The following is a 144,179-nucleotide window of genomic DNA, read 5'->3' as shown; positions in this document are numbered from 1 at the left end:
AAATAGGGTGTCTTTGAGGATGGTGTAACGAGCACATTGGCGGATGAAGGTTTGTTGTTGAGTTTTTGTGAGATGTGGGGGAATGGTGTTGTCTTTGAGGAAAGCGAAGGTTTCTTGGTACCAAGGGGACTCAGGAGCAATGAGAACACACACCATTTTAGACTCTGGTAGGTCATATGCTGGTATAAATAATTACTCGACCAAGAACTCACACTTCTGAATGTGTGCTGACATTTGAAGGAGGGAGCCAATGGTGGCCATTGCATCTGCAGCCCTGTTGTTTGTTCATGGGATTTGATTAAATGTGATTGCTATGAAATGTTTCTTAAGATCTTTAACCATGGTATGGTAAGGAAGGGGTTTATCATCTTTTTTCTGGTACTCATCATTGACTTGTTTTATAATGATCTGAGAATCACCATAAACTTGTAACTCCTTTATTTTCCAGTGGATAGCCAGACGCAAACCTGTGATGAGTGCCTCGTATTTTGCTATGTTATTGGTACATGCAAAGGCTATTTTGTATGATTTGGGGATGCCATCTCCTTGAGGTGTAACCAATAATATTTCTGCCCCCGATCCATTTTGAGTACAATAGCCATCAAAGTATAATTGCCATGTGGGGTATGAGGTGACAGCCATAATGAACTCATATGGTAATTCTGTGAGAAGAGGATGGTCACCTGGAAGTGGAGCTTCAACCAATTGATCTAAAATAACTTGTACCTTGATTGCCTTTCTGTCCATGTATTCAATGTCAAACTCGCTCAAGAGCATGACCCATTTAGCGGTTATGCCAGTGAGAGCAACTTTAGACAAGAGATATTTAAGCGAGTCTATCTTGGTAATCAACTTTGTTTTGTTGTTCAACATATAGTGTCAAAGTTTTTGTGTGCTAAACACTAATGCCAAACATGCTCTTTCAATTGGGGTGTAATTGAGTTCATATCCTACCAATGTCCGACTGATATAGTAAATGGCGTGTTCCTTCCCTTGATCATCTGTTTGCGCTAGTAATGCCCCCAATGCCACTATAGTAGCACATATGTACAAAATGAGGGGTTTTCCAGGGGTAGGTGGCATAAAAACTGGAGGTGATGCTAGATATTCTTTTAATTTCTCAAAGGCCTTTTGACATAAGTAATCCCATTTGAATTTTGTGTCTTTACGCAATAGGTGTGCAAATGGATGGCACTTGTTTGCTAGCTGTGAAATGAAACACCTGACAGAATGGAATTTTCCCTGGAGACTGCATAGTTGTCTGAGAGTTCTTGGCAGAGGCATTTCCATAATAACTTTTACCTTTGCAGGATCAACCTCGATGCCTCTGCGGGAAACAACAAATCCTAGTAGTTTTCCCGATGTGACGCCAAACACACACTTTTTGGGATTTAGGCGTAGCTTGTATTTTTCCAATCTTTTGAAGATCTGTTTTAGAATAAGGATATGCTCTTGTCTTGTCTTGGATTTGCCTAGCAGATCATCCACGTAGTCCTCCATAATTTTGTGCAAGAGGTCATGAAAAATTATTGTCATTGCACGTTGATATGTAGCTCCAGAATTTTTAAGGCCAAAAGGCATGACTCGGTAATAGAAAGTACCCATGGTGTTGTGAATGCGGTTATATGCTGATCCTCATCTTCTATCCTGATTTGGTTGTATCTGGAAAACCCATCCATTAGCAATAGCATTTCATGTCCTCCTGTAAGGTCCACAATCATGTCTATATTGGGGAGCAAGAAATCATCTTTAGGACAAGCTCTATTTAGATCTCAGAAATCTATGCAGATGCGGATGCCCCCAGTAGGTTTGCCGACAGATACAATGTTAGAGACCCATTTAGTGTAGTCTATGGGTTTGATGAATTTTGCATCTAACATCTTTTGGAGTTCTGCCTTGACTAGGAGAGCAATATGTGGGTGCATTTTGTGCAATTTTTGTTTTACAGGTTTTGCGTCTGGGTGGACGACGAGATTGTGAACCACCAAGGCAGGATCCAACCCTGGCATATCGGAATGGGACCATGCAAAATTAATTTTTACCTCTGTAAGGAAGTTGATGAAGTCTTGTTTCTCTATTTCTATGAGGGATTTGACAATGAGCACATTTTTTGGAATGATTTCAGTGCCCATGTTGATGTTGTCTATTTCTTCTATCAGTAAATTTGATTTGTCTTGTGGAAGGTAACCAATGGTAGGGAGGTCAGGTCCCTCATCGTCAAGTGCCTTTTCCAAATTTTCACTTTTGGATATGCCCTTTGTTTTTATTTTTTGTTCATCTAGATGTGCCTCAGGGAGGTTTTCACCTAGGGAATCATGTCTTTTCCTTTTATTATCTTTTTTGTGGCTAAGAGCATTGACTTGACTACCAAAGTATCCCTTTTCATGTAGTTGAATACCCTCGATTCTATTACAATCTTACAGGTTTCACATCGTCAGGAGAGCAATGAGAGCATTATCATCAACATAGATATCTAAAGTGGGTTTATCCTATTGGCCCCAGTCAATGAGTTCAGGATGGACAAGATGTAGCTTGTGTGAAGTGGGAGGGGTTACAGGGGTGATGGTATTGATGTAAGTGTCAAAGAAGATATCTTTCTCGTATTCATAAGGCATTTCATGGAATTCCTCTTCATCAGCACTTTCGATATCCGAAGAAGGACTAGAAGGGGCACTAGCGATAGTAATCTTAGGCATTGGGGTGTACCCCAAGCCTCTGTTGTATCTATAGGAGATAGGATTTATGGGTGTTTTTCTTCCTTTCTCCTCTGGTCCCAAGCTGTGTCCTTTGTAACCCATTCTTTCAACTATGGCAGATTCTTTTGGGTACATTTTTTTGAATATTCTTGCTGGATTATCATCCTCTTCCCGGTACAACCAGGAAGAGACATCTTCTTCAAGGTTCTCCTCATTAAGTGGGCCCCATTTCTAGAAGGTGGTATTTTGGCATTGCATGACTGGTTTTGGGTCCTTTTAGAGCTCTTTTGGTTTGCCAAATGATTTAGGAGAGAGAGGGAGGTTGCCTATTAATAAGACGTCCTCCAATTTGTATTCTCCACAACCATTGTCCAAGATCTTGAGTTGATTATCTGGTTGGGATGATGTGGAGGCAACATTTGGTGTGTCAGAGGGAGACATTGGCGAGGGTCTATTTAATGGGCAATGATATGGATGGTTTTCCTCTAGGAGTTTGCAATACTGGAAGGGTTGTGGATCACTTTTGATAGTTATCTCTCTTCCATTGAAGGGGAATTTGATGCGTTGGTGATAGGTGGAGGGTATAGCCTTTAAGGAGTGAATCCATGACTAACCAAGGAAAATGTTGTAGGGGAGATCAAGATCTAGTACTTGGCAAGGCGTTTCAATTGTAATGGGGCCCACTTGAAGAGGTAAGGTGATCATGCCCTTTGAAACTCTTTCTGCATCATCATATGCCTTTATTGTGATCCTTCCTGATGTGTCTATCAGATCCTCAGAAAGTCCCAATTGTTTTATTAATTTGCATGTACACAGATTAAGCCTGGATCCACCATCTATCAGGATATGTTTGACCTTATGCTTGTGGATAAGAGCTTTGATGTGCAAAGGTTTGTTATGGTCTTCATCTGTGGGAGCATCTTTGTAGGTAAATACAAGGTGCTACTAGGCAGCAAGGTTTCCAATGAGGGCTCGGAATTGGGTGGCATTGATGTTATCAGGAATGCATGATTTGAGAAAGGCTTGTTCCAAAATTTATTTATGGATCGGGGAAGTTTTAAGAAGTTCCAAAATGGAGATCTGAGTGGGGGTCTTCCCAAGTTGGTCCAAGAGGTCATATTGGTGGGTGGAAGACATGGGTGGTGGATTTGGTGGGGGAGGGACTCCTTGGATGGTGACTTCACCTCGGCACATAGTTACATTGCAGTCATTCTGAAATGGGAGGTGGAAGGCGTGGTGACTTGAATGACTATCCTAGTAGGATTTGGTCTATTTTGGGAAGAAGGAGGATTAACTCCTTGGATGGTTATGACATTGATATGAGTGTCTACAGGTTCAATGCGACCTACTAAAAAATCAAAGTTGGTTATGTGATTAGCGTAGTCATAACCCACTACATTAGATGTTGAGCCTTTTCCTTTATCATGCTTCGTGAAGGGTTCCTGGTACATTTTGAGTTTATCATTGTTATTATTAGGTTTTGCATTTGTTACTTCAATCTCACCTCTATCAATGAGATCTTGTATGTAGATCTTCAGTTTCATAGACTTTCATGTATCATGTCCCTTGATACGATGGTATTCACAATACTCATTTTCATTATACCATCTTGGTTTAGGTTGATTGGGGTCAAACGAGCAAGTGATTGGAAAAACCACTACACCTGCTTGGACAAGTTTTTGAAACACCATTTCAATAGGCTCAACAAGAGGAGTGAAGTCTCTTGGGGTCCTGTTATTCGATCGGGGTGGTCATCCCTAGATTGAGACATTGTTGTGAGGTTTTTGGGATTGATTTTGATTTTTTTGATTATTGAATTAATGATTATTGGTGGTGGATAATGGGAGAGCAGCCACAATTTGGACCCGCTTTGCATCAGTTACACCATCATTGACCACATTTTTGTTCTTAGACCAAAATTTTGGTTTGTCATTTTGATAAGAGGAAGAACTTTGTGTCAATTTCTGGTAATGTTTCAAGGTTCCTTCCTCCAACAAGACACATTTGAGGGCGAGGCCCTTATTGGTCAATTTTTGGAAGGATTTGATACATTGGGATATTAAGGGTCTCGAAAGTTCAGGCACCAAGTTCTTTTGAAATAACTCATTTTGATGTTGTTCTGGCATGTCCCACTAGAATTTTTTGATAAGATGTCGCCATCTTTGTAGGAAATTTGCAAAGGTTTCTCTAGGCCTTTGCTTTGTATTGCATAGGTCCATCATAGAAACATCATTAACCATGTTGTAAGCATAGTGGGCCACAAACTTTTCTACCAAGTTTGGAAAGGAGACAATGGAACCTCGCGGTAGAGATGAGAACCATGCCAGGGCATCTCCCATGAGACTTTTGGGAAAGAGTCTGGGAAGATAAAGGTGACTATAGGAGACTTCTTGGCATAAGATGTGGAATTCTCGAACATGGTCGTGGGGGTCTCCTTTGCCTTCATACTTGGTGAATTTGGGGATCTCAAATCCTCGGGGATAGGGTGCAACTAATATAGATGGGTCATAAGGACAAGGGCAAAACTCTTCAAATGAGTAAGTTTTCCTTTTATTAGTCCTTTGTTTCATGTCCTTGATGATATTTTTCATGTCTTGAATTTCCTTGATGAGATCTTGTTGTGGACTTTGATAATGATGAATTGTTTTTGCCCCAAGAATTGGGTGAGCTAAAGAAGGTGCACCGCCACCAATGTATTGATATGATGAGGAGGTGGGAACGTGGGATGTGAGGACTGATGTTGCAGGGATTTTTGTGATAGTTGGTTGTAGTCTGCAAACTGTTGTGACGGGATTGAGTATGGCCCAGATGAAATTTGTGACATAGTTGGCAGGAAGGGAATTTTGTGGAATAGAAATATGTGGTTGAATGGAAGGAGGTGGTATAGAAGTGTGTTGGAGAATAGATGAGATCGGATTTGATAGTGGTATAGATGGTAAGGAGGAAGAAGATGGGATGGAGACCATGATGGGAGGTGCTGCGAGTGGCATTGATTGAGCTTGGATGATTGATGGGGTTGCGATTGATTGAGTTTGAATAATAGGTGCAACACTTTGTGTGGGAGTGAGGTCTCCTTGTGGTTGTTGGGTGAGAGTGGACCTATTAAATTCATGTGGAAGTTGAGCTCCATTTTCAAGGAGAGTTTTTAGAAGTGTAGTGGGATTGTGTTGAATAAACTTTTCCATCATCTCTTGGTTATAAGAATCCGCTAAGAAAGTTTGCACTTCCGGAGAGAGTTCATCTTGGCTAACCATGTTAGGATTTTGGCTTTGATCTTGATTGCTAGGTTGCCCAATTTGTGTAGGATCTTGCATGGGATCTTCATATAGGGCACTAATGTTTGACATGCCATATTGTTGTTTAGCCATCTTTCTTTTTTGGGTTCGAGTTGTAACCATACATGAATAACCTTGGAAAAGTTTGGAGGGGGAAATTTGTGATGAAAGGACTTAGCAAGATATTTGTGGAATTTTGGATTTTGTCTTTTATGACAAGGGATTTTGTTGATTGGTGTTAGAGCCCAGATTTGATTAGGATTTGACACCTTAGTCCTTGGATGAGGATTTTAGGTGGTGGATGCAACCACAAGTAAGGTGATGGACAAGTTGTGTAGAATTTAGACCTTGGATTGATGATTAAAAAGCCTCTCTTATACCAAGGGTTGACTAATGACCCTAAGCAAAGTAAAGACATGAGTTAAGAGTCTTGATTGACTCAAAAGGATTAGGAAAATGGTACTTGGAGAGGATTCCCCTTCAAGAACGAGAGCGAATTGATTAATGATGAGGTCTAAATGGAATTTCACAAGGCATGTAACCTTAACGCGAGGTTAAATTGGATTAGAGGATGATTGGATCTGAATTTTGATTATTGATTTGATAACAGAGGGAGATTGATTTGATGTACTAAGTCCTTGGGAAATTTGAGGATGATTGATGGAGGAGGTATGGTAGTGATGGCTTAGAAGAAACTTGATGACTAGGTTGTCTTTGGCAAGAACATAAATTAAGGATTGATTCGAATGGCAAGTTGTATGAAGGGACACGACCACCCTGATTTGGATGATATTAGGTGTTTCAAAGGAAAAACTTGAATGTTGATGGAGAGGATGAACTCTTAGCTTCTCTCTTGGGCTTATGAAATATGGGATGGACAGAGTTTGACGCAATTTTGGACTTTGTGTGGGTAATGACTCGAACAATTGTTTGTGTCTTGATAAGTGTTTTTGTAAAGTGTTTGGGGATAGTGATATGTTTTTAGTCTTCTCTTGGCAAGTATGTATGAAACAAAACAAACAAAATGATCAAATGCATATTATCTCAAAGACACTCATGCTCATATACAACATTCTTAAGGCTGGCAAGGACAATAGTCATTGGATCCCAATCGGTTTCCCAGCTATGCTTACCCAGAGCAGACACTTAGATGCTTGACCCCATTTGCTTCCCTCCATGACACTCACTTCTCGAGGTAGCCAAGCATCAATTCCCATGAAAACTCCTCATGGTGAACTTTTTGTCTCTACTAAGGGCCATAAAAATATGGGCGGCTTCAGAGGTCCGACCACCTGCACCAATGACTAGAAGATTTTTGGCCACTATGCACAAGGTGTTTAGTAAGTCTTCCCGCTAGGAGCTACCTTTCGAAGTTGTGCAAGCACAATTGAGGCCTATAGCCCAATGAAGCACCAAGAGCTTAGTAGTCACGCAAGCATGATTGAGATCTCTAGGATCCTACTAAGCACTCAATGTGAGAGTGAACTCTCATATAGCCCCAACCATTGACCCTTTCGTAGTCAATGGCCTATTTATTATAGTGAGTTGGGAACTCTAGGTCCGGGTGTACTCACTTGGGTCATTCCCCTCTTACCTTCTCAAAGAGAAAGTTGGGAGGGTAGGCCCGCTAGAGGTAAACATGCAATCAAACAAGAAAAGGTTGGAGGGTCTGAATTTCTGATCATCTAGCTAGATGAGAGCATACTCTCCTACCTTTACGCTTTTCTTAAAGACACACAAGAAAATGGTTCATTCCATTTTAATTAATATCTAGGTGCCTAATTTAAATAAATGCACAATGTTTGGTTAGATTTCTTAGGCAACCTGCAAAACAACTTGATTAGTAGTTTGAAAAATGGAGTCTTCAACAAGCATCTTGCAAAAGACAACAAAATGACAAAAATATTAATTTTTTTGAATTTTTGGGAATAAATAGAAAAATATGAATACAAACTTTTTTACTAATGACAAATGTGGATTTGGAGGAAAATTTGATGGGTAAATGGTGTTTGACTAGGTTTTTGCTACTTTCTAAGGGATAAGCAAGCAAAAAAATGGGGATTTTGAAGGAGAGATGAAGGAATGGAAAAATTTGTCTAAGAGGGACAAAGAAGCAAAAGTTGGAGATGGACAATATGGGAAAATTTGGAGGTGATTGGATAAAAGGGGAAGGAGTTATGGCAAACCCTAAAAATAGAGGAATGTGGGATTTTGGGCTTCAAAAAGTGGATTTTTGGGATAAGGCCCCCAAGGAAGGAAATGTGCAAAATGGCAATGCGGGGGATCTAGTGAAGTTTGGAGGGAAATGGAGTGAAGATAAAGCAGATATGGCAAAAAAATAGAATAAAAAGATTTTTTTAATTCCTAAATTTAACAGAGCAGATAGGCGCTAAACAGAATAGAAAAGTGCCAATGGTCTAGATTTCTGATTGTCCAGATAGACAAGAGCATACTCTCCTACTTTCACACTTTCCTGCGGTTAGATAGATTATAATTAAATAGAGCAGATTTCAAATTTGAATTTTCACAACAAAAAAAATGAGGATCGCGCAGGAACAGAAAAGAAACAAAAATGAGGATCACATAGAAACAGAAAAGAAACAAATTTTTTTAATTAATTCTTGCGGTCAGACAGATTATTAAAATTAAACAGAAACAAAAAAGAAATAGAAGATAGAAGAAGAAGAATGAGGAGGATATGGGAGAATGCGCAGAGTGCTCGCCCTGAAATACAGAGCCGCCAAAGATTTTTTTGTTTTTTTGTAGTCACGCTATTCCAAAACTTGCATCTCACAACTCACAAAAACTCATTTAAAAAAACATTAGTTCTTAGGGACGTGGGTCCCACCAGGCATGCTAGAATGAAGAGGGGAAAAAGACCTGTGAGGTGGATTAATTAATAAGCATGCAAAGCCAACATATAATCATAAGAAATTGAAAGACATAATTTGAAATGCTTAAAACAAGAATAAGAATGCATATACCTCACAAAACCTTATACCTTCTCTTTCAGATGGAGCTTGATGAAGTGAAGGCACCCTTGGATGATGCTCCACTTGATGTGCTGCTCTTGCTTGCTTGATGTGGATGGCTCTCCAATGTTGTGCACAAATGAGATGGATCTTGGAGGATGATAGAAATGAGATGATCAAGTGTGGATGAGATATGATTTGAACATGATAAGGATGCTAAAATTATTTTCCTAGGCTCAAAAGGGCAACATAAGGTTACTGAACTTGGAGATGAAAAATGAAGGGATGGAGTCCTCAATTTATAAGAGGAGGAGAGGAAGAATGGACGGTTGAGATGGATTCAAGATGAAGGGTTAGGATTGCTTGTGAGCTCACACAAGGCCCAAGAGAGGGTGTGGAGACCAAGAGATATGCCTTAAAGGCATTTCTTGTCTCCACACTCCTCAAGGTACATTGGGGAGACTTCCCAAGGTACCTTGAGAAGAGAAAAGTGCATTGGGAAGACTTCCCAATGTGCCTTGAGAGGAGCAAGGGATGTGGAATTCTTGAAGAATGGGGAGGAGGAATTTAAAATTCTCCAAAAAGGGATAATCATGGGGATTGGAGGAATAAGAAGGAATTAAAAATTCCTTGGGAGAGGAGATGCCTAGAGGATTGTGAGATTTCAAAAATCTCACATTCACCTAGGAAAATAGCATTAAAAGCTAGTGGTTGGATGGAAGGGACAAGGAGTTGACTTCGTGGCTAATCATGATGATTAGCCATTAGCAACTCATTAGGAGGGGGATTAGAGGAAATGTTAGGTGGGATTAGGATTTGTAGGAGGATTTGACTAGGAGGGAGAAAGAGTGGAAGGAATTAAAAATTAGAAGAATAAGGCTAAGTGAGTTTAGGGAGTTTCTAGAAGACTTTATTAGGTTAATGATGAATTAAGAAGATGGTTTGTAGGAAGCATGTGGGTTAACTAATTAATTGAAATTAATTAGCCAAGAGGAATATTTGCAAGGATTTAATCTTTAGAAGAATAAAGAAAGGGATTGATTTATTAAATAAATCAGTCACATACCATAGTGACAATATTAATTATATTTAATTAATATTGAGGAGAATTTGATTTAACATAATTAATTAATTAATTATGTGAGGAATTAAAAATAATTAAAAATAATTATTTTTAAGTGTCTACAGAAACTAAATATGTACAACTGGTGAATGGTCTTACCACTCCATAAAAGATTCAAGCCTATGAAGAAAATGGAAAGGAAAGGTATGTCGTCTTTAGTGCCTTATCAAAGAATGAATTAACAAAAGTTATTTCATCAAATACTACCTATGAGGTTTGATAAAAGTTGAGGGACATCTATGAAGGAAATGACAAAGTTAAATTATCAAAGAAGCTAACAACTGAGCACAAATATGAGAACTTGAAAATGGAAGAAGGAGAAGATATAACAAGCTATTTTCAAAAGGTTGATAGTATAGTAAATGAAATCAAAGAACTTGGTAGCACATTGACAAATGAGGATATCATTGAGAAGATTTTGATGTCTCTAGCAGAAAGCTATAGTGACAAGATCTTTGCTATTGAAGAAACTTATGATCCAAAGAAGTTTACTAGGGAACAACTATATGGTACCTTGTTTGCATTTGAGATAAGGAATTTTGAAAAAGACAAAGCTAAATTTGAGACTATCTTTAAAGTCTCCAAGGAAGACGAAATCATGGATGAGATGGAAGCGAACTTTGTAAGGAAATTGAAGAAAGGCACCAACAAATACAAAGGTATGTTACCTCTTAAATGCTTTAGATATGGAAAGATTGGCCATATAGCCACTAGATGTATGGAAAAAGGACTAAGACAAAAGTTTAGAGAAGGTAAAGAAAAGTTTAATAAGAGAGCCTACTATGTTAAAGATGATGTTGGTATTTTAGATGATGAATCAAACTATGAAGATGGTGACTGTTTGGTTTTGGTAAAAAAAGATATACCTAAGATTGATGTTCCTAAGACTATTGATAATCCCTTACATGCTAAAAGAGATAAAAATGAATGACTGATTGATAGTGGATGCTCATATCATATGACTGGTGATAGATGTAAGTTTGTAAAACTTGAAAAGTATGATGGAGCTTCTGTTACATTTGAAGACGATCAAACATCACAAATTGTGGGAATTGGATCGATTATTTTGATGGAAAACATAATACTAGTAACAATGTTTGCTATGTAAATGGTTTGCATCATAATCTCTTGAGTGTTGGGAAAATGTGCAAAAATAGTCACAATGTTGTTTTTTAGAATGGTGGTTGTGAGATCTGGAAGAGATCTGAAATTGTTATTGCAATAGGGAAAAAGATTGATGGAAATATGTATTTACTAGAAGGAGCTACAACAAACTGATTGTTATCTTAGATCAATGATAGCTAGCTCTAGCAACAGAGGATGTGTCATATCAACTTTCATAATTTGGTAAAGATCAGTTCATCAAGTGCAGTGAGAGATTTGTCAAGGCTAATAAAACCAGATAACAATATTTGCAAATAATGTCAAGTTGGAAAGTAGACGAAAGGAACATTTAAAGGGAAGGAATAATTGTCCATTGGATTGTTGGAATTGGTGCACACAGAATTATGTGGTCCTACCATAACAAGAAACATACAAGGTAAAAGAAGTTAATTCTCTGCCCCTATGACACCCCAAGAAAATGGTGTAGTGGAAAGAATGAATCAAAAGATACAAGAGGTAGCCAAGACAATGATCAAAGGAGAAAAACTATTGGAAGTCTACTAGAGAGAAGCAATTCACACAACAATATACACTCTTAATATAATCATATATCAGAAAAGACATGGAAAGACATCATATGAACTATGACATGATAGAATTACAATGAAATATTTTAAGGCATTTCTAGAAGAAAGTGTTATATCTGGAGAGATGAAGATAATATTGGAAAATTTGATAGCAGAGCAGATGAAGGTATATTCTTAGGATATTCTTGTTGGCAAGAGACACTACTCAGGTTATCAATTGTTGTCATTGATGGCAACTCAGATCAGGATTCCCATCCACAGTGATTGATTTTCTTATACCGGAAGTCTAAGTGAAGACTTGGTTAAGTTCAATAAGTTAGAACAAAGCATCTGATAGAGTATAGTATCTCGATTGATATTTCATTTTAGTTGAATATTTTGTGTTCCGGAGGTAAGGGAATCTTGATAGATGTCTATAGTACCTTATTTTGTGATTTTAGCCTTCGGTGATAATTCATGTGCAAGTTAGGAGATCCGGTGTATAGGTTTTTGGGACAAATAGTGTAGTATGGCCAACTCAAGTGTGATTGATCATTGTATGAAATTGATGGAGAAGTTTTGGTGATTTTTTTTGTGTTCAAGGTTGTTTAGCCTACACATGGGAAGCATGTGGACAATTCTTTTTGGTCCACATATGCATTGGAGATCAGTTTAGCCAACAATTCACACACGTTTGGTGAATATGATAAATATTCTTGAGCCGACATGTAGCCGATATGATTGTGTGTTGCAGATATATAAGACCAATTGTTATGATCATTTTGGAAATTGGTGTATATGTGAAAGGTTGTATGATCGAGTGTGCATAGTTTCATGTGCGCAAGTCTAAGATCTATGCTCCAGATTCATGACAGAACAGTGGAATGGAGTAGAGTGAGATAAGTGTGGACAATTTTATTATTGTACTTAATCGGAATTATTATTAGGCATTTGTAGATGCTAATTTTTAGTTCACATACTTCAGTAATCTATTGTAATAGATTTATAGGTAGTGAGCCTCATTTGTTGTTTTTGAGAAGTGAGCTCTAGGCAGTGTGTCTGAATGCATGTGCATTCCCCATTGTAATATTTCTATACTTCTAAAAAGTATATTTATATTGTGGATTCATCCCCACTGTGGTTTTTATCTTAATTGAGTTTCCACATACAAAAATATTGGTGTTACGGTGTTTTAATTATTTGCTTTATGTTCTTGCATCTTCATTTTGTTCACATGCAATAAGTGGTTGAATGAACAACCAAAAAAAGTTAAAAATTACAGAACACTGATTCACCCCCCCCCCCCCCCCCCCCCCGCCCTCAGTGTTCCTTGATTCCAATAATTGGTATCACAACCTAGTTCCTTGGAAGAAGTTTAATAGATTGAAGAGGATATGTGAAGGTGATTCAATGGATTTTGGTGGTCTTCAACATTAGCTTCTTGTTGCACTTGATGATCTTGATCAGTCCAAAGTTGAAGTCCGAGAATTGCAAGGAAATTTTAAGGATGATAAGTATTTAATTCAATTATCGAAAGAGGAAATAAATAAGTCTAGGAAAAAGAGAAAGGAAATTATTGATCAACTAAAGTAGAAGGAAAGCAAATGCATGGAATATGGTCACCTAAATCAAGTCCTAAAGGAGAGATTCAAAGAATGTGGGAAACTTGCAAAAGAAAATTCAAACTTGAAGCATGAGATGGAATCCATTATGACGAGGTTGACAAAAGAGATTGAAGAAAGGAAGAAGACTGAGGAGAATCTTGCTCAATCCCTGAAGGATAGATCTGATGAATGCTATGGACTTAATTATGAGAATGATCAGTTGAAGCTTGAACTACAACAATCCAAAAAAAATGAGGAAGAACTTGAAAATAAGATTATCATTCTTAGGGATGAACTTGCTACCGCAAATGAGTACAAGGAGAAGTTCACAATTAGCTCAGTTAAACTTGATGAAATGCTTGGAAGCCAGAAGGATGCAGATGATAAGAGAGGTCTTGGATTTGAGAAAGGTGAAAGCTCTAGATCTGGTCAAAGCAATCCCTAGTCAACAAATCGGAAGAACAAAACTAAAAGGTCTTCGGTAAGACAACCTAATGCTCAAAAGTTCAATGGAAATTGTTTTGTTTGCAATAGATTTGGTCATAAAGAAATTCATTGCAGAAATAAGATGAATCATATTGGTCCATCTTTCTCTGGTCAATGTTTCAAATGCAATAACTATGGACATAAGTCAAATGAATGCAAAAGTGTGATGAATATCAGATGTTATGCATGTGGTAGGTTTGGACACATTGCTAAATAGTGCAGATCAAAAGGAAATCAAGGGAATTTTAGGCCTAGACAAGGAAATGTTGTGTGCTACAATTACAACAAATCCAGTCACATTGCAAGATTTTGTTGGAGCAAAAATATGGATAGGAATGGTTCGACAGATAAGAACAAGAATGTGCAAGTAGATGATAAAGGAAAAGTGAAATTAGATGAGGTCCATAATCAAATGAAGAAGAAATGGGTAAAGAAGAGTGATAATTAAGGGCTCTGGCCCAAGGAGAGTTTTCATGAAAATCCTATACACCCCTGTAGTAGATGATACTTGAATATGAAAGATTGGTTGATACTATGTTAGGGTATTGCAAATGATTTGAGGTGTTCTCTAAAATAATTTGATCTTCAATGAAGATCTACAAATAAAATCTATGAAGCAGTCTATGAAAGCCGAGTATCCAGAAGATTTAGGGAAAAACATATTTAATGCACCCTAAAAGTTAGATATGCAAGTGATAAATGACAACTTTACACCATTTGTCACTTTTCTTTTGAGAGAAGTGAAGGAAAGCGCTCTGCGAGAAGATCATCCAAGAGACCAAAGTGTGAACAAGATTCCTCGTGCAAAACCCTAATCCGGGTAAGAATGTATTTTTCTACAAACCTTTTCAATTCAAGAATTCTGAAGATGGATACCCCTCTTGTTGTTGATATCACTAAGATCCCGACCTAATTTCAAGAAACATCCATTCATTTTTATAGAAGATGACCTGAAAAGTGCATTCTCATTAGTCCCATATGGTGTTTTGCATATCAAGGACATTAGGGTTTATACTCATTGCAACCTCGATGAGTTGGGAAGTTCTCATTTGTTGAATCTTTACAATAAGTAGCTGATTGATGAGAATTTTAGGCTAAAACCAGAATTCAAAGTGTTGGAGGAAAAGGGTTTTGTGTAGTTTGTCAAATTCCCATTGCTCGATCAATACGAGTGGGTCTGGTATGTGCTTAGTAGGATGCACAATGAGTTTATGTGGTTGAACAAGCCATTCAAAATCACTAAAAATTTCATTAGGGACGTAATAGGGTTATGCTCAACTAGTGATTTGTCTACCTTGAAATCTGTGAAGAACCAAACTATTATCGATACAATCAATTCAAAGTTTGATAGAAGGTTTATGACTATAAATGATATTCTGGAACATGATGTGAGATTTATTTTCATGGTAATAGGTTACAATATTTATAGTTTTAGCAAGGAAAATTCTGTATTCGGTACCACCATATATGCAACATATGAGATGATCTGGGAGAACAAAAAGTATGACCTATGCGGGTTGCTCTGGAGTGAGTTGATGAAGAACTTGGCCAAGATCAAACAAGATAAGAAACATCCATTCAAATATGGAACTTTGATCCTATGTTTATTCTTTTACTTCATGAATGAGGTTCCAGGAGTAGGTCAAGTGCAATGGGCATATGACAGACCGATAGTTATCCAAATCAGATAATTGTTATATAGTGTTAGTGTTAGTGATACTAAGTGCAATGGGCATATGACAGACCGATAGTTAGAGTGAAATGCATGATAGGGAGAGAATCCCTAAGTCTATAGTTGAGAAGTACAAAGATTCTATTTGCTTCATGGTTAACACAAACCAATGCTTGATGGAAGTAGTTGAGCCCAGAACTATTTGGATCATGTCCATGGGGTATGAAGTTGAGGAGAAAAATCTTGAGCTATATGCTTAACATCTCTTGAGAAAGCCGGTAGATCCATCAGAAGAAACATTTGGAACATTTTTTGAAAATGACTTACAACTATATTCCAAATTCAAGAAGCCAAAAATTCAGAAGAAGGTGAGGAAGCACATTGAAGAATATGCAGAGAGTATTGGAATCACCAAGGAAGCATTCCGAGAGGCTAGGAAAATATTCCAAGAAGTAGAGAAGCCAGTAAAAGTTGATCCAACTGGTTCAAAAGCCTTTGCTCCTAAGCCAAGACAGACTAGAAGTACTGTTCCCTCCTTTGGTTCTGCCAAGTCAGCCAAATCTACCAAATCACCAATCAAGCCATTTGGTAAAGGTGAAAAGAGGAAGAAAGAGAAGAGCACAAGTGTATATGTGATTGTGAAGGATGATGAGGAGATTGAGTTTGATGAAGAGGTGAAGAAAATAAAGACCAAAGGCACCTAGGCTACAAAAGTTTCTAAGGACAAGCCCTCTAGTGAAGGAAAAGCCAACAAGAAAGGAAAGAAGGATTTTGAAAAGCCTGGTATGACAGTCCAAGAGGTTGAAGAAGATTTAACAATGCAAGGTACCTTGAAGCGTCTTTCTATTTTTTTTGATGCTGGGAAAAGTACTCTAGAAGAAGCGGATAAAAGCACAAACCTGTGTCACACTTTTATAAAAGAACAAGACAACACAACTAAAACTGTTTAACTTCGACTGCATAAAAGTGACATTTCTAAATTGAATTTTGAAATGATGTAAACTGATCAAATGTAGAAATATTAATGAAATTTGTGTGTATTATTTTTAAAATTTTTTTGGGAAAAAAATTGATATTTTTTTTTTATAAATTCAAAGACAGATTTTTCATTACTGAAAAATGCTGAAAATTAGGGGTTCTAGTCAGTGTCACCAAAAAAAAAAGAAAACGGACTTATTTTTTTCTAATTTTTTTTCCCAAATAGAGAATATATATATGTAGTGTTAATTTTTTTAAAAAAAAATTTCATGTAAATTTTTCTCGTTATAATATTTTGAAGTTCAACATAGCTAAATTTGACAGTTTTCATTCAGCATCACCTTTTGACTACTAAATTTATCATTAACAAAAAAAAAATACTCTTTTCGAGAAGATTCTCTCATTTAGTAAAAATATTTTATTTTTATTTTTTAATATCATTTAATTTTTTTTTAATTTCTAATCATCCTCTTTTTTAACTTTAAAAATATACTTGCAATGTTTAATTAATAAAAAATATTAAAAACAATTAATATACTAAAAAAATTATATGACCATATTCGTGACTTCGAGCTCTGCAAAAGGGTATTTTTTTATTTTTATTAAAAAAATTCTGTAAGCCAAAAAAATAGGGTAGAAGTTCAAATTTGTTGAAATGCAGAGTTTTATGACATTTTGGTGCCACATCACATGACACCTTGGCTAGTTCGACCGGACTGAGTCCGACTGAACTTTGTTCGACCTGACTAGGTTAGTTCGGCTAGACCGAGTCTGACCAAACTACTTGGCACCAAGATTGGTCCCCCACCTGACCAAGGGACAAAAAGTGACTTTTTTGTGTTTTTTTTGTCTTATTTACAAAATCAATTGACTAGGTTATCAGGGTCAATTTGAAGGCCATTTGAACATATTTTTGTTGACGACTTTTAAATGGTATTTTTTATTCAATTTAATATTTTTTATGTTAATTTTAATTTATTAATATAAATAATATTTAAATATTTATATTACATGTGCAATTTGATATAAAAAAAATTAAATTGGATAAAAGTGACAACATTGAGTTTTTACCCATTTTTTCTTTTAAATAATGTGAGAAAATTTGTCTACATGTCTGTTTGTTTTTACTTTCTATTTTAATTAAGCCCACATCTTTATTTTATTTTGGGGTTAATTAACTTGTTTGAAGTGTCTTGTGCCTTTGGCATGGTTTATATTTAGATAGAACCCTAAAAATGATAACCAAAGTATCTTAACTGCCCTTGTCTTCCATTGGGCATTACATGTAAGAGAAATTGTTATCGTCTTATTTTGAGGTAGAAGGGCCTGCCCTCCTAAGAAGCCCATAAGGTCAAGTGAGAGGGGAATGACCCAAGCGATACTTCTTTAGCCCACTATATAAATTAATACGTTAGGCGAAAGCCATGACAACTTGGTGAAGTTGGCCTATTTGATGGTTCCCTCAGTATCTACACTAGTGTGAGATGCGTTAAAATCCTCTTTATGAGGTCTAGGATAGATTCTTAAGTGGATCACCACCACATTGATAGGCACCAAAGACCATTGAATTTCCCTGACTAGACACCTTAGAGCAGTGGCCCACCCTTTTTTGATTGAACATCATGATAATTTTAGTGCAAGGGGATAGCTGGTTTTTCCCCCAAGATACTCACCATAAGGCTTTTGTGAGATGAGGTAGAAATCCTCGGCTTAGCATAAGTTGCTTGTATCTTTCTAGGGAGAGGGTGATAGGGTCATCCTTCCAGTCCTAGAGGCTCCTAGTTGTACTCTCATGAAAAAGGCAAAATTAGTGAATACACCCCTCAAGGTGTCCCTACACTTGAGTTGCTGAAGATTCCAGGTTATGGGCTGAAGTTACCACCATGACAACATTGACCTTAGGATAAGAAAGTGTTTGAAGTGTTTTCGATTGTGTTTAGACCCATGGAAATTGGGATGAATTTGGTCTATGAACATACACATTGATGTTAATTTTTATACTATTGCTAGTTGTAACAACCATTGTGTCTTCTTGTTTGCGATGTTTGATCTAAATGGCTACAAAAAAATTATGTATGTGTTTCTATATGCATATATGTACATGTATGTGTGTGCATGCATGCATGCGTGCATGAGTACATGTGTGTATGTGTATGTATATATGTGTATGTGTATATGTATGTGCACACATGTGTGTGTATATATAACATGTATGTGTATATGTATGTGTATGTACGTGTGTGTATGTATGTGTGTATGCATATGTGAGTATGTACATGTATGTGTGAGTTTATGTGTATGCATGTGTGTATGTATGTGTGTATGTATGTGTGTGTGTATGTGTGTATGAGTATGTGTATGCATATATGTATGTATGTGTATGTGTGTATGTGTATGTTTATGTATGTGTATGTGTGAGTATATGTGTATGTGTATGTGTGTCTATGTATGTATGTGTACATGTGTATATGTATGTGTGTGTATGTATGTATGTGTACGTGTGTATATGTATGTGTGTGTATGTGTGTATGTGTGTATGTGTATCTATGTGTGTGTATATGTATATATGTGTATGTGTATATATATGTGTATGTGTATATGTATATGTGTATGTGTATATTTGTATATGTACATGTGTATGTGTATGTATATGTAGATGTATGTATATGTGTATATGTATGCATATGTGTATATGCATGTATGTACATATGTATGTGTATGTGTATGCATGCATGTGTGTATGTATGCATGTGTATGTATGTTTATGTATATGTGTATGTGTATGCATGCATGCGTGTATGTATGCATGTGTATGCATATGTACATGTGTATATGTATGTGTATGTGTATGTGTATGTGTATGTGTAAGTGTAAATGTGTATGTGTATGTATATGTATATGTATGTGTATATATGTAATATGTGTGTATGTATGTTCATACTATGTGTATGTATGTGTAGATGTACATGTATATGTGTATATGCATGTGTATGTGTATGCATGCATGCATGTGTGTATGTATGTGTATGTGTATGCATGCATGTGTGTATGTATGTATGTGTATATATGTGTATGTGTATGTGTACATGTGTATGTATGTGTGTGTATATGTGTGTTCGTATGTGTGTGTGTATGTGTCTATGTGTGTGTGTGCGTGCATGTGTCTATGTGTATGTGTGTTAATGTGTGTTTGTGTATGTATGTATGTGCATCTATGTAATATGTATGGTTCTCATACAACGTATGGACTCATTAGATCAGTTAAGTGGACCATTCATTATTAGTTAACAAGAGAGTTATTATCCGCTAAGTATATTAGTTAAGTGGACCATCCATGTTCATTTTGTACGTTCAGTTGACAAGTAGAATAACTTAAACATGTATGCATATTTAAAGATTGGTCCAATTGACTTGACATATATGTGCATGTGGGCATGTGTATGAAGGGGTCTACAGATTTGGATTGCTTCTCAAAAAGAAATTTGTCCAATGGGCAATAAAAGGACTAGACTATAGAAGTATGATCGAATAAAAGACATAGAAAAAGGGATACAACACCTGCTCAAGAACAAGTTCCCATTGACGATGAAGTGGTCCCAATTTAGGAAAGAGAAGAAATTGGTCCTAGTCAATCCATAAATTTTTTCTTTGGTATGGCCAATTTGATGGAGATAGATGATGACACTCTTTTCAATGAGATTTCAACTGAGGATATGGTACCAGAAAGCACAATAAAATTACACAATAAAATATTTTGGGATGTATATTTTCAAGATAAATCTCTAATTGGAAGAGCACAATTGTTTGCAAAGTTATTTAGGAGAAAATAAATGACTCTTATTTTGGAGTTGTTGGGTGTTGATAAAAAGAAGAAATCATTAGAGGGATCAGTAAATCAGATAGTGGTTGAAATTTTTTCAAGAAGCTCTAAAATGTATTGAGAGCACGAGTTGAGCTGCTAATTTAAGTGTTGTCCAAAGAGCATTAATGACTATGATTTCTAGTAAGAAATTATCACATAGAAGACAAACTAAAGCAATTTCTCTATTATTGAATGTGTCTAGAAGAACTGTCCAGAGATATATTAGGAAAAGAAATAGGCTGGATGAGAATATTGAAAAAGAATTGGGCCAGTATTTGCAGGGTTCCTCGAAAAGATAGAATTGGTAAAGATGTAAAAAGGCTTGTTATTGAATACCGGACCAATCACTCTCATGTTTCTTCCAATAGAAGAGACACTATATAGATTAGAGATGAAGATGGTACAAAAATTTCACATCCTAAACAATTTATTGACACAACACAGAGCGAACTGTTTGAAGCATTCAAACAATAATTTCTAGATGCAAAGATATGTCAAAGAATGTTTGATGGATTATGACCATGTTTTGTGTGTATCAATAAGGTACATGAAACTTCTTATCAAAATCATGTTGAATTTTAGCTGCACCTTTAGTCATATAAAAAGCTAATGGAAGAAACTAATCCAAATGTAGTCATCCTTGCAAGTACAACACAATTTGTGAAGTCTATTTTATGTGACAGATTAGAAGGTTTAGATGATTGTACAATATATAAAAAATACATGTGCTGATTGTGGAGTTTTGAAGAAATTTGTACAAATTAAGAACATTGATCTTTCAGAGCAAGTTTTGTGGAAGAGATTTGAATATGAAAAATATCAAACAAAGTCAGGAGTTGAATAAAAAAAAATTATGTTAAAAGAGAGTGAATTGCCTTACAAAGAGTTTATGTGTAGATTTTAGAATATGATATATCAACATATCCTACATTGTCATGGTGCAAGTTGGCAAGCAAAACAGTTTTGTAACTCAAAAAATTGCTTTCCTCCAAGTTGTATTCTTTCAATAGTAGAATTCTTAGAGAACTATACAATCAATCCTCACACAAAGATTGAAAGTTAATGCTATCATTCTGAGCAGGGTGCAATTTTTGTACAAGTTTTGTATAGACATGTAGAGTTTCATGTGGATAGTGTAGAATCTAATGAAGATGAACACATTTCATTAAGGAAGTTCATTTTTATACTAATGATGATACTTTTCATAACAAGACTTATGTAGCACATTGTTTTGAGATTTCTTTTTGAAAATATCAATATATCATTGGATAAATGCTTCACAACATTGGATTTGGTTTGATGGATGTGCTGGTAAGCATAAAAATTGATTAAATTTCTTGCAATCTTTTAATTATCTAGTATAATTAGGTTTTCTAAACTAATATATTAGATTTGATTGTAACTTCACAAGACAATTTAAATCTGCAAAATTATTCAATTGGTTGTCACAATAGCATTCTAAATGTGGCCTAAAGTTTTTATGCAAATTTTTTGAAGTGGACATGGAAAAGGAGAGCATGATTGAGCAGGATCTTGTGTGAACGTGCACTTTGTCAACATGAACTTGGAGGTACATGTTCAATGTATATTTGTGTACTTCATTCAACAAGTTTTTAATTTACTTGAGTTTGTATCTTATGGGTCAGAGTTAAATTCCTAAAATAAGTTAATGTGCAGGTAACAACATACAAAATTCAGGTGAGATCGTAGAATGGTGCAAAATTCATTTTGGTGATTGTGACACGACATACAACAATGCTATTTTTTGGAAGTTAAAGATATTGATTGATCCAATCCTTATAATTGCCAAACAATTAATGGCATTAGAAGTTTGCATAAAGTGATGATTACAGGATATAGAAAACCTCTTGCGATTCAGGTATGAGAACTTATAACTTGTTTTTCTATTGAAATTAAATTGAAAATAAGTCATGTCTACAAAACTTAACAAACCTCTTGTGATTCAGGTAAAAGAAAAGTCATGTTTTTGTGTTGATTGCATTGAAAACAACACAAATATTCAACAATGTCATAACATTAGATATGGACTTGTTTCACAATGGGAGATGAAACAATTAGTCACAATGCCTCCTTATGAAGATAGTGACATTGTAGATATTAATGATCCTCTATATTCAACTGATTATGAATGTGTTTCTGATTTAGTTGTGCTAGGTACAGTTGCATTTTATTTAAATATCCTTACACATTTTTATGTACTTTATTTAAATTTAAATTCTTTTTACATTCTACCATACACTTTATAATTTAATAATTTATAATTTGTGGTGTATAGGTGATATTTTTGCAATGGTTGTAGATCCTAACAATGTAGAAGGTGTTGACTATTACCTACTATGATGCATAAAACCAAAATGTAAATTTTTAGAATCAATGGAAGATGTTGATGGGCAACAATATCATACTGGATCAATCATTGTTGAAGGTACTTATTATCAACAAATGAAGATAGATAACAATGGTGTTACATTTACTAAGTACATGCTCGACCAAAATGTTACATTTACTAAGTACATGCTCGACCAAAAAGTTTTGCAATATAGTCACTTAGTTATATCAACAAGATTACATTTTGAAACTTTACAAAAAAGAGGTCATGGCCCCCAAAAGTGGTGGTTGCCTATCGAAGATCATGAAAGGATATTAGAGATAGTAAAAGACAAAGAGGATTCAGATTTTATGTACCATGATCTTACTTAATTTATTAGAAGAAGTGAACTCATGTATTTTTTTGAACATGATACATGTCTATATATGCATATATATGTATACATATTAATATATATGTATGTACTATTTTTTTGGATCGTTATACATATGTACATTTGAGCTATTTTTTGGATCGCTATACATATATACATATGTACACATGTACATTTGAGTTATTTTTTACAACATATGTACACATGTATACATATGTATTTGAGTTATTTTTTGCAATATATACATATGCACACATGTACATTCAAGAGTTAATTTGTTTCATGCTATCATTAATTGATTTGAATCACTTAATTGAATTCAATTAATTAATTGATTTGATTTGAGTAATTGATTTGATTTAATTTTATTAATTCATTGGATTGATTTGAATCACTTAATTAATTGATTAATTCATTGGATTGATTTGAATCACTTAATTAATTGATTAATTCATTGGATTGATTAGAACCACTTAATTGATTTGAATCAGTTAACTGATTAATTTATTGGATTGATTAGAATCACTTAATTGAATTGAATTAATAAATTGACTTGACTTGATTTGATTAAATGATTTGATTTAATTTGATTAATTCATTGGATTGATTTGAATTAACTCATTGGATTGATTAGAATCACTTAATTGAATTGAATTAATTAATTCATTCACTTAATTAATTGATTTGAATCACTTAATTGAATTGAATGAATTAATTCATTTGAATCACTTAATTGAATTGAAATAATTAATTGATTTGAATCACTTTTTGAATTGAATTAATTAAATGTTTTTGAATTAGTTTGATTAATTCATTGAATTGGTTTTAATTGATTTGAATTAATTTGATAAATTCATTGAATTGATTTGAATTAATTAATTGATTTGATTAATTTAATAATTAAATCAATAATTCAACTAACTAAATCAAATCAATAATTAACAACTCAACTAAATAATTGATTTAATAATTAAACTTATTAAATGAACAATTCAACTAACTAAATATCAAGATTTATCATCTAAAATAACATGATCAATTCTATGTAACTTGAACCAATTATAAAAATATAGCATGGGCTCATAAACACATGTAATAAACAAGTAATCTCATCAAACAAGTGTTAGATACATATATGTAAAAAAAAAGTACATGTACTATACAAATAATCTCATTAAACTAAGTTGGTGGGCCCTCCACTGATCCATGTCCTGAATATTGTCCCTACACAAGAAAGTACATGTACACGTAAGCACACGTATATATAAGCACATGCAAATATTATCTAACTATAAGTATACAAATTTTACTTCAACATAAGTACATGAAAACTTTACTTGGTCTGATCCTTCATATGAACCACCAGAGTGTGCATGGGCCATAGGTATCCAAGATGAAGAACTCAAACATGGTACATGAACCTGGATCATATATACCATTCACATGCATGTCTTTGAATTGGAATGAGCTCTCAAAATAAGTACATATTTAAATCTTAAAATACTTGACTGTGACCATGTGTAGGAGTAGAAGGAGCCTGCAAATCTCCTAATGTCTCCAATGAAATAGGATATTGTATATAATTCAAAATTAAAATTGTGTTAACAATTTTGAAGCTGAAATCCATTATTTAAAATCAATTAAATAATATGAGCTTACATAAAAAAAACAATGTGTACCTCATGAGACTCGAAGGCTCTCCCGATCCTACTGACCTAAGATGAATGGAAGGACACATGGTCAACGCCTATATCCAGCGATGCATCTCTAAACCATGAATGTGTAGACTGATATAGTGACCATGAGCTCGAGCAAGAGGTGTAAAAGTAACAAGCGATAGTGGTGTAGGTCACGGTGGCTCAGGTGTCAGATCAATTGGTGTAGGCTGAGGAGGAGGCGTGGGATCAATTGATGTATGTGGTGGAGGGGATGTAGAATGCACTGGAATTCCCTCCTCTCTCCCCATATCACCTTGAGATGCTCTACCACCATGGCTCGTAGATCCACTTCCATGTACATGTCGTCTCACTTGTACCGATACATCCTCGAGTGGGATCCCAAGAATCAAAGAAATAAGTGTATATGAATCCAATAAATTTCTATACAACAATACACTCCTCTACTGTAAAGGATAAACCTCTGTCAACCGTGCAACATCAAGTGGAAATGGTATGTCTACACGGGCATAAGGACTAGTGCCACTGCTAGATGTCACATTTGTAGCCTATGGAATGGAAGTCTACAACAACAACAAATATCTCCCAACCCAATTAGATGTCATTTGGCCGACCTAAGTGGTAATCTGTGTAATGCTAGAGTAGATATGACACCTAGAATCATTTGCTACCTATGATAGCTCCAAACTTTTTGGTAAAACCAAAAGTTTTGGACCAACTAATGCTTGTTTATTAACGAGTGCTAGTGCATTAGGTGGTCTATATTTATCACTGAGCCTCCCTCTCCCTTGCCCAACATTTGCTAGTATAGATGTATAATTGACATGTAAGCCCCTATGAAACTCTGCAAACAATTGTTTGCAGATGTAGTATCATAAATTATACACCCTTAATTGGGTGGTACAATTCCACACTTAGGTTAGCACTAGCCTTAGTATATTTGCATCTTGCATTTAAAATTACCTTTAAGAATTTAGTCAATTATTTAAATTAAATCCAAAGTCTTTTGTTATCACTCTACACATCATAAAATTGGGCCCTTTACCCCAAGTGTGCTCCTTTTTATTTTATTCTCTCAATTAATCATTTCATCAAATACCCTAATTATGTCATATTTCGACCTTCAAGGCCCAATTTATCATATCTAGGCATCTCAAATTCCCATATACTCTTGGAATTCACTCTAAAATCACAATATCTTGCTTCTTCAAAAATTTGGCAAAAAGTTGGTCAGACCATGTGTTCGGACCATGTTGGTACCAACATGGTCCCAACTTTTTCTCCCTGAATTTTGGGAGCATGTTTTGGTGGTATTTTAATATTTAAATCCAAGAGATTGGCAAGAAATATTATTTCTAGGTCGGTCATGACTCAAAACAAAGTTAGGGTCTCCTACATAAAGCCTTCCTTTCCTCATTTGAATGATCCAAGATCTAGCGATTGAAGGAGCCTCTTGTGAAGTGAAAGTGAAAGTTATATGAAGTCTACAACATAAAATCAAGCATTTGACAAGTCTACATCAAGCATTTTAAATACCCATTAGGATCTTTAAAGACATTGAAGAAAAATAGGAGATCATTGATTGATGATTGGCTTGTACCTCTCCCTTAGGGTTTGGTATGGTTTCATGCTATTTTCATGTCTTTGCATGAGCTTCATATTTAGATTTACATTCATGCTTTAGCTCTCTTAGTTAATTTGTGATTTGAAGCATTTACATTTACATTTATAAGCATTTAGGGTTTGGTCTCCAAAGCAGAGTGTAGAACTCTAGATTCTTTATTACTCTTATTTAGGATCTTGCATACACACAAGATTATTGCACACACATTTTTAATATTGGCTATTTGTGGAGGTGGAAATCACCAAAACAAGGAGTTTGATTAAGGAAAAACCCTATATAGACACCTAGACAACGGACAGACAAATTTCAGGACCGATGGAACACACAAGTGCAGACTCAGCTTCAGAAGAAAATCCATGTTTCCAAGGACTAGGGAACCATGCCTTGGTCCTCTCTATTTTACATCATTTTTTGGTAGTTCTACATTTTCGTGTCTCAAAACCTCAAATCTAGAAGTTCAACTTTCTACAATATTAGGGACTAGCACATGGCGCCTTGGTCCTTCTCAGTCAACCCCCAATTTTAGTTCTAGGTACACATCAAAATTTCCCTTCCTTCTCAGTGCTTAGTTTCTTAGTTTCAGTTATGTTAGTTTCTGCATTTTTAGTTTATACTTGCTTCCTTGTTCATCTTCTAGCATAGCTGGTTATTGTATCATATTTTTCACATCTCCTCTACATTACAACAAAGGAATAGAAACCCTAAGAGATATTATTTGACCCTCTCTCTCACAAGAAGTGGTCAAAGTGAAATATCTCCCTAGGCTCTTTCGTATTCCACTATGTGTGCATGAGAGTGGGATTAGGTCTTAGCTATTTGGTTCCATTTTTATGCTCCACATTTTGGTGAACCTAACATGAATCCACCTTCTTAGATCTATATTTCCTAATTAGATCTCATTATTGCATGTTTCATTTCTATCAAAAACATAAAAACCCCCAAAATATTGTTGTATGCATTGTGTATTCATTTCTTAAACATATAGTTCATGCACTTTTATGCTTGCATTTTGTGGATCACATAATTGATTCAATCTTAGACATCTACTTGAATCCTTTCTTTTCTTGCATTGTTTCTTTCATTTCATTTAAAAAGAAAAAAAAGAAAAAAAGGACAATTTCAAATATTTTCATGCCAATTTTTTTTTTCAAGGCACTACCATGAACCCCACTTTACCTACGTCGGCCTTCGGCTGACTTGTCCTTGCATCATGTGATGAACTTATAAGGCACTAAGAGGGGGGGGTGATTCAATGATAGTAAAAATAGTACAAATCTGAATATCAATTTCACCAACTTAAAACTCAATAGACATGTAATAAATAACACCAAGTATGCAATCACCACACAAAGCATAAACCACATGAAACAAGAGTTTATACGTGGAAAACCCAAATGGGAAAAACCATGGTGGGAGTTAGTAGCCACAAGATCCACTATTTGCAGTATAGGGATCTGACCGATTAAGGTCTACAACACCCAGTTAGGGGCACACCCTGTTAGAAGTGTCTAAGCCCAGTTAAGAGCTATACAATAAGGCCTATGAGGACCAACCCTATTAGGAGATACCCAAGTTACTAGTATTTGAAAACACAAGTTAATGTGTCACTTGGTTAGAGGATTTAATGATCATAACTATTAGGATCTGACTGCACCCTATTAGGAGTGACCTTGTAAGAGGATTTTCTTGCTGCAAGTGTTAGGGAGATAACAAGTACAAATAATCTCAATATAACACCTTCTCTGTCTAATAAGATCCACTTCAAAAAATTAGAACATCACAAAGAAATCATCTCTCAATTCCTCTGATCTTCGCACTACGAGAAATACAAAATTCGCTCATCACATGTCACACTATCAAGCTCATGTATATATATCCTTTCATACCTCATCACACAATTAAAATCATCATAAGGTCAGATAGAACCTTGTTACAATTCGCTAGGTTCAATGCATCTAGACAATCTTGCATTGTGGTTATGTGCACAAAGATGGTGGTCAGAAAAGTGGACACCACCCAAAAAAACATGAAAAAACAAGCAACGTGTATGCGGTTCCAAAATTTGAAATCACCCCGTATGTGCTTAGGTCCATTGTACCCGAGCCAAAAAAAGATAGTGCATATGCGCTATCTTTAGGAAAGTGAGCAGGTACATGCTGCCTTTAGGAAAGTGAGTGCGTACGTGCTGCTTTTAGGAAAGTGAGTGCGTACGCACTCATAAGCCCTAAAGAACCACATACGCAGTACTTGTCAAAAAAAGTGGGTCTTATTTTCTCATGACCACAACATTTTTTCCTCCATTTCCTCCATGAAATCGCAAATGGGCTACCTCATTTCACCTCCACACGCTATGGATCAAGGTTAGTTTTTCTTAATTTTTTTCTTTCTTTCTCGTTTCTTCAATTTGTTTTACGTTTTGAATTTAATTTGATTTATTTTGATTAGGTTTTTTTATTTTTTGTTTCAAAAATTAGAATATGATAATCCACAACAACAACAACAAAATGCACCTCCTGAAAACCCCAAACAAAACCCACAAGATACATCTCCAGTTCCTCCTTTTGACAGTACACTTGAAACATAGGAGCAATTGATTAATCAGTTAGGGAAAAACACGTCTAAAATAAATAGATTGATTAATAAATTGAAAACATCTGAGCTTGAGCATCATAAATCCCTCGCCACTAGCCTAGAAACATTAGCTAGTGGTGCCACAACCATTTCCACACAAATTATAAAATGGGGAAATGTTAGGGATAGGTTTCATCAATACTATGCGGGTGGGTTATCATATGAGGGAGTGAAAAAAAAAAATATTAGTAAACAACAAATATGTGCCTTTTTTGTTGATCCTAAAACTAGTCAGTCGTTACCTCTTAATACAAAGAGGTTTCCCATACATTGGTGTACCAATGTCCAGATGAAGAATCTTTTTTGGTAGAGGTGGTGGATGGTCTTTGATGATCCACCTTGTAATAATTATGAGGTGCCATCATATTTTTTGAGAAAAGTATACTATGAGTTTGTCCTCAATGTGCAGCCAAATTATTTTGACATGAGAGAGTTCCATGGTAGAGGTGGCGGCTCTGCCCAAGATAGACCTGGAGCCCATATGCAAGTAGCCTCAGAGAGTCATCACCCCTTAGCACCCAAACCCAAGGTGCATCAGGCTGTCTCAGTAGAGCTGAAAGAGTCGATGGAGCTACATACTCTTTAGGCAACCATAAAATTGACTAGTGAATTCATCTAGCATGGGACATAGTTAATTAGCACACCCTCTTGTACTGGATGATGAGCCATTAGTTGCTCCAGGTGGTGATAGAGAGCCCATTCAACATCTGTGTGTTAGTTGCTCGAGGATATGCTCAGGGCTAGATGATGAGGCTGCTGCAAATGGATCCACATCTCATTCATGCATAATTTATGGGAGTAGATGTCAGACCTACATGGCTAAGGATGTGGTGCTGATAGAGGAGTTACATATGTTGTTTCGCCATCAACGACATACACAGGTGTGTTGATTTGAATTCATAGAATTTTATTTATGAGTCACTTTGAATTTTTAATTACATAAATGAATTTTTATTTATACATTGATTTAATTTGAGACAAATAATATGCATTTCAGGATGTGACAACGGTATCCCATACTCCTCCCGCAGTTACTATAGTTGCAATTTTGATGCCTGAGGTATAAATTTTGTAACATGTTAAAATAGAATAGTACACTTTGAATTCAAAAAATTTACAAGATATACTAACTATCTTTAATGCTTGGTCCAATGTTTGGTTTGTAGGTGTTGACAAGGGACCAAATGTCCTAGATTCATGACATCACGCTCTCAACAATCGATTTTGGCCTACAAGGCCATATGGTATCATATTTTGTACAACCTTTTTTATGTATTGTTTTGATGGAATATGCAAGTCATTTCATTTTAGATTTTTAAAATTATGTTTAATATATTATCTGTACTAATATCTCATGTTAATTTTGTTTTTTCAGGGTACCCCCTCTGCATCTAGGCCTCGTCCTAAGCAAAAGAATTCCTCAAAGAAGCCAAAATGTGAGAAGAAGGTAATTGAACACATTTTTAGTTGTACAATTGTTTGAAAATGTTGAAATCAAGTCTTAGTTGGGGTTTGTAGATTGATTAGTGTTTTTTGTCTATTTTACATGTACAACGACCATTGAGCTATGTGGATTTGTTGAATGCACCTGATTCATCCATGGATCAAGAGAGGGTGGAGGTATGTATCTCTACTTTATTTTCTTGATTTCATGATTATATGCACGTGTACATGTGAACTTGTGATAAATTATAATATTATAATTTTTTCATATAGGAAATATCCATAGCTGCTTCATCAATGGTGAGCCCTCCTCCGTGCATTGGAGAAGCATCTCAGGATCTAGTACACTTTTGTTTGATATATTATATTAATTGTTTTTAACCTACAATACTTATCATTATATTAATTGTATTTAATCTTTGATCATTTTTTGTATAGGTAATAGCGACCGTTTCTCCATCGATGGTGAACCATCCTCAATCCATTGGAGAAGCATCTCAGGCATTGGTACTTAATTTTTCTCTATATTATATCTTTTAAGTGTTTTTGATGTATTTATGTTAGTACATTGTATTAATTGTACATTTAATCTACAATAGCCCCCTTCGCGGTTCGGCCATAACATGGATACTTTTAAGTTTGTCTTCAAGAAAACTCCTAAGAGTGACAAGGAGAGGAGAACATAGACATTAGCTCCAAGATCAACCGATAAGGTAATCTACATTTCAATTGCAAAGGAATTATAGTTAAATCTATAGTTATGTTGTTAATTATGAACTATTTTCTACAAAAGAATTCTAACTTGGCTTTTGAATTGTGGTTTTGCAGCCATCCACAAAGTCACGTACTGCATCGAACAGGCTCGATTTTGATGATCCACCACAAGTTTAGGATCATATAGTGTTAGTTTTGGTCATTGAATGACCAATACATGTAGATATATTCTACATTTTTATTGTATATCAATTTGGACATGGCATATGCCACATTTTTGTAATACTTTTATGGACTTGGCAGACATGCCTTTTTTTGATATATATAAATGTTGATATTCGATCCAATAAATGTGTACTGAGTTCATTATTGTGTATTCATTGTATTTCATGGCTATCCTTTTATAAATTTAATTGATCATTTGCCTATGTAATCAACAATATGAATATAAACAACAAAAATCTATGATATAAAACATTGCAATCGTGGAATATGATTTGATAAAATTTCTAAAATATTGAATTAACCCTACAAAACTCCTTGTATTCAGTTCATTATTGTGTATTTGCTATATTTGGTGGCTACCCTTTTATAAATTTAAATGAATATTTGCCTATGTAATCAACAATATGAATATAAACAACAAAAATTGACAATATGAATATAAACGACAATATGTGTGTGGTGCGAGAGCACCCTTATGCTCGCAATGGTCAAAATTGGTTCTCGTGTGAGAAAAATGACATCACAAGTGCATCCAGGTGGGCAAGTTTACGCTAGGCATGCTCCTCTTGTGCATCCCAAATCTTCGAAACGTCGAGAGTGATACCCTACCGACGCAATCTCTCAAGTGCCCCAAGTCCAAAAAATTGTCAAACTTTGATGGACCATTTCTTCCAATCTAGGACACATATGATCAATTCATTTGAACCTATAGGGTTGTGTGAGGCTCCTCTACAATGGCCTATCTTGGTTTTTGACGACTTAGAGCCATTTTCAATTGGTAGCATTTTTTCGCTTGCTGCAAAAACCATTAGTTGCAAGATAGGCTAGAATTGATTTGTTTCGTTGTGTGAACAAACTGACATCACAAGCATGTTCAAGTAGGTAGGTTTACGCTAGGCATTCTCCTCTCATGCATCCCAAAGTCCTGGAACATCGAGAGTCATACCCTACCGACGCAATCTCTCAAGTGCCACGAGTCCAAAAAAATGTCAAACTTTGATGGACTATTTCTTCCAATCCAAGACACATATGATCAATCCATTTGAACCTATGAGGTTGCGTGAGGCTCCTCTATAATATCCTATCTCAGTTTTTGATGACTCAGAGCCATTTTGAATTGGTAGCATTTTTTTTGCCTGCTACAAAAACCGTCAGTTGCATGCAATGCAAGATAGGCTATAATTTATTCGCTTCATCGTGTGCACAAACTGACTTCACAAGCACATCTAGGTGGATAATTTTATGCTAGGCATTCTCCTCTCATATATCACAAAGTGTTAGAATGTTGAGAGTCATACCCTACCGACGCGATCTCTCAAGTGCCCTAAGTCTAAAAAATTGTCAAACTTTGACAGACTATTTCTTCTAATCTAGGAAACATGTCATTGATCCATTTGAACCTATGGGGTCACGTGAGGCTCCTCTACAATGGCCTATCTCAATTTTTGATGACTCGAAGCCATTTCAATTGGTAGCATTTTTTCACCTGCTGCAAAAATCATCAGTTGCATGCAATGCAAAGTTGCAAGATAGGCTAAAATTGATTCAGTTCATGGTGTATAGAAACTGATGTCATGAGTGCATCCAAGTGGGTAGGTTTATTCTAGGAATTCTCCTCTCATGCATCCCAAAGTGTTAGAACGTCGAGAGTCATACCCTACCGATGCAATCTCTCAAGTGCCCTAAGTCCAAAAAATTGTCAAACTTTGATGGACTATTTCTTCCAATCCAGGACATATATGATTGATCTATTTGAACTTGTGGGGTCATGTGAGGCTCATCTACAATGGCCTATCTCAATTTTTGATGACTCAGAGCCATTTTTAATTGGTAGCATTTTTTACTTGCTGCAAAAACTGTCAGTTGCATGCAATGCAAGGTTGCAAGATAGGCTAGAATTTATTCGATTCATCGTGTGCACAAACCAACATCATGAGTGTATTCAGGTGGGTAGGTTTATGCTAGGAATTCTCCTCTCATGCATCCCAAAGCGTCGAAACATCGAGAGTCATACCCTACTGACATGATCTCTCAAGTGCCCTGTGTCCAAAAAATTGTCAAACTTTGACAGACTATTTCTTCCAATCCAAAATACATATGATCAATCCGTTTGAATGTGTGGGGTTACATGAGGCTCCTCTACAATAGCCTATCTTGATTTTTGATGACTCGGAGCCATTTTCAATTTATAGCATTTTTTCGCCTGCGACAAAAACTGTTAGTTGCATGCAATGCAAAGTTGCAAGATAGGCTAGAATTGATTTGTTTCCTCATGTGCACAAACCAACATCATGAGCATGTTCAAGTAGGTAGGTTTACGCTAGGAATTCTCCTCTTATGCATCCCAAAGCACTGGAACATCGAGAGTCATACCCTACTGGCGTGATCTCTCAAGTGCCTTGAGTGCAAAAAATTGTCAAACTTTGACAGACTATTTCTTCCAGTCCTAGAAACATATTATTGATCCATTTGAACCTATGGGGTCTCTTGAGGCTCCTCTACAATGGCCTATCTCAGTTTTTGATGACTTAGAGCCATTTTCAATTGGTAGCATTTTTTGCCTGCTGCAAAAACCGTCAGTTGCAAGATTGGCTAGAATTGATACTATTCATCATGTGCACAAAATGACATCATGAGCTCATTGAAGTGGGTAGGTTTATGCTAGGAATTCTCCTCTCATGCATCCCAAAGCACTGAAACATTGAGAGTCATACCCTACTAGCACGATGTACAAGTTGCTTGATAACTTTTTGACAATAATGACAATTTTTTCTAAATTGTATCTAGACTCAATCTATGACTCCTATGACTCGATAATGAGAGAGAGAGAGAGAGAGAGAGAGAGATGGAGAGATGGAGCAAGGGAGAAGGGGAGAGAGGGAGACAATACACATACATACACACATATGTGTATATATATACTTAATATATTATATATTATTATATACACATATATATATAAATATTATATATTATATATTTATATATTATATGTATATACACATATTATATATACAATATCATATTATACACACTCCCAAATTTTAAACAAAAGTAGCACGTACGTGTTGTTTATAGTAAAGATGGAGCGTAGACGCTTCTTACACCACAAGTACCCCGTACACACTTTTTATACCATAGGTACCCTGTACGTGCTTTTGACTGTTTAGGCTTGGAATAGGCTTGGATGACAAAGCTACGGGTTGGAAGTTTGATTTCCCTCCATTTCCCTCCTTTTTGACGTGTTTTACTTTATCAACTTGGTTTCTCAACTTTGTCATAACCAGGTTTACACTTCATCAAGTGGGTATTTCTGAAATTGCCACCATATTTTCACCCATCTTTTCAGCTTTCTAACCATATATGATTTTTTTAAATTTGAACAACAATAACATATTATTATTGAATTTCTTTTACTAGTGTCTCCATAGTTCTCATAGACATACGTGTACCATTTTTAAAATTTTTTTTGATCTACTTATCCAAATTAAAAAAATTATATATTATTGTAGTACACTTGATTCTTTACAATTTATACTAATAAATTTGTATTTTTGATTTTTTTAGTGCAAGTTATGCTTCATGCACGAACATGTACGTAATTTTCAGGATGTGCTCGATTGGAGAAATCATAAAAAAATAATCACACAACAAAAAATTACAACAAAATATACATCTTCTAGTGCTCACTCTTAACTATCTTTTTGCCAAAGGATTTGTCAAAATACTAAATCTAACTATGACCTTTTTGATGTGCATGTCTGACAATATGTTATGTTTTATAGAAAAAATCAAGGTCTATTTTTTGGGTGTAAAGGATTTGACCTCCTTAATATTATCCAATTTTGAAAAAGTTTAGTAGTTTGGAAACTAGATTCAGAGTACTACAATATTTGTTCTTTGATTATCTTCATATCTTGAGTGGATGACTTTCTAATTTGCCTCCAAGGTCAGGTTCACTTAATTTTAGAAAAAAAAGTGTCCTCTTAGACCCCCCTCTTTGACCATCATCTTTGTGCACTTACCCTTGTATGCTTTAGTTATGTTGGCCACCGACATAAAAAGTCCAATTCTGTGTCGTTTTACCAATCTGAGTGATTTTCATCACTACCGGTTAAGTCTCCATCCACGAATCTGTTCTGTCAAACAAATCTTGTTCACCTGATTGGTTCAGCATGTGCGGTCACAAACATATCTTCATCTGATAGTCTTCAATGCTGCTGCAAAACCACATCATCTCAATCTTCATGATTTTCATGTATCAGTTGTTGGAATGTAACACTGTGTGCCATTTACTGGTTGAAGTCCTAACTATGGGTTCTGATAAAAACTGTCTTTGCTTTACTGGTTAAGTTTAGCTGATTGAACTGTAGGACTTAGATGACTCAAAGAAACATAGTTTCCATCAATGACAACACACCAAATAGTCATCATACATAAATCTAACCTTTTACATGTACCGGTTGCAAAACACACATTATTGGTTTAGTTCAAATGATCAAATTGCAACAATTTGCCCCTTTGGCATTGATGACAACACTTAGGAAAATTTTGTCAACCAAGTGTGCAAAAAAAAAATTGACTTCATGACATACACTCCCCCTTAGCAATTGCATTCCATTACAAAAATGAAATCATTACTCCCCCTTAACAATACATACAAAATTTTGACTGGACTCTTAACTATTTCTACTCCCCCTTTGACAACAATGCCAAATAAAGAAGTAAAATACATACATTACATCAAAAATTTGTGAGCAAAAGTGCATGTATATATAGAAATAAAATTGTTAAGGTCTCTACAATGCAATTCTCAAGAAAACATCACTATAATGAAACTTCAACTGCTTAAGATCAGTGTCCAATGTTTCCAACAATGTCTCGGTAATCTCAACATGTGTCAAGATCTATGCTGCAAACTCCTCCATAGCATCAATTGTACTCATCTCATGAGTAGCCAAAATTGCCTCTGACTCCTTGAAATCGCTCTGAAGAATATCTACTTTTGGAAGTAGCTAAATCTGGAGTTCTTTCAGTGATCTGACCTGTTTGAGTTGCTCATGTTCACAAAGTTCTAATTAGTGTTGTAGATCAAAAGTGATCACTGAGTCCTATACTGGTATGAAAGTTTTACTTAACTTTTGTATTTCCTTCTCACTATCAGCTCTCTTCTTTCTCAAGTTTGCACAAAATAGTGAAAATTGAGAGATATTAGCCAAAATATTAAATCCGGTTTCCAATCCATTCTTCAACAAGTCTTTATTCACCATTAGGGCTACTTTGCCTTTATCTATCTCAACCATTGACTATTCTCCCCTTTTCTTCTTGTAATCCTTTGCCAAAAACATTTATATAGCTTCTTAAAGGGATTCAAGTTGTTCACCAACACTAACAACTAACTATCCAAGTTTTGTAATAGGGGTAGCCAAATGTTTTGTATTAGTCTCCGAAAGGAGACTTGACAAAATATCAACATCGGTCCTTATAGTCTCTACTTCCTTCTGTTGTTCCATTGATTTTTTCTTTTGTGCACGGGATTGCATTACAGTAGCAATCTCCATTAATTCTAAAGAACTCAAATTGTCCATGTTAATAGGAACTTTTATGCTCACATTGTCATCATCATCATCATCATCAACTATTGTTCTCTTCAGTTTGGGTTTAGGAGGTATCTCAAGAGATGTTCTTATTTCCTTTGTTCTCCTCTCCTCTTCCACCTTCTCTATTTTCTTCTCTTCCTCCTTATCTTTTGTTGTCTCCTTTTCCTTAGTGGTGTCTTTGACCAGTTGCAGATTTTCAACAATCTATTCTTTCATGGGTGCTTCCTCTTCCTTATCAACTAAATCCTTTTGATTATCCTCAGTAGCAACATTTACATTTGCATCTGCACTTACATTGACTAGTGCAGTCTGAGTCTCTATTGATTTTGTGCATTCACTGGTTGCTCAGTTGAGATTTTGTCTACTTCTTTCTCTTCTCCTTTGTTCTCAACCTATTCTTGTTGAGTATCAAACATCTATACATCTACATTGTCAGCAGTGTTAGCAACATAATCAGCATTACTGATATCATCATCTATTATATCTACCAGTCCAGTATCAATAGGATCATCTTACATATATTTGTTGTCTGGTTCAAAGCCTATGATCTTTACACCTTCTTGAAGTTCTTCTAACTTTGGCTTATCAGGAGTAATATCATCAATTACTTCATCTTTCTCCTCTTCTTCATTGGGAATGAGACCTAAAGCCTTTTTCACCAAAATCTCAGTCTCCTTTTGAATTGATTTGGTCTCTCCAACAAGCATTCTTGTTAATCTCTTCTTTGATCTGAAAAAAGATTTTGTATTAACCTTTATCTATTCGATTTCCTCTTCATTTTCTTATGGTTGAAAGTGTTTAAGTGTATAATCAATAAATTCTTTATCAAGTCTAATTGCCCCTTGCCACCTAGCATCAATCAAATTATATAAGGAATCTAGAATTTGCCCTTGTAATTCAATGAGGGCTCTACTAAACTTGTTATACTGAAGATGATTGCATCTTCAATCTCCCTTCATTGATTTTCAGACAAATGAGTAAACAATATGTTTAAACCTTTACAAATGCCATATTCCTTAATAATTCTAATCATTCTAGTGAGAATCTTCAAGTGTCAATATTTTAGTAGCTTCTTTACCTTTTCAAGTAGTCTTTTGATTCTTAGCACTTGCCCTTAGTACTCTCTTACCTTCTTCTGATTATGTTTCCTCTATATTTGTCACCGGTTTGGGTAGGCACAACAGAAGGTTCAATAGTTTTACCTTTACTTCAGAATTGTATTTTAGAGGGTTTCCCTCTTTGAGATTCAGTAGGCTTCACCTTAGGTTCTTCTTCTTTCTTCCTCTCAGCTTCTTTGGCTACTCTAGTCTTACCAGTGGGGTTACTAGCTAGTACACTGGAAGTTCCACCTTGTTGAGTCTCATATTTGGCTCTTTCTGCAACAATGTGATCTTTTGTGAATTCGGCCTTCTTAGCAAAGGCCTCTACCTCTTTTTTTACTTTCTTTGCTATCACCGGTTTCTATAATTCAGAGTGCACTTTTAGTAGTTTCTCCTTGTAGGTTCCAAACCTCTCAGCGGTGGTATCAACAGGTTGAGCTAACAAATGATCAACATAAGAAATAGGTAGATCTTTATCTACTTCATAACCCATGGGCATTACCCATGTGGTCCTAGGAATAACAACTTCCATCAAGCATGTATCTATGTCAACCACAAAATAGATAGAATCCTCATACTGATTGACTACCTCTACCATTATGTGTTCCCTAGCATGCATTTCCTTATGAAATTTCTTAAAATATCCCCATGAAATATCATCAAACTTGTTCTTCAGCATCCTAATGTTGTTCTTCGTCTGACATAGGGCAGATGTCCTAGTTATCCATTGTACATCACCAATACCAAGGAAATTTTTTTGGAAATAAAAGAATAAGCCCATGATAAGTTGTCCAAACTTGAATCTAATCTTCTTATCCTTCTTGACTGCTTCCAAATTTGTCACTAATTGACTCCTTAAAGCTTTAGTCAAGTCATAGTCCATGTTCATCCAATATGTAGTGTGAATTGATGTTGCTGGTATACTGTTCATTCTTCTTGAATAGAAAATTCTATAGCCAATCACCATAGATGCAAATTTAACAGTAGGATCATTAATATCATTCACAGTCATGGCTCTTTTATCCCATCTAGATCCAGTTAACTTCTCAACATCATTCTTAGGTATAGACCTAAGCAATGACACTTCACCGGTTGAGTAGAAGTCGGTTATAGCATGGATTGCTTCCTTAGTTATTTTGTGAGGTCTATCCAACCACATGAACTGATCATGAATGCTACTCAAAACAAATCTTACCAACCCATCATCAAAATCATCAATGAAATTGATCGCATGATGAAAAAATTTATTGGCTATGCTTTTGAATTGTTCTTTCAATCTACCCTGTGTTAGACACAATGCACCACTGAGAGGGGGGTGAATAAGTGGTTCTCAAACTTTTCCCTTTAACTATCCTATGTGAGTATACCAGTTATCATATCTAACTCAATGCAGACTTACCGATTAGATGAGAGACCACCACAAATGCAAACACACACAAATGGACATCACATAACACCAGTATGTATGAGGAAAACCCAAGATGAGAAAAACCTCGGTGAGCAATGCTACTAGAGTCTACTGCTCCAATCCAGCCTCATAATGAAATTTGTTACAAAGTTTAGGGCACCAACCCAAGGAGAACCAATCCTTAATTAATTTATGGGCTACAACCCAAAGGAGCTACAACCTTGCTAGTTTATGGGCACCAACCCAAAGGAGCTACAACCCCTACACCGAGCTACAACTCAGTGATCACAATGATAACATCAAATACAAAAGTAGTCATACTATTACAAGTGAATCTTGTAACCATTTCATATACATCACTCTTCTAGTGAGAAACCTTCTCTGCTACACTAGTTCACCTCTCTCTTCTACTACTTTACCGGTTCACACACTACTGGTTACCTTGCTCTGCATCTGCTTTTCTAGATCTCTCCTTCACTATTCTACAATTCAACACCCTCTATTGTCTTCTTGATGGTACAAGTACCTACCAATTATATTCTCTGATGCAATCTAGCTATTTTACTGGCTGCACAAACCATACCAGTTAAACCCTCTGTTAAACCTTATCATCAATTTCATGTTCACTCACTCAGTCACTGTTATCTTCTGCTATTTTCACTATGACTGATCTAACTCTTTCATGCAGCACTCAATCACTTCGCAATAGTCTATCCTCTCCCATCCAACAGCTCTTAACAATATATTTGGCTTGCATATTTATAGCCTAGTCTTCCCGCCAAAAGCCAATTCAAATAATAGGCGGTTAGGGTTTCCTCATCAACCTCGGGGAAAACCAAATCCAATCAGATATTATCTGATCTATGTTAGTCCCAACTAGTGCTGAGAGGGGAGGGGTGAATCAACAGTTAATCAAATTCTCACAATTTAACTTTTATCTTAAATCTTCATTCATCTAAAATCCAATAGTATACTTAAATACTGAAGTAAAATATGTAAGCATGAAAAATTGACAGTGACACCAAGGAGTTATCTCGTGGAAACCCAATAGGGAGAAAACCACGGTGTGAGTAGGAACTCACAAAATTTGTACTCTTTTGGAGTACGCTCGATTAAGAGCCATCCCTATTAGGAGATTACAAAGATAATGGTTAGGTGCCACCTAGTTAAGGGATTTTGATCAAGGTTGGTTTGTAATGCCCCGCCAGGAAACCCCGAAGGGATAAGCCAAAATACAAGAATAGAGTGCAATTTTTTTTTTTTTAAAGTTACAACACATAAGATGCAATAAGATATCAAAGATTCAGATTACATAGCGGAAGACATCAACTAACACCTAAAGAGTTTCCCAACGATATTACTTAAATTTCACAAATCACTTAACTCGCACAATTATTCCAAAGCTGAACATCTTAATAACGAGATAATTCATAATCAGGATAATTTTCTTTCAAAAGATGGAAATATAATCACAAGCAAGATTCATCATTAAGATCCATTCATAATTCTCATTCAAGCTTTTCATTTAAAATTACAAACCATACATCTAACATTCTAATACGCTAGGATTTCATCATAACTTAAGAGATCTCTCCAAGCATATTTAAATTCCTTAACAACAACTGAGAATAATTCACTACTCTAAGTTACATTCATTCATATTCCAACTTATTGCATTGTAAAAGACAATTACATACAGGCATCAACGATAAATCTCAACTAAACCACTTACGCATCCGATCAACATGGCATTCAAGAAAGAACTGAATATAAGCATTTATAGTTAATTTCAATTATCCACTTAACCATTCTAACATAAGTTAATCATACATTATAAAGCTGAATAAAGGAAACATAAGAGAATACATCACATAACACCATAATGATCTCGGAGTTCACCCCTAAAGGGCTACATCTCCGGGTCTGCTCAACTGCAAGACCCCTCTGATAAATAATAAGGTTAAGAATACAAGAGGTTACACCAATTACAATCCAGCCATCAAGGAGAAATACAAACAATATACAAGCGACCACATCGGTCCATTAATACATAAACGATCCTTGAAAAGAACAGGATCCAGCCGAACATAATCAAAGCTAAAAACATAAGTCCAGAAGAGCATCCACAAGACTGAGCCATCACCACCCAAGGTCTATCACGAAACCGACACTCACAAGGGCAGAGACAAAAGGACGACTCACAAAGATACTCCTAACAGGACAAATCGACAACAAACTAGCGAACGTAGGGAAAAGTGTCATCACACAACCTGGTATGGATACCATGGCAAGTCTTCATAGGTCCCGGCCCCATCCACTGGGTCACCCTGGCAACCTAATCCAAGCTTCCGGTGCATCCAAGCCTCGTGTGGACCCACACATCCTCTCGTGATGACAAGGATGGTAGTTTGCCATTTCAGGCCTTCTCACAGCATGTCGAATCTATGATAGCACTCGTCCCATGTGTGAGGCACATTATCTTATTTAGAGATTATTTTCTAATCTACTTAGGTTATCACTTATTAGACTCACTTTCGACGGGTTACCCAATAGCCACTTTGGGCGTGGCCCCCAATCGAAAGCCACTTTCCCATACGACACTAGACTAAACTCATACGAACTCAAAACCAAGGAATAGACATGGTCAGACAAATGGAGTTCAAGAAGAGAGAAACAATCATCTGGTCAAACACGACTCACACAATCATCATTCGACTCACACACAAGGAGGGTATGATCAACACGACACTACCACAATACAATCGTCAACTCAGAACAGAGGACTGAATCAGGTACCCCAAGTCAAGCCATACGACAGGGTCCTACTAAACAAAGCAAAACATGCCATTTCATAATTAAAGGCGAATACAGAAATTAAACTCGCAAGGCAATAATCAGAAAAGACAATATTCCTCAAATTGATTTAATCATTACAAGTCGATCAAGTTTTCTACAAGATCTAAATCAGCTTACAGTTATCTACCTCATCAAGGGATAAGTTGTTCTTGGTTTTCTAACTCCTAAGGTTCAAGCATCGAACAGGGAAATAAGTCATAAAGAGTTTTTAACCAATTCATATTAATAAATCACAGACAACCATTAATCAACTAAAATAAGATATTTAATCTTCTATCAAAATGTCATTAACATACTGGTCTAAAATCAAACTCTACAGATTCAGAATTTCAATTCTAGATACATTATAAGGATTACGGAATATAAAAAAATATAAAAAGAGAATCTAAATGGAGATAATCATTTCCAACGCATATCGTTTAAATTTCTAATGCCCAACGATAAATACTTCACTACTTTTCAATTTCTCAAATGATTAACTTACGAACTCCATTATAGGATTAATCAATATCAAATTATCGTTTATCATTCTTATGCTACCAAATCAAGATTAAGAACTCGTTAAAACTCAACATTAAAATACCATTCATTAAAATGATATTACAAATCATATGCATTTTCTTTTTTTAAATACAAAACAAAATATACATTAAAACAACCATTCTTTTTAAACCATGTTTAAAACCACAAAACGCATTAAAAAAAAAAAAGTGGGGAGGTGAGCTGGGCGGGCCGTGCCCTATCCCTAGCCGCCATCCACACCGAGACCGCAGGGGAGCCGATGCGGGCGGCGCCGCTGCGGTGCCCGCAGGTCCGCGGCGCCCTGCGGCCACCGTAGTGTGCCACGGCATAGGCATAAACAACAGCGAGAAGGTGGGGGGAGAAACCAGGGGGAGCAAGCGGGGGAACGCACGGGGGAAGGGGAGGGGAGCGGGTGGAGCTCCGCTCCCCGCCCTCCACCCCAACAATAGTCCGCTAAACCAATAAAAACGCACGGTTACACAATAAACAAAATACGCCCAGTTCGAACATAACATAATATAGTTCGAACATAAAATAATATATTTTCTGTTTACACAGTTCGAACTTGGCTAAAAAATGCCATACCCAAGTATGTTTTAATAAATTTTGATTTGCCATGATCTAGGTTTAACGAACTGCGTTAGGATCATTTTTTTTTTTGATGGTTTTGCTCATCCATAACAAACACTCAAGGGTTTCAAACGCCCAAAGGGAAAAGAGGAATTAACAACACCTCAAACACTTCCAGCCAAGCTGGTTAATTTACCAAAACAAATAATAAGCATGGCATTCGAAGGAGAATCTAAACCAAGATAAAACCCCCATTTTCATTCCAAACAAAACTAAAATTGAGAGTTGGTTCCTACCTAATCTCGCGTTCCTGGCAAGATCGGCTGAAGAATCCCCATCTCAGCTGCCAAAGCCTCCAATTTTCATTCCCAACCAAAATCCTTTCCAAAAATGTCCATCCTTTCATTTTTCCCCAAATTTGGGTTGTATGAAAGAGTTGACCCCCAAAATTTCTATTTTGGAATTAAAAACTTTATTTACAAATAATTCTCCAAATTTAATACTTTTTCAACTATAACAACAATTTAACTTGTTTTTCAAATCAAAAATCGATTTTCTCAAATAATCAAATTTAGCCGTTCTAATTTAATAATCCAAATCTTTCTTTTTCAACAGCATATCTAAAATGCATTAAATATTCGAAAACAGTCATTAATTCAAATTTACTTCCAATTTAAAATAAGCAATTCAATATCAAGAAAACCTGATTAATTTAATCCAGATAATTACTAAGGATTAATTAATCAATTTAACCAAACACACTAGGCACGCAAATCGAGAAAGTCAACCAAACAGACAACTCACAAACCCAAACAAAGAGGGATTACCGACGACGACTGACGATGCTCACTGGAGCACGACTAAGGTCAACTAGGGTCTTACGACCACCTAAGCCAACTCTAAGGATTAAAAAGGCACACTCAAACCTGCACACCCAGGTGAAGACGAACCTCGCACTCATGCGGCGTTGCACCTGAAATTTCCTGCAACCAAAGAACATACATGCATACATATATACAATTTAATGAAATCATTAGTCCGATACTAACATCACGAAATAGGAACACTGAAAATCTGCATACAACTAGTGTGAGAACCACATCAATAGCTATGCGTTAAATCAAACATCTGATTGTAACATCATATTACGATTAACTAATCAAGATTAAACCAAGGTTAGAGATCGATTACGGTAGGGGTACTACATTCTCCCCCCCTAGGTTCCGACTTACTCCTGGAAGTCGTAAGGCTAGACGGAGAACATGTCGTATGCATCAGCCCTGAAACTCATTCAACAAAGATCAAATTGCACATAGAAATCTTTCCATAAATAAATGAAATATTATTGCAAAGTTCTTTACAAACGCCATTATCCATTGGCCAGATACACCTAAAACCATACATTCCTTAAAATATTCGAGGAATTATCCACATTCATAGCAAAGAAACAAGAATTTTCTTCCTTTCATTACACCAAATTAAAGCATTACAAAGAGGTAAACAACACTTACCATAATCATCAAATGACAAGAAACATGCCATCATGATCAATTTCCTTTACCAATCCATCTTAATCATAAAATTTAATAACATAGAACTAGCTCAAAATATCAATTTCTACAACCAAATTAGCTTTCATGAAATAAGAGCAACATAATTAATTCAATTGATTACACTTGCCAGGCATAAGAAAACCTTTCCAAAGACTATGTCCCATAACATAGCGACAAGCTAACACAATTTACTCCATGATACAAATAATAACCATCCACATAACTGGAATGCATAACAGAAAAGGCCACATGTGAGCATGTCTAATGCTCGGTCACAGATAACATGCACGATCAGCATCTCTATGCCTGATCCCAGAACCACAATATGATCATAAATATCCAATATCTCACTCAAGGGCTCGATGGTGCTAGGCACACCATAGCGGTGCTACCTTCCATACAAAAACTTTGTGAATATCCCTTGTTGAACAAGGTGGTTAGCCTCCAAGAGATAGTCACCACACATAGGTAGGTAGTGGGTACTAGCTGCGTCACAGCCTCACATACCCCCTATCCTCACGGTTCCCTATATCAACTTCCTCGCACACACTCTACCAATTCCGTATCATACTTCCTTGGAGAGGAATTTCACATTTCGACACAAGACCAGCATTCGAAAACAATAATGATAAACCAGTTTAGCCACCAAAGTACAGATGAATAAAGATAATAAATCATCAATTCCAACAATAAGGTAAGAAAATAATCCGGAATTTCAACACCAAATCAAAGTGCAAAAGATCACAAGATCGTGGCCAAACCTTCAAAGTCAAGGTAAAATAAGTTGCTGATTCCCAAAGAAATATAAAGAATATCACAACTGCACATAACAGTACTGTGTGACTAGCATCTAGCCACCAACGAGGAAGGAAGGAACAACTGACTAGCTATTGCAGTAGCTCATCATGTGGTGCGACATAGTCACACTATCCACATGGCATGGCGGTATGCACCTCGACATCACCCCGCATCACGTCGTCACGCGGCATGGCAATACCCCAAGTGGAGAAAACACACAATGGACGTATCCCGCATGGTAGTGCACCTCGCGGAAAAAGCACACGCAAGCCACATCCCGCATAGCAACATATCTAGAAGGATACTCACCGTAAGTCAGAGGTATACATGACTATGGTCCACCCACATGCCCACCAACACAAACTAACTGGCAGCACAAGTGAATAAACCTACCCTTCATGAAGACAAGGCAAAGGATCCTCCAAATCATACCATCACTATACACAAGAATCACCATCCAAACTGCTCAAATAAGGAAGAGGAATAGGCTGACACACATAAACCTATAAATAGGTTCATCAAAGGGAAAGTATTGAGTACACCTTGATACAGTTTAGTAGTACAACTATATCATTCCTCGAAGTAGAGAAGCTAAAGTCGCTTCGCCCCGACATTACTCGTACGCCAATCCATACTATTCAAGGAACGGTCGCTTCGAATACTACCCCTTAACATACTGAGTTACCCACAACCCGAGGTTTGGTACTCAGCAGGGAAACAAATAAGCAACATCACATAAACAGTATGGTTTCCCATACTCATAAGCAACATATCGTCCATGGTTGATTACTTCACCAATCCATGGGCACAAATAATAAGCACTGGTTTCTCACAACACACACAAATACACCAATACTGGTTTAGTCACATATACGGGGAGTACTTTTCAGTACGCTAACATCTATACAGGGAAGATTTCAATTATGCTTTCTATATAAATATCTGAATCAAGTTTACTCTAGATACAAGTACTTAATTCATTAACAATTCACAATTATATAAGGAATTAACATCATTCCTATATCTTTCTCGAATCTCACTAAGCATTCATAATTAAATTACTAGCTAAGCAAATTCATTTCTAAAGCTTAAGACTTTCATCTATCACTATGAAGCCAAAAGCAAACACACAATTTCACATGTTTTATAAACATTCTATTTAAATCAATGCATTCTTTAATACCATTTCTAAAAATCTTATGATTAGGCAAGGAGAAGGGGAAAGAGAGCTTGATAATCAAACTGTTTCCTACAAAGACACAAGATCAATCAAGATCACGCTATAATATTAAATTTCTCACTATAAGCCTATCATTTCAATTACACGGTTTTCGTTTCCCTGCCATTTAGAAGGATGACAATCAGTCTCACAAAGCATTTCCGATAATTATGGTTGCAACAAGAGGTTCTAGTTTTCCATACAAAACAGAGATCAAGAGAGGCAATCTTTTTGATAATGCAAGACCTCTTAAGAACACTCACTTAATAATACAATATAGACACATGTCATAATTTGCAACCTATTAGAGAAGATCACATTACGATCAAAGATAAGCAAAGAGCTATTAACCCAAATAAAACATATTAATGCATGCACATCAACCAAGCTTTTCATTCGCACTTTGTAAACACATTAAGGCAATTACATATACCCAAAAGCGAGTTCAATGGAGCATTTGCTAAATTAAATCTTCAATCAAACTGGTTTAATGAAACACATAAGACAATCTTTCGGAAAACACATACACAATCTTTCAGGGAACACATTAATACTCTCTCGAAGCTACAATAACATGCTCTTTTTAACACTTCTACAAACCAAGCAGTTTCACATAATTCAACTATTCACATAGCAAAGCACCTTACTAAGGTAGAATTTAATCATGCTACTCCTACAAAACACACATGGAGAATTCTTTAAACGTACTCATACAATTTTCTCCTATTCACCCAAATAAATTTTTAAACCCATAGCTCTTTAATAATCTAAAAACATAAGCATCATAAAGCTCACACAAGGGTTCAAGAAGTCACACCCTTTTCTCTTGCAATCAAGAAACTCAAATCAAAGATAATTACACATATCTTAATCATTTAATTTCCAGAAAGAGAGAGAGGAATGGTGATGATCATTTAATTTTCTACAAAATAAGCATTCAATAATTGCCATATAAGTCCTTCAAGTGGACAACACTAAGCTAGATCAAAATCTTTAAACAAACACAATTCGTACTTTCAGATTCAAGACAAGCACGGACCGACCCAAATGGGTTAGTCTAAAGAGTACAACACTCAATAAGAGAAGGTACATACGACTCTCTTTCAAATAAGAGTAATCGTATACCAAAACATCAATAAGCACATAAAGCACAAATAAGCACTCAAACACCAACATCAAGAAGGCGAAAACAAGGTGTGAACACACACGTTACACACCAGCCAAGGTCTGCTCAATCACTCACATGCAAAAAGAGGACAAGCATACACATAAGGTCGATACACCTCACACAAATAGAGGGCACACGCAACACCAGAGATCCCAATGTTTGCAACATGCGCTCTGATACCAAATGTAATGCCCCGCCAGGAAACCCCTAAGGGATAAGCCAAAATACAAGAATAGAGTGCAAATTTTTTTTTTTAAAGTTACAACACATAAGATGCAACAAAATATCAAAGATTCAGATTACATAGCGGAAGACATCAACTAACACCTAAAGAGTTTCCCAACGATATTACTTAAATTTCACAAATCACTTAACTCTCACAATTATTCCAAAGCGATAATTCATAATCAGGATAATTTTCTTTCAAAAGATGGAAATATAATCACAAGCAAGATTCATCATTAAGATCCATTCATAATTCTCATTCAAGCTTTTCATTTAAAATTACAAACCATACATCTAACATTCTAATACGCTAGGATTTCATCATAACTTAAGAGATCTCTCCAAGCATATTTAAATTCCTTAACAACAACTGAGAATAATTCACTACTCTAAGTTACATTCATTCATATTCCAACTTATTGCATTGTAAAAGATGATTACATACAGGCATCAATGATAAATCTCAACTAAACCACTTACGCATCCGATCAACATGGCATTCAAGAAAGAACTGAATATAAGCATTTATAGTTAATTTCAATTATCCACTTAACCATTCTAACATAAGTTAACAATACATTATAAAGCTGAATAAAGGAAACATAAGAGAATACATCACATAACACCATAATGATCTCGGAGTTCACCCCTAAAGGGCTACATCTCCGGGTCTGCTCAACTGCAAGACCCCTCTGATAAATAATAAGGTTAAGAATACAAGAGGTTACAACAATTACAATCCAGCCATCAAGGCGAAATACAAACAATATACAAGCGACCACATCGGTCCATTAATACATAAACGATCCTTGAAAAGAACAGGATCCAGCCGAACATAATCAAAGCTAAAAACATAAGTCCAGAAGAGCATCCACAAGACTGAGCCATCACCACCCAAGGTCTATCACGAAACCGACACTCACAAGGGCAGAGACAAAAGGACGACTCACAAAGATACTCCTAACAGGACAGAACGACAACACACTAGCGAACGTAGGGACAAGTGTCATCACACAACCTGGTATGGATACCATGGCAAGTCTTCATAGGTCCCGACCCCATACACTGGGTCACCCTGGCAACCTAATCCAAGCTTCCGGCCCATCCAAGCCTCGTGTGGACCCACACATCCTCTCGTGATGACAAGGATGGTAGTTTGCCATTTCAGGCCTTCTCACAGCATGTCGAATCTATGATAGCACTCGTCCCATGTGTGAGGCACATTATCTTATTTAGAGATTATTTTCTAATCTACTTAGGTTATCACTTATTAGACTCACTTTCGACGGGTTACCCAGTAGCCACTTTGGGCGCGGCCCCCAATCGAAAGCCACTTTCCCATACGACACTAGACTAAACTCATACGAACTCAAAACCAAGGAATAGACATGGTCAGACGAACGGAGTTCAAGAAGAGAGAAACAATCATCTGGTCAAACACGACTCACACAATCATCATTCGACTCACACACGAGGAGGGTATGATCAACACGACACTACCACAATACAATCGTCAACTCGGAACAGAGGACTGAATCAAGTACCCCAAGTCAAGCCATACGACAGGGTCCTACTAAACAAAGCAAAACATGCCATTTCATAATTAAAGGCGAATACAGAAATTAAACTCGCAAGGCAATAATCAGAAAAGACAATATTCCTCAAATTGATTTAATCATTACAAGTCGATCAAGTTTTCTACAAGATCTAAATCAGCTTACAGTTATCTACCTCATCAAGGGATAAGTTGTTCTTGGTTTTCTAACTCCTAAGGTTCAAGCATCGAACAGGCAAATAAGTCAAAAAGAGTTTTTAACCAATTCATATTAATAAATCACAGACAACCATTAATCAACTAAAATAAGATATTTAATCTTCTATCAAAACGTCATTAACATACTGGTCTAAAATCAAACTCTACAGATTCATAATTTCAATTCTAGATACATTATACGGATTACGGAATATAAAAAAATATAAAAAGAGAATCTAAATGGAGATAATCATTTCCAACGCATATCGTTTAAATTTCTAATGCCCAACGATAAATACTTCACTACTTTTCAATTTCTCAAATGATTAACTTACGAACTCCATTATAGGATTAATCAATATCAAATTATCGTTTATCATTCTTATGCTACCAAATCAAGATTAAGAACTCGTTAAAACTCAACATTAAAATACCATTCATTAAAATGATATTACAAATCATATGCATTTTCTTTTTTTAAATACTAAACAAAATATACATTAAAACAACCATTCTTTTTAAACCATGTTTAAAACCACAAAACGCATTAAAAAGAAAAAAGTGGGGAGGCGAGCTGGGTGGGCCGTGCCCTAACCCTAGCCGCCATCCACAACGAGACCGCAGGGGAGCCGATGCGGGCGGCGCCGCTGCGGTGCCCGCAGGTCCGCGGCGCCCTGCGGCCACCGTAGTGTGCCACGGCATAGGCATAAACAACAGCGAGAAGGTGGGGGGAGAAACCAGGGGGAGCAAGCGGGGGAACGCGCGGGGGAAGGGGAGGGGAGCGGGTGGAGCTCCGCTCCCCGCCCTCCACCCCAACAACAGTCCGCTAAACCAATAAAAACGCATGGTTACACAATAAACAAAATACGCCCAGTTCGAACATAACATAATATAGTTCGAACATAAAATAATATATTTTCTGTTTACACAGTTCGAACTTGGGTAAAAAACGCCATACCCAAGTATGTTTTAATAAATTTTGATTTGCCATGATCTAGGTTTAATGAACTGCGTTAGGATCATTTTTTTTTTTGATGGTTTTCCTCATCCATAACAAACACTCAAGGGTTTCAAACGCCCAAAGGGAAAAGAGGAATTAACAACACCTCAAACACTTCCAGCCAAGCTGGTTAATTTACCAAAACAAATCATAAGCATGGCATTCGAAGGAGAATCTAAACCAAGATAAAACCCCCATTTTCATTCCAAACAAAACTAAAATTGAGAGTTGGTTCCTACCTGATCTAGCGTTCCTGGCAAGATCGGCTGAAAAATCCCCATCTCAGCTGCCAAAGCCTCCAATTTTCATTCCCAACCAAAATCCTTTCCAAAAATGTCCATCCTTTCATTTTTCCCCAAATTTGGGTTGTATGAAAGAGTTGACCGCCAAAATTTCTATTTTGGAATTAAAAACTTTATTTACAAATAATTCTCCAAATTTAATACTTTTTCAACTATAACAACAATTTAACTTGTTTTTCAAATCAAAAATCGATTTTCTCAAATAATCAAATTTAGCCGCTCTAATTTAATAATCCAAATCTTTCTTTTTCAACAACATATCTAAAATGCATTAAATATTCGAAAACAGTCATTAATTCAAATTTACTTCCAATTTAAAATAAGCAATTCAATATCAACGAAAACCTGATTAATTTAATCCAGATAATTACTAAGGACTAATTAATCAATTTAACCAAACACACTAGGCACGCAAATCGAGAAAGTCAACCAAACAGACGACTCGCAAACCCAAACAAAGAGGGATTACCGACGACGACTGACGATGCTCACTGGAGCACGACTAAGGTCAACTAGGGTCTTACGACCACCTAAGCCAACTCTAAGGATTAAAAAGGCACACTCAAACCTGCACACCCAGGTGAAGACGAACCTCGCACTCATGCGGCGTTGCACCTGAAATTTCCTGCAACCAAAGAACATACATGCATACATATATACAATTTAATGAAATCATTAGTGCGATACTAACATCACGAAATAGGAACACTGAAAATCTGCATACAACTAGTGTGAGAACCACATCAATAGCTATGCGTTAAATCAAACATCTGATTGTAACATCATATTACGATTAACTAATCAAGATTAAACCAAGGTTAGAGATCGATTACGGTAGGGGTACTACATTCTCCCCCCCTAGGTTCCGACTTACTCCTGGAAGTCGTAAGGCTAGACGGAGAACATGTCGTATGCATCAGCCCTTAAACTCATTCAACAAAGATCAAATTGCACATAGAAATCTTTCTATAAATAAATGAAATATTATTGCAAAGTTCTTTACAAACGCCATTATCCATTGGCCAGATACACCTAAAACCATACATTCCTTAAAATATTCGAGGAATTATCCACATTCATAGCAAAGAAACAAGAATTTTCTTCCTTTCATTACACCAAATTAAAGCATTACAAAGAGGTAAACAACACTTACCATAATCATCAAATGACAAGAAACATGCCATCATGATCAATTTCCTTTACCAATCCATCTTAATCATAAAATTTAATAACATAGAACTAGCTCAAAATATCAATTTCTACAACCAAATTAGCTTTCATGAAATAAGAGCAACATAATTAATTCAATTGATTACACTTGCCAGGCATAAGAAAACCTTTCCAAAGACTATGTCCCATAACATAGCGACAAGCTAACACAATTTACTCCATGATACAAATAATAACCATCCACATAACTGGAATGCATAACAGAAAAGGCCACATGTGAGCATGTCTAATGCTCGGTCACAGATAACATGCACGATCAGCATCTCTATGCCTGATCCCAGAACCACAATATGATCATAAATATCCAATATCTCACTCAAGGGCTCGATGGTGCTAGGCACACCATAGCAGTGCTACCTTCCATACAAGACCTTTGTGAATATCCCTTGTTGAACAAGGTGGTTAGCCTCCAAGAGATAGTCACCACACATAGGTAGGTAGTGGGTACTAGCTGCATCACAGCCTCACATACCCCCTATCCTCACGGTTCCCTATATCAACTTCCTCGCACACACTCTACCAATTCCGTATCATACTTCCTTGGAGAGGAATTTCACATTTCGACACAAGACCAGCATTCGAAAACAATAATGATAAACCAGTTTAGCCACCAAAGTACAGATGAATAAAGATAATAAATCATCAATTCCAACAATAAGGTAAGAAAATAATCCAGAATTTCAACACCAAATCAAAGTGCAAAAGATCACAAGATCGTGGCCAAACCTTCAAAGTCAAGGTAAAATAAGTTGCTGATTCCCAAAGAAATATAAAGAATATCACAACTGCACATAACAGTACTGTGTGACTAGCATCTAGCCACCAACGAGGAAGGAAGGAACAACTGACTAGCTATTGCAGTAGCTCATCATGTGGTGCGACATAGTCACACTATCCACATGGCATGGCGGTATGCACCTCGACATCACCCCGCATCACGTCGTCACGCGGCATGGCAATACCCCAAGTGGAGAAAACACACAATGGACGTATCCCGCATGGTAGTGCACCTCGCGGAAAAAGCACACACAAGCCACATCCCGCATAGCGACGTATCTAGAAGGATACTCGCCGTAAGTCAGAGGTATACATGACTATGGTCCACCCACATGCCCACCAACACAAACTAACTGGCAGCACAAGTGAATAAACCTACCTTTCATGAAGACAAGGCAAAGGATCCTCCAAATCATACCATCACTATACACAAGAATCACCATCCAAACTGCTCAAATAAGGAAGAGGAATAGACTGACACACATAAACCTATAAATAGGTTCATCAAAGGGAAAGTATTGAGTACACCTTGATACAGTTTAGTAGTACAACTATATCATTCCTCGAAGTAGAGAAGATAAAGTCGCTTCGCCCTGACATTACTCGTACGCCAATCCACACTATTCAAGGAACGGTCGCTTCGAATACTACCCCTTAACATACTGAGTTACCCACAACCCGAGGTTTGGTACTCAGCAGGGAAACAAATAAGCAACATCACATAAACAGTATGGTTTCCCATACTCATAAGCAACATATCCTCCATGGTTGATTACTTCACCAATCCATGGGCACAAATAATAAGCACTGGTTTCTCACAACACACACAAATACACCAATACTGGTTTAGTCACATATACGGGGAGTACTTTTCGGTACGCTAACATCTATACAGGGAAGATTTCAATTATGCTTTCTATATAAATATCTGAATCAAGTTTACTCTAGATACAAGTACTTAATTCATTAACAATTCACAATTATATAAGGAATTAACATCATTCCTATATCTTTCTCGAATCTCACTAAGCATTCATAATTAAATTACTAGCTAAGCAAATTCATTTCTAAAGCTTAAGACTTTCATCTATCACTATGAAGCCAAAAGCAAACACACAATTTCACATGTTTTATAAACATTCTATTTAAATCAATGCATTCTTTAATACCATTTCTAAAAATCTTATGATTAGGCAAGGAGAAGGGGAAAGAGAGCTTGATAATCAAACTGTTTCCTACAAAGACACAAGATCAATCAAGATCACGCTATAATATTAAATTTCTCACTATAAGCCTATCATTTCAATTACACGGTTTTCGTTTCGCTGCCATTTAGAAGGATGACAATCAGTCTCACAAAGCATTTCCAATAATTATGGTTGCAACAAGAGGTTCTAGTTTTCCATACAAAACAGAGATCAAGAGAGGCAATCTTTTTGATAATGCAAGACCTCTTAAGAACACTCACTTAATAATACAATATAGACACATGTCATAATTTGCAACCTATTAGAGAAGATCACATTACGATCAAAGATAAGCAAAGAGCTATTAACCCAAATAAAACATATTAATGCATGCACATCAACCAAGCTTTTCATTCGCACTTTGTAAACACATTAAGGCAATTACATATACCCAAAAGCGAGTTCAATGGAGCATTTGCTAAATTAAATCTTCAATCAAACTGGTTTAATGAAACACATAAGACAATCTTTCGGAAAACACATACACAATCTTTCAGGGAACACATTAATACTCTCTCGAAGCTACAATAACATGCTCTTTTTAACACTTCTACAAACCAAGCAGTTTCACATAATTCAACTATTCACATAGCAAAGCACCTTACTAAGGTAGAAATTAATCATGCTACTCCTACAAAACACACATGGAGAATTCTTTAAACGTACTCATACAATTTTCTCCTATTCACCCAAATAAATTTTTAAACCCATAGCTCTTTAATAATCTAAAAACATAAGCATCATAAAGCTCACACAAGGGTTCAAGAAGTCACACCCTTTTCTCTTGCAATCAAGAAACTCAAATCAAAGATAATTACACATATCTTAATCATTTAATTTCCAGAAAGAGAGAGAGGAATGGTGATGATCATTTAATTTTCTACAAAATAAGCATTCAATAATTGCCATATAAGTCCTTCAAGTGGACAACACTAAGCTAGATCAAAATCTTTAAACAAACACAATTCGCACTTTCAGATTCAAGACAAGCACGGACCGACCCAAATGGGTTAGTTTAAAGAGTACAACACTCAATAAGAGAAGGTACATACGACTCTCTTTCAAATAAGAGTAATCGTAGACCAAAACATCAATAAGCACATAAAGCACAAATAACCACTCAAACACCAACATCAAGAAGGCGAAAACAAGGTGTGAAGACACACGTTACACACCAGCCAAGGTCTGCTCAATCACTCACATGCAAAAAGAGGACAAGCATACACATAAGGTCGATACACCTCACACAAATAGAGGGCACACGCGACACCAGAGATCCCAATCTTTGCAACATGCGCTCTGATACCAAATGTAATGCCCTGCCAGGAAACCCCGAAGGGATAAGCCAAAATACAAGAATAGAGTGCAAATTTTTTTTTTTAAAGTTACAACACATAAGATGCAACAAGATATCAAAGATTCAGATTACATAGCGGAAGACATCAACTAACACCTAAAGAGTTTCCCAACGATATTACTTAAATTTCACAAATCACTTAACTCTCACAATTATTCCAAAGCGATAATTCATAATCAGGATAATTTTCTTTCAAAAGATGGAAATATAATCACAAGCAAGATTCATCATTAAGATCCATTCATAATTCTCATTCAAGCTTTTCATTTAAAATTACAAACCATACATCTAACATTCTAATACGCTAGGATTTCATCATAACTTAAGAGATCTCTCCAAGCATATTTAAATTCCTTAACAACAACTGAGAATAATTCACTACTCTAAGTTACATTCATTCATATTCCAACTTATTGCATTGTAAAAGACGATTACATACAGGCATCAACGATAAATCTCAACTAAACCACTTACGCATCCGATCAACATGGCATTCAAGAAAGAACTGAATATAAGCATTTATAGTTAATTTCAATTATCCACTTAACCATTCTAACATAAGTTAATCATACATTATAAAGCTAAATAAAGGAAACATAAGAGAATACATCACATAACACCATAATGATCTTGGAGTTCACCCCTAAAGGGCTACATCTCCGGGTCTGCTCAACTGCAAGACCCCTCTGATAAATAATAAGGTTAAGAATACAAGAGGTTACACCAATTACAATCCAGCCATCAAGGCGAAATACAAACAATATACAAGCGACCACATCGGTCCATTAATACATAAACGATCCTTGAAAAGAACAGGATCCAGCCGAACATAATCAAAGCTAAAAACATAAGTCCAGAAGAGCATCCACAAGACTGAGCCATCACCACCCAAGGTCTATCAGGAAACCGACACTCACAAGGGCAGAGACAAAAGGACGACTCACAAAGATACTCCTAACAGGACAGAACGACAACACACTAGCGAACGTAGGGACAAGTGTCATCACACAACCTGGTATGGATACCATGGCAAGTCTTCATAGGTCCCGACCCCATACACTGGGTCACCCTAGCAACCTAATCCAAGCTTCCGGCCCATCCAAGCCTCGTGTGGACCCACACATCCTCTCGTGATGACAAGGATGGTAGTTTGCCATTTCAGGCCTTCTCACAGCATGTCGAATCTATGATAGCACTCGTCCCATGTGTGAGGCACATTATCTTATTTAGAGATTATTTTCTAATCTACTTAGGTTATCACTTATTAGACTCACTTTCGACGGGTTACCCAGCAGCCACTTTGGGCGCGGCCCCCAATCGAAAGCCACTTTCCCATACGACACTAGACTAAACTCATATGAACTCAAAACCAAGGAATAGACATGGTCAGACGAACGGAGTTCAAGAAGAGAGAAACAATCATCTGGTCAAACACGACTCACACAATCATCATTCGACTCACACACAAGGAGGGTATGATCAACACGACACTACCACAATACAATCGTCAACTCGAAACAGAGGACTGAATCAGGTACCCCAAGTCAAGCCATATGACAGGGTCCTACTAAACAAAGCAAAACATGCCATGTCATAATTAAAGGCGAATACAGAAATTAAACTCGCAAGGAAATAATCAAAAAAGACAATATTCCTCAAATTGATTTAATCATTACAAGTCGATGAAGTTTTCTACAAGATCTAAATCAACTTACAGTTATCTACCTCATCAAGGGATAAGTTGTTCTTGGTTTTCTAACTCCTAAGGTTCAAGCATCGAACAAGCAAATAAGTCATAAAGAGTTTTTAACCAATTCATATTAATAAATCACAGACAACCATTAATCAACTAAAATAAGATATTTAATCTTCTATCAAAACATCATTAACATACTGGTCTAAAATCAAACTCTACAGATTCATAATTTCAATTCTAGATACATTATACGGATTACGGAATATAAAAAAATATAAAAAGAGAATCTAAATGGAGATAATCATTTCCAACGCATATCGTTTAAATTTCTAATGCCCAACGATAAATACTTCACTACTTTTCAATTTCTCAAATGATTAACTTACGAACTCCATTATAGGATTAATCAATATCAAATTATCGTTTATCATTCTTATGCTACCAAATCAAGATTAAGAACTCGTTAAAACTCAACATTAAAATACCATTCATTAAAATGATATTACGAATCATATGCATTTTCTTTTTTTAAATACTAAACAAAATATACATTAAAACAACCATTCTTTTTAAACCATGTTTAAAACCACAAAACGCATTAAAAAAAAAAAAGTGGGGAGGCGAGCTGGGCGGGCCATGCCCTAACCCTAGCCGCCGTCCACACCAAGATCGCAGGGGAGCCGATGCGGGCGGCGCCGCTGCGGTGCCCGCAGGTCCGCGGCGCCCTGCGGCCACCGTGGCCTTGCGGCCACCGCAGTGTGCCGCGGCATAGGCATAAACAACAGCGAGAAGGTGGGGGGAGAAACCAGGGGGAGCGAGCGGGGGAACGCGCGGGGGAAGGGGAGGGGAGCGGGTGGAGCTCCGCTCCCCGCCCTCCACCCCAACAACAGTCCGCTAAACCAATAAAAACGCACGGTTACACAATAAACAAAATACGCCCAGTTTGAACATAACATAATATAGTTCGAACATAAAATAATATATTTTCTGTTTACACAGTTCGAACTTGGCTAAAAAACGCCATACCCAACTATGTTTTAATAAATTTTGATTTGCCATGATCTGGGTTTAACGAACTGCGTTAGGATCATTTTTTTTTTTGATGGTTTTGCTCATCCATAACAAACACTCAAGGGTTTCAAACGCCCAAAGGGAAAAGAGGAATTAACAACACCTCAAACACTTCCAGCCAAGCTGGTTAATTTACCAAAACAAATCATAAGCATGGCATTCGAAGGAGAATCTAAACCAAGATAAAACCCCCATTTTCATTCCAAACAAAACTAAAATTGAGAGTTGGTTCCTACCTGATCTCGCGTTCCTGGCAAGATCGGCTGAAGAATCCCCATCTCAGCTGCCAAAGCCTCCAATTTTCATTCCCAACCAAAATCCTTTCCAAAAATGTCCATCCTTTCATTTTTCCCCAAATTTGGGTTGTATGAAAGAGTTGACCCCCAAAATTTCTATTTTGGAATTAAAAACTTTATTTACAAATAATTCTCCAAATTTAATACTTTTTCAACTATAACAACAATTTAACTTGTTTTTCAAATCAAAAATCGATTTTCTCAAATAATCAAATTTAGCCGTTCTAATTTAATAATCCAAATCTTTCTTTTTCAACAGCATATCTAAAATGCATTAAATATTCGAAAACAGTCATTAATTCAAATTTACTTCCAATTTAAAATAAGCAATTCAATATCAACGAAAACCTGATTAATTTAATCCAGATAATTACTAAGGACTAATTAATCAATTTAACCAAACACACTAGGCACGCAAATTGAGAAAGTCAACCAAACAGACGACTCGCAAACCCAAACAAAGAGGGGTTACCGACGACGACTGACGATGCTCACTGGAGCACGACTAAGGTCAACTAGGGTCTTACGACCACCTAAGCCAACTCTAAGGATTAAAAAGGCACACTCAAACCTGCACACCCAGGTGAAGACGAACCTCGCACTCATGCGGCGTTGCACCTGAAATTTCCTGCAACCAAAGAACATACATGCATACATATATACAATTTAATGAAATCATTAGTCCGATACTAACATCACGAAATAGGAACACTGAAAATCTGCATACAACTAGTGTGAGAACCACATCAATAGCTATGCGTTAAATCAAACATCTGATTGTAACATCATATTATGATTAACTAATCAAGATTAAACCAAGGTTAGAGATCGATTACGGTAGGGGTACTACATTCTCCCCCCCTAGGTTCCGACTTACTCCTGGAAGTCGTAAGGCTAGACGGAGAACATGTCGTATGCATCAACCCTGAAACTCATTCAACAAAGATCAAATTGCACATAGAAATCTTTCCATAAATAAATGAAATATTATTGCAAAGTTCTTGACAAACGCCATTATCCATTGGCCAGATACACCTAAAACCATACATTCCTTAAAATATTCGAGGAATTATCCACATTCATAGCAAAGAAACAAGAATTTTCTTCCTTTCATTACACCAAATTAAAGCATTACAAAGAGGTAAACAACACTTACCATAATCATCAAATGACAAGAAACATGCCATCATGATCAATTTCCTTTACCAATCCATCTTAATCATAAAATTTAATAACATAGAACTAGCTCAAAATATCAATTTCTACAACCAAATTAGCTTTCATGAAATAAGAGCAACATAATTAATTCAATTGATTACACTTGCCAGGCATAAGAAAACCTTTCCAAAGACTATGTCCCATAACATAGCGACAAGCTAACACAATTTACTCCATGATACAAATAATAACCATCCACATAACTGGAATGCATAACAGAAAAGGCCACATGTGAGCATGTCTAATGCTCGGTCACAGATAACATGCACGATCAGCATCTCTATGCCTGATCCCAGAACCACAATATGATCATAAATATCCAATATCTCACTCAAGGGCTCGATGGTGCTAGGCACACCATAGCGGTGCTACCTTCCATACAAGACCTTTGTGAATATCCCTTGTTGAACAAGGTGGTTAGCCTCCAAGAGATAGTCACCACACATAGGTAGGTAGTGGGTACTAGCTGCGTCACAGCCTCACATACCCCCTATCCTCACGGTTCCCTATATCAACTTCCTCGCATACACTCTACCAATTCCGTATCATACTTCCTTGGAGAGGAATTTCACATTTCGACACAAGACCAGCATTCGAAAACAATAATGATAAACCAGTTTAGCCACCAAAGTACAGATGAATAAAGATAATAAATCATCAATTCCAACAATAAGGTAAGAAAATAATCCAGAATTTCAACACCAAATCAAAGTGCAAAAGATCACAAGATCGTGGCCAAACCTTCAAAGTCAAGGTAAAATAAGTTGCTGATTCCCAAAGAAATATAAAGAATATCACAACTGCACATAACAGTACTGTGTGACTAGCATCTAGCCACCAACGAGGAAGGAAGGAACAACTGACTAGCTATTGCAGTAGCTCATCATGTGGTGCGACATAGTCACACTATCCACATGGCATGGCGGTATGCACCTCGACATCACCCCGCATCACGTCGTCACGCGGCATGGCAATACCCCAAGTGGAGAAAACACACAATGGACGTATCCCGCATGGTAGTGCACCTCGCGAAAAAAGCACACACAAGCCACATCCCGCATAGCGACGTATCTAGAAGGATACTCGCCGTAAGTCAGAGGTATACATGACTATGGTCCACCCACATGCCCACCAACACAAACTAACTGGCAGCACAAGTGAATAAACCTACCTTTCATGAAGACAAGGCAAAGGATCCTCCAAATCATACCATCACTATACACAAGAATCACCATCCAAACTGCTCAAATAAGGAAGAGGAATAGACTGACACACATAAACCTATAAATAGGTTCATCAAAGGGAAAGTATTGAGTACACCTTGATACAGTTTAGTAGTACAACTATATCATTCCTCGAAGTAGAGAAGCTAAAGTCGCTTCGCCCTGACATTACTCGTACGCCAATCCATACTATTCAAGGAACGGTCGCTTCGAATACTACCCCTTAACATACTGAGTTACCCACAACCCGAGGTTTGGTACTCAGCAGGGAAACAAATAAGCAACATCACATAAACAGTATGGTTTCCCATACTCATAAGCAACATATCCTCCATGGTTGATTACTTCACCAATCCATGGGCACAAATAATAAGCACTGGTTTCTCACAACACACACAAATACACCAATACTGGTTTAGTCACATATACGGGGAGTACTTTTCGGTACGCTAACATCTATACAGGGAAGATTTCAATTATGCTTTCTATATAAATATCTGAATCAAGTTTACTCTAGATACAAGTACTTAATTCATTAACAATTCACAATTATATAAGGAATTAACATCATTCCTATATCTTTCTCGAATCTCACTAAGCATTCATAATTAAATTACTAGCTAAGCAAATTCATTTCTAAAGCTTAAGACTTTCATCTATCACTATGAAGCCAAAAGCAAACACACAATTTCACATGTTTTATAAACATTCTATTTAAATCAATGCATTCTTTAATACCATTTCTAAAAATCTTATGATTAGGCAAGGAGAAGGGGAAAGAGAGCTTGATAATCAAACTGTTTCCTACAAAGACACAAGATCAATCAAGATCACGCTATAATATTAAATTTCTCACTATAAGCCTATCATTTCAATTACACGGTTTTCGTTTCGCTGCCATTTAGAAGGATGACAATCAGTCTCACAAAGCATTTCCAATAATTATGGTTGCAACAAGAGGTTCTAGTTTTCCATACAAAACAAAGATCAAGAGAGGCAATCTTTTTGATAATGCAAGACCTCTTAAGAACACTCACTTAATAATACAATATAGACACATGTCATAATTTGCAACCTATTAGAGAAGATCACATTACGATCAAAGATAAGCAAAGAGCTATTAACCCAAATAAAACATATTAATGCATGCACATCAACCAAGCTTTTCATTCGCACTTTCTAAACACATTAAGGCAATTACATATACCCAAAAGCGAGTTCAATGGAGCATTTGCTAAATTAAATCTTCAATCAAACTGGTTTAATGAAACACATAAGACAATCTTTCGGAAAACACATACAAAATCTTTCAGGGAACACATTAATACTCTCTCGAAGCTACAATAACATGCTCTTTTTAACACTTCTACAAACCAAGCAGTTTCACATAATTCAACTATTCACATAGCAAAGCACCTTACTAAGGTAGAAATTAATCATGCTACTCCTACAAAACACACATGGAGAATTCTTTAAACGTACTCATACAATTTTCTCCTATTCACCCAAATAAATTTTTAAACCCATAGCTCTTTAATAATCTAAAAACATAAGCATCATAAAGCTCACACAAGGGTTCAAGAAGTCACACCCTTTTCTCTTGCAATCAAGAAACTCAAATCAAAGATAATTACACATATCTTAATCATTTAATTTCCAGAAAGAGAGAGAGGAATGGTGATGATCATTTAATTTTCTACAAAATAAGCATTCAATAATTGCCATATAAGTCCTTCAAGTGGACAACACTAAGCTAGATCAAAATCTTTAAACAAACACAATTCGCACTTTCAGATTCAAGACAAGCACGGACCAACCCAAATGGGTTAGTCTAAAGAGTACAACACTCAATAAGAGAAGGTACATACGACTCTCTTTCAAATAAGAGTAATCGTAGACCAAAACATCAATAAGCACATAAAGCACAAATAAGCACTCAAACACCAACATCAAGAAGGTGAAAACAAGGTGTGAACACACACGTTACACACCAGCCAAGGTCTGCTCAATCACTCACATGCAAAAAGAGGACAAGCATACACATAAGGTCGATACACCTCACACAAATAGAGGGCACACGCGACACCAGAGATCCCAATGTTTGCAACATGCGCTCTGATACCAAATGTAATGCCCCGCCAGGAAACCCCGAAGGGATAAGCCAAAATACAAGAATAGAGTGCAAATTTTTTTTTTTAAAGTTACAACACATAAGATGCAACAAGATATCAAAGATTCAGATTACATAGCGGAAGACATCAACTAACACCTAAAGAGTTTCCCAACGATATTACTTAAATTTCACAAATCACTTAACTCTCACAATTATTCCAAAGCGATAATTCATAATCAGGATAATTTTCTTTCAAAAGATGGAAATATAATCACAAGCAAGATTCATCATTAAGATCCATTCATAATTCTCATTCAAGCTTTTCATTTAAAATTACAAACCATACATCTAACATTCTAATACGCTAGGATTTCATCATAACTTAAGAGATCTCTCCAAGCATATTTAAATTCCTTAACAACAACTGAGAATAATTCACTACTCTAAGTTACATTCATTCATATTCCAACTTATTGCATTGTAAAAGACGATTACATACAGGCATCAACGATAAATCTCAACTAAACCACTTACGCATCCGATCAACATGGCATTCAAGAAAGAACTGAATATAAGCATTTATAGTTAATTTCAATTATCCACTTAACCATTCTAACATAAGCTAATCATACATTATAAAGCTGAATAAAGGAAACATAAGAGAATACATCACATAACACCATAATGATCTCGGAGTTCACCCCTTAAGGGCTACATCTCCGGGTCTGCTCAACTGCAAGACCCCTCTGATAAATAATAAGGTTAAGAATACAAGAGGTTACACCAATTACAATCCAGCCATCAAGGCGAAATACAAACAATATACAAGCGACCACATCGGTCCATTAATACATAAACGATCCTTGAAAAGAATAGGATCCAGCCGAACATAATCAAAGCTAAAAACATAAGTCCAGAAGAGCATCCACAAGACTGAGCCATCACCACCCAAGGTCTATCACGAAACCGACACTCACAAGGGCAGAGACAAAAGGACGACTCACAAAGATACTCCTAACAGGACAGAACGACAACACACTAGCGAACGTAGGGACAAGTGTCATCACACAACCTGGTATGGATACCATGGCAAGTCTTCATAGGTCCCGATCCCATACACTGGGTCACCCTGGCAACCTAATCCAAGCTTCCGGCCCATCCAAGCCTCATGTGGACCCACACATCCTCTCGTGATGACAAGGATGGTAGTTTGCCATTTCAGGCCTTCTCACAGCATGTCGAATCTATGATAGCACTCGTCCCATGTGTGAGGCACATTATCTTATTTAGAGATTATTTTCTAATCTACTTAGGTTATCACTTATTAGACTCACTTTCGACGGGTTACCCAGCAGCCACTTTGGGCGCGGCCCCCAATCGAAAGCCACTTTCCCATACGACACTAGACTAAACTCATACGAACTCAAAACCAAGGAATAGACATGGTCAGACGAACGGAGTTCAAGAAGAGAGAAACAATCATCTGGTCAAACACGACTCACACAATCATCATTCGACTCACACACAAGGAGGGTATGATCAACACGACACTACCACAATACAATCGTCAACTCGGAACAGAGGACTGAATCAGGTACCCCAAGTCAAGCCATACGACAGGGTCCTACTAAACAAAGCAAAACATGCCATTTCATAATTAAAGGCGAATACAGAAATTAAACTCGCAAGGCAATAATCAGAAAAGACAATATTCCTCAAATTGATTTAATCATTACAAGTCGATCAAGTTTTCTACAAGATCTAAATCAGCTTACAGTTATCTACCTCATCAAGGGATAAGTTGTTCTTGGTTTTCTAACTCCTAAGGTTCAAGCATCGAACAGGCAAATAAGTCATAAAGAGTTTTTAACCAATTCATATTAATAAATCACAGACAACCATTAATCAACTAAAATAAGATATTTAATCTTCTATCAAAACGTCATTAACATACTGGTCTAAAATCAAACTCTACAGATTCATAATTTCAATTCTAGATACATTATACGGATTACGGAATATAAAAAAATATAAAAAGAGAATCTAAATGGAGATAATCATTTCCAACGCATATCGTTTAAATTTCTAATGCCCAACGATAAATACTTCACTACTTTTCAATTTCTCAAATGATTAACTTACGAACTCCATTATAGGATTAATCAATATCAAATTATCGTTTATCATTCTTATGCTACCAAATCAAGATTAAGAACTCGTTAAAACTCAACATTAAAATACCATTCATTAAAATGATATTACAAATCATATGCATTTTCTTTTTTTAAATACTAAACAAAATATACATTAAAACAACCATTCTTTTTAAACCATGTTTAAAACCACAAAACGCATTAAAAAAAAAAAAGTGGGGAGGCGAGCTGGGCGGGCCGTGCCCTAACCCTAGCCGCCGTCCACACCAAGACCGCAGGGGAGCCGATGCGGGCGGCGCCGCTGCGGTGCCCGCAGGTCCGCGGCGCCCTGCGGCCACCGCAGTGTGCCGCGGCATAGGCATAAACAACAGCGAGAAGGTGGGGGGAGAAACCAGGGGGAGCGAGCGGGGGAACGCGCGGGGGAAGGGGAGGGGAGCAGGTGGAGCTCCGCTCCCCGCCCTCCATCCCAACAACAGTCCGCTAAACCAATAAAAACGTACGGTTACACAATAAACAAAATACGCCCAGTTCGAACATAACATAATATAGTTCGAACATAAAATAATATATTTTCTGTTTACACAGTTCGAACTTGGCTAAAAAACACCATACCCAACTATGTTTTAATAAATTTTGATTTGCCATGATCTGGGTTTAACGAACTGCGTTAGGATCATTTTTTTTTTTGATGGTTTTGCTCATCCATAACAAACACTCAAGGGTTTCAAACGCCCAATGGGAAAAGAGGAATTAACAACACCTCAAACACTTCCAGCCAAGCTGGTTAATTTACCAAAACAAATCATAAGCATGGCATTCGAAGGAGAATCTAAACCAAGATAAAACCCCCATTTTCATTCCAAACAAAACTAAAATTGAGAGTTGGTTCCTACCTGATCTCGCGTTCCTGGCAAGATCGGCTGAAGAATCCCCATCTCAGCTGCCAAAGCCTCCAATTTTCATTCCCAACCAAAATCCTTTCCAAAAATGTCCATCCTTTCATTTTTCCCCAAATTTGGGTTGTATGAAAGAGTTGACCCCCAAAATTTCTATTTTGGAATTAAAAACTTTATTTACAAATAATTCTCCAAATTTAATACTTTTTCAACTATAACAACAATTTAACTTGTTTTTCAAATCAAAAATCGATTTTCTCAAATAATCAAATTTAGCCGTTCTAATTTAATAATCCAAATCTTTCTTTTTCAACAGCATATCTAAAATGCATTAAATATTTGAAAACAGTCATTAATTCAAATTTACTTCCAATTTAAAATAAGCAATTCAATATCAACGAAAACCTGATTAATTTAATCCAGATAATTACTAAGGACTAATTAATCAATTTAACCAAACACACTAGGCACGCAAATTGAGAAAGTCAACCAAACAGATGACTCGCAAACCCAAACAAAGAGGGATTACCGACGACGACTGACGATGCTCACTGGAGCACGACTAAGGTCAACTAGGGTCTTACGACCACCTAAGCCAACTCTAAGGATTAAAAAGGCACACTCAAACCTGCACACCCAGGTGAAGACGAACCTCGCACTCATGCGGCGTTGTACCTGAAATTTCCTGCAACCAAAGAACATACATGCATACATATATACAATTTAATGAAATCATTAGTCCGATACTAACATCATGAAATAGGAACACTGAAAATCTGCATACAACTAGTGTGAGAACCACATCAATAGCTATGCGTTAAATCAAACATCTGATTGTAACATCATATTACGATTAACTAATCAAGATTAAACCAAGGTTAGAGATCGATTACGGTAGGGGTACTACACGGTTAGTGCCTTTACCCTATTAAAGGTAGCCCGATTAAAGGACTTAGAACAGCAGTTAAGATATTACTTGGTTAAGGGATCTATACAATGGGACCTGTTAAAGTCCACCTAGTTAAGGGATTTATGTTGTAGTTGTTAGAAAGCAACACTTGGATGATCTGCTAAATTAGCTACTGATAGCTTGATCAGATCTCCATATGCATGTCACTCAATATACATTGGTTGTGACTTCTTTGAACAACATCAGTTCCTTCGACTATTCACTTTGCTGGTCACTTGTCCCTCTGCACTACACTCTGTTGATCTTCTATTCTTTGGCTCTACAGTCTGCCTATTCACTATTCTTTGGCTCTGCTTTCAGCCGGTTGTTTGTCCTTTGGCTCTACACTCAACCATTTCTCTATCAGTCAACTCTACAATCAACTGATCTGCTTCACATACACACTCAACTATGCTAACACCACTTAACACATCCTCTCACTCTATTCTTCACCTTGGATCGCCTTTAGCAAGATTTACTTGTTTGAAATTTCATGATCAAAACTTACAGAAAGAGCTCCAAAACTCTTTATACATTTTCTGTCAACACCTTTAGCCATATCCTCAATCAGATCAATCAAGGATTATGAAAGATTTCAAATTCAAACTCTCCCACTCTTTCTTTGTGCGCCTCTTAGCAATTCCGCCAAGTGTTCAACCAGTTCTGCTACCGCATCTCCCAAAGATAGAAACTTCTGAGACAAGTTCAGTCAAATAAATGCAAACCAGAGAATCTGCATGCAATTATGCTTGACTGCATGATAACTGAAAGTTAACTTTACCAACAAATGATTTGGCATAGACACAAGCTTACCAACTCATTCTTTGCCATTGTAACTAAATGGCTGATCACTGCTCTGAGATTTATGGTGATTGCCTGTCTTCCTTCTATCATACCGGTATACCGGTATGTAACTACACTTCTTACTTTACCGGTTCATTCTTTGACTTCTGGTTTGTTGTGCTAGCATCATGTCTCTCCCCTATTTATCAGTGAGTTACCGGTTGGTTGGAGAAAACAAGTTTTCTTGCTCGAGTCACCTTTTGTAACTTTACCATCACCAAAGCAACTGATCTTCTTGAATGATAGATCGGTTGACTTAATGTATTTTACCTTGAGCTGAAGTAACCTTTGATTATTCAATATCAATGTTGTTTCCATTCACTATTTCTTACTGAAAAGAAATGCGACTTTACCTTATACTACTTCACTGGTTAGTGTCTTCACCAGTAAGTGTTGGACATCAATGACAAACCTTAGTACATAAAATAGTTTTCAAGATTGACTGGTTATGTCAATGCCAACAATCTAATCTCCCAGATAGCTATCTACACATCACCGCCATTAATGTACCTTCAAAAACATGTTTGCTAAGTTTAGCAAACACAAACAATTAGTCAGCGAGATACAAGATCAATCATCATTAATGGTTCGTACATTTCATCATCAACCCCATTCTACATCTAAACACTTTGCATCAATCGATGCATCTCATTAATCATCTCTATTTGACCTTCCTTGATCCGCACACCTCTACAACACATCCCATGATTTATGGGGTCTACCATTAATATCAACCAACTCTTCAACAACCTCGTTGGTGCACACTCCATCTACCACTGCATGCAAGTCTTCCAACTTGACTCCACGTGGAACCTTTGTTGACCAACTCCCAGCTTGGACCTTTGTGTCAATTCAAATAGGATCACCAACCAAACACTCAATCAGTTCTTCTTTTTTGCCGGTTCACTAACCTTGCTAGTATCTCACACTTTACTGGTTAACCTTCATGTCTGCTCTTTTTTGAACTATCGGTGGAACACCTTAATTGGTTGCCAGACATGTCTATCCATAGCATGCTCATTCTCATCAGGTAGAAGCACATCTCATAGCCTCTTTGCTTCCTTACTGGTTCTCATGCTTATCGGTAGCCATCCTCATGACACCATGTCATCAACCTTCAGTGATTTCCATCTAAAGCATCTGCTTGCCAGTTTCATTCTCTATTGTCAATTTCTCCACTCTGCCTTCTTCATCATGAGACTGAGTATCATCTTAGCCGGTTTATGAGGTTGACAAACTCATCAATTCTTTAGTCTTCCTTTTTTGTTCTAGTGGCATAACATGCCTTCTATGTCGGTCCAGTGTATATCCCTGATTTAATGCACTTGAGGCATCCATTTGATCTACTGGTAGATCCGGTGTTAGTCTTCAAACATTTTCCTTTACCTCTTCTTCCTTATCTCACCAAACTATGATGCATACTATGCATAATAGGAGATAAGTTCCATTTACCAATGGTTCATCTTGTCATCTGCATCCTGCAATGCACTCATGTGGCTTCCTTGTTTGTACAACATATCTTCAAATAGGCACATGTGATCTGATGTGGGCACATTCATTGTCAGTCATCATTTCACATGGTGATTCCAAATCTTATCCGGTGGGAGTCCTGTTGTTCTGAATCCACACGGCATATTGGTGACCTATTCATTCTTCTCCTCTGATGTTGATGTAATTTAGGTAACATTCTACCTCTTCATCACAAACAACATCCAAGCATCCTTCTCATTGTCAACACTTCACTTACCAGTTGACATACTCTCCTTACCAGTGATACAATTTACCGGTAAACTATCCATTTCATTGACATAAGTCAAACACAAACTTGTGTACTGGTGACTCCAATGGCCATTCATCTAAATGACATACTATCCCTTACCCTACCAGTATTCTGTAGCACAAGGTGATATCAAAGATATCTCATCCTGTACTCCTCCATGACAGTGTTGCACAAACATCTCTTATACCAATAGTCATCCTATACCGGTTGACATGAATGACAACATAATGCCAACACCCTGTTCATTGCACATAGATATGTATTGTTCATAAATAACTGCAACTCCCAAGTGTTCAAGTTTGCAGTGATAAAATGATCTTACATCCTCTACACGCAAAACACCATTGGGTACACCAGATAGGGCATCGACAAGGTTAGTTTTCTCTGACTTATATGGATGTCATTTGTATTCAGGTCTTACCCTCTCGGTCACATCAACTAGATGCAGAGTATCCATACTACAATGTACAAATCTTCAAAGAAAAGTGTAAGATTCACTAATAAATACCTCTTCTTCTTCGATGCTAGGGTTTCCAATCATAAAAAACTTTCAATACTCAATCATTGAATCAAACTTCACTTTGATCACCTCAAATGCTGGTAAATGATCTGAATGCTGCTTGCACAAACTTATCTCTACTCTGCTCACTTTGCCAAAAGTTCTCAATATGCAGAGTACAAATAAATAGAACTTTACTATCTAGAGTTGGGGTGGGCATGCTACATATAAAGTTCTATTTATTTGCACTTTAACTACTACAATAAATGTATTTACTGACAAAACCCTAAAGCACCTTAAAATACTCTAAACCATATTACTAGTAGCAAAAAACAATGATATTTATCACTTTAACTTACAATCACAACATTAATCATCAAAATGCATCAAAATATGCAAATTTAACTTACAATACATCATCCAGGGGTTCAATTAAAGATTTGACAATAAGCTCACCCCAAGTTGTAGAAACAACTTAGTTTGCCAGAGATGGATTCTCCACATTAGGTGGAGAATCTGATTCCTCATATGGTTTTTCATCACTCTTCTTCTTCCAGGTATTATTCATCTCAACTCTAGTTTCTTCAATATCAACCTTTTGCTTTCCTTTCTGGTCTACAGGATGATTCACTAGTTGGTTCTTCCATGTTTTGCAAAAATTTGCAATGTGTCCTAGTTTGTTGCAATGATAGCATGCCATTCCAGATGCTCTCCAAGGTCCTGAGTTTCCTCTACCTGTTCTTCTTCTATAGTTCATTGTCACATGTCCAAAATTGTTGCAGATTGAACAAGTCACATCGACTCTCTTTTGTATCTCATAAGGACTAGACCAGTTAACATAGGGTCTTTGCCAATTTGTGTTCCTCCGATCAGTGAAATTCCTTCTCCAGTCACCAATAGGTCTTGGGTTCATGTGAGGTGCTGGATTGTTTGCTCCATATTTGCATTCAATTGATCTATGCCCATACATATTGAATGTATAACAATAACCTTCAAATATCCTAGGCACATATCTAGTATTAGGTCTATAACCAATATTAGCATCAAATCTACTTCTACAAACATTAGTAGTATGTCCTAGTTTATGACAATTAAAGCAAATAGGTTTGTAAACTTTCTTACCGGTAGGCTTCTGAGCCCTAGGAGTAGTTTTACCTTCATGCATGTTTCTCTTGGTACCTAAAGCTTCTCCCTTCTTAGATGTATTGTATTATAGCCCATATGCATCACCTTTCATCATCTGAGATTGGATCTATTCATCTAGCATAGAGGAGCTCTTATTGAATTTATCAATATTCTCATTGGCCTTAGCAAGTTCTTGTTGGCATTTTTGATGATTAATGTTGTGATTGTCATTGATGGAAACACACTTGATTTGAGATCACTTTCTTTATGTATAAGTTAAAGCTCAACTGGTATTTGTTCCAATCGGTATGATGTATTATAGTCTTTAGACTATCGATGTTGTGTAGAAAGTGTTTACTGATCTGAAGTGGTATGAAGACCCCAAGCGGTTCGAGGATCTCAAGCAGTATGAAGGAACGAAGCAGCACAACTTATATTTCCCAGTCTTCATTTTGTCAATCTGGCAACTGATATTTTTCTTAAACCGGTATTTTGTATGAACCGGTAATACTCTGTGATGAGTTACCAATCGACATTTTATGATGAGTTACCATTTATTAATTGTTTGGCGGTGCTGACACTTTGGCAATGCTTTTTGTGTCATGTTACCAAATATGTCTAGATGCATTGAACCTAGGAAATTGTATTGTAATCCTATTGGACTGACATGAAATCAGATTCCTTTATAAGGACATCATGTCTAGGGTTTTAGTAAGTTTCTAGGGTTTAAGGTGGTTGAAGAGTTTTTGTGAGTGTTAAGATAGAAGAGAAGTTCAGGTCTACGAGAAGAGGCAGAGAGTGAATGTGTTGAAGACTGAAGTAATGCTGGGATGCATTAGGAACGAGATATCAAGGATCTAACCAAGCAATCTATGCTATTTGCTAGATCACTCACTTGTTGATTACTCACATCTTTGACAAGTCTGAAGCCTTTAACTGGGTAGGCCCAAAAGCCTTTTGTAAATCCTCTAACAAGGTGGTTCACATCTGTGGATCTAAAATCCTCTAGCAAGGTAGTCTTTAATCAAACTTATCTCCTAACAGAGATTGAGATTCCTAATAGGATCTATTCTGGTAAAGAACATTGTATGCCCTTAACCAGTTTGACCTTAACCGATCTGGTTCCTATTCTGCAAATAGTTACTTGTGAGTTCCATCTCACCATGGTTTTTCCCATTTGGGTTTCCATGTCAAAATCTCTTATGTTATGGTGTTTGTGCTTCTGTGGGTGAATGCATTATTAGCTATTTAGTTTGCATGTGTGCTAACCAATTTGTTTGCTACACTGTTATACCGGTTTACTGGTAGTCTAGTAAAGTGTTTAAGTATAGTAATTTTTGGCATACTAATTCACCCCCCCTCTTAGTATTCATCAATTGGTATCAGAGCCAACCTTTCTATAAGTCTAACCACTTGGAAAGAAATATGGGGGAATATACTATGAGGAACTTACTCATCCGCTCACTCAGTTTGATCAAGCCTATGATGATCTTATGGTCAAATATAAGGCCTCTCAAGCAAAAAGGAGAGAACATGCTAAAAAACTGATGGAGCTATCTAAAAATAGTTCTTCTGATGAAGTGGACATGGAAGCTCTAATTCAAGAAGTAGAAAAGTTGAATGAATCCAATTCCAACCTGAGAAAAGAGTTGGAAGGACTGACTATTCGAATGTGCAAAGAGCTTGATAACTGGAGGAAAGATGAAGATCTGGTAAAAGACAAGGATCATGAAATCTCCAAGCTGAAGCAAGAGATCAGTGCCTTAACTACTCAACTCCATGCGAGCAAAGTGGAAAAGGAAGACATGCAAGGAGAACTAAACATGGCCATCTCCGAGAATGTAAACTTGATGGAAAGAAATGCTACTATTTCCAAAGAACTCTCTAAGTCGAAGGAAATACTTGCTAAGTTCAACAAGAGATTTGTTAAACTAGAGAAAAAGCTTGAATCTACCAAACCTATCAAGAATACTGATGGAATTGGTTATTCCGGTCATGAGGAAGGTGAGACCTCTGGTGCAAGTGCTGAAGCATCGAAGAAGCAACCGACATTCAAAGGTAAAGGTAAGCAAAAGTTATACTTGTTTGCTTTAACTATCTTAAAGAAGGACATACTACCAATGTGTGTAGGAGCAAAGCCTACAATAATTTTCCTTACTTTATAAACAATGTACCTAGATCCAATAAGTTTGATGGTAATTGTTATGCATGCAACAAGTTTGGGCATAGAGCATCTGAATGCAGGTCTGTTATGAACAAAACTGGAAGATATCCTCAGAGGACTCAAGGAGTTGGTCCGAAACCTTTTGTGAACTGGAATCACAATCAGTTTAATGCCTTTAATCATTAGTCAGGAAGCAGTGGCTATGAAGCGGCAACCAGATGGAGAGAAAACTATTTGATTTGTCATTGTCATGGTCACACAGCTGCAACATGCAAAAGGAAGAACGGTAACATGAATAATGGACCTTGGAGAGCACCTGGAATGGTCTGATATCATTTCAACAAACCGGGTCACATTGCCAGATTCTACAGAATAAGAAAGAACATATCGGATGACATACTAGTCACTCTAGAAGGAAAGATTGATATAGAAACAGTTCAAGCAGATAAGAACAAAACCTGGAAAAAGAAACCAGCGGTGTTGCAAGAAGAACTAGTTTTTGCACCTAGTGTGGAAATCATGGAACCAAAAAACTAAGCATTAGAAAAGCTTAGGGGGAGCAAATGGTGAAATACTTCAAACCCCTGGGTTACACCGGTAAAAGACCTTAACCGGTATGAGATACCTATCAGTCAGCAGAAGACTAGAAATGGTAAAAGGAAAATTAGGGTTTATGCCTTAATATTGGAGCATTTATTATGGTAGGTGGAGAACCTATTTAAAAGGAATTTTTAAATCATTTCTCACTTATCATTTTTCAAGCGAAGAAGTTTTTCAAGTGCAGAGCGAAGGAAAGTGATTTACACTGCGAATCAAAGAATTTATCAAATTCTTGAAGGAGAATCTAAAGCTATCATTTGTTGAAGGAGTGAAGAACGTAAAGCGGTATTTCTACAACTGAAGGAGTGTGAAGCGAAGTTCAAATTGCAAAGCCCTAAATTTCAATTTGTGAAGGTATTTCTCATAAATCTTCATTTATCATGGCTTCCGCATCTCATGATAGTTCTAGTGCAACTGTTGATTCTATGGACTTCATACAATGAAAGTTGAAATATAATGCCTTGTCTCAAGTACCGGCTGGTGTTATAGTAGAAGAAGGGATTTCTCATTACATAGACTGCAAAATCGAAGACCTAGGGTCTCTTGTAATCCATTCCCAACTGAGCTTATTCTATGGAAAGGATAAGAAGATTAAATTGAAATTCAACATTCTAAAAAAGAAGAAACTTCAAAATGTAGTTTACTTTCTTGAAGAATTTTCAGATGATCACATTCACATTATTCTAAGTAGGGTACACAGTGACAAGATTCCCTCAAGCAGACACATGATATCACACTGGAAGTGATTAATGTCGTCAACAGTTTTTGCAATATAGGGGAAGTGTCAGCCCTAAGGAGGGTTAGCAAGACTGAAATGTCCAAGCTCATCGGTTTAGTGAGCGACTCACGTGGTATGACCTTCAACTCAATCAAGGACAATTTGCTCAAGTATGCTTGCATGGTGATAGGTTATAGGACATTCTTCTACTAGCAGAATTAATTCTTTCTTTGCTACAATGGTAAATGCCACTTGCAGGATGATCAAGGAGGATGCATCATTTGATCTATGCACCTATATGCAAAGACAACTTATGTTGAATTTTAAATCAATAAAATAGGACAATACATTGAGATTCAAGTTCAAAGAACTACTGGTTGGGTTGTTCTTTTACTTTCAAGGCTACTTTCCAGGAGTAGGTGATATTTAGTGGTTTGCCGACCAACTGGTAACAAAACAAATCAAGGAAAGTCTACAAGCGATTGGAACCGACTATCCAGAAGTACTGAACAAATACTTTGATGAGTTCAGACGTAAGATGAGCCAAAGGATAAGAATATCTAGTGATTTAGTAAAAAATTATGAGGAAGACATCTGCTTCACCATCAAAGTGGATGAATGCATAATGGAGGCTGTTGAGCCTAGGCAGGAAAAAGTAGAGCCTATGGGCTATGAGGTAATGAGTGATATGCTGGTCGGGTATGCTTCTACCCTAATCACCTCACCACTTGATCCTAAGGAAAAGAGAACCGACACTTATTTGGAAAGGGTTGCACTGATTGTAGAACCCTCTAAAAAGAAAGGAAAGGCAATCCCTTCAGCATCGACATTGGTTACTGCAGCCAGTCCCAAAGTGACCAAGTAGTCTCCAGTTAAGAAGAAACCAGAAGTGACACCTGCAAAAGTCTTCAAGAGGAAGCGGAAGACAAAAAGAAGTACACCCGACTCAGAAGAAACTGTGTCAGAAGAACCACCTAAGAAGAAGACTAGGCAAACAAAGAAAAAGACAAAGAATGAACTGACATGATCTATACCGATAAATATTGACATTTCTTCTTACAAACCTTTGACACATTGTCAAAGAACTATAAAAAATATTAGGAGAAAAGTCCTGAATGATTTAATTGATTATTTTGATGATTTCAATGATGATGAAAAGGAAGCAGTTGAATAGGAAATCATTAAGTATTTATGTGTTAATGACTAGTCACCTTCAGAAATTAGATCCGAGACACCAAATTCTTTGTATAATTCTTTAGACAATAAGTGGCGCATTTCCATAGAAAAAAATAGGAAATGAGGGAGAAAATATTTGCTCAACATTTTCCTGATGTATCAAATTCAGAACTTTTCAAAGTTATGAATAAATACAAAGGCCTCTTCTTCATGAGAAGAAGAAGACTCTTGTTACTAGAAGGAAAGGGTCAAGAAGTGATGAAGGATACACATACTCATGCTCAAGAAGCTCTTAAGATGCATCAAGTGGCTGAAGCCAATAGAAAAGTTGAGCAAGAATCAAAAACTGGAAAACTGAATGAGGTGTATGATAGTGAAGAAGAACCGGTCATAGAACAAATGGACCCCATTGATGTAGACACCTTAGATGGTGAAAATGTTACTCATGATGCACCATTAGAAGGAACAGGATAGGAAAAGAAGGCAGAAGAAGAAAAGAAGCAATAGGAAGCTGAAAAGAAGAAATAGGCAGATGAAGAGGATAAGAGAAAAGAAGGGAAAAAGAGGAAAGAGGAAGAGGATAAGAGAAAAGAGGAGAAAAAGAAGAAAGAGGAAGATGATAAAAGAAAAGAAGAGGAGAAGAAGAGAAAAGAAGAGGAAAATAAGAAACAAGAGGAAGAGAGGAAGAAGAAGGAAAAGGAAAAGAAAAAAGAGGAGAAGCGGAAAGAGGAAGAGAAGAAACAAGAAGAGGAAAAGAGGAAGAAGGACGAGGAGAAGAAGAAGGATGAAGAAGAGAAGAAGCAAAAAGATGAAGAGAAGAGACAAGAAGAGAAAAGAAAGAAAGAAGAAGAGGAGCAGAGGAAGGCTAAAGAAGACCAGCAAAAAGCCAAGGACAAGGAAGTAGCGAAAAAGAGCACACAGGTGGAGTCTCCAATGGCAACCAATAGTCAAGCCAAACTAGCTGCAATTACCAGTCCTATTGACCTCCAGTCTACAAATGAATCGGAGCTGTTGTAGAGCATTAAGCTTGCTCAAGAGTGATTGGATGCTCTAAGGAGGAAAAAGGAGGAAGATGTTATCCAAACTATAGTGGAAACACTTACCAGTTTGATATTTGGTACGAAGCTTCCCAATACCAATTCATCACTTGCATAATTGAAGCTCCTATGCTCAGTTGTAGAAGACTAGGTACAAAGCCTAGAAGAGGTCGCAGAAGCCAATGCCAAGAAGGAACATCAAAAGGCTCTGGACACTGCCCTGGTGAAAAAGCTAACAGAGCTCCGATTTGATCTCTAGGAGGCACAAAAAGACATTAGAGATGCAATGAATAAGGGCAATCTTCTACTCAGCAAGATTTGCCAACCTCATTTATTCTATGATGATGTGCTTATTTAGAAGAACAAACTACAATTTGATATGCAGTCATTTATTAGCACCTTCAAGATGCCATATGATTGCTTTTCCACATATGGACAAACTGTTCACTAGATTTAACTATAGTCTGCAAGACAAGAGGTAGAGATAAGCAACCGAACATGAAATTTGTAGGAACTTCAACTGGTCCTATTGCCAAGACTGCAAATTCTCCAAAAGTGCTATCTAAATCTTGATGCCGTAACAGTCACTCAAGAGATGAGCACGATAGATGCCATGGAAGAACAAGTCTCCCAGATCCAGATAGAGAAAGAGGTGGCTACCTCCCTACTTGACTCATGGTCCTTATCCATGAAGCAATTTTTGTAGGACTTTAAATCAGTTTTTGACAAGTTTTACTCTTTACTCTCATAAACACTTATTATTTTAATGAAACAGGGGTTAGTCTACAATACTTTTGTCATTGTTGGCAAAGGGGGAGAAGTATTAATTTTTAATGTTTTGATGTATACTTTCATGTTATTTCTGTTAAGGAGTAGTATACATTGTATTTTCTGCAAAAGGGATAGTGTATATGATTAGGGGGAGTAATTTTGATTATGGCATATTTTTGTTGTAAAATACTTAGATGTCAAAATTTTCCTAAGTGTTGCCATCAATGCAAAAGGGGGAGATTGTTGGCATTTTTGATGATTGATGTTGTGATTGTCATTTATGGACACACACTTGATTTGAGTTCACTTTTTGTATGTATAAGTTAAAGCTCAATCGGTATTTGTTCCAACTGGTATGATGTATTATAGTCTTTAGACTATCAGTGTTTTGCAGAAAGTGTTTACCGATCTGAAGTGGTATGAAGACCCCAAGTAGTTTGAGGATCTCAAGCGGTACAGAGGAACGAAGCGGCACAACTCATATTTCCCAGTCTTCATTTTGTCAAACTGGAAACTGGTATTTTGCTTAAACCAGTATTTTGTATGAACCGGTAATACTCTATGATGAGTTACCAACTGGCATTTTGTGATGAGTTACCATCCATTGATTGTTTGGCAGTTCCGACACTTTGGCGGTGCTTTTTGTGTCATGAACCAAATATGTCTAGATGCATTGAACCTAGGAAATTATATTGTAATCCTATTGGATCGACATGAAAACAAATTCCTTTATAAGGACATCATGTCTAGGGTTTTAGTAAGTTGCTAGGGTTTAAGGTGGTTGAAGAGTTTTTGTGAGTGTTAAGATAGAAGAGAAGTTCAAGTCTATGAGAAGAGGCAGAGAGTGAATATGTTGAAGAATGAAGTAATGCTGGAATGCATTAGGAATGAGCTATCAAGGATCTAACCAAGCAATCTGTGCTATTTGCTAGATCACTCACTTGTTGATTACTCACATCTTCGACAAGTCTAAAGCCCTTAACCGGGTAGGCCCAAAAGCCTTTTGTAAATCCTCTAACAAGATGGTTCACATCTGTGGATCTAAAATCCTCTAGCAAGGTAGTCTTTAATCGGACTTACCTCCTAACAAATATTGAGATTCCTAACAGGATATTTTCTAGTAAAGAACATTGTATGACCTTAACCGGTCTGGTTCCTATTCTGCAGATAGTTACTTGTGAGTTCCATCTCACTGTGGTTTTTCCCATTTGGGTTTCCACATCAAAATCTCTTGTGTTATGGTGTTTGTGCTTCTATGGATGAATGCATTATTAGCTATTTGGTTTGCATGTGTGCTAACTAGTTTGTCTGCTAAATTGTTATACCGATTTACTGGTAGTCTAGTAAAGTGTTTAAGTACAATAATTTTTGGCATACTAATTCACCCCCCCCTTAGTATTCATCAGTTATTTTGTAAGATCTTCATTTCTTTTCATGAGGGTCTCTCTAAGAGACATTGCCATTTCAAGATCTGACTATAATGCTTCTTTTTCTTCTTTCTCCTCATTCCAATGTTCATACAAAGTTGCATTCTTCTTCTTGATCTTAAAGATTTCATGCTCTTATATCAGATCTGATCCTCAACCTTTCTTCTAGCTTCAAGTTCCTCACTCATCTAGATTGTAAGCGCTTCCAACTCTCTTCTCAGGTTAGTCTTTTCACCATTCAGCTTCTCCACTTCTTCAACCAGTGCATCAATGTTTGCCTCATCTGAACAGCCGCTGTTAGAGATCTCCAACAATTGTTCAGTCACTTCCTTCCTTTTAGCTAGTGATGTCTTATACTTGCCTCTCAAGGTTTCTAGCTCATCCTTGGTTTTAGCAAGTTCTCTAGCCATCTCTCTATAGCTCATTCCTTCACCCATATTTGCCTTAGGATTATAGATCCCTTCCAAGTGGTGAAGACTTAAGGAAGCTAGGATTTGATACTAATTGATGAACTTATAAGACACTGAGAGGGGGGGGGTGAATCAGTGATAGTAAAAACAATACAAATCTGAATATCAATTTCACCAACTAAAAACTCAATAGAAATTTAAGAAATAACACCAAGTATGCAATCACCACACAAAGCATAAACCACATGACACAAGAGTTTATACGTGGAAAACCCAAATGGGAAAAACCATAGTGAGAGTTAGTACTCTCAAGATCCACTATCTGCAGTATAGAGATCTGACTGGTTAAGCTCAACAACACTCGGTTAAGGGCACACCTTGTTAGAAGTGTATAATCCTGATTAAGAGCTATACAATAAGGCCTATGAGGAGCTACCCAAGTTATTGGGATTTGTAAACACAAGTGAATGTGTCACTTGGTTAGAGGATTTAATGATCAGAACCGTTAGGATCTGATTGCACCCTGTTAGGAGTTACCTTGTAAGATAATTTTCTTGGTACAACCTTTAGGGAGACAACAAGTACAAATGATCTTAGTATAACACCTTCTATGTTTGATAAGATCCGCTTCAGAATATTACAACATCACAAAGACTTCATCTCTCATTTCCTCCAATCTTCACACTATCGGAAATAGAAAATTCGCTCATCACATGTCACACTATCAAGCTCATGTATATATATCCTTTCATGCCTCATCACACAATTAAAATCATCATAAGGTTGGCTAGAACCTTGTTACAATTCCTTAGGTTCAATTCATCTATACAATCTTGCATTGTACGCTTTAGTTATGTTGCCATTGACATAACAAAACCAATTCTATGTCATTTTACTAATTTGAGTGATTTTCATCACTACCAGTTAAGTCTCCATCCACTAATCTGTTCTGTCAAACAAATCTCATTCACATGAATGGTTTAGCATGTGAGGTTACAAATATATCTTCATCTGATAATCTTCAATGCTTTTGCAAAACCATATCATCTCAATCTTCATGATTTTCATGTACCGGTTGTCAGAATGTAACACTATCTATCATTTACTAGTTGAAGTCCCAACTACCGGTTCTGATAAAAATGGTCTTTTCTTTACTGGTTAAGTTTAGCCAGTTGAGCTGTAGAACTTATATGACTTAAAGAAACATAGTTACCATCAATGACATCACACAAAATAGTCATCATACATAAATCTAACCTTTTACTATACCGGTTGCAAAACACACATTACTGGTTTAGTTCAAATGATCAAATGCCAACATCGTGATAGTTTCTTAGACATTGTTCTAACACTTCACCCCCTTTCTAATGAGCCTATTGAGGAGATTTTGAGGAAAGGAGATGATTTCAATAACACCTTTATTAATTCTCCCCCTCTTAAGATGAAGCATTAATAAGTAGTGGTATTCTCTCTCCCAAAATTGACCCTACCCATAAGGACATCATTATGCAAGAAGATATTTTTAACACTCCTCCTAATGATCTCACTATTTGGGATGAACCATTAGATGATGATGTTGATCATTCTCTTTATTTTTTTCTCCCCAATGAGAGTACCTTGGTCAAAGAGGATGAAATTATGATAATAGAGGGTGATATGATTGACAATTCTCTTAATAACACCTCACATTCTATTGATTTCAATCATTTTTCCTCCAAAGATGAAGCATCTTCCTCTCCCCAACTTGGCTCTACTCATGAGGATACCCTAGTTCAAGAAGAGATTCTTAACATTTCTTCCAAAGATCTCCCTCTCAAGGATGAACCTTTGAAAATTTATCATTCTCCTAGAGTGTACCTCCCCCATGTGGATCCTTTGGAAGAGGAGGAAATTATAGCCACCTTTCTTAGTCACATTACACCTTATTTTGATGAAGGATTAATATCTAATTATATTCCTTCTCCCAAAATTGATCCTACCCATGATAACATTTTGGTGCAAGAAGAGACTATCAAAACGTCTTTCAATAATTCCGACCATATAAATGATGTGGATCCTTCTCCTAAAATGTACACTCCTTGTAAGGATACTTTGGAACAAGAGAATGATCTTAGGTCACAAGGGCTTGATATCCTTATTAATCCATTCTATAAAGATCTCTCTTTCATCCAATCTAAAGAAAAACCTATTCATGAAGAAATTCTTAAGGATGATAACTCTATTTATGAACCACCTCATTATTTTATCTCTACTAGATCCTCTTTACATATTCCCAAACCTTCTTCAATCAATATGGTGCATGTGAATGGTTATGAAACACCTAATAAACCCCTCTTCATAGTTCAAGGTTCTAGTCCTTCTACAAATCTAAACAAGCCTCTCTTTGTGGTTCAAGGTGGTTATAGTAATGATTCCTTTTGCACTCCTAACAAACCTGGTATTATTGTGCAAGGAGGATATCCCACTAAGAGTCCTTATGAGTATGCTAAGAAAATAACCTGAAAGAGTTGCAATTTAGTTGCTCACACATATAATACATTGAACAATAGGTAACCTATTCCTCCTTCTATTATTCCTTCTTCACTTCCTACTTCTCAACCTATTCCTCCACAAGAACCTCGTATGTCACAAACTCTTGGTAATGAGTATGATCTTATTGAACAACTTAAAGCTACTCCTGCCAAGATATCTCTTTGGGATTTGATTGAAACTTCATCCATGTATCATGGAATGCTACAAGATACTTTAAAGAACTTAGATGTCCCACCCATAGTGACACCTAATAATATGACTTCTTTGATTGATCCTATAAATACTCCTAAAGCTCAAATTTTGTTCACCCAAGATGAGTTTCCCTCCCATGAGATTCAACATCAATATGACCCCCTTATGATTGTTGTCATTATCAATGGTAATTCTATGAGACAGACCCTTGTTGACAATATCTATGGCCTTAATATTTGCAACATTAATCTATTACATAATATTAAGGTGGACACATCTCTCATTAAACCAGACACCCTTACTATTCATGGCTTTGATAATGTTTCTAGGTCTTTGTTAGGTATTATAACCTTACCTATCAAGGTAGGACTTTTTATTTTACCCACACCTATTCATGTCATGCCTAATAATTTGACCTTCAATCTTCTATTAGGATGACCTTGTCTTCATTGTATGCAAGATGTCCCTTCTACTTTGCATAGGCAACTTAAGTTCATCTACAACAATATGATGTATACTTTGTTTGTTGATACCAATTTACAAGTCCCATTGCAAACATCATCTTCTTGTTCAACTACTTCCAATCCTTCTGAAAATACTCCTACATCTCCAACTATGCCTATTTCCTTGAATACCCTTGTTCCCTCTAGTGATTCCAAGATTCCTGAAAAGGATTCTACTCAATTTGAATCCTCTTCCAAAGTTATCTTTTCTTCCAAAGGGGTATTCTCAGATGATGATTGGGGATTTCTAGACTTTAAACCTACTTTTTTGGGATAATATATGGTCTCTTGGAAAGGATCTAAACTTGAGAAGGAGAAAGATAAGGATGAACCTAAAAAAGCAACCCAATTTGTCTAAACAATTAAGTAACAATTTTGTGGCTGCTTCTAATTCAAGAAATTATTCACAATCTTCTTATTCATATAACTATGGCATCAAGACCTATGAGGCCCCACCACCTCTTTCCAATTTGGCATCCCTTTATGGTCCTTGTTTTTACATTTTTTCTAAGAGTGGATATAATGGCAATAGTTGTGGCACAAATGAACAAGTGATTAAAGTTCCTTTAGAAAATAACATGCATGAAGCTTCATTTGGCCTTTGATATAATCCTTCAAAGTCCACTAAAGCATCTAAAAGACCATCTCTCAATGTGAATGCTATATTTAGTAGTGATGATAAATTCACTTCAATTAGATCATCCTCTATATATCCCAACACTCATCCCCCTCATAAGGAAATTATGGTGATTGACAAGCCTCTTTATGAATCTCCCCAAGAGGTTTCTAATTCCACTTATGAGGCCTTATCCTCTATTAATTCTATTATACCCTCTTCTAGAAATAAGGCCCTAATGAGTTATACTTATACCTCTCCTAAGGCTTCTTGTGTACAAGAGGAACATGACTTAGTGGCCAATTCTTCTCCTACAAAGTACTCTCTTGATCAAGAATTTTTTATCATCTTATACATGATTTTAATCTCATAGATGGTAGAGCATTTAACATGTCATATTCAAATTCTTCATCCAATCTATCATATATTCAAATAACATTAGTGACTATTATGTTGCTCATAATTATGTGACATTGGTAGCTCACTTACTAGGGGTTCATTGTTATTCATGATAGTAAAATCTCACATGCAATCATACTTTGGAAGAAAAATAATAGCCTATTTTTTTTCCCATCTCTTGTCTTTATGTATGGGGGGGCAAGGGTGATTTAAAACATCTCTCCTTCTTAGGGTTAAAACCTTCCCCTTTGTGAAGTAGTGTCTTCTATAAGGATTTCTTATTGATTGTAGAACTATATATTCCTATTGAAACCTCCCTCTCTCATATTGGAACAAGAATCCCTAATGAGAAACTTTGGTACATATCCTTAATTAGACCTCCTCCTTAGTGTGGGAAGTCTTTAATCATGCATCAAATTATTTTCTTCATTGAGGTATCTTTTATAAGGAACCCTTCTATGTTGTGAATGTGCACATCCCTAATGAGGATCTCTTTCCTTATTTTAGAAGAATGTTTCTTTTATAAATGATCTCTCTTTGATGTCCTTGCCTCTATTCTTGAGGGGCAAGGAGTGATATTTCAATCTTCTCTCTTTTTCTAAAAGATTCACCTTTCCTTTATTGACTGGTATTTTTCATTTGATGTTATTTCCTGCATAGAATATGTTGTTGGCAAGAGACACTGTTCTGGTGAAGATTGGTGCATGATAGATTCTTAGGGGTTGTCATTGATGGCAACTCAGTTCAAAAATCACATCCGATATACATAGATTGACATACCCGAAGTCATATTGGTCTTAAGGCATAAGTTTGGAAGGTGGAACTTAGTAACTAGTAGAGCATGAGATCATGGTGCACATCTTGACATTGGTGTTGTAATTTTGGTTGCGATGGTTAAGGCAGTTGATTTGAGGTTTGAGGTAGCTTATTTCATGATCCTAGTATTCAATGTTGAATTGTGTGCAAGTTTAGAGATCTGGTATCTAGTAATCCTATTAGGGCAGAGCTATTTTGGTGTAATGTGCATTGCGAATTTGTTGGGTTGATTTTAGTGATTAGTTTCATGCTTGAGGAGATTGGGCCGATTTATGGGAAGCTTATTATCATCTTTTTTTTGGTCTGCATTTGAATTTGTGGGCAGATTGCGTTAACTTGGTGATTCACGTTTCATGTTACATGTTATGTGGTTTTTGGAAGCTGACCCAGTAAATGATTCTTTTTGTTGGTGCATATATATAAGATTGATTTGGTTGATCTTTTTGATATATGTTATGAGTGAAGGAAGTCCGTGTGAGAGAATTTGTAAATTTGGTGAATGTAATTGAATATTTTGGTGCTCCGGTGTGTGAGAGAGTAGAAAAATAGAGCAAAATAACAAATTAGTTGCACAAGATAATAAGAGCCTAACCGGAACTACTTTTTGGCATATTTAGATGCTATACTCTAGTTCATTCATCATTATAATCAATTATATTAGCTTTTAAGGAAGTGATCCTTCCTCTTGGTTGTAGCCCTTTTTGTAATTGAGCAGTGAGCTCTTGGCAGTGTGCCTGAATGTAAGTGCATTCCCCTTATGTAATATTATCATACTTTGACCATAGTATAATAATATTGTGGGTTCAAATCCCACTGTGGTTTTCCCATTCCAGGTTTCCATGTAAAAATCTTGGTTTTATGGTTGTGTGGTTAATTGCTTTATGTTTCTGCATCTTTCTTTCATTCTTATGTATCCAATGATTTAAGAATCAGATTAGGAAGTTTGAAAATTGTAAAACATTGATTCACCCCCCCTTCTCAGTGTTCATTGATTCCAACAATTGGTATTAGACCTTTGTGCCTTGGAAGAAGCCTAACAACTTGAGGAGGATCTAGAAGATTGAATCAATGGACTCTATTTTGTAGAGACAACTTAGTGTGGCACTTGAAGATCTTGATATAGCTAGAAATGAAGTAAGTTCCCTGAAAAGAAATTTTAATGTAGCTTCATTGAGACATTGAAAGATCAAGTGAGTAATTCTAGAGAAAAGAGAAATGAGCTAGTGTACAAACTGAAGGAGAAAGAAGAACAAAGTGTTGATAATTAAGCCTACAAGACAAGACAGATGAATGTGAGAAGTTGGCTAGGCAGGATGCAATTTTGAAGAATGAGATGCAATCTATTATGATGAAGCTGATAAAGGAGAATGAAGACCAGAATAAGAGTGAAGAAAATATGACTCGGTTGCTAAAGGACAAATATGATGAATGCTACAAATTGACATATGATAATGATCGGTTGAATCTTGAATTGGTGCAATACAAGAATCATGGACAAGATATTGAAAGGAAAGTCATAATTCTAAGAGATGAGCTCTCTACTCCTAATGAGTACAAAGAAAATTTAAGGCTAGTTCATCCTGGTTAGATGAGATGCTAGAAAGTCAAAGACATGGAAAAGACATATGAGGAATTGGATTTGAGAAAGGAGAATCCCTTGGTTCTGGACAAAGTGATCATCAGCAGAAGAATAAGAAACCTCTGATAAGACAACCTAATGCCTATAAATTCAATGGTAAATGTTTTGTTTCTGGAAAATTAGGTCATATGGAAAGTAAATGCAGAAGTAGGATGAATAATGGGATGATGAATAATGTGATGAACAATGGTCCTACCTTTACTGGTCAATGTTTCATATGCAACAACTTTGGTCATGAGTCAAACATGTGCAGAACATTGATGAATAATTTTTAAAATAAGAGATGCTATGCTTGTGGAATGCTTGGACACGTTTCTAATCAATGAAAGATGAGACCAAATCAGATGAACTTTAGGCCTATGCAAAGAAGTGTTTTTTGTCATGCATGCAACAAACCTAATCATATTGAAAGATATCGCAAAAGAATGAATGCTCCAGTAGACAAGAATAAATTAGATGAAAAGGGTAAAGATAAGGTGGAAGAGATCCGAAATAAACATAAGAAGATGTGGGTTAAAAAGGAAGATTTAAATGTTCAAAATGGCTTCACACCCAATTTTGGTGATGTAAGGTCTCATCTGGTAACTAATGGCTAATGCCTTAGGGGGGATATTTTCATGTAGATCTTTAAAACACCCCTTTGGAGATCTATAACTGGGCAAGGATGATTGTAGATGATGGAGGTTAATTGTGCAATTGATATCCGGTAGATTTCATGGTGGTTTGATTATCCAATGATGAAATCTTGAAGATGCTAAGGATGCTTTGGATAAGGCTGTTGCGACATACAAAAGAGGAGCAGAGATGCATGCCTATCTTTTCAGTGGAATGATCAGCATTCTGGAGAGTTTGAAGAAGGAATGGGATAGCCATTTGTTGTCCCTTAGAACAATTTTTGCAGACATATACAAATTTCTTTGAGCAATAGTACATGTTCCTGTATATACATTTTGGCAATTTCCTATCTTTGGCATTGTTGTCAAAGTGGGAGAGAGAAGAGTGAAAAATGATGCTAATTATTAGGGGGAGCTTATATATTCTTGGTGAGTTAGAAATTTAAAAGGTTTGCAATCTTGAGTGTACAATTAATTTTTCATAGTGTTGCCATCAATGCTATAGAGAGAGATTGTTGGCAAGAGACACGGTTTTAATGAAGTGGTGCATGATAGATTTCTAGGGATTGTCATTGATGGCAACTTAGTTCATAAATCACATCCAATATACATAGATTTGACTTATCAGAAGTCATATTGTTCTTAAGGCATAAGTCTGGAAGGTGGAACTTAGTAGCCGGTGGAGCATGAGATCATGGTACACATCTTGATATTGGTGTCGTAATTTTGGTTGCGGTGGCTAAGGCAGTTGATTCGAGGTTCGAGGTATCTTATTTTGTGATCCTAGTATTCAATGTTGAATTGTGTGTAAGTTTAGACATATGGTATCTGATAATTTTGTTAGGGTAGAGATATTTTGGTGTAATGTGTGTTGCGGATTTATTGGGTTGATTTTGGTGATCAGTTTCATGCTTGAGGAGATTGGGTCAACTTTGTTGGTATTTTGGTATGGTTTTGTCATTGATGTCAACACCTACTAAATACACCTACTTTGGAGATCCAAAAACATTCACTGGCAAGCAGTAAATTGTGCAACAGTTAACGGTATATGATTAACCGACAGGATATAATGTTCACCGGTACCTAGAATGACATAGAAGACACTTGGTAATGTCGAAGACATCATGTGGACACTTTATTTTGAAGTAATAATCATTGGTATATTCTTATTTGCATATTTGCTTTTACCGGCAAATAGGTCCAGGTTATCTAGGGTTACACCGGTAGGTTTATCTTTTCTAGATCAGCATGGCACGCTATGGAGATGATTTATTATTGTTGTGAATGCATTAAGCCGACATGTTCAATCAGTTATTGCATCAGATATTGTCTTGTTTGTAAAATGTTTTTATTGTAATATCTTGTAGAGCCGACCTACTAAAATTGGTCTTAGGGTATGGTATAAATGTAAGATCTTATTTGTAAGATCAAGTGTGGAATGTGAAAAAGATTTAAGAAAAGGTATATGCGAGATAAAGTAGAGGCATACATGAAGACATCATTTGAAGGTGAAGTTAGGTTTTTGTAGAAGCATATCAACATTACACCGGTACTGAATCCAGCATATGAAGATGCTATTTTGTGCAGTACATTCTTATTGGATTTAACCATCCAACTGTAGTCAGTGTGACTCCCATTTGTGATTGAGTAGTGAGCTCTAGGCTATTGAGCTTTCTGCATGTGCAGACCCCTTTTGTACACTTACTATCTGCAGCAGTATCATCTGATTGTGGGTAAGGTCTCCCATCATGGTGTTTCCCCTTACAGGGTTTCCACGTACAAATATTGGTGTCATGTGTTGTGGATGACTTTGTGCTTATGTTTCATGCATTAATTCTTACCAGTATAGCAATTTACTGTTAACACTATCTACCGGCATACTTAATTGATTTACCGGTATAGTAATTTACTATTAACATTGTCTACCGGCATACTTAACTGATTTACCAGTATTAAGCATTAAGTTGGTTAATAAGTTTCTGGCTTGAATTTATTAGACAACTGATTCACGCCCCCCCCCTCTCAGTTGTCTCTGGGACCTACAATTGGTATCAGAGCTTAGTCCTCTTTTTGCAAAAGTTTAACAACTTGAGGAGATCCAATGTCTATGAATTATTTCAGAAAGGATAGTCCTAAACTTGATGGAACCAACTATGGGATATGGAAAATCAGAATGGAGACACATCTGAATTGCATTGGTAAAGACATCTAGGAAGTTACTAAGAATGGTTATACTGCTATTGTGGTTGGTCAGACTGCTTAAACTACTTTAGCTAAAGATGAAGAAAATGATTCCAAAGCAAGAGAAGCACTCTTGAGCGCATTATCAGATCAACAAATCATGGGATTATCAGATAGGTCCACTGGAAAAAGCTATTTGGGATCACTTGGAAACACTGAATGAAGGGGATTCCATAGTCAAAATTGCAAAACTTGAAAGCTTCCGAGTCAGGTATGAACATCTAAAAATGGAAGAAGATGAAAGAATTTCTTCTTTTATGGAAAGAGTAAATGAAATTGTTTTGGGTATCAAATGTTGTGGAGGAACCTTGAGTGAAGATGAGATTGTTTCAAAAATCTTAAGAGGTTTGCCACTGGCATGTAAAATGAAGGTTACTACTAGAAATGAGTTAAGAACAATGCCTAATACATTGGTAACTAGTGATACATTGATTGGAAAACTTTCAGCTTTTGAAATTAAGGAATTTGGTCCTGTTACTACTATAAAAACTGATTTGGCCTTCAAAGCATCAACATCATTTGCTCCATCCTTTGACAAATCAGACTGAAGAGCCTTTTATGCAAGAGAACTTGAAGAAACCAGGAAGGAGAATGAAGAGCTTGAAGAACTTGAAGCACTATTTGCAAGAAAAATGCCAAAAGGCCCAATTGGAAGTAAGTATGAAGGTAAAGCACCCTTTAAATGTTTTAACTGCAATAAGATTGGTCATATGGCTTCAAGATGCCCTGATAGACATGCTAGACTAAGAGAAGAAGCTAGAAGAACATACAAACCTAATCCTGAATATCAAAGATACAGATTTAAGAAAAACAAAGATAAATCTTGTTACATTGTTGATGAAGGTGTGACTGATGATTCTAATGAGGATCTAGCAGACAATGGATGGGTCTTTGTTGCTATAACAGAAGATCAACCAATACTTATTGCTCAACTAGTAGAATAAGCCCTAGCAGCTAAAGTTGAATCAAAGGATGAATGGATTATTGACTCGGGATGCTGACATCACATGACTGGAGACAAAGGTAAATTCTTAAACTTTCAAGAATACAATGGAGGTTTAGTAAGATTCGGAGATGACAAAGCCTGTTTAATCAAAGGTAAGGGTTCAATATCTCTTGATGGTAAACATAACACTAATAATGTCTACTATGTTGAAGGATTAAAACATAATCTTTTAAGTGTTGGTCAATTAGTTGAAAAAGGTTTTCAGTTACAATTTAAAAATGGAAAATGCAAAATCATGAATAGAACTGGTTTGGAAATTGCAACCGGTAATCAGACTAGAGGTAATATCTTTCATTTGAATAACAGTGAAAAGGCATGCTTAATTGCACATATAGATGAAAGTTGGCTATGGCATAAAAGACTATGTCATGTAAATTTTGATTGCATGGTAAAAATCAGTACTTCTAAGGTAGTTAGAGATCTACCTAAAATTGTGAAACCTCATAATACAATTTGCAAGGAATGTCAATTTGGAAAACAAGTTAGAGATAGTTTTAAAAGTATTCCAGAAAAATCCAATAATGCCCTTGATTTAATTCACACTGATTTATGTGGTCCAACTAGAACTAAAAGCTTACAAGGTGATAGATATTTCATGCTAATTATTGATGATTATTCTAGAATGTGTTGGGTTACTTTTCTCTGAGAAAAATCAGAAGCACTTGGGAAGTTCAAGCTATTCAAAGAAATGGTTGAAAATGAAACCGATAAGAAAATCAAATGTTTAAGATCAGATCAAGGAGGAGAATTCACATCTAAAGATTTTAATACATTTTGTGAAGTAAATGGAATCAAAAGATAGTTATCAGCACCTCGGACACCACAACAGAATGGAGTTGTTGAAAGAAAAAATAGAACTATTTTGGATGCAGCAAGAAGTATGTTATCAGAAGCAAATCTACCACATGTGTACTAGAGAGAGGCAGTAAGCACTGCTATCTATACATTCAACAAAGTTCACATCAAAGGTGAAACCGGTAAGACCCCTCATGAACTATGGTTTGGTAATACTCCTACTCTTAAGTATTTCATAATTTTTGGAAGTAAATGTTATATTAGAAGAGATGAGTATATTGGCAAGTTTGATCCTAGAAGTGATGAAGGAATATTTCTTGGTTATTCATCTAAGAGTAAAACATATAGATGTTTTAATAAAAGATTATAGAAAATTGTTGATAGTACAAATGTAAAGATTGATGAACAATTCAGAGGAACTTCAAGGTATATAGACTCTGAACCGGGAATAGAACTTATGACAAATGAACCTACAATAAATCTAGCGGTACAGAATGATGATCTAGTTACTCCGGTATCATCAGAGGATTCCACAGTAATTGAAGAACAACAATAGACTAAGACACCCCAGTATGTAAGACTGAATCATTCTGAAGATCACATAATTAGAAGCAAATTTAAAGGAGTCCTGACAAGAGGAAGATTGGCAAACGAAGAGGTATGTCTTATTTCTCAAATTGAACTATTATCTATCAATGAGGCATGTGAAGATAAATTTTGGATTAAAGCTATGGAAGAAGAATTAGGACAAATTGAGAAAAATAATACTTGGACATAAGTTCCTCGGCCTACAAATAAAAATGTAATTGGAACTGTAGACACTCAAAATTGTCATGTTTAATTAAATAAATATTTTATTTATTTAATTATCTAAGCCTAATTCTTCTATTAATTAAATAAATTTTTATTTATTTAATTAATTCATTTATCCTCTTCTAGCCTTATTTCTCATTTAAATAAATATATTTATTTATTTAAATTATCATTTTCCTAAATTAAATAAATATTTTATTTATTTAATTATCCCATTTCTTCTATTAATTAAATAAATTTTTATTTATTTAATTAATTCATTAGCTTTTTCTACACATGACACATGTCATTCATCTCTTAATTCCTACACTACCTACCTCTTTCATTATTTTATTATTTCTTCTACCTACCCTCTAATCCTAGCCGACCTCCTTTTTACACCTCTCAATCTTATTCCTCCATTTCATATTGTGTCTTCTATTTAAAGAGATGCCTTCTTCATTATCAAACCCTAACAACTTGATCAATTGACTACATTACGATCCTACTTGCAACCACATTCCGTTCTTTGTTGAGCTCTTGTGCATATAAAATCTGAGAGCAAATATATCAAGCAAGATCAATGGAGATAGGAAGAATGGAGATCAAAAACCCTATTGGACATGTGATGGTATCATTTTTGTGATTTTTGTGTTATTTATGTTGTCTTAGGTAATCTTCATATGTTATGGTGGATCTTTGTTGTTGTTAGGCTAGGGTTTGGTGGTTGAATTCATTTAGCCTTTCAATATTATTATTATTGTATCCATTTTCACCATACACATTTTGGCACGCCCGGTGGGACTCTTGTCCCTTTGCATTTAACCTCCTTGTTGCAAATTTTGTGTTTTTGAAGTTGCAAATCGGACATTTTTGACAGCATTTTAGGTTTTTCCGCGTCTGCGCACTTTCGGATCGCATTTTTGATTTTCTAGCACGTCTGCGGAATCTGGAATCGCGTCTGTGTTTTAGAAAAATTTTATTTTATAGGTTTCAAAAAAGAGCGTCTGTGTTGCAGAAACGCACCTGTGTCATTTCTATCTGCGTCTGTGTCGGGAAGGAGCGTCTATGATTTTTAATCACGTCTGTGCATCACAGAACCGTGTCTGTGTTACCCAGATGCGTCTGTGTTAAGGGTAACAACATCTGTGTATCTCCTATTTCAAAATTTTGAAGTTTTCATTGATTCAGTTTTTCGGATTTTGCACTTAGGGTTTCAGATCTGGTTTATTTTGCACTAACACTTTCAGATCTAGCTAACTAAATTGGTGCATCTTGTCTTGCAAAACGTTTTGTTGAAGGCCCCTATTTCACAAAGTCTTTTGGGTTTTTAAAATTTACCTAACTTGTGTATTTGCAGGAAGGGGTGATTATGTTAAACAACCCAAACTACTAACAACTTTTGTTGCAGGTCCTTGGCAAGGGTTTTTGATTTTATTGTGTGCTTTGTTTTCATAGATTAGCAAACACTTCCATTGGTGCACTAAAATTGAATCATTTTCTTTTGTGTCTTGAGCAATAGGCTCTTTTTGTTTAATCTTTAGAGGGCCTGTCTTCCCATGTGGTCATTAGGACTACTAGTGAGAAGAGAACGACCCAAGTGGTAGCGAGGAAAACCCACCTCTTCTGAACCACTATAATCAAATGTATTCATGGTGAAAACTATGAATAACGTGTGCTGATTAGTTCATACCGACACTATGTCTCCCCATAAACCTGTTTGATCAAATTTATTTGATCATTTGTAGGGCGTAACCCCTACCAGCTGGGAGCCTTCTGTATTTACAGAGCTGAAAGTGCCGCATGTATGGCCACATGAGCAGATGCCCTTACTAGCACCTTTTTGTTTTAGAAGTCCAAATCCTTCTAGTTGTTGGGACAGGAGGTCGGACCTCTGGTAGTGGCCCACACACATACGGTTCTTAGTAGAGATACAAAGTTTGCCATGGGGAGTTTTCATGGGGACTGATGCTTGGCTGACCCAAGAAGTGAGTGCCGAGGGTGGAGCTAGTGAGGTCAAGCATCTAAGTATCCACTCTGAATAGCATAGCCTTGGGGGTAAAACCCTATGTGGGATCAACAACTATTGTCTTGGCCAGCCATAAGAATTGTGCTTGACTTATTTTAAACATTCAAACAATCAAGACCAAACAGCAAAACATTATGTCTTTTGTGTTTTCAAGTGTATGCAAAACATTTTTTTTACATCAAATAACACACTTTTCTTGGAGTCATTTTGGAGTCTAAGCACTTGCAAACATTGAGTCCTCATCAACATTGTGTCCTCTTGTCACGAAAAATAGTCAAATAGTCAGATTTGGTCACAACAAAACGACTTCACAGATTGGAAAAAATTGCAATAAGTTTACAGAAACGCGTCTGTGTCTGTTTTAACCACGTCTGAGTCGTCTAAACGCGTCTGTGAAGGGCATAATAGCATTTGTGTGTCTAGAAGCGTCCGTGTCGAACAGAGACATGTATGTATCTGGGAATCGCATCTGTGAAGTATACAGGTGCGTCTGTGTCCAGAATTGAAAAATTTCATAGTCCAACAAACAAAAAAAATCAGTTTCGAAATACTTGAGCTTCCTAGGTTGTTTCTTTAGGTTTCATCTAGCATTCAACCTGTCTTTGGGTCTCATACAGTCCATCATTGCTTCACATCTCATTTTACATTCATACTTGTCTAAACTTGAGTCAAAAGGTCACTTGCTTGTCCTCATCATACTTTGTCAACACACTACATACAACAACACTTTGCTAAGTGGTCCCTCATCAAGGTTTCTTACCTTGGGGTCTCATTTGGTCTTACTTAGAGTCAAAGGTTAGCTTACCTCATCAAGAGAAACTATCCTCTCTTTGGAAGTCACACCTACTCTACTACATACATACTTGGTCTTACACTTTGGACATTGCAAGTACACCTCAGATTCATTTACACTCCATCCAACTCTTGGTCTTCCATACTTTTTCCATTTTCATCTAGTCTCAAACATCTTGGTCAATACCTAGTTCATGGTTGAAACCCATCTTCAAAAATCTAGGAGAGAAACTAAAGAGGCTCAAGAGTCCGCAAACATGAGTTCTTATGAGTATGACAATGATTTATTTTTCAATCCTGAGCACACTACATTGCCTGACATGGATGTCTATAGAAACATTCCAAATGTTGAGAACACGGACACTATAAACAACAATGCTACACACAATGACAATGTGGACAACTTTTCAATACATTCAGCAGATGTGGAAGAATCCATTATGAATCCCCATTTCAATCGATTGGTTGAGGAGATAATGAGGAGGGATAGACAATACTTCTTACACATGATGGCACAAAGTGGAGCCAAGATACCTCATGATTTTGACATGTCTCAAATAATGGAAAACTGACCTTTGCAACAAACACACTCCAACATGGATCAAAGGAGACCTAATAGTGGAGGAAATAGAGGACCACATATGGTACCTGAATCACCATCAGCTTTGCTTCAAAAACCAGAAGTCGCACACACACATGGTCAAACATATGATACTTACCTTCGCAGACCATTATGGAGGTCTTATGCAGACAGATATGCTCAATCACATACTTAAGCTATGGATCAACCAAAACAATTGGATATTCAAGGGCATGCTCAAAATTTGGACACAAGGAAACCCCGTGTCAAATTTGGGGGCAACACAATAGAACATGACATGCCTGTAGAATATGGTATACATGCGCAAAATAGATATGGGGTTCCTCAACATGAATCTATACCAAGTGCTCCATACATGCCGCATCAATATAGACCTCCTCCATATGAACATGTGTATGATCAATATCACCCATATATGCAATATGCTCCTCCTCCAATTGGTGCCTCAAACATGGGGTATGCTTCAAGAAGTCGATCTCCACCTAAGAGCAATTCAGAGCAACAAATCAGGGACTTACAAAAGAAAATGGAGGACATAAATACACCAAAGCCAACATACACAATGAGAGACATATGTCCTTATCCATTCGACAAGAGTATTACAATGCCTCCTTTTCCTACACACTTTGTGACACCTAAATTTGATAAGTATAGAGGAAAAGGGGATCCTAAGGCACACGCAAGACAAATTTTCACAACTTGCATTGAAGTAGCAGCAGAAGAGACATATTTGATGAGATTATTCCCACAAAGCTTAGGTGATCAAGCTATGGAATGGTTCTCCCAACTCCCACCTGGTATTAAGTCATGGGGTGACTTAGCAGAGGCATTTATTCAACATTTCTCCTATAGTATAGAGACAGACATATCAGTCACTACTTTGTGCAACACTAAGCAAAAAGAGGGAGAATCTTTTGCATCATTTTTACAAAGATGGAGAAATCTAGCCAGCAGATGCTCTTGTGAAATTCCACAAAAACAAATGGTAGAAATGTTCACCCAGAACATTAACAAAGACATTGGTTATGATATAAGGAAAGCTTGTTTGTCCACCTTCAAGGATGTCATTGAAAAAGGCTTAGCAATAGAAAAGGTTCTAATTGAACAAGGAGTCATTAAGATATTCAAGGAGAACAAAGATGACTTTAAAGGAAAAGACAAGACAAGATTTTGGAATAAAAACAAGAACACAGTCAATGATGGTGTTGTTGATGCCAATACGATGCGACCCAAATTCATCTTTTTGGGATCGAGTTCTACAAACAATCAAGTGAATACTCAAACAACTGCTAGATCACGAAGGAAGTACACTCCATTGGGAGAACCACTTGAATCAGTCTTCAAAAAGCTTGTGGCAAATAAGGTAATCACAATTCCAGATTTTCCTCCATATGAACCAAAGGTCAAACCAAATTGGTGGAATGATGATGAGTATTGTGAATTTCATAAGAGCAAGGGTCATAAGACAGGAAATTGTCACCGATTGAAGAACATTGTGCAAGATCTCATTGATAGAGGTGACATTGAGATTGAGGGACACTCATCCAATCAAGAACATGAGATGTTTAAGGAACCATTCCCAAAGCATGACAAGGGAAAAGCCAAAGTCACAGATGATCAAGCCAACTATACTAGAGCACCTTACAACTATGATTCAACTATCAATCATATCTTGATGGACAATCATATCTCTACTTTTACCATCAAGAACAAAAACCCTGAGAATCTTCCTCAGAGACCCAAGATTGTCCTAAGAGGTGTTGGATCTTCTTCTGAATCTACCTCTTAATGTCATGTTACAACTCGTCGAGGCAAAATTACTTTGCCAGGTGCCTCCACTAAAAATACCACTTCTTCATCAACCAAACCTGAGTATGACCTTGTAGAATAGTTAGGGAAGACACCCGCGCTCATCTCCATCCTTGAGCTCTTACGCATATCCCCTGCTCATAAAGCTATTCTTGACAAAATCTTGAGAGACACTACTATTCCTACTGATCTAAACGTGGGCTAGTTTCAAGTCATGGTAGGATACCTTTCCATTCCACATTCCCTTATATTCATAGAAGCCGATGACGCCTCCGTAAGTCAGCCACATAATGCACCATTACATATTGAAGCCTTCATACACAAGCATCAAATAAAGCGAGTCCTGATAGATGGAGGAGCTGGTCTAAACATTTGTACATTGAGCACCATTAAACAGTTGGGATATTCTGATAAAGCTGTGAATTCAAAAAATCAAATCACCATCAAGGCATATGATGATGAAGAGCACTCATCCAAGGGCACAGTCACCTTACCTCTAAGAATTGGGCCAGTCACAAAGGATGTGGTGTGTCAAGTCCTAGATCTGGATCTCACTTATAATGTATTGCTAGGACGTCCTTGGATTCATGAAATGAGGGCAGTCCCATCGACATATCACCAATGCATTAAGTTTCCTCACAATGGAGTTGAGGTAACAGTTAACGGTGATCCTAATCTGTTCATATATTGCAATAACTTGAGATCACATACTGAGACCATCATTCCCAGTAATCATGAAGCTGTTCCTTCTTCGGCATACATTGACCCTGAGTCATTGAAACCTTCGACATCAAAACAAGGTGAACTTAAAGGCAAATTTTAGGACAAAGGCATGGGAGAATACACTTTAAATCAGACCATGTATTTATGACAAGTCATGAGCTCTCCAAAAGAATATGGAAGGCCACATCCTAACAAGCAAATATCCATCATGGTATTCAAATGGGATCCTACTACCTTTCAAAGATGGGGCGAACTGGAAGAGGAAGGTTTATACAAAATGCTATACAAAGACATTGAAGATGACACACAAGATCAAATCAATATACCCTGTGAGAAATATGGCAAAGGCTTCAAGATTCTACAAAAATTCGGGTATGATGGAAAAATCCCTCTTGGGTTATGAAAAGAAGGCGCTATGGAGCCCTTACAACCTGAATTGACTGTAAAAAGGGAACGCTCGAAGGGACTTGGTTTTCTGACTTCCAAGATCCACACTAAAAGGACAGAAAAGGCATCATAAATCAAAGTTGCCAAAGTTCAACAAGACGATTGCTATTCCATAGATTCCAATGAATGAGAATGGGGTTCAGACAAATCCTCCAGTGACTATGAGCTCACTGAGACATTCAGAGAGCCAGATGAACCCACAGAAGAAGAGGAATTTTATAAAAAGTTCAGAATTGGTCAAGAAACAACCCATGAGGATTCCGCACAGTCTTTGTCTCAAGGTTCTAGGTCAAAATCACATAGGATGAGAACACCTGTCCCAAAATGCGCTACTAGTGATGACAATTTGGATTCGCTCACGATCGAAACTGATGAGGAGAGTGCCATCAATGACCTTGATGATTGCCTTGATATACCCAAATATAACCACATCTTCACTCTTAACCTTGCAAACTCTGAAAACATTAAAGGCCTTCCCCTTGTTGACCACCAACTAATTGACTGGGATTATGAAGGACCAGCAAAGTTTGACACATTCCAAAATGACGAAGCTGTTATTGACTATCTTGGCATACGAGATGATCTTCCCCCTGGGGACCATAAAGCAGGATACACTATAGAACTCAACAACATGGCATATTTTGGTGAGGGTGTCGGACCTTCCAGTTGCAAAAATGTGAAAATAAGAACAAATCAAGGGTCTTATGGCGAAAACCACACTGTGGCGCTATCTAATCCCAAAAAAGTAAAAAGAAAGGACATATCTGAGGGTGAAAACCTCTCTGAGGCACCCAAAGATGGAAGGCTCAACATTCTCCCAGCCTCGTATGAGGAAAAGTCATCCATGTTGGTAGAGGAGACTATCAAAACAAACATTGGTACGGAAGAGGTTCCACACAACATATTCCTAGCTAAATCATTGACAGAGTCTGAAAGGTCACAGTTCATAAGTTTCTTCAAGGAACGACAAATCAACTTTGCATGGTCATACGCTAATATGCCTGGACTAGATCTGGATTTGGTACTGTATCATTTGACAGTCAAACCGAGGGCAAAGCCAGTGAAACAGAAATTAAGAAAAATGCATCCACAAGTGGCGTTACTAGTCAAAGCAGAACTGGAGAAATTATTGGATGTCGGATTCATACGCCCAATTGATTATCCTGAATGGATCTCCAATTTAGTACCTGTCAGTAAACCAGATCGCAGCATCAGAATATGTACAGATTTCAGAGATATCAACAAAGCGTGTCCAAAAGATGACTTCCCATTACCAAATATTGACTTGATCGTTGATCTCACAACAGGTCACGAAATGTTATCATTAATGGATGGATTTTCTGGCTATAATCAAATCAGGATTGCACTTGAGGATCAACACAAAACATCATTCACTTGTCCGTGGGGAACTTTCTGTTGGAATGTCATGCCCTTTGGGCTAAAAAATGCAGGTGCTACATATCAAAGAGAAATGACCACTATCTTTCATGATCTCATAAACATAACTGTGGAAGATTATGTTGATGATCTCTTGGGTAAATCAGTAGACAGAGATACACATTTGGACATACTTTCAGTCATCTTTGATCGGTTGGAAAAATACAAAGTAAGATTAACCCCAAGAAATGTGTCTTTGGAGTAACCTCTGGGAAGCTCCTAGGATTCATTGTGTCCAAAAGAGGAATCTAAGCCGATCCAACAAAAGTCAAGGCTATCTTGGACATGCCACCACCCAGAAATATCAGTCAACTTCGATCCTTGCAAGGGAGACTCCAGTCTATATGAAGATTCATAGCACAACTTGCAGATAAGTGTAATCCTTTTCAACACCTGCTACATAAAAATATCAAGTTCAAATGGGATGAAAACTGTCAACAAGCTTTTCAGACGCTCAAATATTATCTTTTGAATCCGCCAATTTTGATGCCACCAGTTCCAGATCAGCCTTTCCTACTATACATATCAGCTACTCCAACAGCACTGGGGGCACTCTTAGCACAACAAATTATTGGAGGAAAGGAAAAGGCCATATACTATATCAGTTGCACATTGGTGGGATATGAGCTAAACTACACACCAATTGAGTGTGCATGTCTCGCCGTGGTCTTTGCTTCACAGAAATTATGACATTACATGCTCACTCATAAGACTAAGTTGATTGCAAGAATTGATCCGTTGAAATATCTCTTTAATAAAGCAACACTTACTGGGCGATTGGCTAAATGGGTAATGATCCTTAGTGAATTCGACATTGAGTATGTGGACAGAAAAGCAATAAAAGGACAAGCCATCACGGATCAATTAGCAGATGCCCCTATGATTGATGATGTTCCTCTAAATTCAGAATTTCCAGACGAATCCATTTTACCAATATCACAGGCAAGGCCATGGCAACTGTACTTTGACGGCTCATACACACAGCATGGGGCAGGAGCTGGTATTCTCTTTATAACTCCTCAAGGTGATTCTATACCAAAATCATACCGCTTATCATTTCCTTGCACTAACAATATAGCAGAATATGAGGCATTAACAATTGGATTACGAATCGTAGTTCAGTGGAAGATCTAGGAACTTCATGTTTTTGGGGATTCCCAACTTGTCATCCGTCAAGCAATTGATGATTACTAAATAAAAGATGAAAAATTAATGCCTTACAAGCAAATGGTGGATGATTTGAAACAACATTTCACAAAGATAGATTTTGAGTAGATACCAAGAGAGTAGAATCATGCTGCAGATGCCATGGCTACAATTGCTTCACTGATTGATCTACCTAAAAATGAGACCTGCTATGAGTTCTTGGTGGACAACCTATTGGTTCCTTCATATGAGATCACTCCTACTGAAATGATATGCGTTGTTGGTCCCGAATCCCAGTTATATGGTTCCATCTTCACATACCTTCGTGACAATACCCTACCTCCTGATCTATCCAATAATCAACGTCACACTTTCATTCGCCAATCCTCTCGATATGTCATTCTAGCTGATATCCTATACTAGTGAGGTTTTGATGGCACTCTTCTTAGATGTCTAGAAAGAGATGAAGCTCAGATTGCGTTACATGAAGTGCATGAAGGGATATGTGGTCCGCATGCTAGTGGTCCTACCTTGGCCAAGAAACTCATCAGGACTGGATATTACTGGCCCAATATGGAAAAAGACTCATATCAGTTTGTCAAGAAATGTAAGCAATGTCAAATTCATGGAGACCTCATACATGCGCCAGCACAAGAACTACAACCACTTGCATCTCCTTGGCCCTTTTGTCAGTGGGGACTCGATCTCATAGGCAAGATTCACCCTCCTTCTTCTAATGGTCATAAATTCATTATCACAGCCACAGAGTATTTCACAAAGTGGATTGAAGCCATGCCTCTCACATAAGTCACTAGAAAACAGATTGCTACATTCATCCTTAACTATATCATATGTCGATATGGTATTCCTGATTCCATTATTACTGATAACGGGTGTCCTTTCAAAAATCAGGATGCTCGTGAACTCTGTGACCGCTTCCATATTTCACACCGTTTCTCCACACCATATTACCCCCAAGGTAATGGCCAAGCTGAGGCGTCTAATAAAAGAATCCTTAAAATCCTCAAGAAGACAGTCGACGACGCTGGCCGTAATTGGCATATCCAACTCAATCCTGCACTTTGGGCCTACCGCACAAGTGTCCGCACACCCACAGGAGCTACACCATTTTCACTTGTCTATGGCGCTGAAGCCATCTTGCCTATTGAGGTTGAGTTACCCTCTTTACAGGTTTCTTTGCAAAACATCATCACTGATGAAGACTATAGGGTCTCTCGCTTACAAGAACTAGAACTACTGGATGAACGGAGACAAACTGCTTTTAATCATCTCAAGGCTTATCAACAACAAATGAGTCGCAACTACAATCACAAAGTCAAGCCTCGCACATTTGAGGTAGGTGACTTGGTTCTCAGAGAAAACCCCAAGAATCAGCAAGACAGAGAGAAGAAGGGCAAGTTTGAACCAAATTGGCTTGGTCCTTACATCGTTACAGCAACATATGGATCTGGGGCATATCAGCTCTCAACTACAAAAGGTGAACCTTTGGAGGATCCTATCAACAGCATGCACCTTTGCAGGTTCTACGCATAGCTCATTGGAATATCCTAATTCAAAAAAACAAAAAAATCGTTACTTGGTGAAAACCTGGCAAACAGGCGCCTTGTGACACAAAAAAATTGACAAAATCAAAAAAGTAAAGAGAAATAATTTCGTCCAACAGTGAAAACCACTTTTGTGGTGCCCTGGGCAAGTACCATGATGAAAACTGGGTCACCAGTGCCATGTGTAGAGACATTGCTCCTCCCTCCTTCAGGATTCACTTTCATCCTTTCACTATTGCACACACTCAAGACCAATTCATCCATAATAAACTTACCCATTCCCATCATTGCTTGTTATTGATCTACCCAAGATTGGTTAGCCATTCATAATAAACCTCCCTTTTCATCCCTTTCCATCCATAATAAATCAGATCCTATCTGTGGCTAAGGAAAATCCTACGTCGAGTGATGGGTGTGGAACTGAGAATATCACAGGTTTCGAGGAGTACAATTTCTTCTAGCTTCCTTCAGTCTATTCGCGCACAATCCGCAATAAAGAAACATTTGCATCACAGATCCACAATAAAGTTTCATCTTCTCCGCAATAAAGTATTAGCTTCATGGATTCAGTCAGTTTCAGATGAGACAGCAGCAACAATGGGCTTCAACAAATCAAATCTTTCAACAGACTCAGACAACATTATGGTTCAGTGCTATCTATCCTTTCTGTGAAAGTAAACATTGTGACCACAATCAAATAAGACTTATACAAGTGACAAGAGACACTCAACTTGAGGAATACAATGGATGTTGGTGTCGAGTCTTGGTTTTCTTTTGATTTTATCTTTTGGTGACATGTCTTTTAGCTTTTCCAGGATGTCACTGACTAGAAATTCTATCTCCAGGATGTCTTTGACTAGAAAGGCGAGGATGGGGTATCGTCACCTATTTGCATTTGCTGTCTGTGGATTGTCTTTTAGTAATGCTATGACTTGTCCAAGGATATGAGGACACTGTGAGTCTAGTACGAACTGGGGCATTCCTTGTTTATGACTGTCTTATCTCCATGCAAACAGGTACAATGACTTTCTGGGTTGAACATATGCCTCGATTGTCATAACCTACTTGCCATAATAAGCTCAATGATGATAACGCACAAGAAGCTCTTTCACTTTCATATCTTCTATTTTCCATCCCCCTTTCTTGATTGACTTCAATTGTCCTTCTCGAGTCCGTGTAGCCTGCTATCACATGACTGAGTATAATGACACACCAAAAATATTTGCATTTCATGTAGTTGCACCTGCATTACCACATATAAGCATTTCATACATACATATAGATATCACAACTGCATCACATCCTGCACACAACACCTGTTAGCACAATTTACATTTGCATTATCATATTCATCTGCATTACATACATTCACATTTGCATCATGCATCACATATACAACATAAAAGAACAAAAATATTGCATTGCATCATATACATATTTGTGTCCATATCATAAACAAAAATCATAAAACATCTCATCACATAGGTACACATGCATATAGCTGCCACTAAAATGAATCCTCTCATATATATATATAAAGTGTCATGATACAATGATGTCAAAAAATCATATGGCTACAAAATCACCCGCAGGTGTCTACATCATCATACAAAAATGGTACAATACTGATACATAGGGAGCCCTCTAAGGCTATGATGAACTCCCTCCCTCGGAGCTGCCTGGCCTTGATGAAATCTGAGCCCCCAAAGGGCTTGCCCCAGGATCATCCCTCCTGTCCCCTCTATCTGGTGGTGGTGGAGGACCCATAACCCCACCACTCGATGCCTGTCTCCTCCAGCTCCCTCCCGTAGCTGTCGTTGTCCGCGATGGTCTATGGAAGCTCCTCACTCGCTGATCTGCTAGCACTGCACCATAGTAGAGGTCCCACTGGTAGGCAATCTCCTCTCTTGCCCACATGACATATGCATAGCCTGCCCCTGTGTCCTCTGTCGCCTGTCTCCCTGCCCTCAGCACTGTCTCACCCTCTGTGTAGCACTGAATCGTCTGATCTCTCTCCCGCTCAGTATCCCTGAGCCTCATCCTGAGCCGGTCTCTCTCCCTCTCCAGATCCTGTATCTCATCTGTCTAGCCCTGGCAGATCTCCCTAAGCTCAATCAGCTCATCCTCCTCTGGATCCCCCCCCTCTACCTCTGCCTGTGGCTCTCCCTCTACGGGTACCTACCCCTGTACCTGTACCTGTACTGGTGCCTGTATGGGTATCTATCTCTGTACATGCCTCAGTCCCTATACCTATCTCCGTCCCTACTCCTGTGCCTATACTGGCACCTGTCCCTGTCTCTGTACCTGTGCTCTCGGACCCTGTGCTGCTCGTACCTATAAGGGCAATCCACCGTGACCCCTCACCACCTGAGCCTGTCCCTCCTGTCCACCCTCTCTCTGAGGTGCAACTCTCCTCTCCCCAACTACTCCCCTCTACCTCCATCGGCCTCTGCCCCCATCACCTCCACCATCATCATCATCGTCTCCACCTCCATCTCCCTCCAGTAGCTCTCCTAGATCTGTCAATCGAGGGAATGGATGCTCTGCCCAATATGCTGTATACTTTGCATCCATCCTAGCATCCTTGATCTCTAGCCACATATCACAGGGTAGGAGCACCATCTTTGCCAGCTATATAAGCACTTGATCATATGATAGTAGCGGTCCAAACTATGCCTAATCCCTAACTGTGCAGGCATACATGCCTAAGCCTTGTGGCATCCTCTACATCCTGCCATACTGCCTGTACACCCTCTCCACCAGCTGTCTCTCTAATACATAGGGCGTCCACCCAATTAGGTACCTGCTCCGGAAGGTGTAGGGTAGCTCCATTGCATCATCCTCCCACTCCTCGCATCCCAGATATGGTCTCTAGATGACCACATCAATGTCATCTATCACTCACCGCCAATGCTCCAACCTGCCAATTTGCGGCTGTGATGTGATCATGTCATATAGATGAACAAAGCTGCATCCATGAACTCTACCCCTGAAGTGTATCGGTTGGGTAATCGGCAGATGCTCATAGGCCGAAACCTGCAATAGTGTCACTCCACAACCCAATCCCACAGACCCGTGATAGACAAACTGGTGAAGCTCGTAATATAAATGGGCCAGCACACAAGGTCCCCAGGCATATCTGGTGTGCTGCATCACCAATGTCTCCAGTGCTCCTCCCCAGCCCATAGCCAATCCCCGTGTCACTTTGTCTGGACATAGGAACCCACTGATAGCTCCTCTGATCACACCCGGCAATGCTAACCCTGTGTCTATCATGGTGTCCCATGCCACGTGTCCTACCCTCATCTCTAATCTGGGATCCTGAAACACCCGTCTCAGTGCCTCCCGATCTCCATCACGATCATATGGAATCAAATCTCCATCAATCGGTATCCGCAATATCCTGTAGACATCCTCTAGGGTGACTGTCATCTCACCCATCGGCAAATGAAAAATGCATGTCTCAGAATGCCATCTCTCGGCAAACGCAGTCAGTAAACCCATGCTTGCCTGAAACTCAGGCACATATAATATATGTCTCAAGCCCATCGCCTCGATAGCAGCTCGCTCCTCAGCTGTCAACTCAGGTCACAACCTCAGAGTCGATGGAAATCTCTCCCGTGACTCCAGCATCAGCAAATACTCCTGCAGTCAAGAAAATCAATTATGTCAGTCATAGTGGCATTCACTGTTTATCACAAAATGCTACTCACTATCTAAATGCATATGGCTATTTACCCTAGTGGCACTCACTGTTCATCACAAAGTGTTGCTATTTATCCTAGTGGTACTCCCTATTCATCACAAAGTACTATGTGTGTTGCACTCCCTGTTCATCACAAAGTGTTACTCACATTTGCACTCCCTGTTCATCACAAAGTGCTGCTCATACTTTGGGTACTCCCTGTTCATCACAAAGTACTCTATCTTGGTACTCACTGTTCATCACAAAGTGCCTTGATCTATCCTAGTCTTCCTAGAGGACCTGCTTGAGTGTATCCTCTCAGCAGCTTATCCAATCGACAGCATATGTTCATCATAGAACTGTCGATTTGACTTAGAAGATGCAAATTCATACTTTTCAAGCGCAAACGCGCTTACATGACACAAACGCTTTTTAGGGCTGCACAGATGCGCCTGTCTGACATAGATGCGCCTTCAGGACATAGACATGCCTATACTCTGCATAGACGCGCCTAGTTGACACAAACGTGCCTTCTTGGCACAAACGTGCCTGAACAACACAGATGCGGCCGCAATTGACATAGACGCAGTTCCAGACACAGACGTGCCTGGCACCGACACAGATGCGCCTGGCAGACACAGACGTGCCTGGCACCGATGCTGACGTAGTTAGACAGTTTTTGACATTTTTTAGCCCTACTTCTAAGCGCATTTATTGCTCTAACTAGCATGCATTAATGAAAAAAATTAAATGCGTCAAAGTACAAGGAAGTTTGGTGGTACTTACCAGCTCTCCTGCCTCTGCTGGCCTCTGAAATCGATGAACACAGTCGAATCTGTGAATGAAAGCCATCGCTGCTAACTGCTACTGCTCTTTTCTCACTCTGCACTTTGATCTCGTGAAGGTGTAGATGACAATGAGGATGTATTTTTCCCGTGGTCTATCTTATAGCCTAACCTAGCCTTAGCCTTCATTTCCCGAGTCAGTCTTCTTCATCCCGTGACTTTGTCACTTTATCCGATCAGTCCATTCTATCCCATATTTCTTATCGAGAGATTGTTTGCAATCTTTTCAGACATTTTCATCCAATCTCTCAAGGGGGCATATCATTCCCATTCTGGGGCAACTCTATATCAGTTCATCTTATCTTCTTTGAAACAACGTGACAAACCGCATTGTCTCAAAGAGGGGCAAAATGTAGACACTCAAAATTGTCATGTTTAATTAAATAAATATTTTATTTATTTAATTATCTAAGCCTAATTCTTCTATGAATTAAATAAATTTTTATTTATTTAATTAATTCATTTATCCTCTTCTAGCCTTATTTCTCATTTAAATAAATATATTTATTTATTTAAATTATCATTTTCCTAAATTAAATAAATATTTTATTTATTTAATTATCCCATTTCTTCTATTAATTAAATAAATTTTTATTTATTTAATTAATTCATTAGCTTTTTCTACACATGACACATGCCATTCATCTCTTAATTCCTACACTACCTACCTCTTTCATTATTTTATTATTTCTTCTACCTACCCTCTAATCCTAGCCGACCTCCTTTTTACACCTCTCAATCTTATTCCTCCATTTCATATTGTGTCTTCTATTTAAGGAGATGCCTTCTTCATTATCAAACCCTAACAACTTGATCAATTGACTACATTACGATCCTACTTGCAACCACATTCCATTCTTTGTTGAGCTCTTGTGCATATAAAATCTGAGAGCAAATATATCAAGCAAGATCAATGGAGATAGGAAGAATGGAGATCAAAAACCCTATTGGACATGTGATGGTATCATTTTTGTGATTTTGTGTTATTTACATTGTCTTAGGTAATCTTCATATGTTATGGTGGATCTTTGTTGTTGTTAGGCTAGGGTTTGGTGGTTGAATTCATTTAGCCTTTCAATATTATTATTATTGTATCCATTTTCACCATACACAGGAACCAAATGGGTATTTAGAAACAAACTCAATGAAGATGGTAAGGTTGTCAGAAATAAAGCAAGACTAGTGTGTAAGGGATATTCTCAGAAAGAAGGAGTTGATTACAATGAAACCTTTGCACCGGTAGCCAAAATTGAGGCAGTTAGATTATTCTTGGCTTTTGCAGCTCACAAGGATTACAAAGTTTATCAAATGGATATTAAATGTGCATTTTTGAATGGAGATCTTGAAGAGGAAGTTTATGTTGAACAACCTGATGGGTTTTCCTTGACAAATGACAATGATATGGTTTGCAAATTAAGAAAAGCTCTGTATGGATTAAAACAAGCTCCACGAGCTTGGTATGCAAGATTGGATAAGTATCTTTTAAAGATTGGTTTTACTAAAGGAAATGCAGATAGCAATTTATATTACAAAGTAACTAATGATGACATCTTGATTATTGAAGTATTTGTTGATGATATAATCTTTGGAGGAGAAGATGAATTATGCAAAGAATTTTCTCTTGAAATGCAGCAAGAATTTGAAATGTCTATGATCGAAGAAATAAAATTCTTTTTAGGATTGCAGATTTTACAGACTGATAAAGGCATATTTTTAAGTCAATCTAAGTATTTGAAAGAACTACTTAAGAAATTTGGGATGGAGAACTCTAAACTGGTAAGCACACCTATGGCTACAAATGACAAATTATCTGAAAGGGATGAATCTACACCTGTTAATCCAACTAGATACAAATCTATGATAGGAGGTTTACTATATTTGACACAAACAAGACCTGATATTATGAATGTAGTATGTATAGTTTCTAGATTTCAGAGTAATCCTAGGGAAAATCATGAATCAGCAGTAAAAAGGATTTTCCAGTACTTACAAGGCACAACAAATCTTGGATTATGGTATTCTAAAGATGAAAATTTTGATCTATATGCATACATAGATGCAAATTGGGTAGGAGATGTGGATGATAGAAAAAACACCACTGGAGGAGCATTCTTTCTTGGAAAGAGATTAGTTTCTTGGTTAAGTAAGAAACAAAGTTGTACATCTTTATCAACAGCAGAATCAGAATATGTTGCAGCAGCAACAAACTGTACACAGGTACTTTGGCTTAAGCAAATGCTGAAAGACATAAAGGTAAAATGCAAGGAACCTATTACTATATATTGCGATAACACTATAGGAATTGATATATCTAAGAATCTAGTATTACATTCTAAAACAAAACATGTTTCTATCAAACTGAATTTTCTAAGGGAAAAATTTGAAAAAAAGGAGATAAAATTGGTTTATGTGAATACTAAAGAACAGCTTGTAGATATTTTCACAAAACCTTTGCCTAAGGAAACTTTTGAGTGTCTCAGAGATCAGCTTGGAGTCATACCTCCACCGTTAGAGTTTTAGATAGTTGATGATTGTCATCAACCTGTAGAATTAAATGGACAAATCTTTTATTTCGGTATTTGATGAGGAAGCTACTTCTCAGGGGGAGTTGGTATTTTTTTATGGACTTAAATTTTGTAGCTTTGGCATTTGATGTCAAAGGGGGAGAGATATATGGAAAAACACATTATCAATTGAGAAAAGATATCTATGGTGAAAATTGGTATAGGATAACATAAAATAACTCATGTTGCTTCCAAGGGGAGAGATTGTCACTTTAAGGAGATTGTTGGTTTTACACTTGGCATTTCTGTTTTGGCACTTTGATGGTTTTTCCATCTTGTGTTGCCATCAATGCCAAAGGGGGAGATTGTTGGTATTTTGGTATGGTTTTGTCATTGGTGTCAACACCTACTAAATACACCTACTTTGGAGATCCAACAACATTCACCAGCAAACTATAAATTGTGCAACAGTTACCGATATATGATTAACCGACAAGAAATAATGTTCACCGATACTTGGAATGACATAGAAGACACTTGGTAATGTCAAAGACATCATTTGGACACTTTAATTTGAAGTAATAATCATTGGTATATTCTTATTTGCATATTTTCTTTTACCGGCAAATAGGCCCAGGTTATCTAGGGTTACATCAACAGGTTTATCTTTTCCAGATCAGCATGGCACGCTATAGAGATGATTTATTATTATTGTAAATGCATTAAGCTGACATGTTCAATTGGTTATTGCATCAGATATTGTATTGTTTGTAAAATGTTTTTATTGTAATATCTTGTAGAGCCGACCTACTAAAATTGGTCTTAGGGTATGGTATAAATGTAAGATCTTATTTGTAAGATCAAGTGTGGAATGCGAAAAAGATTTAAGAAAAGGTATATGCGAGATAAAGTAGAGGCATACATGAAGACATCATTTGAAGGTGAAGTTAGGTTTTTGTAGAAGCATATCAGCATTACACCGGTACTAAATCTAGCATATGAAGATGCTATTTTGTGCAGTACATTCTTATTGGATTTAACCATCCAACTCTAGTTAGTGTGACTCCCATTTGTGATTGAGTAGTGAGCTCTAGGCTGTTGGCCTTTCTGCATGTGCAGACCCCTTTTGTACACTTACTATCTATAGTAGTATCATCTAATTGTGGGTAAGGTTTCCCAGCATGGTTTTTTCCCTTACAGGGTTTCCACGTACAAATATTGGTGTCATGTGTTGTGGATGACTTTGTGCTTATGTTTCATGCATTAATTCTTACCAGTATAGCAATTTACTATTAACACTATCTATCGACATACTTAACTGATTTATCGGTGTTAAGCATTAAGTTGGTTAATAAGTTTTTGGCTTGAATTTATTAGACAACTAATTCACCGCCCCCCCTCTCAATTGTCTCTAGGACCTACAAACTTATGGGAAGCTTATTATCAACTTGTTTTGGTCTGCATTTGGATTTTTGGACAGATTGAACCGACTTGATGATACATGTTTCGTGTTGCATGTTATGTGGTTTTTGAAAGACAACTTAGTAAATGATTCTTTTTGTTGGTGCGGATATATAAGATTGATTTTGTTGATCATTTTGATATATCTTATGAGAAAAGAAAGTCTATGTGAGTGAATTTATAAATTAGGTGAATGTAATTGAAGATGTTGGTGCTTTGGTGTGTGGCAGAGAAAAAGAACAAAGGAGAATAACAAATTAGTTGCAGAAGATAATAAGAGCCTAACTGAAACTACTTTTTGGCATAGCTAGATGCTATAATCCAATTCATTCATCATGCTAATCAATTATATTAACATGTAAGGCAGTGATCCCTTCTTCGGGTTGAAGCCCTTTTTGTAATTGAGCAGTGAGCTCTAGGTAGTTTGCTTAAATGCAAGTGCATTCCCCTTATGTAATATTATCATACTTTTGGCCATAGTATAATAATATTGTGCGTTCAAATCCCACCATGGTTTTTCCCTTTCTGGGTTTCCAGGTAAAAATTTTGGTGTTATGGTTGTGTGGTTAATTGATTTATGTTTCTACATTTTTCTTTCATTCTTATATATCTAGTGGTTTAAGATTCAGACTAGGAAGTATGAAAATTGTAATACATTGATTCACTCACCACTCTCAGTGTTCATTGATTTCAACAATTGGTGTCAGAGCTTTGTGACACGGAAGAAGCCTAACAACTTGAGGAAGATCCAAAAAAATGAATCAATGGACTCTAGTTTGCAGAGACAGCTTAGTGTGGCACTTGAAGATCTTGATGTAGCTTGAAACGAAGTAAGTTCCCTGAAAAGATATTTGAATGTAGCTAAAGACTTCATTGAGACATTGAAAGATCAAGTGAGCACTTCTAGAGAAAAGAGAAAGGAGATGGTGGAAAAAATCAAGGAGAAAGAAGAACAAAGTGTTGACAATAAAGCCCTACAAGACAAGACAGACGAATATGAGAAGATGGCTAGGCATAATACATTTTTGAAGAATGAGATGCAATCTATTGTGATGAAGCTGACAAAGGAGATTGAAGACCAAAAGAAAAGTGAAGAAAATATGACTCATTTGCTAAAGGACAGATATGATGAGTTCTACTAATTGACATATGAGAATGATTAGTCAAAGCTTGAATTGGTGCAATACAAGAATGATGGACAAGAACTTGAAAGGTAGATCATAATTCTAAGGGATGAGCTCTCTACTACTAATGAGTCCAAAGAAAAATTCAAGGCTAGTTCAGCTTAGTTAGATGAGATGCTCGAAAGTCAGAGACATGGAAAAGACATGCAAGGACTTGGATTTGGGAAAGGAGAATCCTCCGGTTGTGGACAAAGCAATCATCAACAGAAGAACAAGAAACCTCTGGTAAGACAACCTAATGCCTATAAATTCAATGGTAAATATTTTGTTTGTGGAAAATTTGGTCATATGGAAAATAAATATAGAAGTAGGATGAATAATGGGATGATGAATAATGTGATGAACAATGGTCCTAACTTTACCAGTCAATGTTTCATATGCAACAACTTTGGTCATTAGTCAAACATGTGTAGAATAGTGATGAATAATTTTCAGAATAAGAGATGCTATGCTTGTGAAATGTTTGGACACATTTCTAATCAATGTAGGATGAGACCAAATCAAATGAACTTTAGGCCTATGCAAAGAAGTGTTATTTGTCATGCATGAAACAAACTTAGTCATATTGCAAGATATTGCTCAAGCAGAAATGCTCTAGTAGACAAGAATAAATCATATGAAAATGGAAAAGCTAAGGTGGAAGAGATCAAAGATCAACATAAGAGGATGTGGGTTAAAAAAGGAAGATTCAAATGTTGAAAATGGCTTGAAACCTAATTTCGGTGTTGGAACATCATTCGGTAACTAAGGCCTAATGCCTTAGGGGGAACATTTTCATGCAGATCTTTAAAACCTCCTTTTGGAGATCTGTAACTGGTCAAGGATGATTGTAGATGATGGAGGTTAACTGAGAAGTTGATATCCGGTAGATTTCATGGTGGTTTGAGTATCCGGTGATGAACTCTTGAAGATGCTAATGATTCTCTGGATAATCCTGTTTATGCAGACATAAGAGGAGTAGATATGCATGCCTACCTTTTTAGAAGAATGACCAACATTTTGGAGAGTTTGAAGAAGGCATGGGATAACCATTTGTTGTCCCTTAGAATAATTTTTGTAGACATATTCAAATTTCTGTGTGCAGTAGTACATGTTCCTGTATATAGATTTTGGCAGTTTCCTATCTTTGGCATTGTTGTCAAAGGGGGAGATGAGAGAGTGAAAAATGGTCCTAATTATCAGGGGGAGCTTGTATATTCTTGATGAGTTTGAAATTTTAAATTTTTGCAGTCTTGAGTGTACAGTTCATTTTTCAGTGTTTCCATCAATGCCAAAGGGGGAGATTTTTGGCAAGAGATACTATTCTGGTGAATTTTGGTGCATGATAGATGCTTGGGCTAATTGTCATTGATGGAAATTTTGTTTGCAAATCACATCCGATATACATAGATTTGACTTACCAAAAGTCATACTGTTCTTAAGGCATAAGTTTGGAAGGTGGAACTCAGTAACCGGTAGAGCATGAGATCATTGTCCACATCTTGAAATTAGTGTTATAATTTTGGTTGTGGTGGCTATGGTAGTTTATTTGAGGTTCGAGGTAGCTTATTTCATGATCCCAGTATTTGGTGTTGAATTGTGTGCAATTTTAGTGATCTGTTATCCGATAATTCAGTTAAGGCAGAGCTATTATTTTGGTGTAACGTGTGTTGCAGATTTGTTGGTTTGATTTCAATGTTCAGTTTCATGCTTGAGGAGATTGGACCAACTTATGGGAAACTTATTATCATCTTGTTTTAGTCTGTATTTTGATTTGTGGATGGATTGAGCCGTTGGTGATACATGTTTCATGTTGCGTGTTATGTGGTTTCTAGAAGCCAACTTAGGAAATTATTCTTTTTGTTGGTGCATATATATAAATTGATTTGGTTGATCATTTTGATATATGTTATGAGTGAAGAAAGTTTGTATGAGTGAATTTGTAAAGTTAATGAATGTAATTGAAGTGTGTTATAGAGCTGAAAAACAAAGTAGAATAAAAGATTAGATGCAAAAGATCATAAGAGCCTAACCAAAACTACTTTTTGGCATATTAGATGCTATAATCCAATTCATTTATCATTGCAATCAATTATATTATCCTGTAAGGCAATGAGCCTTCCTCTAGGTTGTAGCTCTTTTTGTAATTGAGTAGTGAGCTCTAGGAAGTGTGCTGGAATGCAAGTGCATTCCCCTTATATAATATTATCATACTTCTGGCCATAGTATAATAATATTGTGGGTTCAAATTCCATCGTGGTTTTTCCCTTTCTAGGTTTCCATGTAAAAATCTTGGTGTTATGGTTGTGTGGTTAATTTCTTTATGTTTCAACATTTTGTTTTCATTCTTATGTATTTCGTGGTTTAAGAATCAGATCAAGAAGTTTGAAAATTATAAAACACTAATTCACCCCCCCTCTTAGTGTTCATTGATTCTGACATATGTGTCTTCCTCATCTAGATCCCATTCTTTGTTTGAAATGATACGTCTTTCATGAACAATCTAGATCCTTAGTGAAGGTGTGCAATCCTTTGCTAAGAACCCTCTTTTCCTAAATATTGGAGAAGGTGTGTATTCTTATTTTCCTTCTCCTCTCCTTCAAGATGTTATCTTTATCAAAGATACCCTCTATTCTCAAAGATGGATGTCTTTGATAATGATCTCTTCCTCCTTTTTCACAATTTAAAAGGTAATTCTTTTTTAATTCCTAATTTAGCATTTCTTTTCCACTTAATCTTTTATCTTGTGTTAGAGAGCTCCAATCCTCATACTCTTGGTTGTGTTGTAATTGGGTTTAGTTCTCTTTCTTACCAAATGTTCCATGACGTGCTTCAATCTTGTATCAAGCTTCATTGTGAGCATTTGTCATCACCACTTTTCACAATTCGCTATGGTAAACATGATACCTTATTTCACCTCACTAATTAGCAAGCCGAAACAAGGGGGGCATATAGCTACCAACAAATTTCATCACTTCCCTAGTAAGCATTTAGGTGATTTTGTGATTTTATCTTGTTGGCATATGATGAAGTGGTGATAATGTATGTTGTCAATGATGTCAATAAGTGCTCAAGTAGGTGAACCGGTATGAACTGATATGAAGATCGAAAGCGGTTATGGTCAATTGGGATGGAGTGGACTGGTATCGGGGTTCACTAAGTGTGACTATTAGTCGATAGTCTCAGTTGAGCTCTAGGGTTACCGGTTTGACTTGTTCAGTGCAACCAATGATGTTTTGTGACCAATTAGTTAAGGAATAAGGACAAGGATCAAGATACCACATCAGCTGTGTGCACGTGAAGGATTTCTTTGTGGTTTTTGCATGTGAAGATTGAATGCATTGAATGCCTACCTTGGGAATGAGCATTTTTCTTAGTGGTGTGTGAAGAGAACATGATGGGTTATTGATTTTCAGATGTGGTGAAGATTGGATGATGCAGAATATCTTGATATCTATTTTAGATCATTTCATTCTATGTAATGTGTTTGGATGGTCAGGATTGGACCGCTTGTAAGTGTAAACTTGAAATATTTAGGGTTTGTGGTTTATGCTACTGACCTAGTTGTTGTCTATAAGGTCGATGAGTTTTGTTATTGCAAGAGTTGGCAAAAGTTGTATTTGTGTTCGTGTGTTGGAGATTTGATACTTGCCGAACCAAAGTGAGGAATCTACAGATTGTGATTACAGAAGAGAGGAGCTGGAAAGGATATGCCTTAGCAAGAAGTGTTGTTATCAGATCGGTGTTTTACCTATTGTCGTCTAACCATTTCAATAGAAGGTAAATCCCTTGACCGGGTAGCTTTAACAAGCTTTGTTTTAAATCCTCTAATCAGGTGGCTCAAGGTTATTGAGTTTTTAAAATCCTCTAGTGAGGTAACTCCTAACAAGGTTTCCACCTTTAACAGGGTATATATCCATCCCTTAACCGGGTGATCCCTAATAGGATCGGTTCGTAATAGGACCTTTATTATAACGTCTTTAACCAGACTAGGATCATAATAGAGTAGATTTCAAAAGATTTCACAAACATCTTGTGGGTATTTATTCCCATTGTGGTTTTTCCCATTTGGGTTTCCACGTGAAAAATCTGTGTGTTCTGGGTTGTGAGATTTTCATGTAATGATTATGTGGTTTTGATTAAGTTAGATATGCATGCATTGTTAAATGGTTGTGGTATTATTGGCGTAGACACCTAAAATTGTCCAGTCTAATTAAATAAATATTTTATTTATTTAATTATCTTAAGCCTAATTCTTCTATTAATTAAATAAATCTTTATTTATTTAATTAATTCATTTATCCTCTTCTAGCCTTATTTCTCATTTAAATAAATACATTTATTTATTTAAATTATCCTTTTTCCTAAATTAAATAAATATTTTATTTATTTAATTATCCCACTTCTTCTATTAATTAAATAAATCTTTATTTATTTAATTAATTCATTGACCTTTTCTACCCATGACAGATGTCATTCATCTCTTAATTCTTACACTACCTACCCCTTTCATTATTTTATTATTTCCTCTACCTACCCTCTAATCATAGTTGACCTCTTTTACACCTCTCAATCTTATCCCTCCATTTCTTATAGTGTCTTCTATATAAGGAGATGCTTCCTTCATTATCAAACCTTGGTTGACTACTCAACTACATTGCACTTTCAAACATATGCGATCCTACTTGCAACCACATTTCTGTTCTTTGTTGAGCTCTTGTGCACATAAAATCTGAGAGCAAATATATCAAGCAAGATCAATGGAGATAGGAAGAATAACCCTATTGGACATGTGATGGTATAATCTTTGTGATTTCATTTGATTTGCATTGTCTTAGGTAATCTTCATAGGTTATGGTGGATCTTTGTTGTTGTTAGGCTAGGGTTTTTGTGGTTGAATTCATTTAGTCTTTCAATATTATCATTGTTGTATCTATTTTCACCATAAACATTTTGGCACACTCGGTGGGACTCTTGTCCCTTTTTGCATTTAACATCCTTGTTGTAGATTTTGTGTTTTGAAGTTGCATATCTGACATTTTCGGGTGTATTTTGGTATTTTCATGTCTGAGCACTTTTAGATCACGTTTTTGGTTTTTTGCCACATCTGCGACATCTGGTATCATGTCTGCACCCTCGATAGTTTTTTTTTTTTTTGCAGATTCCAAAAATTGCGTCTGTGGGATTTTCAGGTCCGTCTGCATCCAGAAGCCACATCTACGTTCCAGAATTGCGTTTGTGGGATTTTCAGGTGCGTCTGCGTCCAGAAGTCACATTTGTGTTTATGGTAACCATGTCTGTGTGCACTTATTTTGCATTTTGGATTTTCATTGATTCAGTTTTTAGTCATTTGGTTTTTTAGATCTGGTTTATTTTGAGCTAACATTTTTAGATCTAGCTAACGAAATTGGTGCAGCTTGTCTTGAAAGCAAAATCGTTTTGTCGAAGGCCCCTATTTTCACAAAGTCTTTTGGATCTAAAATTTACCTAACTTGTGTGCTTGCAGGAAGGGGTGATCATTTCAAACAATCCAAACTACTAACAAATCTTTATTGAAGGACCTTGGCAAGGATTTTTGATTTTTATTGAGTGCGTTGTTTTCATAGACTAGCAAATACTTCCATTGGTGCACTAAAATTTGAACCATTGTCTTCTGTGTCTTGAGCAATAGGCTCTTTTGTTTAATCTTTAGAGGGCCTATCTCCCCGTGTGGTCATTAGGACTACTAGTGAGGAGAGAACGACCCAAGTGGTAGCAAAAGAAAAGCCATCTTCTTCCAAACCACTATAAATAACTGTATTCATGGTGAAAACTATGAATAACATGTGTTGATTAGTTCATACCGACACTATGTCTCCCCATAAACCCGTTTGATCAAATTTATTTGATCATTTGTAGGGTGTAACCCCTACCGGCTGGGAGCCTTCTATATTTATAGAGCTGAAAGTGCCACATGTATGGCCACACGAGCGGATGTCCTTACTAGCACCTTTTTGTTTTAGAAGCCCAAATCCTTCTAGTTGTTGGGGTAGGAGATCGGACCTTTGGTAGCGGCCCACACACATATGGTTCTTAGTAGAGATACAAAGTTCGCCACAAGGAGTTTTTGTGGGGACTAATGCTTGGCTGCCCCGAGAAGTGAGTGCTGAGGGTGGAGCCAGTGGGGTCAAGTATCTAAGTATCCACTATGAATAGCATAGCCTCGGGGGTAAAATCCCATGTGGGATCAACAACTATTGTCTTGGCCAGCCATAAGAATTGTGCTTGACTTATTTTAAACATTCAAACATTCAAGACCAAACAGAAAAACATTGTGTCTTTTGTGTCTTCAAGTGTATGAAAAACAATTTTACATCAAACAACACACTTTTCTTTGAGTCATTTTTGTCTAGACACTTGCAAACATTGAGTCCTCATCAACACTGTGTCATCTTGTCACGAAAAAATAGTCAAACATTTAGATTTGGTCACAACAAAGTAACTTCACATATTGGAAAAAAATGCACAAATTTTGCAGAAATGTGTCTGTGTCGTATAACCGCATCTGTGAAAGGTAGAAATGTGTTTGTGTTCCCAGAATCAACATTCCATTTACAAAATCTTAGACTCGTGTCTGTGTTAAATAGAACCACATCTGTGTCTGGAAATCATGTCTGTGCAGTATACAGGGACGTCTATGTTCAGAATTCTTGAGCTTCCTAAGTTATTTCTCCAGGGTTTCATCTAGCATTCAACCTGTCTTTGGGTCTTACAAAGTCCATCATTGCTTTACACCTTACATTACATTCATATTTGTCTAAACTTGAGTCAAAAGGTCACCTGCTTGTCCTCATCATACTTTGTCAACACACTACATACAACAACATTTTGCTAAGTGGTCCCTCATCAAGGTCTATCACCTTTGGGTCGCATTTGGTCTTACTTAGAGTCAAGGTCAACTTACCTCATCAAGAGAAACTATCATCTCTTTGGAAGTCACACCTACTCTACTACATACATACTTGGTCTTACACTTTGGACATTGCAAGTACACCTTAGATTCATTTACATTCCATCCAACTCTTAGTCTTTCATACTCTTTCTATTTTCATCTAGTCTCACACATCTTGGTCAAGACCTAGTTCATGGTTGAAACCCGTTTACAAAAATCTAGGAGAGAAACTAAAGAGGCTCAAGAGTCTGCAAACATGAGTTCCTATGAGTATGACAATGATATCTTTTTCAATTCTGATCATACTACATTACCTAACATGGATGGCTATAGAAACATTCCAAATGTTGAGAACATTGACACTACAAACAACAATGATACACACAATGACAATATGGACAACTTTTCGGTACATTCAACAAAAGTGGAAGACACCATTATGAATCCTCATTTTAATCAATTGGTTGAGGAAATAATGAGGAGAGATAGACAATACTTTCTACAAGTGATGGCACAAAGTGGAGCCAAGATACCTCATGATTTTGACATGTCTCAAATAATGGAAAATCGACCTTTGCAACAAACTCACCTCAACATGGATCAAAGGAGGCCTAATAGTGGAGACAATAGAGGACCACATCTTGTGCTTGAATCACCATCATCTTTGTTTCAAAAACCAGAGGTCCCATACACACATGGTCAAGCATATGATACTCACCTTCGCAGACCATTATGGAAGTCTTATGCAGAAAAATATACTCAATCACATATCAATGCTAAGGATCAACCACCAAAGCAATTGGATATCCAAAGGCATGCTCAAAACTTGGACACAAGGAAACCTCGCGTCAAATTTGGGGGCAACACACTAGAAAAAACTCATGACATGCTTGTAGAGTATGGTATACATGGACAAAGCAGATATTTCGTTCCTCAACATGACTTTATACAAAGTGGTCCATATACGCAACATCATGATAGACCTCCTCCATATGAACATGTGTATGTTCAATATCATCCATATATGAAACATGCTCCTCCTTCAATTGGTGCCTCAAGAATGGGGTATGGTCTAAGAAGTTGATCTCCACCTAAGAACAATTTGGAACAACAAATCAGGGACTTACAAAAGAAAATGGAGGACATAAATACACTGAAGCCAACATACACAATGAGAGACATATGTCCTTATCCATTTGACAAGAGCATTCCAATGCCTCCTTTTCCTACACACTTTGTGACACCTAAATTTTATAAGTATAGAGGAAAAGGGGATCCTAAGGCACACATAAGATAGTTTTTCATAGCTTGCATTGAGGTAGCTTCAAAAGAGACATATTTGATGAGATTATTGCCACAAAGCTTAGGTGATCAAGCTATGGAATGGTTCTCCCAACTTCCACCTAGTATTAAGTCATGGGGTGACTTAGCAGAGGCATTTATTCAACATTTCTGTTACAACATAGAGACAGACATATCAGTCACTACTTTGTGCAACACCAAGCAAAGGGATGGAGAATCTTTTTCATCATTTTTACAAAGATGGAGAAATATAGCCAGCAGATGCTCTTGTGAAATTCCACAAAAAAAAATGGTAGAGATGTTTACCCAAAATGTTAACAAAGACATTGGCTATGATCTAAGGAAAGCTTGTTTGGCCACCTTCAAGGACGTCATTGAAAAAGGATTAGCGACAGAAAAGGTCCTAATTGAACAAGGAGTCATTAAGATATTCAAGGAAAACAAAGATGAATTTAAAGGAAAAGATAAGCCAAGATTTTGGAATAAAAACAAGAACACAATCAATGATGGTGTGGTGGATGCCAATACAGTGCAACCCAAAATCATTTTTTTAGGATCAAGCTCTACAAACAATCAGGTGAATACTCAAACAACTTCTAGATCACGAAGGAAGTATACCCCATTGGGAGAACCACTTGAGTCAGTCTTCAAGAAGCTAGTGGCAAACAAGGTAATCACTATTCTAGATTTGCCTCCATATGAGCCAAAGATTAAACCAAATTGGTGGAATGATGATGAATATTGTGAATTTCATAAGAGCAAGGGACATAAAATAGGAAATTGTCATCGACTGAAGAACATCATACAAGATCTCATTGATAGAGGTGACATTGAGATTGAAGGATATTCATCCAATCAAGAACATGAAATGTTTAAGGAACCATTCCTAAAACATGACAAGGGAAAAGCTAAAGCCACAAATGATCAGACCAACTATACCAGAGCATCCTATAACTATGATTCAACTATCAATCACATCTCGATGCACAATTATGTCTCTACCATTATCATCAAGGACAAAAACCCTAAGAATTCTACCCAGAGACCCAAGATTGTCCTAAAAGGCATTGGATCTTCTTCTGAACCTACCTCTGAATGTCATGTTACAACCCATCGAGGTAAATTCACTTTGCAAGGTGCTCCAGCCGAAAACATCACTTCCTCATCCACCAAACCTGAGTATGACCTTGTAGAACAGTTAGGGAAGACACCTGTGCTCATCTCCATTCTTGAGCTCCTATGCATATCCCCCACACATAAATCCATTCTTGACAAAATCTTGAGAGAAACTGTTCTTCCTACCAATCTAAACGTGGACCAGTTTCAAGCCATGGTGGGATACCTTTCCATTCCACACTCCCTTACATTCACGAAAGCTGATGATACCTCCATAAGTCAGCCACATAACGCACCTTTACACATTGAAGCCTTCATACACAAACATTGCATAAAACAAGTCTTGATAGATGGAGGAGCAGGTCTAAATATTTGTACATTGAGCTGGTTACCTTACCTCTCAGAGTTGGGCTGGTTACAAAGGATGTGGTTTGTCAAGTCCTAGACCTGGAGCTCACATACAATATATTGCTAGGACATCCTTGGATTCATGAAATGAGGGCAGTCCCATCTACATATCACCAATGCATTAAGTTTCCCTACAATGGAGTTGAAATAACAGTTAATTGTGATCCTAATCCATTCATATATTGCAATAACTTGAGATCAAAAACTGAGACGATCATTCCAAGTAATCACGAAGCTGTTCCTTCTTCTGTGTACATTGATCCTGAATCATTAAAACCTTCAACATCAAAACAAGGTGAGCTTAAAGGGAAATTCCAAGACAAGGGCATGGGTGAATACACTTTGAATCAGACCATGTACTTACAACAAGACATGAATTCACCAAAAGAATATGGACGACCACATCCTACTAAGTAGATATCTATCAATACACTTGAATGGGATCCTACAATCTTCCAAAAATGGGGTGAACTAGAAGAAGAAGACTTATACAAAATGCTTTACAAAGACCTTGAAAATGATACACAAGATCACATCAGTTTACCATGTAAGAAGTATGGCAAAGGGTTCAAGATTCTACAAAAATTTGGTTATGATGGCAAAAGTCCTCTTGGGTTAAGAAAGGAAGGCATCATTGAACCTTTACTACCTGAATTGACATTCAAAAAGGAACATTCCAAAGGACTTGGTTTCATGACTTTCAAGGTTCATACTCAAAAGATAGAAGAAGCATTACAAATCAAAGCTACCAAAATTCAACAAGAGAATCACTATTCCACAGACTCCAACGAATGGGAATGGGGTTCAGACAAATCCTCCAGTGACTACGAGCTCACCAGGACATTCAGAGAGCCAGATGAACCCATAGAAGAAGAGGAATTTTATGAAAAATTCAAAGTTGGTCAAGAAACAACCCCTGAGGATTCCACACAGCCCTTGTCTCTAGGTTTCTAGGTTGAAATCACATAGAATGAGAACACCTGTCCCAGAATGTGCTACTAGTGATGATAATTTGGATTCGTTCACGATCAAGTCAGATGAGAAGAGTGCCAATGATGACCTCAATAACTACCTCGACATACCTGAATATAACTACATCCTCACTCTTAACCTTGCTAACTTTGAGGACATCAAAGGCCTTCCCCTTGTTCACCACCAACTTATTGACTAGGACTATGAAGGACCTGCATAGTTTGACACATTCCAAAATGATGAAGCTTTTATTGACTATCTTGGCATATGAGATGATCTTCCCCTTGGGGACCATAAAGTGGGATACACTATAGAATTCAATAGCATGGCATATTTCGGTGAGGGTGTTGGGCCTTCTAGTTGTAAAAATATAAAAATAAAAACAAACTAAGGGTCTTATGGCGAAAACCACACTCTGGTGCTATCTGACCTCAAAAAAGTAAAAAGAAATGACGTATTTGAGGGTGAAAACCTCTCTAAGGCACCTGAAAATGGAAGGCTCGACATTCTCCCAGCATCATATGAAGAAAAGTCATCCATGTTGCTAGAGGAGACTATCAAAACAAACATTGGTATAGAAGAAGTTCCACACAACATATTCCTAGCTAAATCTTTGATAGAGTCAGAAGGTCAAAATTCATAAGTTTCTTCATGGAATGACAGATCAATTTTGAATGGTCATACGCTGATATGCCTGTATTGGATCCAGATTTGGTAATGCACAATTTGACAGTTAAATCGGGGGCAAAACCAGTGAAACAAAAATTAAGAAAGATGCATCCACAAGTGGCATTATTAGTCAAAGCAGAGCTTGAGAAATTATTGGATGTCAGATTCATACGCCCAATTGATTATCTTGAATGGATCTCCAACTTAGTGCCTATCAGTAAACTAGATCATAGCATCAGAATATGTATAGATTTCAGAGACATCAATGAAGCTTGTCCTAAGGATGATTTTTAATTACCAAATATTGACTTGATTTTCAATCTCACAGCAGGTCATGCGATGTTATCCTTGATGGATGGATTCTCTGGTTACAATCAAATAAAAATTGCATCTGAAGACTAGCACAAAACAACATTCACTTGTCCTTGGGGAACTTTCTGTTGGAATGTCATGCCCTTTGGGCTAAAAAATGTAGGCGCTACATATCCATGACTACTATCTTTCATGATCTCATGCATGTTACTGTGGAAGATTATGTTGATGACCTCTTGGGCAAATCAATAGACAAAGATACACATTTGGACATACTTTCAATCATCTTTGATCGGTTGGAAAAATATAAAGTAAGATTGAACCCCATGAAATGTGTCTTTGGAGTAACCTATGGGAAGCTCCTAGGATTCATTGTCTCAAAGAGAGGAATTGAAGCAGATCTAGCAAAAGTCAAGGCCATCCTAGAGATGCAACCACCAAGAAATATCAGTCAACTTCGATCTTTGCAAGGGAGACTTCAATCCATACGAAGATTCATAGCACAACTTGCAGATAAGTGTAATCCTTTTCAGCACTTGCTACATAAAAACATCAAATTCAAAATGGGATGATAATTGTCAACAAGCTTTCCAGGCACTCAAAAATTATCTTCTGAATCCGCTAGTTTTGATGCCACCAATTCTAGATCAGCCTCTACTACTATACATATCAGCTACTTCAACAGCACTAGGGGCACTCTTAGCACAATAGGTTACTAAAGGCAAAGAAAAGGCACTCTATTACATCAGTCACACATTAGTTGGATATGAGCTAAATTATACACCAATTGAGCATGCATGTCTCGCTGTGGTCTTTGCTTCATAGAAATTATGATATTACATGCTAACTCATAAAACTAAGTTGGTTGCAAGGATCGATCCGTTGAAATACCTTCTCAATAAAGCAACACTTACTATGTGACTAGCCAAATGGGTGATGCTCTTGAGTGAATTCAACATTGAGTATGTGGATAGAAAAGCAATAAAAGGACAAGCTATCGTAGATCAGTTAGCAGATGCTCCCATGATAGATGATGTTCCTCTAACTTCAAAATTTCCAGATGAATCCATTTTAACATTGTCGCACGCGAAGCCTTGGCAACTATACTTTGATGGCTCATACACACAGCATGGGGCAGGAGCTGGCATCCTCTTCATAACTCCTCAAGGGAATTCCATACCAAAATCATACCGCTTATCATTTCCTTGCACTAATAACATAGCGGAGTATGAGGCATTAACAACAGGATTATGGATTACAGTTCAATGGAAAATGTAGAAACTTCAAGTTTTTGGGGACTCTCAACTTGTAATTCGTCAAGCAACCGATGATTACCAAACAAAGGATGAGAAATTAATGCCTTACAAAAGAATGGTGGATGACCTGAAACAACATTTCACAAAGATAGACTTTGAGTAGATACCAAGAGAGCAGAATCGAGCCACAGATGCCATGGCTACAATTGCTTCATTAATCGATTTACCACCAAATGAGACCCGCTATGAGTTCTTAGTGGATAACCTTTTGGTTCCTTCATATGAAATCACTCTTACTAAGATAATATGTGTTGTCAGTCTTGAGTCCCAGTTATATGGTTCCATTTTCACATACCTTCATAATAATATCCTTCCTCCTGACCTATCCAATAACCAACATCAAACTTTCATTTATCAATCTTCTCGATATGTCATTTTAGCCGATATCCTATACCGTCGAGGTCTAGATGGCACTCTTCTTAGATGTTTAGAAAGAGATGAAGCTTAGATTGCGTTACATGAAGTACATGAAGGGATATGTGTTCCACATTCAAGTGGTCCTACCTTAGCCAAGAAACTCATCAGGACTGGATATTACTGGCCCAATATGGAAAAAGACTCATATCAGTTTGTCAAGAAATGTAAGTAGTGTCAACTTCATGGGGACCTCATTCATGCACCAGCGCAAGAACTTCAACCAATTGCGACTCCTTGGCCCTTCTGTGAACGGGGACTCAATCTCATAGGCAAGATTCACCCTCCTTCTTCCAATGGTCATAAATTCATTATCACTGCCACAAAATATTTCACAAAATGGATCGAAGCCGTGCCTCTCACGCAAGTCACTGGAAAACAAATTGCTACCTTCATTCTCAACTATATCATTTGTCGATATTGTATTCCTGTTTCCATTATCACCGATAACGAGTGCCCCTTCAAAAATCAGGATGTTCATGAACTCTGTGATCGCTTCCATATTACTCATCATTTCTCCACACCATATTACCCCCAAGGTAACGGTCAAGTTGAGGCATCTAATAAAATAATCCTTAAAATCTTAAAAAAGACAGTCGATGACGCTGGCCATAATTGGCATATACAACTTAATCCCGCACTTTGGGCCTACTGCACAAGCATCCACACACCTATAGGAGCTACACCCTATTCACTTGTCTATGGCACTGAAGCTATCTTGCCTATTGAGGTTGAGTTACCCTCTTTACGAGTCTCTTTGCAAAACATTATCAGTGATGAAGATTACAGGGTCTCTTGCTTACAAGAACTTGAACTATTAGATGAATGAAGACAAACTGCTTTTAATTATCTCAAGGCTTATCAACAACAAATGAGTCACAACTACAATCATAAAGTCAAGCCTCTCACATTTGAGGTAGGGGACTTAGTTCTCAGAGAAAATCCTAAGAATCAGCAGGATAGAGAGAAGAAGGGCAAATTCGAATCAAATTGGCTTGGTCCTTACATCATTACAGCAGCATATGGATCTAGTGTATATCAACTCTCAACCATAGAGGGTGAACCTTTAGAGGATCCTATAAATAGCATGCACCTTCGCAGGTTCTACACATAGCTTTTCAGAGTATCCCAATTCAAAAATACAAAAAAATCATAAAACATAAAAAATCATTACTTGGTGAAAACCTGGCAAACAGGCACCTTGTGACACAAAAAAAAATTGAAAAATAAAAAAAGTAAAGAGAAAACATTTTGTCCAATGGTGAAAACCACTTTGGTGGTGCCCTGGGCAAGTACCGTGGTGAAAACTAGGTCACCAACACCATGTGTAGAGACATTGCTCCTCCCTCCTTCAGGATTCCATTTCATCCTTCACTTTGCACACACTCATAGCATATACATTCATAATAAAACTTACCCATTCCCATCATGGCTTGTTATTGATCTACTCAAGATTGGTTCGCCATCCATAATAAACCTTCCTTTCCATCCCTTTCCATTCATAATAAATCAGCTCCTATCCATGGAACCAAGAACATCACATGTTCTGAGGAGTACAGTTTCTTCCAGTTTTCTCTAGTCTATTCGTGCACAATTCACAATAAAGTAGCATCTGCATCGCCAGTCCGCAATAAAGTTTCATCTTCTCCACAATACAATATCAATTTCATGGATTTAGTCAGTTTTAGATGAGACACAATAGCAACAATGGGCTTCAACAAATCAAATCTTCTGATAGACTCAGACAACATATGGTTTAGTGTTGTCTATCCTTTTTGTGAAAGTAAACATTGTGACCACAATCAAATTCAACTTATACAAGTGACAAGAGACACTAAACTTGAGGACTACAGTGGATGTTTGTGTCGAGTCTTTTAGCTTTTCTAGGATGTCTCAGACTAGAGATTTTATCTCCAGGATGTCTTTGACTAGAAAGGCGAGGATGGGGTATCATCACCTATTTTCTTTGCTGTCTGTGGATTGTCTCTTAGTAATGCTACAACTTGTCCAAGGATATGAGGACACTGAGAGTGTAGTATGAACTAGGGCATTCCTTGTTCATGACTATCTTATCTCCATGCAAATAGGTACAATGACTTTCTAGGTCGAACATATGCCTTGATTGTGATAACCTACTTGCCATAATAAAGCTCAATGATGATAATGCACAAGAAGCTCTTTCACTTCCATATCTTCCATCTTCTATCCCCATTTCTTGATTGACTTCCATCATCCTTCTTGAGTCCATGTAGCCCGCTATCACATGACTAAGTATAATGACATGCCAAAAACATTTTCATTTCATGTAGTTTTCACCTGCATTACCACATATAAGCATTTCATACATACATATAGATATCACAAGTGCATCACGTCCTGCAGACAACACATGTTAACAGATTTTACATTTTCATCATGTAAATAATCATTTGCATTATCATATTCATCTACATTTCATACATTCACATTTGCATTTGCATAAACATATAAAATATAAAAGAACAAAAATATTGCATTTTATTATGTACATATTTGCATCCATATCATAAGCATCACATAAGAACATATATCACATAGGTACACATGCATATAGCTGCCGCAAAGATGAATCATCTCATATATATATATATATATATAATCATAAGTGTCATGATAAAATGATGTCAAAATACATATGGCTACACAACCAACCCTCATGTCACCCTATCTGGACAGAGGAACCCATTGATCACTCTTGCCAATACTGCTAGTAGTGCCAGTCCTATCACTATCATCATGTCCCATGCCACGTGTCTAGCCCTCATCTTCAGTCCTGGATCTTGAAACACTCGTCTCAGTGCATCCCTGTCTCCATCTCGATCGTATGGTACTAACTCCCCATCAATCGGTATCCTGAAAATCTTGTAAACGTCCTCCAAAGTGACTATCATCTCACCCATCGGCAAATGGAAAGTGCAAGTCTCAGATTGCCACCTCTCAGCTAATGCAGTCAGCAAACCCATGTTCACCCAAAACTCAGGCACATACAAAATGTGGCATAAGCCCATAGCATCAATGGCTACTCTCTCAACAACTGTCAGCTTAACTCACAATCTCTGAGTCGATGGGAATCTCTCCCGTGACTCCAGCATAGGCAAGTACTCCTACAAAAATGCAAACCAATCATGTCAGTCATAGTGGCATTCCCTATTCATCACAAAATACTACTTTTTATCTAAGTGTGTATGGTACTCTATTCTAGTAACACTCACTATTCATCACAAAGTGTTGCCTCTATTCTAGTGGTACTCACTGTTCATCACAAAGTACTACGTGTTTTGCACTCACTGTTTATCACAAAGTGCTGCTCACATTTACACTCATTGTTCATCACAAAGTGCTGCTCATATTTTAGTACTCACTATTCATCACAAAGTACTTTGTCTTGGTACTCACTGTTCATCACAAAGTGCCTCGACCTATCCTACATCTTCCCTAGAGGACCTGCTTGAGTGAATCCTCTCAGCAGCTTATCCAATCAACAATGTATGTTCATCACATAACTGCCGATTTGTCCTTGAAGACATAGATGCGCTTTCATTACACAAACGTGCTTAGAGCCTCCATAAACGCGCTTGCTCTGCATAGACATGCCTGAAAGACATAGATGTGTCTATGATCTACACAGATGTGCCTGAAAGACACAAACATGCCTTCCTAGCACACACGTGCCTAAAAAACATAGACGCGATTGCATCCTGCATAGAGGCCTTTTTCGGCACAGATGCGCTTGGCACAAACATAGATGCACCTAGCACTAATGCAGACGTGCCTCGACGTTTTTGACATTTTTTGACAATACCTAAAAGTGCATTTATTGCTCTACTTGACATGCATTAATGACATAAATTAATGCGACAAGGTACAAGGAGGTTTTGTGGTACTCACCGGCTCTCCTGCCTTTGCTGGCCTCTGAAATTGGCAAACACGATCGAATCTATGAACCATTTCCATCGCTGCTAACTGCTGCTACTCTATCTCACTCTGCACTCTGATCTCTTGGATGTGTGGATGACAATGAGGATGTATTTCCCTCATGGTCTATCTTATAGACTACCCTAGCCCTAGCCCTAGCCCTTGTTTCTTGAGTCAGTCTTCATTATCTCGTGACTCTGTCACTCTATCCTATCCGGTCAGTCCATTGTAGCCATTCTTTCTTATCAAGAGATTATCTGCAATCTTTTTAGACATTTTCATCCAATCTCTCGAGGGGGCATATCATTCCCATATTGGGGCAACTTTGTATCAGTTCATCTTATCTTCTTTGAAACAACATGACAAGCTGCATTGTCTCAAAGAGGGGCAAAATGTAGACACCTAAAATTGTCCAGTCTAATTAAATAAATATTTTATTTATTTAATTATCTTAAGCCTAAATCTTCTACTAATTAAATAAATCCTTATTTATTTAATTAAATCATTTATCCTCTTCTAGCCTTATTTCTCATTTAAATAAATACATTTATTTATTTAAATTATCCTTTTTCCTAAATTAAATAAATATTTTATTTATTTAATTATCCCACTTCTTCTATTAATTAAATAAATCTTTATTTATTTAATTAATTCATTAACCTTTTCTACCCATGACACATGTCATTCATCTCTTAATTCCTACACTACCTACCCCTTTCATTATTTTATTATTTCCTCTACCTACCCTCTAATCATAGCCAACCTCTTTTACACCTCTCAATCTTATCCCTCCATTTCTTATAGTGTATTCTATATAAGGAGATGCTTCCTTCATTATCAAACCCTGGTTGACTACTCGACTACATTGCACTTTCGAACATATGCGATCCTACTTGCAACCACATTTCCGTTCTTTGTTGAGCTCTTGTGCACATAAAATCTGAGAGCAAATATATCAAGCAAGATCAATGGAGATAGGAAGAATGGAGATCCAAACCCTATTGAACATGTGATGGTATAATCTTTGTGATTTCATTTGATTTGCATTGTCTTAGGTAATCTTCATATGTTATGGTAGATCTTTGTTGTTGTTAGGCTAGGGTTTTTGTGGTTGAATTCATTTAGTCTTTCAATATTATCATTGTTGTATCCATTTTCACTGTAAACAATTGGTACAACCCATGCATGATTATATAAGTGAAGTAGTTATCAAGGTTTGAGATCTATTGAATGTTGGTTGAAGTATCTTTGTTTAACTGATATAGCTATAGTTAAGCTCAGTGGTGAAGACAACTGGCCAACTGTGTTTTGATATGATAAAATATTGAAGCAGTTTTATTTTTGTGTACTGATTCGCCCCCCCCTCTCAGTATAGGTTAGGACTTTAGTAGTTCATCATTATTCATCAATTGGTATTGGAGCTCATCCAGGTCCTCAGTGATATAAGCTTAACAACTTGAGACAAAATATCCTATTTTAATGATGAAGAGGGAAGGTCCTAAGTTCAACAGGGACAACTTTAAAATATGGAAGGATAGGATGAAGATACATATCAAGAGTTTTGGTGCACAACACTGGAACTATGTTGAGAATTCCTATGTAATCCCCTCTGGCACTGTAACTAATGATCAAAAAAGAGAGATACAAGAAAATGGGCAAGTCATGGAAGCCCTTATTAGCAGCTTGTCCAATGTAAAGTTCATTGATGTACAAGATAAGGAAAATCTGAAAGAATATGGGACAAATTGGAATCCATTTATGGCAGTGATGAACATGTTAAGCAGGCTAAGGAAGAAATCCTTAGAGGAAAGTTTGAAGATATGAGGATGGTTGAAGGAGAGACCATTCAATAGTATGGCATAAGAATCAAGATAGTGGTTGGAGAGATCAAGAGCATTGGTGGAACAATTGATGATGCCACTATTGTCAATAAAGTTCTGAGATCACTTTTATCGGTCTATGCAATCAGGGTTGCCGCTATTCAGGAGCTAAGGTCTATTGACAAAACCAAGGTATCTTTAGACTCTATTATTGAAAAGTTGATTGCATATGAATTGAATGGCTATGATGGTAGTGTTCAAAAGATCGAGTTAGCCTTTAGAGTGTCTACTTCTTCTACATCGACTAGGAAAGGAAAAGAGGTCAGTATCAGTTATGAATCCAAGCCAAGTAGAGATATGGATGACAAGGAGATTCTGATGGAGTTTGAAGCTCTTATTGCCAAGAGACTTCCAAAAGGCACCAAAAAATACAAAGGTAAGCTTCCTTTGAAGTGTTTTTCCTGCAATAAGATAGGACTTATAGCTGTTAACTGTCCTAAAAATAACAATAAGGATAAACCAGAGAGGTTTAGGAAGTATAAAGGAGTAGGTAGGAGAAACTATCTTGTTGCAGTGGATGGAGGTTTTACCAATGAAGAATCTGAGGATGAAGAGAATGAGGACATAGTGTTTGTGGCTGTCAAGGAAGAGTTGTCTAACCAGAAAGCCCTTGTCTCACATATTGACAACTCTAACGAGTGGATAATTGATAGCAGGTGTTCTCACCACATGACTGATGACCAGAGAAAGTTTCTGTCTCTTGAAGAATATGATGGTGGTGTTGTCCGGTTTGGCAATGATGCACCTTGCATGGTGAAAGGAAAAGGATCCATCTCACTAAATGGAAAGAGCAGTGTGGATGATGTCTACTAGGTGGAAGGCATTAAGCATAATCTTTTGAGTGTTGTTCAAATGAACAACAAAGGACTCATACTGGATTTTAAAGGTGGGGTCTGTAGAATAATTGGAAAAAATTGGTGAACTTATTGCCACCGGTAAGAAGACCAGAGGAAACCCGTTTCAGTTGAATACCAAGATTAGTCAGTGCCTGATGGTGAAATTTGATGATAATTAGATATGGCATAGGAGACTTTGTCAAATAAAATTTGACAATATTGTAAAGGCTAGTAAGAGGATTGCCTTTGTTGAACAAACTGGAGAATGCCTTGTGCAGAGAATGCCAACTTGGGAAGATGTCTTCCTCAACATTCAAAGGTAAGTCTTTTTCTAGAGAACTTACTTGATCTAGTGCACACCAATCTGTGTGGTCCAATGAAAACTAGAAGCATTCAGGGAGATCGGTACTTCATGATTCTTACTAATGATTGATCAAGGATGATGTGGGTCACATTCTTGAATGACAAATCTGAGGCATTTGGAAAGTTCAAAGCCTTTAGGGCATTGGTGGAGAAGGAGAGTGGTAGAAGGATAGAATGCCTAAGGACTGCTCAGGGAGGTGAATTCACTTCTGATGAATTCAATAAGTACTATGAGGAGAACATGATTAAGAGGCAATTGTCTACCCCAAGGACACTACAATAGAACAACATAGTAGAAAGAAACAATAGGACTGTGGTTGAAGCGGCCAGAACTATGTTGATCCAAGGAAATGTTGCTCACACATTTTGGAGAGAAGTAGTGAGCACTGTAGTCTACACCATGAATCCAGTACTCATTAAGAAAGGTAAAGAAAAAAACCCCCTATGAGTACTAGAATGGGAGAACTCCCAATGTGAGTTATTTCAAAGTGTTTGGGAGTAAATTCTATATTAGGAGAGGTGCGCACCTGAGTAAGTTTGATGCTAAGTGTGATGAAGGAATATTCCTGAGATATTCCACTAAAAGAAAAGCTCTCAAGTGCTACAAGAACAAGACTCAGAAGATTGTTGAGAATATCAATGTCAAGGTTGATGAATCCCCTGAGAAGCTTGAGGAAACTGACAACAAGCAAATGGAAGATGAACTAGGTTTAGCCTTCTGGGAACTAGTTAAGAAAGAAACAAGTGACAAACACTGGAAAGACCTTAGTGTTTCTATACTGGTAGAAGCTTCAGTGGGTGAAGAAGAAGATGAAGTGGAAAAGAAGAGGAAAAGCAAGCAGAACTTGCTACAGTCATTCCTAGGTATGTAAGACTGCATCATGATCCGAAGAAGATCATAGGAGACAAAGATGCAGGAATACTTACAAGGAGAAAGGTGAAAGAAAATTATTGCATGATTTCAGAATTTTGAGCCTAAGACCCCTAGAGAGGCACTTACCCATGAAGACTAGATAAAGGAAATGGAAGAGGAGTTAGACCAAATAGAGAAGAATGCAACATGGTCCTTAGTACCCAGACTAGAACACAAGAATGTCATAGGTACCAAATGGGTCTTTAGGAATAAGCTGAATGAAGAAGGCATAGTGGTAAGGAATAAGGCAAGACTTGTATGCAAGTTATATGTTAAGGAAGAAGGAGAAGACTATGGAGAAACCTTTGCCCCAGTGGCTAGACTGGAAGGTGTTTGAATGCTACTTGAATTTTCAACATTCAAGGGATTTAAGGTATACTAGATAGATGTGAAATTTGCCTTCTTGAATGGAATCTTGGAGGAATAAGTGTATATTAAGCAACCAGATGGGTTTGATTTGTCAAAAGATAGTGACATGGTGTGTAGATTACATAAGGCCCTGTATGGATTGAAACAGGCACCAAGGGCATGGTACGAATGGTTACACTCTCATCTTGTGAAGATAGGATTTCAAAGAACAAGTGAGGAAAACAACATCTACCTAAAATGTGAAGGTGGTCAGATTTTGATATGTGAAGTATTTGTAGATGATATAATCTTTGGTGGAGATGATGATATGAGTCATGCATTTGCAAATGAGATGAAAAAGGAGTTTGATATGTCTCTGATTGGAGAGATAAAGTTTTTCATTGGTCTATAGATTCAGCAGATGAAAGAGGGTATGTTCATTACCTAGTCCAATTATATCAAAGAGTTATTGAAGACCTTTAGTATGGAGGAGAGAAAACCAGTTGGAACGCTGATGGTGACTAGATGCAAACTAACAAAGGAGGATGATACAACATTGGTGGATGAGAAGGAGTACTGGTCAATGGTTGGTAAGTTGCATTATACGATGCACAATAGACCTGATATTTCTCATGCAATGGGTATAGTGGCCCATTTTTAGAAGAGCCCAAGAGAATCCCACTTGGTAGTGGTAAAGAGGATTCTTACATACCTAAAAGGGATAGTTGATTATGGATTGTGGTATCCATACAATGGTGAATTTGATCTCAAAGTGTTTACCGATGCATATTGGGTAGGTAATATGGATAATCGGAAGAGAATAACTGGTGGAGCATTCTTCCTTGGTGGAAGACTAGTCTCATGGACGAGCAAGAAGCAGAGTTGTATTTCCTAGTCTACAGCTGAAGTGGAGTATGTGGCAGCATTTATGAACTGCACTTAGGCAATCTGGATGAAGCATTTACTAAATGGCTTTGAAGTGATTATATCTAAACTGGTGAGTATATTTTATGATAATACCAATGCAATAAATATTTCCAAAAATATGATATTGCATGCTAGGACCAAGCATATTGAGCTTAAGTATCATTTCTTGAGAGAAAAGGTTCAAAATAAAGAGGTTGTGTTAGAACATGTTTCTAGTAAGGAGCAGCTAGCAGACATATTCACTAAGCCCTTACCGAAGACTACATTTACCTATTTGAGAGGTGCATTAGGGGTTCTTCCCCTTCATGAAGTAAATTAAAGATGTGTGCTCCACATCAGTTAGGTACTACAGTATCAAATCTTATAGGATTGATGTGTTGAAGGATGCTACTCCATAGGGAGAGCAACATAGTGGAGCCCAGAAGCTTGTGCCTCCACTTTGGCATTGCTATCAAATGGGGAGAAGAATATGTTTGAAAGTCAATATGCAAAGGGGAGATGAAATAAGTGGTGTGAGAAGTGATTGAGCAAAGTACACACTGACCAGTCTAGGTGGTGGTGGTGATCTTTTAAAGTTGAACCAGTATATGTTATTGAGAATGGTGCAGATACTAAGCAATGATACACTGAGTATTGCCATCAATGCCAAAGGGGGAGATTGTTGGCATATGATGAAGGGGTGATAATGTATGTTGTCATTGATGTCAATAAGTACTCAAGCAGGTGAACCGATATGAACTGGTATGAAGATCAGAAGTGGTTATGGTCAACTGGGATGGAGTGGACCAGTGTTGGGGTTCACTAAGTGTGACTACCGGTTGGTAGTCTCAGTTCAACTCTAGGGTTACCGGTTTGGCTTGTGCGGTGCAATAGATGATGTTTTGTGACCAGTTAGTTAAGGAATAAGGATAAGGATCGAGATACCGCATCAACTGTGTGCACATGAAGATTGAATGCATTGAATGCCTACCTTGGGAATGAGCATTTTTCTTAGTGGTGTGTGAAGAGCGCATGATAGGTTATTGATTTTCAGATGCGGTGAAGATTAGACAATGCAACATGTCTTGAGATCTATTTTAGATCATTTCATTCTATGTAATGTGTTTGGACAGTTAGGATTGGATCGCTTGTAAGTGTAAACTTGAAATATTTAGGGTTTAGGGTTTATGCTACTGACCTAGTTGTTGTCTATAAGGTTGATAAGTTTTGTTATTGTAGGAGTTGGCAAAAGTTGTATTTGTGTCCGCATGTTGGAGATTTGATACTTGCCAAACTAGAGTGAGGAATCTGCAGAGTGTGATTGCAAAAGAGAGGAACTGAAAAGGATTTGCCTTAGCAAGAAGTGCTATTATCAGATCGGTGTTTTATCTATTGTCTTTTAACCATTTCAATAGAAGGTAAATCCCTTGACCAAGTAGCTTTAACAGGCTTTGTTGTAAATCCTCTAACCAGGTGGCTCAAGGTTATTGAGTTATTTAAATCCTCTAGCGAGGTAACTCCTAACAGGGTTTCAACCTTTAATAGGGTATATAGCCATCCCTTAACCGAGTGATCCCTAACATGATCGGTTCGTAACAAGACCTTTATTGTAAAGTCTTTAACCATACTAGGCTTGTAATAGAGTGGATTTCAAAAGAGTTCGCAAACAAGCTATTGGTATTCATTCCCACCGTGGTTTTTCCCATTTGGGTTTCCACGTGAAAAATCTCTATGTTATGGGTTGTGATATTTTCATGTGATGATTGTGTGGTTTTGATTAAATTAGATATGCATGCATTGTTAAATGGTTGTGGTATTATTGGTACAACTCATGCATGGTTATATCAGTGAAGTAGTTATCAAGGTTTGAGATCTATTGAATGTTGTCTGAAGTATCTTTGTTTAACCGATATAGATATGGTTAAGTTCAGTGGTGAAGACAACCAGTCAGCTGTGTTTTGATATGACAAAGTGTTGAAGCAATTTTTTTTGTGTGTACTGATTTACCCCCCTTCTCAGTACCAATTAGGACCTTAGTAGTTCATCATTATTCATCATATCTAACATGTGGTTTTGTAGGGTGTAGTTCCTAACAGTGTATTGTAGATAGCACTATGGGCTTCATCCAACAGCTTATGTATATAGTCCTTTTTTCATGAAATGTTTACTTTTTTGTACTTTAGCTTGCATATGCATGTAGTGTCATATGACAGCTAAAGAAGGGACTAAATGTAGTGTCATTAATTTTACACTCTTAATTGGGTGGTACAATTCCACACTTAGGTTATCACCAACCTTAGTGTATTTGCATCTTGTATTTAAAATTCCTTTTAATAATTTAATTAATTTCTTTAATTAAATCTAAAATCTTTTTTTATCACTCTACACATCATAAAATTGGGCCCTTTACCCTAAGTGTTCCCCTTTTTATTTCATTCTCCTAATTAATAATTTCATCAAATTCTCTAGTTATGTCTTATTTCAACATTTAAGGCCCACTTTCGCATATCTAGACATCTCAAATTCCCACATGCTCTTGAAATTATCTCTAAAATCACAATATCTTGCTTCCCCGAAAATTCAAGAAAAAGTTGGTCAGACCGTGTGTTCAAACCATGTTGGTACCAACATCATCCTGACTTTTTCTCCTTGAATTTTGGGAGCATGTTTTTGTGGTATTTTAATATTCAAATCCAAGAGATTGGCATAAAATATTATTTCTAGGTCAACCTATGACTCAAAAACAAGTTAGGGTTTCCTACATAAAGCCTTCCTTTCCTCATTTGAAGGAGCCTCTTGTGAAGTGAAAGTGTAGGTTATATGAAGTATACAACATAAAATAAAGGATTTACCAAGTCTACATCAAGCATTTTCAACACCCATTAGGAGCTTTGAAGACATTGAATAATAACAGGAGATCACCAACTAATGATTGGCTTGTACCTCTCCCTTAGGGTTTGGTATGGTTTCATGTTATTTTCATGTTTTTGCATGAGCTTCATTTTCAGATCTACATTCATGCTTTAGATCTCTTAGTTCATTTGTGATTTAAAGCATTTACATTTACATTTATAATCATTTATGATTTTCTCTCCAAAGCATAGGGTAGAACTCTAGATTCTTTATTACTCTTATTTAGGATCTTGCATACACACAACACTCTTGCACACAAATTTTCAATATCAGCTATTTGTGGAGGTGGAAATCACCAAAACAAGGGGTTTGACTAAGGCAAAACCCTATATAGCCACCTAGACACCATTTTTCAAGTTGCAAGTGTTGGTACAAGAATTTGGCAAATGCACGAATTTCAGGACCAACGAAACACAAAGGTGTAGACTCAACTTCAGAAGTAGATCCAAGTTTCCAGGGACTAGGGCATGGCGCCTTGGTCCTCCTTGTTTTACATCATTTTTGGCAGTTTTGCATTTATGTATCTTAGAACCTCATATCTTGAAGTTCATCTTTCTGCAGTATCAAGGACTAGGTCGTGGCACCATGGTCTTGCTTAGTCGGCCCCCAATTTCAATGACAAGTACACATTAGAATACCCCTCCCTACTCTGTGCTTTTTTTCTTAGATTTAGTTCAGTTAGTTTCTACATTTTTATCTTCTACTTGCTTCCTTGTTCTTTTCCTAGCATAGTTGGTTATTGCATCATATTTTTCACATCTCCTCTATTGACATTTTGCATAGAGATTGCATTAATGATATGTTGTCATTGATATCAATTGAACCAGTAAATGGTATTTAGGTTAATGTAGATATTGTTGTTTTTGATATTGGCTTGTAACCGGTAAGAAGAGAGTTGTAGAAGATGTTGTAACCGGTGTATGTAAAGTTTGTGAATTAAAACCGGTGAACTGACGTAAAGGGTTAAACCTTTCTTTATAATGTAACCGGTAAAACCTATCAGGTGTTAAACCCTAACTGATCAAGTTTGTTGGTTTATTATCTGATGAAGCGACAATGATGGAGACACGTGTGATTATTGTATGAGGATAAATTCAAATTGATTTGGTGTGTGTGCTTATTGTCTAGGGAAGGAACAAAGTGGATTGCATTTAATGCACAATGCGTGATGAGTTACAAAGTCCAATGGAGTGGTTGGAATTGTCTTGAAGAATGTGAAGAGATTGTCATGATTTCTAATGATCATGATTGAACTGACTTGTTTGTAATCTCAATGATGAGAATTAGGTTTTTGTTGTGTTATCGACCTAATTAATTTCTATTTAAGGTTGATGAAGTTGTTTGTAAAAGTTGTTGGTAAGATTGGTAGAAAACCTATTGAGTGTATGGTTGCCCAACCAATGAATGGATCTGCACTTTGAGTGAAAGGCATATTGAAGCTTAGAAGGATTTGATCAAGCAAATGTAGTGCTACTCAGACAGATCAGGAAAACCTGTTGTTTTCTAACAATTACAATAGAATTAAATCCCTTAACTAGGTAAGTTCTAACAAGCTTGGTTACTCATTAAATCCTCTAACAAGGTGGTCCATTAGCTTGGATTCTTAAATCCTCCAATGAGGTTACTCCTAATAGGGTATTGTGCTTCTAACAAGGCATATTTGTAAATCCCTTAACCACGTGATTCCTAACCAGGATTAGTTCTTAACAGGACTTATTGTAAAGTTCTAATAGGCTTTGTCTCCTAACAAGGTGAACTTTGAAAGAGTTCAGATAAATATCCTTGTGAGTCCCATCTCACCGTGGTTTTTACCTATTTGTTTTTTCCATGTATAAACATTTGTGTTAAGTGATGAATGCTTTTATGGTTGTGATCTTATTTGTTGATTTGGTTAACTTCTGATAAGGCATGTTAAGTAGAAGCATTGAGAGATGAATATGTTGAGTTAAGATTAAGCATTGTTGATGTTTACAAGATTGAAGGTGTTTACTGTTAAAAGTTGTCATAATAGTTAAACCGGTTAATGTCAAGTATTCCTAAGAATATTGATCTTGACTGAGATATGTTTACTTTGTTTGACTGAGTTTGATCTTGGGAACTTTGTATTAGTTTTCCGATATACTGATTCACCCCCCCTCTTAGTATTCTACCATATACTTATTCTTTCATCATACCATCAATTGGTATTAGAGCTATCCAGGTCCTCTTAATCTAAAAGCCTAACAACTTGAGGAAAATATCTTGTAGATCATGATGAATAAAGAAGGTCCAAAGTTTAACAAAGATAACTATAGAAATGGAGTGACAAAATGAATATTTACATTAAGAGTCTTGGTAGTCAGTATTGGGATCATATAGAACATAAGTATACTACACCTACTAGAGCCCTGACTGATGAACAAAAGAAAGAACAACAAGAAAACCACCGGGCATTAGAAGCTATTATCAATTCCCTGTCTGATGTAGAATATGTAGATGTTCATGGTCATGAAACTGCACATGTAGTATGGAAGAAACTTGAAGATATCTATAGCGGTGATGAGCATGTAAAGATTGCTAAAGAAGAGAGTTTAAGAGGCAAGTTTGATGACATGAGAATGTCTGAAGGTGAGAACATCCAATAGTATGGTCAAAGGATCAAAGAGATAGTTGGAGAGATAAGGAGTGTAGGAGGGAAAGTGGAAGATGGCATAGTAATCAGTAAGGTACTGAGAACCCTACTACTAGTCTATGCTATCCAAGTTGCAGCTATTCAAGAGCTAAAATCCATTGAAAAGACAAAGGTAACTCTTGACTCTATTATTGGCTAACTTACTACTTTTGAACTTAATGGCTATGATGGTAGTGTACAGAAATTTGAATCTGCATTGAGAGCTTCTATCTCTATCCCATTTGTGAGAAGAAGTAGAGATACCAGCCATAACTATGAATCTAGACCCAGCAGAGATGCTGATGATGAAGACAACTTAGTGGAACTTGAAGCATTGTTGGCAAAACAACTGCCTAGAGGCACTGGTAAATATAGAGGTAAGCGACCTTTAAAATGTTTTGATTGCAATAAGATTGGTCATATAGCAGCAAATTTCCCTAATGGTGATAATGATTACAAGAGAGACAAATTTAAGAAGTACAAGGGTAAAGGCAAGAGAGATTGTCTTGTAGCTATTGACAATGGTATTACTGATGATGAATCTAATGATGATGCTAGTGAAGATATTGTGTTTGTAGCAATTAAGGAAGAAGTATCAGATCAAAAGGCACTAGTATCCAGAATGGATAATTCTCATGATTGGATCATTGATAGTGGTTGTTCACATCACATGACCGATGATTAGAGCAAATTTCTTTCCCTAAAGGAATTTGATGGCAGTGTTGTCAGATTTGGCAATGACTCACCCTCTATGGTAAAAGGTAAAGGAGTTATTTATCTTAATGGGAAGAGTAGTGCTGATGATGTCTATTGGGTTGAAGGCCTAAAACACAATCTATTAAGTGTGGCACAACTTAATAACAAAGGTTACCCACTGGAGTTTAGAAGTGGTATATAAAAAATATTTGACAAAAAAGGTGAATTGATTGCAACCGGGAAACAAACTAGAGGTAATCTATTTCATCTCAATCCTAAAGTTAGCAACTGTTTGATTGCAAAAATATATGATAGCTGGCTTTGGCATAGGAGATTTTGTCATATAAATTTTGACAATATTATTAAAGCAAGAAAGTCTAAGATAGTAAGAGGTCTACCTCAACTAGACAAACCAGTTAATGATCTTTGTAAATAATGTCAACTAGGAAAGATGACTTCCTCAACTTTCAAGAGCAAGTCCTTCTTAGTAGAGCACTTGCAAGATTTGGTTCATACAAACCTATGTGGACCAATAAGAACAAGAAGCATTCAAGGTGACAAATACTTTATGATCTTCACTGATGATTGTTCAAGGATGATGTGGGTCACATTCTTGAAGGATAAGAATGAAGCTTTTGGCAAATTCAAGGCATTCAGAGCCTTAGCTGAGAAAGAGAGTGGCAAGAAGATAAAATGTCTAAGAATAGATCAAGGTGCTGAATTCACTTATGCATAGCTCACTAAATATTGTGATGATAATGGTATCAAGCGACAACTTTCTATACCAAGGACACCACAACAGAATGGTATAGCAGAGAGAAACAACCAGTCAGTGGTTGAAGCTGCAAGAACTATGTTGATACAAGGAGGTGTATCAAATTTTTTTTGGAAAGAAGTTGTAAGTACAACTATCTACACAATGAACCAAGTTTTGGTAAAAAGAGGTAAGGACAAGACCCCATATGAGTACTAGTATGGGAGATCACCTAATGTTAGCTATTTTAAAATATTTGGTAGCAAATGTTTTATTAAAAGAGGTGACTACATAAGAAAGTTTGAAGCTAATAGTGATGAAGGCATATTTCTTGGCTATTCCACCAAAAGTAAGGCCTATAAATGCTTCAACAACCAGAAACAAAAAATTGTTGAGAGTGTTGATGTATGTGTAGATGAATGTCCTGAAATATCAGAAGGAACCAGTTCGGAAAAGAAGGATGAAGATCCTTGCATTTTTCTTTTAGAACCTGAAACTGTTAAATCAGAAACCAATAAGGCAAATCTTGATGTACTTGTTCAACCGAAACAAATAAATTCAGAGGAAGATGACAATGAAGAAGCTGAACCTAAAGAGAATGATCATGTTATTCCTAGGTATGTGAGACTGAATCACAGTCCTGAATAGATAATTGAGGATAAGGATGTTTTAGTACTAACTAGAAGTAGAATAAGAGAGAAGTCTTGCATGATATCCACCTTTGAACCCAGAAATTCTAAGGAGGCATTTGATGATGATCATTGGGTGAAAGCTATGGAGGAGGAGTTAGAACAAATTGAGAAGAACAACACTTGGAGCCTGGTACCCTGACCGGTAAACAAGAATGTTATAGGTACTAAATGGGTATTCAAAAACAAGTTAAATGAAGATGGTGTTGTAGTTCGCAATAAAGAAAGATTAGTATGCAAAGGTTATGCGCAAAAAGAAGGAGAAGACTATGGAGAAACTTTTGCACCAATAGCAAGAATGGAAGGTGTCAGAAGATTGCTTGCATTTACAGCTCATAAGAAGTTCAAGGTATACCAGATGGATATCAAGTCTGCATTCTTGAATGGGATACTGGAAGAAGAGGTTTATATAGAGAAGCCTAATGGTTATGCATTGACAGATAAGGAAGACATGGTCTGCAAACTATATAAACCTTTGTATGGATTAAAGTAGGAACCCAGAGCATGGTATGAATGACCTCATACTCATTTGATGAAGATAGGCTTTGCTAGAGCCAGTGATGACAACAAAATTTATCTCAAATCTGAAGGAGATGATATACTAGTTAGTGAATTTTTTGTAGATTACATTATATTTGGAGGAAATGATGACATGAGTAATTATTTTGCAGATGAAATGAAGAATGAGTTTGAGATGTCATTTGTAGGAGAAATAAATTTTTTCATAGGCTTACAGATACAGCAGATGAAGAATGGTATTTTCATTACTCAATCCAAGTATGTGAAAGAGGTTTTGAAGACTTTCCGTATGAATGATTATAAACTAGTTGGAACCCCAATGATTATAGGTTGTAAATTGTCCAAGGAAGATGCATATAAGTCTATAGATGAAAAAGAATACAGGTCAATGATTGGCAAACTACACTATGTTGTTCACAGTCGATCGGATATTGCCCATGCAGTTGGTATTGTGGCTAGATTTCAGAAGAATCCAAAGGAGGCACATCTGATGACAACTAAGAGAATACTTAGATATCTGAAAGGTATTGTTGACTATGGATTATGGTATCCATATGGTGGATATTTTGACTTGCAGGCATACATAGATGTTGATTGGGTAGGAAATATTGATGACTGGAAGAGTACTACTAGTGGAGCATTCTTTCTAGGAGGAAGGCTAGTCTCATGGAGTAGTAAAAAGTAGAGTTGCACTTCAGAATCTACTATTGAAGTTGAATATGTAGTAGCTTATATGAATTGA

Source organism: Cryptomeria japonica, chromosome 6 (assembly GCF_030272615.1).
Source record: "Cryptomeria japonica chromosome 6, Sugi_1.0, whole genome shotgun sequence".
In the NCBI taxonomy this organism is placed as follows: Eukaryota; Viridiplantae; Streptophyta; class Pinopsida; order Cupressales; family Cupressaceae; genus Cryptomeria; species Cryptomeria japonica.
The sequence above is the reverse complement of the archived record's forward strand: the minus strand, read 5'-3'. Positions refer to the sequence as shown.